The sequence below is a fragment of the Oncorhynchus tshawytscha genome, linkage group LG10, assembly GCF_018296145.1.
Source record: "Oncorhynchus tshawytscha isolate Ot180627B linkage group LG10, Otsh_v2.0, whole genome shotgun sequence".
Taxonomy (NCBI): Eukaryota; Metazoa; Chordata; class Actinopteri; order Salmoniformes; family Salmonidae; genus Oncorhynchus; species Oncorhynchus tshawytscha.
Window position 1 is genome coordinate 66,579,636 of NC_056438.1, and position 132,814 is coordinate 66,712,449.

The following is a 132,814-nucleotide window of genomic DNA, read 5'->3' on the forward strand; positions in this document are numbered from 1 at the left end:
ACGGAACTGTGATTGGGTAGGAAACAGGAGGAGGTGTGTCTTCTGATTGATGATTGGTGACTGATTGGGGAGTGATGATTTTCACCTGTGAGGGGAGAAGGAGAGAAAAGAAACACACACACAGGATACTTGTATCCGTAACACAGGCGAAGACGGTGCTATAGAGGCCGGCGCGCAGGCACCCTGATGAGACTACGGTTTCAAATTAATAAACCGCTTCTACCCTCTGTTCTATTGGCGAATGTGCGGTCGCTGGAGAATAAACTGGACGAGCTCCATTCGAGACTATCTTATCAATGGGATATTGAGAACTGTAATACAGTATTCTTCTCTGAGTCATGGCTGAACAAGGACATGGGTAATATACACTATATATATAAAAGTATGTGGACACCCTTTCAAATTAGTGGATTTGTCTATTTCAGCCATTCCTGTTGCTGACAGGTGTATAAAATCAAACACACAGCAATGCAATCTCTATAGACAAACATTGGCAGTAGAATAGGCTTACTGAAGAGCTCAGTGACTTTCAACGTGGCACTGACATAGGATGCCACCTTTCCAACAACTCAGTTTGTAAAATTTCTGCCCTGCTAGAGCTGCCCCGGGCAACTGTAAGGGCTGTTATTGTGAAGTGGAAACGTCTAGGAGCAACAATGCCTCAACTAGGAAGTGATAGGCCACACAAGCTCACAGAACGGGACTGCCGAGTGCTGAAATATTGTCTGTCCTCAGTTAAAACACTCACTACCGAGTTCCAAACTGCCTCTGGAAGCAATGTCAGCACAATAACTGTTCGTCGAGAGCTTCATGAAATGGGTTTCCATGGCCGAGCAGCCACACACAAGCCTAAGATCACCATGCGCAATGCCAAATGTCGTCTGGAGTGGTGTAAAGCTTGCCACCTTTGGACTCTGGAGCAGTGGAAAAGCGTTCTCTGGAGTGATGATTCACGCTTCACCATCTGGCAGTCTGACAGATGAATCTGGGTTTGGTGGATGTCAGGAGAACGCTACCTGCCCGAATGCATATTGCCAACTGTAAAGCTTGGTGGAGGAGGAATAATGCTCTGGGGTTGTTTTTCATGGTTCGGGCTAGGTCCCTTAGTTCCAGTGAAGGGAAATCTTAACGCTACAGCATACAATGACATTCTAGACGATTCGGTGCTTCCAACTTTGTGGCAACAGTTTGGGGAAGGCCCTTTCCTGTTTCAGTATGACAATGCCCCCGTGCCCAAAGCGAGGACCATACAGAAATTGTTTGTCGAGATCGGTGTGTTAGAATTTCTTCACTGGCCTGCACAGAGCCCTCACCTCAACTCCATTGGACATCTTTGTGATGAATTGAGAGCCAGGCCTACTCGGCCAACATCAGTGCCCGACCTCACTAATGCTCTTGTGGCTAAATGGAAGCAAGTCCCCGCAGCAATATTCCAATGTCTATTGGAAAGCCTTCCCGCAAGAGTGGAGGCTGTTATAAAAACAAAAGGGGACCAACTCCATATTAATGCACATGATTTTGGAATGAGATGTTCGACGAGAATACTTTTGGTCATATGTTCAGCCTCCTGCGAATTGAAGGAAAATTATGAAAACACAGAGTGACGAAAGATACATTTTCTTTTTTTTCTTGGTCAATTTTTGGGAAGCCTGGCTTCCCTTGGCATCCATGAATACACACCATTTCTTGTGTTTCAAAAGGCTCTGCACATAGTCAGCCTTGACCATGACTCTCAGTTCCATTACATTGCACTTAAGTCATTGTTCGAAGGCGTCTTCTGCAGGGGGGAGTTTTGTTAAAAGCCGCCCGCTCAGTCTGAACATTAACACGCATCACTTGCAGTATGGTTTTGGATGCATAAGGACATTATCTTTCATATAGACAAAAAAAAATAATGTTAAAACCGGTTAAAACAGTGTACAGTAAATATTTATTTTTGCATTTGTGAAATTATTTTGATGTGATATGAAAGTAGAGGGATTTATGTTTCTACACTGAACAAAAATATAAACGCAACATGCAACGGGGAATACAAATATGCATCTGATAGTCACAGATAAAAAAAATGTAAAGTAGGGGCGTGGATCAGAAAACCAGGATGTATCCGTGAAGAGCATACATCTCCAGCATGCCCAGTGACCATCACAGTTAAGAATTTGTCCACTGAAGTTGGTTACTATGCCAAACGGCAGTCAGGTCAAGACCCTGGAGAGGACGACGAGCACGCACATGAGTTTCTCCGAGACGGTTTCTGACAGTTTATGCAGAAATTCTTTGGTTGTGCAAACCCACAGTTTTATCAGCTGGTGAAGAAGCCAGATGCGGAGGTCCTTGGCTGGAGTGGGTACATGTGGTCTGCGTTTGTGAGGCCAGTTGGACGTACTGACAAATTCTCTAAAATTATGTTGGAGGCGGCTTATGTTAGGGAAATAAACATTCAATTATTTGCCAACAGCTCTGGTGGACATTCCTACAGTCAGCATGCCAATTGCACACTCCCTCAAAACTTGAGATGTCTGTGGCATTGTGTTGTGTGACAAAACTGCACATTTTAGAGTGGTCTTTTATTGTCCTCAGCATAAGGTGCACCTGTGTAAGGATCATGCTGTTTAATCAGCTTCTTGAAATGCCAAACCTGTTAGGTGGATGGATTATCCTGGTAAAGGAGAACTGCTCACTAACAGGGATGTAAACAAAGGTGTGCAAAACATTTAAGAGAAATAAGTTGCAAACTATTTTGAAGGCCTTCCATCTAATTTTCTTTCCAGCACATTTCAAGCCGTAGCACTACAGTGCCCTCGTCTACAAGTTTGGTTATTTCTGCAACAGCTGCCTTTACTAGCACATCCATGATTGCAGCTATTTGTGTACTGAAAGAAACAATGTTAGACATTGTTCTTCAAATAAAATCACCCTTGTTACACAACAACGAATATGCAGTGCTAGTGCCTCTGTGAAATGTTTACAACATAATCAGTTCTACTATTGTACAGCTTGTCGAAGCTGGCAAGCAGCAGTGTTTGTGAGAATTTTTAAAAATAATAATAATACAAAATACATACACACTACCATTCAAAAGTTTGGAGGTTACTTAGAAATGCCCTTGTATTTTAAAGAAAAGCACTTTTTTGTTGTTGATTAAAATAACATCAAATTGATCAGAAATACAGTGTAGACCTTGTTAATGTTGTAAATGACTATTGTAGCTGGAAACGTCAGATTTATTATAATTTTAAAAGGCTAATTGATCATTAGAAAACCCTTTTGCAATTATGTTAGCACAGCTGAAGAAGCAATAAAATGGACATTCTTTAGACTAGTTGAGTATCTGGAGCATCAGCATTTGTGGGTTTGATTACAGGCAGCAAAATGGCCAGAAACAAAGGACTTTTTTCTGAAACTCATCAGTCTATTCTTGTTCTGAGAAATAAAGGCTATTCCATGTGAGAAATTGCCAAGAAACTGAAGATCTCGTACAACGCTGTGTAATACTCCCTTCATAGAACAGGGCAAACTGGCTCTAACCAGAATAGAAAGAGGAGTGGGATGCCCCGGTGCACAACTGAGCAAGAGAACAAGTACAATAGAGTGTCTAGTTTGAGAAATAGACACCTCACAAGTCCTCAACTGGCAGCTTCATTAAATAGTACCCACAAAACACCAGTCTCAACATCGACAGTGAAGAGGCGACTCCGGGATGCTGGCCTTCTAGGCAGAGTTGCAAAGATAAAAACACATCTCAGACTGGCCAATAAAAAGAAAAGATTAAGATGGGAAAAAGAACACAGACACTGGACAGAGGAACTCTCCCTAGGAGGCCAGCATCCCGGAGACGCCTCTTCACTGTTGATGTTGAGACTGGTGATAAGATACAATACCAGTCAAAAGTTTGGACACCTACTCATTCAAGGGTTTTTCTTTATTTTTACTATTTTCTACATAGTAGAAATATAGTGAAGATATCAAAACTATGAAATAACACATATGGAATCATGTAGTAACCAAAAAAGTGTTAAACAAATCAAAATAGTAGCCACCCTGTGCCTTAATGACAGCTTTGCACACTCTTGGCATTCTCTCAATCAGCTTCACCTGAAATGCTTTTCCAACAGTCTTGAAGGAGTTCATACATATGCTGAGCACTTGTTAGCTGCTTTTCCTTCACTCTGTGGTCCAACTCATCCCAAACCATCTCAATTGGGTTGAGATTGGGTGATTGTGGAGGCCAGGTCATCTGATGCAGTACTCCATCACTCTCCTTCTTGGTCAAATAGCCCTTACACAGCCTGGAGGTGTGTTTTAGGTCATTGTCCTGTTGAAGAACAAATGATAGTCCCACTAAGTGCAAGCCGGATGGGATGGCGTGTCGCTACAGAATGCTGTGGTAGCCATGCTGGTTAAGTGTGCCTTGAATTCTAAATAAATCACGACAGTGTCACCAGCAAAGCACCCCCACACTATCATACCTCCTCCTCCATGCTTCACAGTGGGAACCACACATGCGGAGATCATCCGTTCACCTACTCTATGTCTCACAAAGACACTGCGGTTGAAACCAAAAAACTCACGTTTAGACTTATCAGACCAAAAGACAGATTTCCACCAGTCTAATGTCCATTGCTTGTGTTTCTTGGCCCAAGCAAGTCCCTTCTTCTTATTGGTGTCCTTTAGTAGTGGTTTCTTTGCAGCAATTTGATCACAGAGGCCTGATTCACTCAGTCTCCTCTGAACAGTTGATGTTGAGATGTGTCTGTTTACTTGAACTCTGTGAAGCATATATTTGGGCTGCAATCTGAGATGCAGTTAACTCTAATGAATGTATCCTCTGCAGCAGAGGTAACTCTGGGTCTTCCTTTCCTGTCCTCATGAGAGCCAGTTTCATCATAGCGCTTGATGGTTTTTGCGACTGCACTTGAAGAAATTTTCAATGTTCTTGAAATTTTCCGGTTCGACTGATCTTCATGTCTTAAAGTAATGATGGACTGTCGTTTCTCTTTGCTTATTTGAGCTGTTCTTGCCATAATATGGACTTTGGTCTTTTACCAAATTGGGTTATCTTCTGTATAGCACCCCTACACTGCACCCCTATGTTCTTATGTTGTGATATTTCTGTGAAATCAGTCAGGACAGCTACTTGTAAAATTATTTCTGAAAATACAAATAAAACAATTATTTTTGTCTGCAGAATAAATTTATTCACAAAAATTAATTAAAAACAGAAAATGCATTGGTTTATGGAATTGGTACAAATAATGACATCTCTAGCCATTGCTCATAAGAAGTTATACAATTTTCTTGCTCACAATACCTATGGTTATGCATGAGATGTGATACCTGAGATTGACATACTTGGGTGTAAATTTACAACTCTTTGTAGATTGAAACCAAGTTAAAATTGCAAGTTAGTTTAATAGGTTGAAAATAGCAACATCAAAGGAGGACATTTACAGATGGAGGGGAGGGGGGAGTCTGCGGAGGATCAGTTTTCTGAGTAGCCTTGAATATTAGTGGGACGGGGTTCTAGGCCCAGGCTGAATAATACAGGCAGTATGGAAAATATAACTATATATAAATGATACGTTTGTATACTAACCATCCAGACAGAGTCAATGACTATAACATTTACTGGCTTTTATGTCCACCTCTTTCTCTTTATTGTACTTCATATCCTCTCTCTTTTTTTTTCTCCCTTTCACTGCCCTCTTTCTCTCTCCCTCTCTTGATTCCCATGGCAACAGCTTCATCAAAACACATACTGACTGGACTGTTCTTCATCATGTCTTTCACTCCCCTCTCATCCACATCTCTCCTCCTCTCCCTCACCCCCCCACTCTGTGCCTCCTTTTTGCCTGTGCCCTCATCTTCTCCATCCTCATTCCACCCTCGTTCTGTCTCGCTGACTTTGTCATGCTCTGGCTTTCCTTCCATCTTTCTCTCCTTATCTTGCTGTCCCAAAGTCCTGTGTACCTTTCCCTTTCCACTGTCTCTGTCTGTCTCTCTCCTCTCCCTCTGGTGCTGCTGTTGTCTGAGGTTCAGTGCAGTTATTCGGCAATGATGGGGCTTGGGTGGTACCACTGGCACTGATCTTGCTTGATACACTTTAGGGGGTGTTTGTTGTTTAGACACGACCAGCACTCTCCCCACCCCTTTTTCAGACCCCACTTTACTATCCATCGCTTCATTTTCTCCCTCATATTTTTTGTTGTTGTTTATCTGGATCTCTTTCAGTTCTTCTTCTCTTTCCTCTATTGTTGGTGTCTTTAGTTGATCTTTCGTCTCTCCTTTCTTCTTCTTCTCATCTGTCTCCCGTTGGACCACACGTATACTATCTCCTTCTTCCTCCCAGATTACATCTCCCACTTCCATCTCTTTCTCTCCCTCTTCATATCCCTCTCCCACAACATCCTTTATAAGATCTATATCTCTTTGTCTTCTCTCTAAAACGTGCTGTGCCTCTAGATCCTGTTTCTCATTATCAATCGACATCTTTTCTACCCTCTCTTCAGCTGCCTCTTCCTCAGTCTCTCCCATGGTATCCACACCTTCCACCCTCTCTTCAGCTGCCTCTTCCTCAGTCTCTCCCATGGTATCCACACCTTCCACCCTCTCTTCAGCTGCCTCTTCCTCAGTCTCTCCCATGGTATCCACTCCTTCAGCTGCCTCTTCCTCAGTCTCTCCCATGGTATCCACTCCTTCAGCTGCCTCTTCCTCAGTCTCTCCCATGGTATCCACTCCTTCAGCTGCCTCTTCCTCAGTCTCTCCCATGGTATCCACTCCTTCAGCTGCCTCTTCCTCAGTCTCTCCCATGGTATCCACTCCTTCAGCTGCCTCTTCCTCAGTCTCTCCCATGGTATCCACTCCTTCAGCTGCCTCTTCCTCAGTCTCTCCCATGGTATCCACTCCTTCAGCTGCCTCTTCCTCAGTCTCTCCCATGGTATCCACTCCTTCAGCTGCCTCTTCCTCAGTCTCTCCCATGGGATCCACCGCTTTCTTCGCCTCTTCTTTTGCACTCATCTCTTCACTTGCCTTACTCTCATCTATCTCTTTCTGTTGTACTCCAATCATCTCTCCATCTTCTTTGGTTTCTATCACCTCCTCTATAAATGTACTTCCCTCAGTCTCTCCTTCCCTATCCTTCCTCTCTCCACTTTCCATCATGTCATCCCTCACTACTATGCTCATCATCTCTTCATAAATTACCTCTTCCTGCTTTGTGTCATCATCTCCTACTTCCCTTTCATCACCTGCTATCATGTCATCCTCTTCTTCAATCATTCCTCCTTGTTCCTTCTCCACTCCCACCCTAACCCCCACATAATTTTCTTCTGTTTTTTCCAATTCCTTTAATACCTCTCTCTCCTCTCTTTTGCCCATATCTCCCTCGCTCTCACATGCTGTTTCTTCTCCCTCTTGTTTGTCCCATCCTCCCCCGTTTCTATCATCTCTTTCCTCCATCACTTCCTCTACCTTCTTCTCCTCTCCATTTTCCTTCTCTCCCGCTCTCTCCCTCTTAGCACTTTTTTCAGGATGCTCTTTTACATCCCCAGCTGAATCTCTAGAAACCTCCTCTGATCGCTCATTGACTATGTTCTCTGGCTCTTCAGCACAGGAAACAATAAGACAGGCCGTGAGTAAATGCTCTTGTGGGTTTTCTGCCTCGGCTTCGCTCACTGTATCACCATTATAACCCTCTGAAATCACACCTTCTTCAGCACATTGACTCTTCAGGACCTCTTCCTCGTCTTTGAGCTTCAGATGAACTCTAGTGGTCTGCAGTGAGGCCTCCTCACAGTCCGTTGATGCGGATGCTGAAGCGTGGCTCTTCTCAATGTCATCTGGAGTTTCCTCTTCCTCCATGATGCTGGTTTCAACCAAGTGACAACTTTCTTCTATGTCAGTGCTGCAAAGTGAAGGCGATCTATGATGACAAGTAACATTTATCAAGTACATTTATCCTGATCTGCTGTTCTTCACTTTATAAATAACCTGCCTCTGTCTGCTTACCTTTCTGTGCAAGTATTGGTCAGGGTGTCTGCCTGGTTTTTCTCCTGGCTGTCTCGATCCTGTTCTGCATCCTCCTCCTCCACCAGTTTCATCGCTTCCAGACTATTCTTTTCTTCAGCTTTGCTATACTTCAAAACCTCCACTGATTGGTGACAGCAGTCAGGGGAATCAATGTCCAAGTGCTCAGGGGGAATTCTGGCCTCAGAACTAGGAATTGGTCCATCATCAGAGGCACCGTCCAGTGGTTGTGAGGGCACAGGGGCTGGGGACAAACTGTTCTCCAAGTCAGTCTGAGGTCCACTCCATGTCAGTCTGTTGAACACCAAACTAGATGGTAGACTTTTACAGAACATGTCATCATCATCCTCCTCATCTTCTTTGTCGTAATCATCACCTTCTTCATCCTCCTCTTCTTCTTCTTCTTCAGAGGAGGAGGAAGACAGAGCAGGCAGGAAGGGCCGGGACATGTAAGGCAGACTCATTGACTTGTTGGCTCGCCCATACTGATCTATGCTTAGAGGCCTGTGTATGGGCGTTTGTGTCTGTATTTGTGTCTGTGCGTCTACAGGTGGCCGTGTGACAGGGTCTGGTCTGTCATGTGAGAGTCCTGGGGATCTATGCTCCACCTCGTCTTCATACTCATCATCCCCATGATGAGGCTCCACTGAGAACTCTTGGAACATCTGGGAGGAGAGAGGATGGAAAAGAGAGGTTAGGATCATAACTAAATGATTAAACACACAGACACACACAAAGAAACAGACAGACACAGACACATACACACCTGGCTGGAGACACTGCTGTCCATAAGGTCAAGGAATCCAAAAGTATCCTGAAAGTCCAGTGGACAGTCCTGGTCTTGTTCATCGTCCTCCTCCATCAGAGGAAATGGCAAATCTATGGCAACTACTTCATTTCTGACACCTGACATATCTGGGGCATCCAGGGCAGTCTGCACAGAGCCTTTCATATCTGAGGAGTAAAGGCAAATGTTACAGATTGACACAAATGTCGTATCCAAGTGAATTTCACTCCAACCGGTAACTATAAACCTACTACCATGACTATTGTACTTCCCTTATTACGCAAATTATGTTTATTTAAACACATAAATGATTAGACATACCCATGTATTCTCCCTCTTCATCCTCATCGTTGTCATGGTTTTCTGCATCCCCTTCTCCACCCTCACCCTGACTCTCTTCAATGCTCTCTTCTGATGGCTTAGATACACAGTCCCCATTCACTTCCTCTTCTCTCTCCTCTTCTCCTCTTTCCCATTTTTCTTCAACTTTATCTTCCTCACCTCTCCTCTCCCCTGTTACCTCTTCATCTCTTCTCTTGCCTAGGTCAGTCTTGTCCTCCCTCTTAACTTCTACTCGGATGTGCCTTTCCCCTTCCCCTTCCCCTCCCTCCTGTCTGTCACCCTCCCTTGCCTCCTGTCTGTCACCCTCCCTTGCCTTCTGTCTCTCCCCCTCCCTTCCCTTCCGTCTGTCACCCTCCCCGCCCTCTCCTTTATCTCCACTCTCCTGTCCTCCTCTATGGTTGCCCCTGTCCGCTCCACCCCCCTGCAGCACCCCAAAGGCCAGGCCTGATGTGATGTGAAGGGGTACTGTGACCGAGAAAGGTCCGGAGATGTGGATCCCTGCCCGCCGGTCGGATTTGCTGGAGAGTCCTGGGGATCTAGATGGGGGTTGCAGAGCCTCAGTGCTGTTGCCCCCACCACAGTGACTGTCCAGTCGACTGTATATGCCCTGTGTTCCCCCGCCCCCGCTCACTACACTCACACTAGCCCCCTGACCCCTCCGGTAGGTCACAGCATACCCGCTGCCCATATCACCACCACTACTGGATGCCCCTCCCTCTGCACCCCCCTGGGTACAGGGAGAGGGCTGAGCCAAGGGGGACATCACAGTGGAAGGGGGTCGTTGTCTGGAACCTGAGAGTTATTGTAAACATTCACATTAGTCTACACAAAACTGTCATAATTGTAAGACTATAGTACTACTGAACACAGAAAATAAATGATTACTTAGCCTTACCAGTATGCATTCATTTAATTACTATAAAAACATATTCACCAACATCTATACAATAAGATAAAGACTGGGTAAACAAGTAAGGAAATGCACCTTCATGCGGATAGGGCACAGAGCTCAGGGAATCCATGCTCTTCGCTGGCCTCAAGACAGTTCTCTCTTTTTCTACAGATGGAAGGATGATTGTCAAACTCAAAATAATCATTATTACCATTGCAAAGCCATGCATTGAATTAAAGATAACATCAGTGTGTCACTCACCTTTGGCCGAGTTCTTGTTCCTCCGTCTCGGGTCATGGAGTCTGCCTCCTAAATTGAAGATGGACTTCCACTTCCTGCCCTTAAGAGATCCCTTCCTCCTGAAGTAGAGAATGTTACTTCTGTTACTCTGGCCAGGATTTTTCTACACCACGTGACCTGGCCATGTAGGAAAAACTATATGCCCTAATTACTAACCTATCTATTACCATTACGAACACTAAACCTCTTCCAACCTCAACCACTATACTGCTACTATCTTGATGATAAATTGGCATAAACTTTTTTTTTTTGTGTGAATTTGCTTACTTGTCTGTCCCATCTATGATGGCGTGGTAGGAACGCATGGCAGGGGGACCGTCCCCTGGACTGATGTTGCCTAACTGGAATGGAATGGCCCGGAAGAAAGGTTCCTCTGGATTGTGTATAGAGGGAGATGGGAGTGACTTCCGGCGCTCCGTAATACCTTTAATAAGGAGGTGAAGAAGAGAGGGAGGAGATATGAGTGCTGTGAGTGAGTATCTATTCTCTATGGCTGAGAAAGAGAGACAGGGAGAGAGAAAGAGAGAGAGAAAAAGTGATGTACCTGAATCAGGAAACAGCTGGGGCACGTGGGTGAGGATGAATTCCACCACGATAGACTGGACCCTCACCTCCATAAAGGCTGCTGTACCGTTAAACCCTGACGCCTCAATGTCCTTTGACCTGCAAACAAACTCAGAGGATTAAACAACATTGAACAATGCAAACACCCTGTTTTAACTATATCTTCACGTCTTTCTCTCTCATGTACACTACCATTCAAAACTTTGGGGTCACTTACAAATGTCCTTGTTTTCCATGAAAACATACATGAAACGAGTTGCAAAATGAATAGGAAATATAGACGAGACAATATTATAAATAATGACAAGATTATAAATAATGATTTTTAATTGAAATAATAATTGTGTACTTCAAACTTTGCTTTCGTCAAAGAATCCTCCCTTTGCAGCAATTACAGCCCTGCAGACCTTTGGCATTCTAGCTGTCAATTTGTTGAGGTAAACTGAAGAGATTTCACCCCATGCTTCCTGAAGCACCTCCCACAAGTTGGATTGGCTTGATGGGCACTTCTTACGTACCATACGGTCAAGCTGCTCTTACAGCTCAATAGGGTTGAGATCCGGTGACTGTGTTGGCCACTCCATTATAGACAGAATACCAGCTGACTGCTTCTTCCCTAAATAGTTCTTGCATAGTTTGGAGCTGTGCTTTGTCCTGTTGTAGGAGTAAATTGGCTCCAATTAAGCGCCGTCCACAGGGTATGGCATGGCGTTGTAAAATGGAGTGATAGCCTTCCTTCTTCAAGATCCCTTTTACCCTGTACAAATCTCCCACTTTACCACCAACAAAGCACCCCCAGACTATCACATTGCCTCCACCATGCTTGACAGATGGCGTCAAGCACTTCTCCACCATCTTTTCATTATTTCTGCGTCTCACGAATGTTCTTCTTTGTGATCCGAACACCTCAAACTTAGATTAGTCTGTCCATAACACTTTTTTACAATCTTCCTCTGTCCAGTGTCTGTGTTCTTTCGCCCATCTTAATCTTTTCTTTTTATTGGCCAGTCTGAGATATGGCTTTTTCTTTGCAACTCTGCCTAGAAGGCCAGCATCCCGGAGTCGCCTCTTCACTGTTGACGTGGAGACTGGTGTTTTGCTGGTACTATTTAATGAAGCTGCCAGTTGAGGACTTGTGAGGTGTCTGTTTCTCAAACTAGACACTCTAATGTACTTGTCCTCTTGCTCAGTTGTGCACCGGGGCCTCTCATTCCTCTTTCTATTCTGGTTAGAGCCAGTTTGCGCTGTTCTGTGAAGGGAGTAGTACACAGCGTTGTACCAGATCTTCAGTTTCTTGGCAATTTCTCACATGGAATAGCCTTCATTTCTCAGAACAAGAATAGACTGACGAGTTTCAGAAGAAAGGACTTTGTTTCTGACCATTTTGCGCCTGTAATCGAACCCACAAATGCTGATGCTTCAGATACTCAACTAGCCTAAAGGTCCAGTTTTATTGCTTCTTTAATCAGAACAACAGTTTTCAGCTGTGCTAACATAATTGCAAAAGGGTTTTCTAATGATCAATTAGTCTTTTAAAATTATAAACTTGGATTAGCTAACTGGAACACAGGCATTGGAACACAGCCATTGGAACACAGGAGTGATGGTTGCTGATAATGGGCCTGTTCTCCTATGTAGATATTCCATAAAAAATCTTCCTTTTCCAGCTACAATAGTCATTTACAACATTAACAATGTCTATACTGTATTTCTGTATTTCTGATCAATGTTATGTTATTTTAATGGACAAAAAACATGCTTTCTTTCAAAAACAAGGACATTTCTAAGTGACCCCAAACTTTTGAACGGTAGTGTACACACAAAACCACACACCTGAGAAGGTTCGGAGCCCAAACAATGGCGAGGTTCCGGGAATGCATATTGGTGTGTGAGGAGTGAGAAGCCATCTTGACAAGGTGGCGCATCAGGAACTCCAGAGTTCTGAGAAACCAGTGGGAGGGAGAAGGGGCAGAAAGAGATGGAAGTGGGATAGTTAATTTAAAAACTGTTTAAAAACATTTGAAACTGTTTGAGAATAACTATGCATGGCTAGAAAAGCAGTGCACAGCCTGAAATATACTAGTAAGTTCAAGAGATATGGTATGAAGAAAAGCAGAATTTACCTCTAGTTATAAACAGACGGTTGCAGGCCATGTAATATATGAAAACATACAGCAGTCATTTACACTTTCTATATCTATAGTGAAAGAGATAGTTAAATAGTAGAGGTTTACTTGTAATGGGGAGCGGGTAACTCTTTCAGCACATCCTTAATCTTAACCAGCCTCTCCTCCTCCAACTGAATCGCCACAGCTTCCTGATGGGTAAAGAGGTGTGAGGTTGATACAAAAAGGCATATGCCATCTTTATGCTGGGTCCCATTTAGTAGGTATGAAATGGGAGTAAATGTTTTCTAATCCGAACTTAATAAAACAAGAATTATCAATTTCAAAATGCTTTCTCCTTTTTGTTCTTACTGAACGCAACCCTGGTGTCTGTCCATGTCTCTGAATGACTATCAAGACAGGTACTCACAGCATATTTGTCATAGAGCTGGTATGTGAGGAGGGGATTGGGTAACTCTCTGAAGTAGGCCTTGCAGACAGAGCTGACACAGTGAATGTCCTGCAGGTACACATCCTTATTGAGATCCGGGGTCCCCTCACTGTCAAACTCACCCCTGTTTGGAGACAAACACAACATTTCACTGCTGTACACAGGCACACAAACACACAAACTCACACACCCCACTTACCTTAGTTTCTGTGTGTTGGATGACACCCCAGATAGCCTGTAGATCCCATCTACCACCCCATGCTCCTCAATGAATTCACTGCAGCTTCGCAGCACCTGGGGAACTGAGAGGGAGACAAGACCATGGTATTCAAGCTAATATTTAACATATTCTAGTCAATTGTCTGGGGAAACTTGGGACTTACTCTCCTGACAGGTAGTGGACAAGTGGTCCAACAGGTCACAGCCAAACACCTTCTCATTGTTCCCTCCTTTTCTCCGGAGTCTCCGCATCTCTTCTTTTCTCCTGCCTCAACCTCTCGCACATCCAGCCCTGTGTGTTTGTGTGTCTGATATATGTATTTTCTGTATAACTTGGTTAATGGTAACGTGACCATGAGGTGCTCATATACATTTACAATATACTGTTAATATGCAACAATGTGTTTTCTTCATTGCATTTTATTAAGTTTTATTGTTCCACTCTGTGATGTGCAGTGCTATATACTGTGATATAATGAGCTGTGTTTAAAGGCATTGTGCTAGGTCATGCTGTCTTTGTGGCACTCTGCAAAGTAAGAAACCAGCTAAATCGTCTTCTCAATATACGTACACCAACACAACACTTAATGTGATCATTTGTGAGCATCGCTCACAATCTACAGCATGCATCAGTCTTCACTTCCCCTTAATGTCTTCTTCACAAAATAAACAGGCCACACCCTTTACCCCAATACTCCTAGACTCCCTCTCAGTGCTGTGATTTGGGGAGACTTTAAAGTAAATAACGCCTAGTCTTCCTATGCTAATGGAACACTGACACCCCTAACCCCGGCTCTGGCTGTTCTCCGTGACCGATAAAGGCCTTCTCCTCCCTGCCTCTCGCAGCCATTGTGGCCCTCTCACTGCAGCGGAAGTCAATTGAATTGTATGTCGTTCTGACTGCAGGCCTGTCGAAGAACATGAAGCCTCTGAGCCTGACCCCACCTCTCCATCCCCCTGACCCCTACCATTCCACCCCTAACACACTGTCACTGCTACTCCTCTCAAGTTTCGGGCGACATTGAGGTAAAAACAAGAATAAAAAAGCGTAATAAAAAGTTGACTGTTCCTACCTTCACTCTGCACCGGCACAACCAAGCAGCAGCAAGCAATGACGCAAGAAACCACTAAACTTCCCCTGTCGACTTCCTGAGTCTCTTTCTCGCTCGCGTTCTCTTTCTGTATATCTCCTCCATTAGCTCTGCCTCTGTTGATTGGTAAATCAATGAAAGAGTAAATCATTCAAACTACCAATCTATTTCTCTTATCTAATGATCTTTGATTCAGATGACCAGTTTTATTCAGAAACAGTGGTCAGTTTAGACAATGCAAAATGTTTCAGTATAAACACATATAGCCTATTACACTGAAACATATTTTATTGCCTCATTTTGAGATGACATACAGTAACTCAACATTTTAAGGCAGCAGAGCAATTTCCAAACCTTAACTGAAAATCAAGTTGAATTGAGTTATTAACCTGACCTGATATGAGACTGTCCCTTGTGGCAAGACGTGACATCCCAGATAGTCATGCACTACCTAGACAATACAGACTAAATTACTCCTACATATTATTCATCTAAAAGCACAGATTGACTCTTTCATGAAGTACATTTTATTGAAAATAACATTTTTTTTACAGTTTTGTAGTACAAAATACATTGTTACCAATTGTAAATTAGTTGTTTAAAATAAAAGTGAAGAGCCGTCAACAGTCAAACATCAAAACCAATTCACAAATCAATTAGGAGGAAAAGCTTGTCAAATTGTCTCAAAACAAAGTTCCAGAAAAACTATGTAACTATGAACTATTTGTTCCATCTGGTCTGAGACAACATTAAACTTGTGTGTGGATCCCCAGGGTATGCGGGGGCCACGTATTGAGACACTGGACTCTCTCCTATGTGAGTTCTCTGATGTGACTTCATACCAGAGCGCTGAGTGAAGCATTTCCCACACTGTGTGCACTTGTAGGGCTTCTCTCCGCTGTGGACCACAGCATGTCTGATCAGGTTGCATTGCTTGGTGAAACTCCTGCCACACTGTTCACAGGTGTACGGTTTCTCTCCGGTGTGACTTCGGAGGTGTTCTTTTAGCTGCCAGAAACGTGGGAAGCTCTTCCCACAGAAGGTGCAGCTGAAACGCCTCTCGGTGGTGCCGCCCGACCTCCACTGAGTCCTCATTCTCTTCACCATGTTAAAACTACTGCGACTCAGGCTGTATCCAGAGAAGGTGGAGGTGGTGGCCATGTTTGACCCTGTCATGCACTCACTCAATCTCACTGTTGCTTCTGAAGCCCTGTATTGATGCTGCCTTGATTGTAGAGCTAAACTATTTCCATCATTATTGGAGTTCAGCATCTCACTGCTCTGTCCCTCTGGCATCTGTTGTCTAGTCTCATCAGCCAATGTTCTGACATGTCCTTTACTGTGTTTTTCTGCACTGAACATGTTAGCATGTGGTTTTCCTATAGAAGAGTGAAGTGATGGCGCTACATCATCTGTCATAGTAGGAACAGATGACAGTCCACTATGACATGGGTAAATTGAGATATTCTGAGAGTACTTTTCTGTGGAATGAAAGGAGAAATCTGGGTGGCCATCAGGGTCAGTGTCTCTGCCTGGATCCACAGAGGTCCACAACTGCCCATCAGACTCGTCCATGACAAACTGGTCAGGTCCTGCCAGGTTTGTGGTCTGATCCAGCTCCTCCTCTTTCTCATCTTTCACCATCACAAGTTCTAGTGAGTCCTCGTCTGGCCGGTGCTGCTCTGTGCTGAACACCTCTGTAGATGGGAGCCGGGGTGTTCCTGGTTCCTCTGGACGATCAGAATTTGGGTAATGTTTTACTGAGTCTTCGGAATATATGTTGGGTCGTGTGATGAAGTCCTCATCACAGTGCCGTTGCTCAAAGGATGGTGGTTTCCCAGGCTTGGAACCAGACTCTAAAGATTTGGGGAAAAACATAAAATAAACATTACAAAAGGCCCTTAACAGTTGCAAAACATGACTGCTTTAGAACTGACTGTGTCCATGCGCTACATAAGCCAGAACATAAAACACCAATGTAATTTGCAACGTGCATACCACCACACCCTCACAGTCTTTCATAGACAGACTGAGCCGTACCCCTTATGGTCACACCCACCCTCTCCAGTGATCCTGAACTCTTCCTGAGGGTCAGTCTTCCACACATCCTCTGCTGTCTCCTCATCTTTGATCAGTATGGGTTCAGTCTCCACTCTCTGCTCCACATCAGTAGGCTGTAACAGGGAACTGCAATTATTCCTCTGGGCACACACCATGTCTAACACTTTTCATAAAAGGTGATTTATCACACCTGGCACGGAGAGTCCTCTCTGCCTCTCCACTGTGAGCTACTCCTTTCCTTGTTCAAAACAATCTTGACAGGATATGACAATCTCTCTGTTGACATGGGGTAAAGAACTAGAAAATAATTGTATTCAGTGAAATATTAGGGTTATTCACACATTTGGGATTTTCTTCAGTTGTTCATGCAATCAAATTACTACCTTTTCTCCTATCTCGTCCTTGTGTCTTCTTCAGCTCGCTCTCCATCATTCGACACTTTCTTTTCAGTACATCAATATCTCGCTGGCTTTGGGTCATTTCCAAACGTATAACTGCACAGCTATCATCTACACGATTGTTTATTTCTGCTACAGCGGCTTTAGCTAATACCTCCATAATCGATACCAACTGCGACTGAAAACTGCAGCTGGCCATCTTGTAAAACCCAAATTACAGATTTGTATTATCTGTTTGAAGTCAATAGTCTACAATTTCCAAGCTAATGTGCAAAAACAATCCGTAGACCTTGATAAATAGCAACAATGTACGAAGTGGGAGATCCGTGCGCAATTTCAATCGCACTTCCGTTCAATTCGTGACGTAAATATTTATTACCGTAAATATGAGACTGCAACAGCCTTACAAACTTGGTAGAATTAGCACTGGCAAGGCAGGTATACTGATCAATAATATAGTGGGTGCCAGGCCCAGACGATCCTGCAGGTAAAGAAGCCGGATGTCCAGGGCTGGCATCCTTAAACTCAGTCTGCGGTTGTGAGCCCGGTCAGACTTAATGCCAAATTCTCTAAAACAATGTTGGAGGTGGCTTACGGTAGAGAAATTAACATTTAATTATCTGACAATAGCTCCGTTGGACATTCCTGCAGTCAGAATGACAATTGCATACTCCCTCAAAACTTGAGACATCTGTCACATTGTGTTATGTGACAAAACTGGACAATTTAGAGTGGCCTTTTATTATCCCCAGCACAAGGTGCACAACTGTTCTGCCTGCGGCTATGGAACCTTGACCTGTTCACCGGACGTGCTACCTGTCCTAGACCTGCTGTTTTCAACTCTCTAGAGATAGCAGGAGCAGTAGAGCTACTCTTAATGATTGGCTATGAAAAAGCCAACTGACATTTACTCCTGAGGTGCTGACTTGCTGCACCCTCGACAACTACTGTGATTATTATTATTTGACCATGCTGGTCATTTATGAACATTTGAACATCCTGGCCATGTTCTGTTATAATCTCCACCCAGCACAGCCAGAAGAGGACTGGCCACCCCTCATAGCCTGGTTCCTCTCTAGGTTTCTTCCTATGTTTTGGCCTTTCTACGGGGTTTTTCATTGCTTGCTGTTTGGGGTTTTAGGCTGGGTTTCTGTACAGCACTTTGAGATATCGGCTGATGTAAGAAGGGCTATATAAATAAATTTGATTTGATGTGTAATGATCATGCTGTTTAATCAGCTTCTTGATATGCTACACCTGTCAAGTGCAAGGATTAACTTGGCAAACGAGAAATGGAAACTAACAGGGATGTGAAATTTGTGCCCAAAATTTGAGAAAAATAAGCTTTTTGTGCATATGGAACATTTCAGGGATCTTTTATTTCAGCTCATGAAACATGGGACTAACACTCTACACATTGTGCTTATATTTTTGTTCAGTATACAGTTGAAGTTGGAAGTTTACATACACTTAGGTTGGAGTCATTCAAACTCGTTTTTCAACCACTCCACACATTTCTTGTTAACAAACTATAGTTTTGGCAAGTCGTTTAGGACATCTACTTTGTGTATGACACAAGTCATTTTTCCAACAATTGTTTACATACAGATTATTTCACTTATAATTCACTGTATCACAATTCCAGTGGGTCAGAAGTTTATATACACTAAGTTGACTGTGCCTTTAAACAGCTTGGAAAATTCCAGAAAATGATGTCATGGCTTTAGAAGCTTCTGATAGGCTAATTGACATCATTTGAGTCACCTGTGGATGTATTTCAAGGCCTACCTTCAAACTCAGTGCCTCTTTGCTTGACATCATGGGAAAATCATAAGCAATCAGCCAAGACCTCAGCAAAAAATGGTAGACCTCCACAAGCCTGGTTCATCCTTGGGAGCAATTTCCAAATGCCTGAAGGTACCACGTTCATGTGTACAAACAATAGTACGCAAGTATAAACACCATGGGACCACGCAGCCATCATACTGCTCTGGCAGGAGACTCGTTCTGTCTCCTAGAGATGAACGTACTTTGGTGCGAAAGTGCAAATCAATCCCAGAACAACAGCAAAGGACCTTGTGAAGATGCTGGAGGAAACGGGTACAAAAGTATCTGTATCCACAGTAAAACGAGTCCTGTATCGACATTACCTGAAAGGCCACTCAGCAAGGAAGAAGCCACTGCTCCAAAACCGCCATAAAAAAGCCAGACTATGGTTTACAACTGCACATGGGGACAAAGATCGTACTTTCTGGAGAAATATCCTCTGGTCTGATGAAACAAAAATAGAACTGTTTGGCCATAATGACCATCGTTGTGTTTGGAGGAAAAAGGGGGAGGCTTGCAAGCCGAAGAAAACCATCCCAACCGTGAAGCACGGGGGTGGCAGCATCATGTTGTGGGGGTGCTTTGCTGTAGGAGGGACTGGTGCAATTCACAAAATAGATGGCATCATGAGGATGGAACATGATGTGGACTTATTGAAGCAACATCTCAAGACATCACTCAGGAAGTTAAAGCTTGGTCGCAAATGGGTCTTCCAAATGGACAATGACCCAAGCATATTTCCAAAGTTGTGGCAAAATGGCTTAAGGACAACAGAGTCAAGGTATTGGAGTGGCCATCACAAAGCCCTGACCTCAATCCTATACAAAATTTGTGGGCAGAACTGAAAAAGTGTGTGCGAGCAAGGAGGCCTACATACCTGACTCAGTTACACCAGCTGTCAGGAGGAATGGGCCAAAATTCACCCAACTTATTGTGGGAAGCTTGTGGAAGGCTACCTGAAACGTTTGACCCAAGTTAATCAATTTAAAGGCAATGCTACCATATACTAATTGAGTGTATGTAAACTTCTGACCCACTGGGAATGTGACCTAATAAATAAAAGCTGAAATAAATCATTTTCTCTGTGCTATTATTCTGACATTTCACATTCTTATAATAAAGTGGTGATCCTAACTGACCTAAAACAGGGACTTTTAACTAGGATTAAATGTCAGGAATTGTGAAAAATTTAGTTTAAATGTATTTGGTTAAGGTGTATGTAAATTCCGACTTCAACGGTATATACCTGGTATATTCTTGTCTGCATGTAGGGTAGCCCATTCATAGACTTAACTAGCTACTTTTCGTCGCCTATTGACAATAGTATCTTCTTCCTCTGGGGACTTCTGTTAAGCTCCCCGATGCTCGGTCTGGACGTTAACACGCATCTCTTGTGGAGCGGTTTTGGAAACATTAGAAACGTATCTTCCATATGAGCGATAAATAATTTTCCAAAAACAAAAGGACAAATTACAACACACCTTTATAGCACTACGGTTAGTGTATCTACACGGCCATATCGCCATGTTATAGCGCTTTTTACAGAAGACAGACTGAAGACATTGGCGAGCACTTGTGCTAATTAGCCACCTATCGTGCTCCGAACTCCTGTGTGTAAACGTAACTGGGGAGGAAGTGTAGTTCGTTGGCTGGAGGAACACACAGCATATGGATCTGTATAATCTTCTACAGTAACTGGTTGTTTTTGATTTGAAAGATTAATTCTCGCTGATATTAAAGATGAGGTCCATATGTTCCAAATACCGTTTAGCAAGTGATGATTATTGATGTTCCTAAACATTAAAACACAAAAGTCGGGATTGTAGTTCACAAAGAGCCAGTCATGGGCGAAGCTAACCGCTGAAAACCCTACGGAGAACTACATGTAGAGTAACTATATCTATTGATTAAATAAATTAGTTTTATGATCTAAAAGAATTCAGATCGTAAAACGTCTTGTCTCTTTCAATAGCTTTGGCTACATGTAGGCGAAAAGACTGTAATGCAATGGCTCACATGGTTGTTAATGCATTAAAAGGCTATAGATGCATAATGCACGACGACACACTGGTGAAACGTAAAATACTAAAACACTTTCTTCAACCATTCATAAAAACGAATGGTTTATACATCATCAAATATTGTCATCTCCATTCTCACCCACACAACCTAATGAAACCGGTCTGAAGATGTGGTATGGTATTTAATCAAGGAAAAGGGATATATTTGTTTGACACATAGCTGGGGAACAAGGACGATGAAACTAGTTTCATGTAAACTTCAAATAAACTGAATTTCATTACATATTTCCAATAACTATTGTATACTACATGTGTTATAGCTAATTAACATTCAGAGGTTCTTCTCAATGTTTTCAAGGCATATACACTCCCCGACGTATTTAGTAAATATTTTTCATTTGGCTCTATAATCCAGCATTTTGGATTTGAGATCAAATGTCTTATGAGGCGACATAACAGAATGTCACCCTTTACTTTGAGGGTATTTTTATACATTTGTTTTACATTTTAGAAATTAATGCACTTAATGCATCTACTCCCCCCATTTGAAGGTGTCATTAGTATTACATTTAGTCAAAAGTTTAGTATTTGGTCCCACATTCCTAGCACGCAATGACTACATCAAGCTCATGACTCCACAAACTTGCTGGATGCATTTGTAGTTTGTTTTAGTTGTTTCAGATTATTTTGTGCCCAATAGAAATTAATGGTAAATAATGTATTGTGTCATTTTGGAGTCACTTTTATTGTAAATAAGAATAGAATATGAACACTTCTACATTCATGTGGCGGCTACCATGATTACAGATAATCATGAATGAATTTGTGAATAACAAGTGAGAAAGTGACAGATGTACAAAGATCATGCCCCCAAAACATGCTAACATGCTATTTTTTGGGGGGCATGCTATTTATCTCTGTAACTTTCTCACTCATCATTATTCAAGATCAATTTATGATTATCCGTAGTCATGGTAGGGTTTAAAATGTAGAAGGGTTCAGAAACAAATTCAATACTTAATTTACAATAAAAGTGACTCCAAAATGACGCACCATAATCCAGAACACAACCAAAACTAACTGCAAATGCATCCAACAAGTTTGTAGAGTCACAAGCTTGATGTAGCCATTAGGTGCTAAGAATAAGGGGCAAAGTACTAAACTTCTGACAGATTTTTATACACTAAGTGAAATTGTCCAAATACTTATGCCACCTTCAAATGGGGGAACTAGATACATAAAGTGCCTTAATTTCTAAATGGTAAAACAGATGTATGAAAACACCCTCAAATAAAAGGTGACATTCTGTACTGTCGCCTCATGAAATTTTTTTGATCTCAAATCCAAAATCCTGGAGTATAGAGCCAAATTAAAAGTTGTAGCTTCACTGTCCAAATAAATACATAGGGAGTGTATCAGTAGAGGTATTAGATACAAAAACAAAGCACATCAGATAGTGGTGTAGAAGATTGCGAGTAGGGTTGATTGAGCTACATTTTCACATTGAAATTGTTTCCGAAGCATAATGCAATTATGTTCCTATTTGTTCCATCTGGTCTGAGACAACATTAAACTTGTGTGTGGATCTCCAGGGTATGCAGGTGCCACGTATTGAGACACTGGACTCTCTCCTATGTGAGTTCTCTGATGTGACTTCATGCTGGAGCGCTGAGTGAAGCATTTCCCACACTGTGTGCACTTGTAGGGCTTCTCTCCGCTGTGGACCACAGCATGTCTGATCAGGTTGCATTGCTTGGTGAAACTCCTGCCACACTGTTCACAGGTGTACGGTTTCTCTCCGGTGTGACTCCGGAGGTGTTCTTTGAGCTGCCAGAAACGTGGGAAGCTCTTACCACAGAAGGTGCAGCTGAAACGCCTCTCGGTGGTGCTGCCAGAACTCCACTGAGTCCTCATTCTCTTCACCATGTTAAAACTACTGCGACTCAGGCTGTATCCTGAGAAGGTGGAGGTGGTGGCTATGTTTGACCCTGTCATGCACTCACTCAATCTCACTTTTGCTTCTGAAGCCCTGTATTGATGCTGCCTTGGCTGTAGAGCTAAACTATTTCCTTCATTACTTGAGTTCAGCCTTTCACTGCTCTGTCCCTCTGGCATCTGTTGTCTAGTCTCATCAGCCAATGTCCTGACATGTCTTGTTATGTGTTTTGCTGCACTGAACATGTTAGCATGTGGTTTCCATATAGAAGAGTGAAGCGATGGCCCTACTTCATCTGTCATAGTAGGAAAAGATGGCAGCCCACTATGAGATGGGAAAATTGAGATATTCTGAGAGTACTCTTCTGTGGAATGAAAGGAGAAATCTGGGTGGCAGACAGGGTCAGTGTCTCCGCCTGGATCCACAGAGGTCCACAGCTGCCCATCAGACTCATCTATGACAAACTGGTCAGGTCCTGCCAGGGCCGTGGTCTGATCTTTCTCATCCTTCACCATCACTAGGTCTAGTGAGTCGTCGTCCTCGTCTGGCCGGTGCTGCTCTGTACTGAACACCTCTGTAGATGCGAGCCGGGTTGTTCCTGGTTCCTCTGCACGATCAGAATTGGTGTAATGTTCCACTGAGTCTCTGGGAGATATATTGGGTTGTGTGATGAAGTCCTCACCACAGTGCCGTTGCTCAAAGGATGGTGGTTTCCCAGGCTTGGAACCAGACTCTAATGATTTGGGGGATCAACATAAAATAAACATTACAAAAGACCCATAACCGTTGCAAAACATGACTGCTTTAGAACTGACTGTGTCCGTGCACGATATATGCCAGAACATAAAACACCAATGTAATTTGGAACGTGCATACCACTACAGTCTTCCATAGACAGACAGAGCAGTACCCCTTATGGTCACACCCACCCTCTCCAGTGATCCTGATCTCTTCCTGAGGGTCAACCTTCCACACGTCCTCTGCTGTCTCCTCATCTTTGATCAGTGTGGGTTCAGTCTCCACTCTCTGCTCCACATCAGTAGGCTGTAACAGGGAAAGAGGTTATTACTCAGGACACACACCATACCTAACTCTTTTCATGCTCATGAATCACACAAAAGCAGTAAATTCTCCTGATAATCCAATAACATAATTTATCCAAGAGGTCAGGTCTCTGTAATTGTAAAAGGTGATGTATCACACATGGGGTTGAGAGTCCTCTTCAACAGACATCTCACTGTCTCTCCACTGTGAGCTACTCCTCTGCTTGTTCAAAACAATCTTGACTGGATATGGAGATCTCTCTGATGCCATGGGGTAAAAACCTAGAAAATAATTGTATTTGGTCAAATATTATGGCTATTCACACATTTGGATTTTGCATATTCAATCAATTTACCATGAATAATAACACAACTACCCTTTCGTCTGCGCGTCTTCTTCAACTCGCTCTCCATAATTTGACACTTCCTTTTCAGAACATCAATATCTCGCTGGCTTTGGGTCATTTCCAAACGTATAACAGCACAGCTATCATCTACACGTTTGTTTATTTCTGCTACTGCTGCTTTAGCCAATACCTCCATAATGGATAGAAACTGCTCCTGAAAATTGCAGCTGGCCATCATGTCCAGCCCAGTATTTATTCGCCGTGACTAAGTAAATATGTTTAAACAATTTTGCTAGCCAATGAGCAATAAATAATCAGTATATTTCCAGTTCTCACGCTATGGCAAATGTTGATATTGGACCAATTCGACATTTGTAAGAGATCTATTTAGGCAAACGATGTTGATAAATGCAACCATGTCTCAAATCGGAGATGCGTGCGCAATCGTGCGTCCGTTTTCTTCTTCTTCATCACCATAATCGGTGTTAAAGCGCGGTTCGTATCCAATATGTTGCATTACCGCCCCCAAATGGACTACAATATAAATATATTTTACATCCTGACACAAAATTGGAAAAGGAAAAAAAAACAAAAAACAATTATATATAACATTTTAAAAAACACCCATCCAACTAATTCTAAAAACCCACTACCCCATTCCACTATTTTAACCCTATCTGCTCCTGCACCATGCCAGCGGTCTGGGAGGACATGGCACCACCACTCAACACACCTTGTAAATCTTCTGAAGTCAAATCTCATATACCCAAATAATTATCTGCAGCTGCCACAACAACATCTATTTTCTGTGATTTACATTCTATTTATAAGGTTGATAACCATTGCTATGAAAGCTAAGAAGCCAACCTTACTGAAGGATATATCACTCGTTGCCCTATCGCTCTGTGCTGGCATCAGTAGTGTTAAGTACTTAAGTAAAAATACTTTAAAGTACTACTTAAGTAGTTTTTTAGTGTATCTGTACTTTACTATTCATATTTCTGGCAACTTTTACTTTTCCATTCATAAGAAAATAATGTACTTTTTACTCCATACATTTTCCCTGACACCCAAAAGTACTTGTTACATTTTGACAGGAAAATGGTCCAATTCACAAACTTATCAAGAGAACATCCCTGGTCATCACTACTGCCTCTGATCTGGAGGACTCACTAAACAGAGAACATCCCTGGTCATCACTACTGCCTCTGATCTGGAGGACTCACTAAACAGAGAACATCCCTGGTCATCACTACTGCCTCTGATCTGGAGGACTCACTAAACACAAATGCTTCGTTTGTAAATTATGTGTGAGTGTTGGAGCGTGCCCTGGCTATCCGTCAATAAAAAAAAACATACGAAAATTGTCCAGTCTGGTTTGCTTAATATAAGGAAGTTGAAATAATTTATACTTTTACTTTTGATACTTAAGTATATTTTAGCAATTATATTTACTTTTGATATTTAAGTATATTTAAAACCAAATACTTTTACTTGAGTCATTTTCTATTAAGGCATCTTTACATTTACTCTAGTATGAAAATTGAATAATTTTCCACCACTGGCTGGCATAGATCTACTATTCTCAGGGATCCTCTCAGGATCCTTCTCCCTTGACCCATCCTCCTCTACTTACTTCCGTGCCTCCGCATGACACCTAACACCTACTCTGACTCTAGCTACCCCAGAAATCACTCCTTTCAAGAAACATATCTTCACCCAAGTTATTTGACACGGAGCGCCTGCTCCCTGTGCTCAGAAGAAACACAAACAAATATCACAAGTCCACTACAGGTTACCTTCACGGATTCAACTGCAACTCCTTTCCCACCCACCCTGAAACCACAAATGGATCCGCCCAAAGGGCATCCACACATTCTCAAAAAATGTTACTTCTACTGGACCAGATTCTTTTTTATTTCCATCGATGCCAGGCTCAGGTTCCGAGCTTTTCACCACACTTTCCACCTCACTTAACTAGCCCTCATTCACTTACACTTTACCTCCAGAACTCTGTCTGGTACACAGCTCACTCCATTCATCTTTTTCTTCTTTTTCTTCTGTGGATTTTATATGGTGGTTGGCAAAAAACTTTAAGGCGCATTACTACCACCAAATGGACTGGAGTGTGAAATAGAGACAGGGGTCTAAATCAGGGCAACCCAATCCTGGAGAGCTACCATCCTGTAGGTTTTCACTCCAACCCTAATCTAGTGCACCCGATTCTAATAATTAGCAGGTTGATAAACTGAATCAAATCAGTTACAACTGGGATTAGAGTGAAAACCTACAGGGGAAAAAACTCAACACCATTACTCATTAAATCTAAGACAAATGTCTCCCTTTCCCTCCCATATTGCTGGCACTGAAATTAAACGTGTTCCGCTGTATCCATCTCCTGCTGACAGTGATCACACCTCCCAGTCTGAAGTTTTCTTACCAGTTTTAATGTACTGTTGAGCCTTGTGTGTCCCATTCTCATCCTTGTGATTACACTTTCCTCCCTTCTCTCTCGACCTAAGGACCTCCCTGCCTTCACCTTTTCCTGGATCTTATACAGGTCTTCCCTTTCCATCCCTGTTCCACAAGTCTTGCATTTTGTTATTAACCAGTGTTCCTATCAACCACTTGGCATCTGCTCCCACATGAGCTGGTTCCCAGTGGAACATCACAACTACCCCATCTGTCTCACACCACACAAGCACTGAAAAATCTCTTACAATACATCTAGTCTGCTCCGAGACACAAATGCATTTAAGCTCATCAGTGCTGCACAGGAGTCAGAGCAGATTACTACCCTGTCTGGCCTCACCTCCTCCACTCACTCTGCAGCCAATAGTATGGCCAGCAACTTCATTGTGTAAACAGATAAATTATCAGTTGCTCTTTTTGTCACTGCCACCTTAAACCCAGGAACACTAAAAGGTGCACCTGTCCTCCCTGTTTTATGGTGCTCAGATCCATCTGTGAATATATTCAAGACAGCATAGTACTGTGTTCTTAAATGTTAACTTACAATAATTACTGGATCTACTCCTTTCTCACCAACTCTTACCCTCTTAAGCAACCCTAGGCATATCATTGGCTGAGGGAGCAACCAGGGAGGGATAGCAGGAAGAACCACTGAGGGGCTCTCTCTCGCCATACCATTACCCATCCACAAAAAAACTTGTATTCAGATTTTGTTCATGCTCTCGGCCCTCTAGGAGCACCTTTTTTGTAGGATGTGTAACCCTAAGTCCTTGTAGATTTACCCAATATGTCAAGGCTAGTTGTTGTCTTAACTTTAAAGGCATGTCTCTCCACTCTACCTGCAGAGCTGCCACCGTGGAGGTCCTGATTGCTACACAACATATTCTTAGAGCTTGAGCCTGGATTACATCTAGATTTTTCAAAGATGTCTGAGCTTCTGATCCATATGCTACAGTTCCATTGTCCAGGGATGAACTTGACAGCGCAATTCACCGAGTGTACAAAACATTAGGAACACCTTCCTAATATTGAGTTGCACCCTCTTTTGCCCTCAGAACAGCTTCAATTCGTCGGGGCATGTACTCTATAAGGTGTTGAAAGCGTTCCACAGGGATGCTGGCCCATGTTGACTCCAATGCTTCTCACAGTTGTGTCAAGTTGGCTGGATGTCCTTTGGGTGGTGGACCATTATTGATACACAATGGAAACTGTTGAGCGTGAAAAACCCAGCAGCTTTGCAGTTCTTGACACAATAAAACCGGTCGGCCTCGACTTCGGTGATGTCATCTATAAAATAGCCTCCAACACTCTACTCAACAAACTGGATGCAGTCTATCACAGTGCCATCCGTTTTTTCACCAAAGCCCCATACACTACCCACCATTGCGACCTGTACGCTCTCGTTGGTTCAAATCAAATCAAAACCAAATGTATTTATATAGCCCTTCGTACATCAGCTGATATCTCAAAGTGCTGTACAGAAACCCAGCCTAAAACCCCAAACAGCAAGCAATGCAGGTGTAGAAGCACGGTGGCTAGGAAAAACTCCCTAGAAAGGCCAAAACCTAGGAAGAAACCTAGAGAGGAACCAGGCTAGGTTGGTTGGCCCTCGCTTCATACTCGTCGCCAAACCCACTGGCTACAGGTTATCTACAAGTCTCTGCTAGGTAAAGCCTCGCCTTATCTCAACTCACTGGTCACCATAGCAGCACCCACTCGTAGCACGTGCTCCAGCAGGTATATCTCACTGGTCACCCCCAAAGCCAATTCCCCCTTTGGTCGTATTTCCTTCCAGTTCTCTGTTGCCCATGACTGGAACGAATTGCAAAAATATCTGAAGCTGGAGACTCACATCTCCCTCACTAGCTTTAAGCACCAGCTGTTAGAGCAGCTTACAGATCACTGCACCTGTACATAGCCCATCTGTAAACAGCCCATCTATCTACCTCATCCCCATACAAGCATTTCGCTACACTCGCATTAACTTCTGCTAACCATGTGTATGTGACAAATAAAATTTGATTTGATTTATTTTGCTCCTTTGCACCCCAGTATCTCTGCCTGCACATTCATCCTCTGCCGATCTACCATTCCAGTGTTTAATTGCTATATTGTAATTACTTCGCCACCATGGCCTATTTATTTACTTAACTTACCTCATTTGCACTCACTGTATATAGACTTTTTGTTTTCTTTTGTTCTACTGTATTATTGACTGTATGTTTTGTTTATTCCATGTGTAACTCTGTGTTGTATGTGTTGAATTGCTACGCTTTATCTTGGCCAGGTCGCAGTTGCAAATGAGAACTTGTTCTCAACTAGCCTACCTGGTTAAATAAAGGTGAAATAAATAAATCAAATAAAAAATCAAATAAAAATGTATGGGGAATATTTCAACCTCTCTTCCCCAGCACCCCGTCATCCGCAAACAATGACCTCCTAATATCTCGTCTAAAACTGGGAGAATACATTGTCAATCATAATGGAGAACAAAAGACTAATGACAGTTCCCTGGGGTGGTACCATTATCTACCTCATAACTTTCTGACATAGAAATCCTCACCCTCACTTGTACTGATCGCCCAAAAAGAAAATCCCTTATCCAGTTAAAAACCCTTCCTCCAACCCCCAGTTTGATAAGTAAGCCTTCCTTCCATATCATAGGCCTTCTCTACATCAAAGAAAACCGCTCCCACCACTTCCTTATTTGCCTGTGCCTTCTGTATGACTGACTTTAGGCACAGTAAAGGATCCATCATTCCCCTTCCTTTCCTGAACCCACTTTGATCTGGTGACATTAGGCCTCTGCTCTCCAGGAAGAACATCAGCCTTTCCGTTATCAAATCAAATTTTATTTGTCAAATGCTCCTAATACAACAGGTATTACCTTACCATGAAATGCTTACTTACAAACCCTTAACCAACAATGCAATTAAAGAAAGAGTTAAGAAAATATTTACTAAATAAACTAAAGTAAAAATAGTAAAATTAAAATAAAAAGTAACACAAAAATAACAGTAACGAGGCTATATACAGGGGGTACCGGTACCGAGTCAAAGTGCGGGGGTAAGGTTAGTCAAGTTATTTTGTACATGTAGGTAGGGGTAAATTGACTATGCATAGATAAAAAAATAAATAGATGCATAGATAAAAAATAACTACCCTCTGTAGCGCCTTATGGTCAGATGCCGAGCAGTTTCCATACCAGGCGGCGATGCAACCGGTCAGGATGATCTCTATGGTGCAGCTGTAGAACCTTTTGAGGATCTGGAGACCCATGCCAAATCTTTTCAGTCTCCTGATGGGGAAAATATGTTGTCGTGCCCTCTTCGTGACTGTCCTGGTGTGTTTGGACCATGATAGTTTGTTGGTGATGTGGACACCAAGGAACTTGAAACTCTCGACCCGCTCCACGACAGCCCCGGCAATGTTAATGGGGGCCTGTTCGACCCGTCTTTTCCTGTAGTTCATGATCAGCTCCTTTGTCTTGCTCACATTGAGGGAGAGGTTGTTGTCCTGGCACCACACTGCCAGGTCTCTGACCTCCTCCCTATAGGCTGTCTAATCGTTGTCGGTTATCAGGCTTACCACTGTTGTGTTGTCAACAAACTTAATGATGGTGTTGGAGTTGTGTTTGGCCAATCCGTCGTGGGTGAACAGGGAGTACAGGAGGGGACAAAGCACACACCCTTGAGGGACCCCAGTGTTGAGGATCAGCATGGCAGATGTGTTGTTGCCCACCTTTACCACCTGGGGGCGGCCCGTAAGAAAGTCCAGGATCCAGTTGCAGAGGGAGGTGTTTAGTCCTAGAGTCCTTAGCTTTGTGATGAGCTTTGAGGGCACTATGGTGTTGAACAGTGAGCTAGTAGTCAATTAACAGCATCCTCACATAGGTGTTCCTTTTGTCCAGGTGGGAAAGGGCAGTGTGGAGTGTGATTGAGATTGCATCGTCTGTAGATCTGTTGGGGCGGCATGCAAATTGGAGTGGGTCTAGGTTTAATGATTTATTTACTAAATACCTAACTAATCACACAGAATTCACATACACACAATTATTCATAACTTGATTACAAATTACGTCATAAAGGAAAACGTCCCTAGCGGGCGGAACAGATATGACAGCTTGTTACACAAAGGAAAAGGGGCTGGGTTGAGTGAAAGAGCGGGAGACTGAGGAACAAAGGGAAAAAGCTGTGCTATCGAAAAGATAGTATCTTATGCATTCTAAATTACCACCCATTTGGAAAAGGAAAATGCAATAAATATTTACTCTGAGCTGCGCTTCAGAAGGTTGGTGGTAGATGGAAGACCGTGTTGCCAAACCGAGTCCTTTGAAGAATGTCTCTGGTTGTCAATTGGATACGTTGTAGTAATGTCGTTGGGTGATAGACGGGATACTCTGTCTGTTCCTTCCTAAACCTTGTTGCATCTGCTGTTGCTAACTCAATGGCTAGAAGGTATCACTTCTGTAGTGAATAAGAGTTCAAAGTTCATACCATTCGCAACCAAAGCTCACGCTGATGTTGGCTTCGTTCTGTAGTTATTATCTGAACCATTCTGACATAGGACCGTCGTCCCCACATCTTCGGAACAGAAAGTTCTATTTTCGTCAAGGCTTTATATAGGAAGGGAGAAGAGGGCGTGTTTGAAAAGTTTTATAGCCCATGTCCCTTCACAGAGGCGGGCCACTGAGTGAGCAGCCCTAACTTATAAAAACCCAATTCTCACATTTTAGAAGCTAAAATCACATTTCATCCCATCACGAATAATTTCATATTCAAACATTTAAATTGAACAACAATTCCAAAATGTTTTTGCAAATGTAACATCAGTAGGGTAGAGAGAGGAAAAAGGGGGGAAGAGGTATTTATGACTGTCATAAACCTACCCCCCAGGCCAACGTCATGACACATGCATGCCACTAGGAGCACTTCTTCTGGATGAGCATTTTCCTGTGGCCTTAAACAGCTCATTGAGTGCGGTCTTAGTGTCAGCATCGGTTTGTGGTGGTAAATAGACAGCTACAAATAATATAGATGAGAACTCTCTTGATAGATAGTGTGGTCTACAGCTTATCATGAGGTACTCTACCTCAGGCGAGCACGTCGCATCGGTCTCGCTAAAGAAAAAAAATAATTAGGGATAAATAAATAAAATATTTGTCCAGTTTGAGGTGAGTAATTGCTGTTCTGATGTCCAAAAGCTATTTTCGGTCATAGGAGACGGTAGCGGCAACATTATCTACGAAAAAAGTTTAAAAAATAAGTTACAAAACACGCAATAAAACAAACAAAATATCACAGTTGGTTAGGAGCCCGTAAAACGGCAGCCATCCCCTCCGGCGCCATTATATATCCTTTCCATAAGTTTACATGTATGAAATGCCAATGCTATCGGCCTATAGTTTGGACTAGTAGGGTCTTTCTTCCCTGGTTTGTCGGCACTACTAAAGCCTGCTTCGAACTGTCAGGCAGTTTTCTCATTGTAAAAGCCCAATACTTTCCCCATTGCAGTGTCATTGAGATGAGCCATCATGATGTAAAACATCTCATCCTTCCCATGAGATCCTACCCCAGCTTTAGCTATAACTCTCTTAATCCCAGCCAAGGTAAAAGGAGCATTCAATGCATCCTCCACCACCTCTCTGTTCCAGGACCCCAGGATGTTCTCCGCTGCCCCTATTCTGTCAGATTATTTGAGCTGTGGACCTTCATAAATGCCTGAGCTAACATTTCTGCCTTCTCCAGATCTCTCACTGCAACAGCCTCCCCACTTTTCTGCATTGGGAGATCCCAATCTCGTCTGACCCCACTCATCCTCTTAATTGCACTTCTGTTTAACTGGTGAGGTAAGTATTTGTTAGCGTAAATATGAGACTGCAACAGCCCTTCAAATTTGGCAGAGTTTAGCACTGGCAAGGCAAATACCAGGGTGTTTTCTAGGCCAATCGGCCACAAGATGGCAGTATGATTCCTTTTATGACGTTTGTCATCTTACAAACGGTTGTGACTAGATGTACGACCGACAGGAAGTGACTTTTCGTAGCAGGTTAGGAGAGCATTTTAGCTAACCCTAACCCTTTTCCTAACCTTAACCTAAGTGTCCTAACCTGCCACGTTAATTATCCTAACCTGCTGTGTAAATTCTCCTAACCTGCTAGGAAAAAGTAACTTCCGGTTGTAGCTGTACTCCCTCTAGTAAGAACCCAGCTATATCTATTGACTAAAAAGAGAAGACCTTAAAGACTTTGGATAGTGTGTTTTTAGTAAATATATATGGCTACATGCAGGGGAGAGTGTAATGCAGTGGCTCATATGGTTATCAATGTATAAAAGGCAATATGCATTGATAATGCACAACACACTGTGGTAAAATACAAAAACACTTCAACCATTTAAAAAAGTAATGGTTACTTATGAGTCTAATGATGCCTTCATGAACGATTGAACATAGGCGTCATCTCCACAGCCTAATGAAACCATTCTGAAACTGTGGTATGGTATTTATTAAAGGATTGAAAGGGGATATAACTTATTTGACACACAGTTGGGAAACAAAACTAGTTTCATAGAACCTTCAAATAAACTGAATTTCATTATATATTTCAAGTAACTATTGCATAATACATGAATTATTGCTGATTTACATTGAGGTCCTTCTCTTTGGTTTTTAAAGGCATGTACATATATAAGTGAAGGTATTAGATATAAAGAGTATTGCATATTAGATAGTGTGTAGAAGAAGAGAGCAAGTAGTGTTGATTGAGCTGCACGAGAGAATATGCATAACAGTACAGTAGTACTGATATACAGGTAACTGCCAAAATAAAGGAAGAACCAACATAAAGTGTTGTAATAGGGCGTTGAGCCACTACGAGCTAGAACAGCTTCAATGCACTTTGGCATAGATTCTGCAGTCTTCAACTCTATTGGAGGGATGTAACACTATTCCTCCATGAGAAATTCCATCATTTGTTGTTTTTATTGATGGTGGTGGAAAAGGCTGCCTCAGGCCCCACTCCAGAATCTCCCATAATTGGGTTGAGATCTGGTGACAGACAGACATGGCATATGGTTTACATCATTTTCATGCTCATCAAACATTCCGTGACCATTTGTGCCCTATGGATGTGGTCATTGTCATCCTATGGGGCATAGCCATGGTAGCCAAAACAATGTCCTGTTCAGCATTTTTATACATAACCCTAAGCATGATGGGCTATTTATTGCTTAATTAACACAGGAACCACACCTGTGTGGAAGCACCTGTTTTCAATATACGTTTGTGTCCCTCATTTACTCAAGTGTTTCCATTACTTTGGCTGTTGCCTGTATCTTTGTGAGAGTAAGTGAATTATGATTGCATGTGTGTCTGTGTGTGTATACATTAGGCAGGATTCCATTGACCCAGGTTTATTCGACAAAAGCAATGTCGCAACATTGTGACGTGTAATGGAAACATAGGAGACATTTCTAAAGACATTTTAAACGGTTCGACAGCGGTGGATTTTTATTTAGTCATACGTCATTTATTGTTTAAGATTATGGTCAAAACAGTTTAGAAAAAATGATGATTGCCGAATCATTTTTGAAGGTATGCAAGGAGCGAGATGTCACCTCGTAACTATAAAACTTCATTCACAATATGTATCAAAATGTGTATGAGTATGTTGATGGACACCCCGACACCCCTAACCACGGCTCTGGCTGTTCTGTGACTGATAGAGGCCCTCTCCTCCCTCTGACATTTTGGCCCTCTCACTACAGTGGAAGTCAATTGAATTTCATGTTATTTTGACTACAGGCCTGTTGTAGAACATGAAGCCTCTAAGCCTGACCCCACCGCTTTATACCCCTGACCCCGACCATCCCACCCCTAACACACTGTCATTGTTACTCCTCATGAGTTCCGGGGTGACTGAGGTAAAAACAAAGAATAAGAAAGAGAGTTAAGACTGTTCCTACCTTCACTCTGCACCAGCACAACCAAGCAGCAGCAAGTGATAATGCAAGAAACACCTAAACTTCCCCTGTTGACTTCCTACTCTCTCTTTCTCTCTTGCGTTCTCTTTCTATATATCTCCCTAATTATCTCCGCCTCTGATTGACAAATCAATGAACCAGTAAATCATACAAACTACCAATCATATCAATCTATTTCTCTTATCTATTTAGCCATCTCCAATATGTAATGAGCCTCGATTAAGATGATCAGTGGTGTCAGTTTAGACAATGTTCACAGTAAAAGTGTAGTTTCCAGATGTAAAATGTAAAGTCGTATGAACATGTATAGCCTATTTGACTGAAATAAATATTTTATTGCCTAGTTTTGAGACTACATAAGGCATTTTAAGGCAGCATAGTAACTTCAAAATATAACTCAGAAAATCCTAATTAATTTAGTTATTAACTTGACCTGATATGACTGTCCCTTGTGGCAAGAAGTGACATCCCAGATAGTCAAATACTAACTAAACAACACATACTAAATGGCTCCTATATAGAGTGCCTTTGGAAAGTATTCAGACCACTTGACTTTTTCCACATTTTGTTACATTACAGCCTTGTTCTAAAATGTATTAAATCGTTTTTTCCCCTCATCAATCTACACACAATACCCCAAAATGACAAAGCAAAAACAGTTTTTAGAAATTGTACCTAATTTATAAAATATAAAAAACTGAAATATGACATTTACATAAGGTCTCAGATCCTTTACTCAGTACTTTGTTGAAGCACCTTTGGCAGTGATTACAGCCTCGAGTCGTCTTGGGTATGCCGCTACAAGCTTGGCACAACTGTATTTGGGGGTTTTCTCCCATTCTTCTCTGCAGATCCATTCAAGCTCGGTCAGGTTGGATGGGGAGTGTTGCATCACAGCTATTTTCAGGTCTCTCCAGAGATCGGGCTCTGGCTGGGCCACTCAAAGACATTCAGAGACTTGTCCCAAAACCTCTCCTTAGTTGTCTTGGCTGTGTGCTTAGGGTCGTTGTCCTAAATATAAGTTGACCCTTCACCCCAGTCTGAGGTCCCGAGCGCTCTGGAGCAGGTTTTCATCAAGGATCTCTTTGTACTTTGCTCCGTTCATCTTTGCCTCGATCCTGACTAGTCTCCCAGTCCCTGTCGCTGAAAATCATCCCCAAGGCATGCTGCCACCACCATGCTTCACCATAGGGATGGTTCCAGGTTTACTCCAGATGTCACGCTTGGCATTCAGGCCAAAGAGTTCAATCTTGGTTCCATCAGACGAGAGAATCTTGTTTCTCATGGACTGAGAGTCTTTAGGTGCCTTTTGCCAAACTCCAAGCGGGCTGTCATGTGCCTTTAACTGAGGAGTGGCTTCCGTCTGGCCACTCTACCATAAAGGCCTGATTGGTGGAGTGCTGCAGAGATTGTTGTCCTTCTGGAAGGTTCTCCCATCTCCACAGAGGAACTCTAGAACTCTGAGTGACTATCGGGTTCTTGGTCACCTCCCTTTGGCCGGGCGGCAAGCTCTAGGAAGAGTCTTGGTGGTTCCAAACTTCTTCCATTTAAGAATGATGGAGGCCAGTGTGTTCTTGGGGACCTTCAATGCTTTAGAAATGTTTTGGTACCCTTCCCCAGATCTATGCCTCGACACAATCCTGTCTCGGAGCTCTACGGACAATTCCTTCAACCTCGTGGCTTGGTTATTGCACTGGCATGCACTTTCCACTGTGGACATATAGACAGGTGTGTGCCTTTCCAAATCATGTCCAATCAATTGAATTTACCACAGGTGAAATCCAATGAAGTGGTAGAAACATCTCAAGGATGGTCAATGGAAACAGGATGTACTTGAGCTCAATTTCGAGTAACATAGAAAAAGGTCTGAATACTTATAAAAATAAGGTATGTGTTTTTATTTTTTATTTTACTTCGCAAAATCTAAAAATCTGTTTTCACTTTGGCATTATGGGGTATTTTGTGTAGATTGCTGAGATTTTTTTAAAATTTAATCAATTTTAGAAAAAGGCTGTAACCTAACAAAATGTGGAAAAAGTCAAGGGGTCTGAATACTTTCCAAAGGCACTGTATTATTGATCTAAAAGTGCAGATTGACTCGTTCATTAAATCAGTTTGATTGAATATAATATGGTTTTATGATTTTGTGGTAGAAATACACATTGTTACCAGTTGTAAATAAGTTGTTAAAATGAAAACGAGGAGCAGACAAGAGTCAAACATGAAAATCATTTCGCAAATAAATTGGAAGAAAAAGCTTATCAACATGTCTCAAAATACTTTCTGTACCACATTTTCACATACAGTGCCTTGCGAAAGTATTCGGCCCCCTTGAACTTTGCGACCTTTTGCCACATTTCAGGCTTCAAACATAAAGATATAAAACTGTAATTTTTTTGTGAAGAATCAACAACAAGTGGGACACAATCATGAAGTGGAATGACATTTATTGGATATTTCAAACTTTTTTAACAAATCAAAAACGGATGTTTATTTTTGAACCATTCCATTGTAAATGTTGCTTTATGTTTTGGATCATTGTCTTGTTGGAAGACAAATCTCTGTCCCAGTCTCAGGTCTTTTGCAGACTCCATCAGGTTTTCTTCCAGAATGGTCCTGTATTTGGCTCCATCCATCTTCCCATCAATTTTAACCATCTTCCCTGTCCCTGCTGAAGAAAAGCAGGCCCAAACCATGATGCTGCCACCACCATGTTTGACAGTGAGGATGGTGTGTTCAGGGTGATGGGCTGTGTTGCTTTTACGCCAAACATAACATTTTGCATTGTTGCCAAAAAGTTAAATTTTGGTTTCATCTGACCAGAGCACCTTCTTCCACATGTTTGGTGTGTCTCCCAGGTGGCTTGTGGCAAACTTTAAACAACACTTTTTATGGATATCTTTAAGAAATGGCTTTCTTCTTGCCACTCTTCCATAGAGGCCAGATTTGTGCAATATACGACTGATTGTTGTCCTATGGACAGAGTCTCCCACCTCAGCTGTAGATCTCTGCAGTTCATCCAGAGTGATCATGGGCCTCATGGCTGCATCTCTGATCAGTCTTCTCCTTGTATGAGCTGAAAGTGTAGAGGGACGGCCAGGTCTTGGTAGATTTGCAGTGGTCTGATACTCCTTCCATTTCAATATTATCGTTTGCACAGTGCTCCTTGGGATGTTTAAAGCTTGGGAAATCTTTTTGTATCCAAATCCGGCTTTAAACTTCTTCACAACAGTATCTCGGACCTGCCTGGCGTGTTCCTTGTTCTTCATGATGCTCTCTGCGCTTTTAACGGACCTCTGAGACTATCACAGTGCAGGTGCATTTATACGGAGACTTGATTACACACAGGTGAATTGTATTTATCATCATTAGTCATTTAGGTCAACATTGGATCATTCAGAGATCCTCACTGAACTTCTGGAGAGAGTTTGCTGCACTGAAAGTAAAGGGGCTGAATAATTTTGCATGCCCAATTTTTCAATTTTTGATTTGTTAAAAAAGTTTGAAATATCCAATAAATGTCGTTCCACTTCATGATTGTGTCCCACTTGTTGTTGATTCTTCACAAAAAAATACAGTTTTATATCTTTATGTTTGAAGCCTGAAATGTGGCAAAAGGTCGCAAAGTTCAAGGGGGCCGAATACTTTCGCAAGGCACTGTAGAAAGTGTTAAAGAAAAATGATATGATTATGAACTATTTGTTCCATCTGTTCTGAGACAACATTAAACTTGTTTGTGGATCCGCAGGGTATGTGGGTGCCCCGTATTGAGACACTGGACTCTCCCCTATGTGAGTTCTTTGATGTGACTTCATTTTGGAGCGCTGGGTGAAGCATTTCCCACACTGTGTGCACTTGTAGGGCTTCTCCCCGGTGTGGACCAGAGCATGTCTGATCAAGTTGCACTGCTGGGTAAAACTCCTGCCACACTGTTCGCAGGTGTACGGTTTCTCTCCGGTGTGACTCCGGAGGTGTACTTTGAGCTCGCTGAAACGCTGGAAGCTCTTACCACAGAAGGTGCAGCTGAAGCGTCTCTCGGTGGTGCCGCCTGATCTCCACTGACTCCTCATTCTCTTCACCATGTTAAAACTACTGTGACTCAGGCTGTATCCAGAGAAGGTAGAGGTGGTGGCCATGTTTGACCCTGTCGTGCACTCACTCAATCTCACTGTTGCTTCTGAAGCCCTGTATTGATGCTGCCTTGGCTGTAGAGCTGAACTAATTCCTTCATTATTTGAGTTCAGCATCTCACTGCTCTGTCCCTCTGGCATCTGTTGTCTAGTCTCATCAGCCAATGTCCTGACATGTCTTGTCATGTGTTTTGCTGCACTGAACATGTTAGCATGTGGTTTCCATATAGAAGAGTGAAGCGATGGCCCTACTTCATCTGTCATAGTAGGAACAGATGGCAGCCCACTATGAGATGGGACCATTGAGATATTCTGGGAGTACTCTTCTGTGGAATGAAAAGAGAAATCTGGGTGGCCATCAGGGTCAGTGTCTCTGCCTGGACCCACAGAGGTCCACAGCTGCCCATCAGACTCATCCATAACAAACTGGTCAGATCCTGTCAGGACCGTGGTCTGATCTAACTCCTCCTCTTTCTCATCCTTCACCATCACTAGGTCTAATGAGTCGTCGTCCTCGTCTGGCCGGTGCTGCTCTGTACTGAACACCTCTGTAGATGCGAGCCGGGGTGTTCCTGGTTCCTCTGGACGATCAGAATTGGGGTAATGTTCCACGGAGTCTCTGGGAGATATATTGGGTTGTGTGATGAAGTCCTCATCACAGTGCTGTTGCTCAAAGGATGGTGGTTTCCCAGGCTTGGAACCAGACTCTAATGATTTGGGGATCAACATAAATTAAACATTACAAAAGACCCATAACAGTTGCAAAACATGACTGCTTTTGAACTGACTGTGTGTCCATGCACTCCATATGCCAGAACACAAAACACCCAACCCCAATGCAGCGATTTGGAACGTGTATACCACCACACCCACACAGTCTTCCATAGACAGAGCAGTACCCCTTATGGTCACACCCACCCTCTCCAGTGATCCTGAGCTCTTCCTGAGGGTCAGTCTTCCACACGTCCTCTGCTGTCTCCTCATCTTTGATCAGTATGGATTCAGTCTCCACTCTCTGCTCTGCATCTGTAGGCTGTAACAGGGACTGAGGTTATTACTCTGGACACACAGCATATCTAACCCTTTTCATACTCATGAATCACACAAAAGCAATAAAATCTCTTGATAATCCAATATCAGAATTGATCATAGATGTCAAATGTGATGTATCACACCTGGGGTTGAGAGTCTTCTTCAACAGCCAGCTCTTCATCTCTGCACTGTGAGCTACTCCTCTGCCTGTTCAAAACAATCTTGACTGGATATGAAGATCTCTCTGATGCCATGGGGTAAAAACCTGGAATATAATTGTATTCAATGAAATATCAGGGATAATCACACATTTTTGTCCCCAGTTGTTCCATGGTGCAATCAAATAGCTCTCAAGAACCCAAGGGGGCATAGCCAGTTTACAGCCAGTCCCCCTTTTGGGTTCTCAGCTGATGGGACGAACCAGAGCTGGCTCCATATGAACTACAATTCCAATGCGCTGTTTAATCCCAACACACTGTCTACGCAAATATGCCTCACTTGCCATACGGTTTTGGAAACCTTCAGAACGTAACTTTTATAAGCGAGAAAGAATCTTTCAACTAGGAAAGATACACTTACTATGCGCAGTTTAGCAAAGTTGCACCCGATTGTTTTCACACACCGCCTCAGCTACAACACATCCTCACCTTGCTAGATACCACCGATCCCATGTTTCATTTTCGTTTTGTCTTGATTATTTACACACCTGGTTTCCATTCCATTAATTATGTTCATTATTTAACCCTCTGATTCCCTTCTCTGTTTTGTGCGTTATTGTTTGTCATGTGGGTTCTCGTTGTTTGTGCTTTAGTTTATTGTATATGTTCCTTTTTGGAATCTTACCATTTATTGAGTAAATCGTGGATTATTACTCAGAACTGTGTCCTGCGCCTGACTCTGCCTTTATTCAATTTTACCAACAGCCTCACAACTAATGGTTATGATTCATTATTCCTGGTATATACTACTGGTTATGATTCATTATTCCTGGTAGATACAAAATGTTATGATTGCAGACAGAACCCAGAGAATGGGATGGTGCAATATTGAATTAGTCATATTTTGATAAGGTGCATGCATGGAGATGTCAACGTCAGCCAGAGGTATACCCATGCTGTAGATACAGTGGGGCAAAAAAGTATTTAGTCAGCCACCAATTACAAGTTCTCCCACTTAAAAAGATGAGAGAGGCCTGTAATTTTCATCATAGGTACACTTCAACTATGACAGACAAAATGAGAAAAAAAAAATCCAGAAAATCACATTGTAGGATTTTTAATTAATTAATTTGCAAATTATGGTGGAAAATAAGTACTTGGTCAATAACAAAAGTTTATCTCAATACTTTGTTGGCAATGACAGAGGTCAAACGTTTTCTGTAAGTCTTCACAAGGTTTTCACACACTGTTGCTGGTATTTTGGCCCATTCCTCCATGCAGATCTCCTCTAGAGCAGTGCTGTTTTGGGGCTGTTGCTGGGCAACACGGACTTTCAACTCCCTCCAAAGATTTTCTATGGGGTTGAGATCTGGAGACTGGCTAGGCCACTCCAGGACCTTGAAATGCTTCTTACGAAGCCACTCCTTCGTTGCCCAGGCAGTGTGTTTGGGATCATTGTCATGCTGAAAGACCCAGCCATGTTTCATCTTCAATGCCCTTGCTGATGGAAGGAGGTTTTCACTCAAAATCTCATGATACATGGCCCCATTCATTCTTTCCTTTACACGGATCAGTCGTCCTGGTCCCTTTGCAGAAAAACAGCTCCAAAGCATGATGTATGGTGTTCTTTGGATGCAACTCAGCATTCTTTGTCCTCCAACTGGCTTAAGCAGGGGGACATGTCTGGCACTGCAGGATTTGAGTCCCTGGCGGCGTAGTGTGTTACTGATGGTAGGCTTTGTTACTTTTGTCCCAGCTCTCTGCAGGTCATTCACTAGGTCCCCCAGTGTGGTTCTGGGATTTTTGCTCACCGTTCTTGTGATCATTTTGACCCCATGGGGTGAGATCTTGCGTGGAGCCCCAGATCGAGGGAGATTATCAGTGTGCTTACCTATTGCAGATTCAGTCTTCCCAGCCTGGTGCAGGTCTACAATTTTGTTTCTGGTGTCCTTTGACAGCGCTTTGGTCTTGGCCATAGTGGAGTTTGGAGTGTGATTGTTTGAGGTTGAGGACAGGTGTCTTTTATACTGATAACAAGTTCAAACAGATGCCATTAATACAGGTAACGAGTGGAGGACAAAGCAGCCTCTTAAAGAAGAAGTTACAGGTCTGTGAGAGCCAGAAATCTTGCTTGTTTGTAGGTGACCAAATACTTATTTTCCACCATAATTTGCAAATAAATTCATTAAAAATCCTACAATGAGATTTTCTGGATTTTTTTTCTCATTTTGTCTGTCATAGTTGAAGTGTACCTATGATGAAAATGTATTACCTGTATTAATGGCATCTCTCTCATCTATTTAAGTGGGAGAACTTGCACAATTGGTGGCTGACTAAATACTTTTTTTGCCCCACTGTATACACCTAGCGAACTGAAACGTCATAATACAGCTAGTGCTATCTAAACTTGCGCTGGCAAACAAATCCATTACATTAGCTATCTAAATGTGAAGTAAACACAACTGAGGAGTAAAAGAGAATGGAGACTTTTAACTGGTTTTTAAAAAATACTGTGTTGTGCTTGTTCACGAAGCACTCCTCACAAGCCGTTTGTATGTTTATTTGTTGGTGAGATGAAACTGCCAAAACGCTGAAAGGTATTATTGTACATCAGAATTGCAACACAAGATTTTATTTTTTATTTATTACAAAAAACACAAGAAAGGGGTAGCATTAAAGTATTAGAACATGAAGGACAAACAATACAGCATCAAGACACTATCAAACATGTATCAGTCTTTCCACAACAGAGCCATCCTTATGTCATAGTTTCCTTTTTCATGATCACAATCTTGTGAAACCCGAACCCTCCAAGATCCCCCCTCCCCCCCCCACAGTTCCCCAATAGCTGTCCCTCAACCATTCAAGACCCCTCCCACAGCCCCCCGGAAGAAAAATGAAAAATTAATTTAATTCCACAACCCCAAGAACCCCCAATGCACCAACAACCAAGATAATGAACTAAAGAGAAAAAAGGAAAAGACAGAAGAAAACAGCAAACAATAATGCAATAAAAATAAAACAAAATAATACATTTAAAACAAAGGACATCAAGGACAACTGAAATCATAACAGCAATGCCAAATGTATATGTTTGTGTGCATGTCTGGCACTATTACATGTATGTGTTTATTTGAATGAGAGTGTGTGTATATGCACGTGTACAAACACCTGCACGGCATCAGCCTCAGGCAAACCCGGCATTAGTTGTAAAAACACTGCCACTTAGTGTCATTCAAATGTACTTTTATTATGTTTTATTTGGACTTTTTTCCCCCTTTATCTTTTGACCATCATCCTCTCTCTCACAGAAACTCCACTCCCACTTGTCTCCAATTCCACATACCAACCTTCAGTTTCCCTCAGCCCATCCCATCTCTCTCTGCTGGTCACCCTCAGCTTCCCTCAACCCATCCCATCCCAACCCTCAGCTTCCCTCAGCCCATCCCATCCCAACCCTCAGCTTCCCTCAGCCCATCCCATCTATCTCTGCTGGCCACCCACTTTGTGTTTCTACGAATCACATATCTTTCAACTATGCTATGATGTTTAACGTACAATTTCAATCTATCAAATCGAATAGAATCTACAGATTGCGTGTTGAGGATAAATACTTTTACTAAGAGTATTAGTATATTATTAATTGACTGACCCGGTCTCTCCAGATCTCCTAACAGTACTATTTCTAGGGTCAATTGTAGATCAATGCTAGGTATTTTCAGCCATTCCTGAACCTGAGACCAGAAACAGGCTACCTGAGGGTAATACCAAAATAAATGGTCTATTGATTCTGTGTCCTCACAACAAAATCTGCAGAGCTTCAATGATTTTATGACCCAAATATTCAACATTTTGTTCTTGGCAAGAATTCTATGTAATAATTTTAGCTGAAAAGCACAGTCTTAAATCTTGCGTTGTTTTATATACAGTGCCTTGCGAAAGTATTCGGCCCCCTTGAACTTTGCGACCTTTTGCCACATTTCAGGCTTCAAACATAAAGATATAAAACTGTATTTTTTTGTGAAGAATCAACAACAAGTGGGACACAATCATGAAGTGGAACGACATTTATTGGATATTTCAAACTTTTTTAACAAATCAAAAACTGAAAAATTGGGCGTGCAAAATTATTCAGCCCCCTTAAGTTAATACTTTGTAGCGCCACCTTTTGCTGCGATTACAGCTGTAAGTCGATTGGGGTATGTCTCTATCAGTTTTGCACATCGAGAGACTGAAATTTTTTCCCATTCCTCCTTGCAAAACAGCTCGAGCTCAGTGAGGTTGGATGGAGAGCATTTGTGAACAGCAGTTTTCAGTTCTTTCCAAAGATTCTCGATTGGATTCAGGTCTGGACTTTGACTTGGCCATTCTAACACCTGGATATGTTTATTTTTTAACCATTCCATTGTAGATTTTGCTTTATGTTTTGGATCATTGTCTTGTTGGAAGACAAATCTCCGTCCCAGTCTCAGGTCTTTTGCAGACTCCATCAGGTTTTCTTCCAGAATGGTCCTGTATTTGGCTCCATCCATCTTCCCATCAATTTGAACCATCTTCCCTGTCCCTGCTGAAGAAAAGCAGGCCCAAACCATGATGCTGCCACCACCATGTTTGACAGTGGGGATGGTGTGTTCAGGGTGATGAGCTGTGTTGCTTTTACGCCAAACATAACGTTTTGCATTGTTGCCAAAAAGTTCCATTTTGGTTTCATCTGACCAGAGCACCTTCTTCCACATGTTTGGTGTGTCTCCCAGGTGGCTTGTGGCAAACTTTAAACGACACTTTTTATGGATATCTTTAAGAAATGGCTTTCTTCTTGCCACTCTTCCATAAAGGCCAGATTTGTGCAATATACGACTGATTGTTGTCCTATGGACAGAGTCTCCCACCTCAGCTGTAGATCTCTGCAGTTCATCCAGAGTGATCATGGGCCTCTTGGCTGCATTTCTGATCAGTCTTCTCCTTGCATGAGCTGAAAGTTTAGAGGGACGGCCAGGTCTTGGTAGATTTGCAGTGGTCTGATACTCCTTCCATTTCAATATTATCGCTTGCACAGTGCTCCTTGGGATGTTTAAAGCTTGGGAAATCTTTTTGTATCCAAATCCGGCTTTAAACTTCTTCACAACAGTATCTCGGACCTGCCTGGCGTGTTCCTTGTTCTTCATGATGCTCTCTGCGCTTTTAACGGACCTCTGAGACTATCACAGTGCAGGTGCATTTATACGGAGACTTGATTACACACAGGTGAATTGTATTTATCATCATTAGTCATTTAGGTCAACATTGGATCATTCAGAGATCCTCACTGAACTTCTGGAGAGAGTTTGCTGCACTGAAAGTAAAGGGGCTGAATAATTTTGCATGCCCAATTTTTCAGTTTTTGATTTGTTAAAAAAGTTTGAAATATCCAATAAATGTCGTTCCACTTCATGATTGTGTCCCACTTGTTGATTCTTCACAAAAAAATACAGTTTTATATCTTTATGTTTGAAGCCTGAAATGTGGCAAAAGGTTGCAAAGTTCAAGGGGGCCGAATACTTTCGCAAGGCACTGTATCAACTCATACACCCTGTACCATGGAATCGGTACATCAAACATCTCTTCCCAACTATTTTGACATCTGTATGGCACAGTTGTCAACATCCTGGTCCTCAAAAGAAACTGGTATACTTTCCTATTTATGCTACTATTTTTATTCCTCCGCCAGTTTTGATCCTTTATATTGGGCAGACAGACCATTTCCCTACCTCCTCCTGCTGCCACCTACCTCCTCCCGCTGCCACCCGCCTCCTCCATTTTTGGGGCAATGCTGTAATCAATTGGTTGTACTCTTGGATTGAACAGACCTTCCCGTACAATTCTGATAACTCCATGAAGGACATAACTCTACCATTACAATTTACAATATAATTTAAGAACAAAATACCCCTTTCAAACATCTTTCCCAAAAATACAGGTATTTTATCAACCAGCACATTTAATTCAGCCATAATATTTGTTCTATCTTTTCAGGGGGATGAAATTTAAATTGTAGCCAGCTTTGCAATGCTTGTTTGAAAAAGTCATACTTTGAAAAAAGTATAATTTCCAATTAATTGAAAATGAGACATGGCAATCTGCACAAAGGCAAAAAGGCTATTTTTAAACAATGGATGAGCTTTTCTTATTTATCTACTTGAGAACCATTTAGGGTTCAAATAAAACTTTTGAATGAGTGAAGCTTTTAGAGGGAGGTTTAGTGCTTTTATATTTAATAATCTCAACCCACCCAATTCATATTCATTATATAGATAGGCTTGTTTTATTTTGTCTGGTTTAGCGTCCCAGATAAAGCAAATTTCTTTGCTCATATGATTTGAAAAACGAATCACCAGGACTAGGCAGCGCCAAAAGTAAGTGAGTAAACTGAGATATGATTAAGGAGTTAATCAGGCCAATTTTTCCATATATAGACAGGTATTTACCTCTACATGGTTGCAGGATCTTGTCTATTTTTACAAGTTTTCTATTGAAATTCATTGTGGAGAGCTTATTTATATCTTTTGTGATATGAATACCCGAGTATGTCTACTTCACCATCAGCCCATTTTATAGGTAAGCTGCAGGGTAATGTAAAAGTTGTATTTTTTAAGGGTCCAATAGGTTTTAGTCCAGAGAGTACAGAAAAGTTATCTAGATTTTAATGATACATTGCAGGGATCTAGCTTGCGGACTTAACATAAGACTTGAGTCATCGGCATACATGGACACCTTTGTTTTTAAGCCTTGGATTTCTAATCCTCTAATATTGTTATTAGATCTGATTTTAATAGCTAGCATTTTAATGGCCATGACGAATAGATATGGTGACAGTGAACACCCTCGTTTACCTCCTCTTGACAATTCTAAACTCTCTGAGAAGGAGCCGTTATTTACTATTTTACACCTGGGGTTGCTATACATTATTTTTACCCATTTTATTTACACTGCTCAAAAAAATAAAGGGAACACTTAAACAACACGATGTAACTCCAAGTCAATCACACTTCTGTGAAATCAAACTGTCCACTTAGGGAGCAACACTGATTGACAATAAATGTCACATGCTGTTGTGCAAATGGAATAGACAACAGGTGGAAATTATAGGCAATTAGCAAGACACCCCCAATAAAGGAGTTCTGCAGGTGGTGACCACAGACCACTTCTCAGTTCCTATGCTTTCTGGCTGATGTTTTGGTCACTTTTGAATGCTGGCGGTGCTTTCACTGTAGTGGTAGCATGAGACGGAGTCTACAACCCACACAAGTGGCTCAGGTAGTGCAGCTCATGCAGGATGGCACATCAATGCGAGCTGTGGCAAGAAGGTTTGCGGTGTCTGTCAGCGTAGTGTCCAGAGCATGGAGGCGCTACCAGGAGACAGGCCAGTACATCCGGAGATGTGGAGGAGGCCGTAGGAGGGCAACAACCCAGCAGCAGTACCGCTACCTCCGCATTTGTGCAAGGAGGAGCAGGAGGAGCACTGCCAGAGCCCTGAAAAATGACCTCCAGCAGGCCACAAATGTGCATATGTCTGCTCAAACGGTCAGAAACAGACTCCATGAAGGCGGTATGAGAGCCCAACGTCCACAGGTGGGGGTTGTGCTTACAGCCCAACACCGTGCAGGACGTTTGGCATTTGCCAGAGAACACCAAGATTGGCAAATTCGCCACTGGCGCCCTGTGCTCTTCACAGATGAAAGCAGGTTCACACTGAGCACATGTGACAGACGTGACAGAGTCTGGAGATGCCGTGGAGAACGTTCTGCTGCCTGCAACATCCTCCAGCATGACTGGTTTGGCGGTGGGTCAGTCATGGTGTGGGGTGGCATTTCTTTCGGGGGGCCGCACAGCCCTCCATGTGCTCGCCAGAGGTAGCCTGACTGCCATTAGGTACCGAGATGAGACCCTCAGACCCATTGTGAGACCATATGCTGGTGCGGTTGGCCCTGGGTTCCTCCTAGTGCAAGACAATGCTAGACCTCATGTGGCTGGAGTGTGTCAGCAGTTCCTGCAAGAGGAAGGCATTGATGCTATGGACTGGCCCGCCAGTTCCCCAGACCTGAATCCAATTGAGCACATCTGGGACATCATGTCTCACTCCATCCACCAACGCCACGTTGCACCACAGACTGTCCAGGAGTTGGCGGATGCTTTAGTCCAGGTCTGGGAGGAGATCCCTCAGGAGACCATCCGCCAACTCATCAGGAGCATGCCCAGGCGTTGTAGGGAGGTCATACAGGCACGTGGAGGCCACACACACTACTGAGCCTCATTTTGACTTGTTTTAAGGACATTGCATCAAAGGTGGATCAGCCTGTAGTGTGGTTTTCCACTTTAATTTTGAGTGTGACTCCAAATCCAGACCTCCATGGGTTGATAAATTTGATTTACATTGATCATTTTTGTGTGATTTTGTTGTCAGCACATTCAACTATGTAAAGAAAAAAGTATTTAATAAGAATATTTCATTCATTCAGATCTAGGATGTGTTATTTTAGTGTTCCCTTTATTTTTTTGAGCAGTGTATAAGAGAACTACCGAAATTGAAAAAATTCAGGCATTTATAGATAAAATCCTGTCTTACTTTATCAAATGCCTTTTCAAAATCTGCTATAAATACCATTCCTGGCTTCTTATATGTTTCATGATGTTCTATTATTTCTAGTAGTTGTCGTATATTATCTCAAATGTATCGTCCATGTAAAAAACCTGTCTGATCCGGATGAACAATACCTGGTAAAATCCTTTTAATTCTGAGTGCTATGCATTTTGCTAGTATTTTTGCATCACAACATTTGTTCAAGCCTAAAATGTTAGTGCTATGCATCATGTTTATGTGGTGGGGGATACAAAAACTCTGAACTCATAATGAGGGGCTGCAGTGGCTGGTGGGTCTGCGTATCCACATCCACACATGCAGTTAGCATCCTCTACCTCATTCCGTCAGTAGAGGATGCCTGGTTATTCTTTGAAAGTGGTTTCCTCACCATCTTAAATAAGCATGCCACTTTCAAAAAATGTAGAACCAGGAACAGATATATCCCTTGGTTCACTCCAGACCTAACTGCCCTTGACCAGCACAAAAACATCCTGTGGCGCACTACATTAGCAAATCAAATCAAATTTTATTTGTCACATACACATGGTTAGCAGATGTTAATGCGAGTGTAGCGAAATGCTTGTGCTTCTAGTTCCGACAATGCAGTAATAACCAACAAGTAATCTAACTAACAATTCCAAAACTACTGTCTTATACACAGTGTAAGGGGATAAAGAATATGTACATAAGGATATATGAATGAGTGATGGTACAGAGCAGCATAGGCAAGATACAGTAGATGGTATCGAGTACAGTATATACATATGAGATGAGTATGTAAACAAAGTGGCATAGTTAAAGTGGCTAGTGATACATGTATTACATAAGGATGCAGTCGATGATATAGAGTACAGTATATACGTATGCATATGAGATGAATAATGTAGGGTAAGTAACATTATATAGGGTAGCATTGTTTAAAGTGGCTAGTGATATATTTACATCATTTCCCATCAATTCCCATTATTAAAGTGGCTGGAGTTGAGTCAGTGTCATTGTCAGTGTGTTGGCAGCAGCCACTCAATGTTAGTGGTGGCTGTTTAACAGTCTGATGGCCTTGACATAGAAGCTGTTTTTCAGTCTCTCGGTCCCAGCTTTGATGCACCTGTACTGACCTCGCCTTCTGGATGATTGAACAGGCAGTGGCTCGGGTGGTTGATGTCCTTGATGATCTTTATGGCCTTCCTGTAACATCGGGTGGTGAGGTGTCCTGGAGGGCAGGTAGTTTGCCCCGGTGATGTGCAGACCTTTCCGGTTGACACCACCAGGCGGTGATACAGCCCGCCAGGATGCTCTCGGTGCATCTGTAGAAGTTTGTGAGTGCTTTTGGTGACAACCGAATTTCTTCAGCCTCCTGAGGTTAGGCGCTGGCTTCACGATGCTGTCTGTGTGAGTGGACCAATTCAGTTTGTCTGTGATGTGTATGCCGAGGAACTTAAAACTTGCTACCCTCTCCACTACTGTTCCATCGATGTGGATAGGGGGTGTTCCCTCTGCTGTTTCCTGAAGTCCACAATCATCTCCTTAGTTTTGTTGACGTTGAGTGTGGTTATTTTCCTGACACCACACTCCGAGGGCCCTCACCTCCTCCCTGTAGGCCGTCTCGTCGTTGTTGGTAATCAAGCCTACCACTGTTGTGTCGTCCGCAAACTTGATGATTGAGTTGGAGGCGTGCGTGGCCACGCAGTCGTGGGTGAACAGGGAGTACAGGAGAGGGCTCAGAACGCACCCTTGTGGGGCCCCAGTGTTGAGGATCAGCGGGGAGGAGATGTTGTTGCCTACCCTCACCACCTGGGGGCGGCCCGTCAGGAAGTCCAGTACCCAGTTGCACAGGGCGGGCTCGAGCTTGGAGGGTACTATGGTGTTGAATGCCGAGCTGTAGTCGATGAACAGCATTCTCACATAGGTATTCCTCTTGTCCAGATGGGTTAGGGCAGTGTGCAGTGTGGTTGAGATTGCATCGTCTGTGGACCTATTTGGGCAGTAAGCAAATTGGAGTGGGTCTAGGGTGTCAGGTAGGGTGGAGGTGATATGGTCCTTGACTAGTCTCTCAAAGCACTTCATGATGACGGATGTGAGTGCTACGGGCGGTAGTCGTTTAGCTCAGTTACCTTAGCTTTCTTGGGAACAGGAACAATGGTGGCCCTCTTGAAGCATGTGGGAACAGCAGACTGGTATAGGGATTGATTGAATATGTCCGTAAACACACCGGCCAGCTGGTCTGTGCATGCTCTGAGGGCGCGGCTGGGGATGCCGTCTGGGCCTGCAGCCTTGCGAGGGTTAACACGTTTAAATGTCTTACTCACCTCGGCTGCAGTGAAGGAGAGACCGCATGTTTTCATTGCAGGCCGTGTCAGTGGCACTGTATTGTCCTCAAAGCGGGCAAAAAGTTATTTAGTCTGCCTGGGAGCAAGACATCCTGGTCCGTGACTGGGCTGGATTTCTTCCTGTAGTCCGTGATTGACTGTAGACCCTGCCACATGCCTCTTGTGTCTGAGCCGTTGAATTGAGATTCTACTTTGTCTCTGTACTGACGCTTAGCTTGTTTAATAGCCTTGCGGAGGGAATAGCTGCACTGTTTGTATTCAGTCATGTCACCAGACACCTTGCCCTGATTAAAAGCAGTGGTTCGCGCTTTCAGTTTCACACGAATGCTGCCATCAATCCACGGTTTCTGGTTAGGGAATGTTTTAATCGTTGCTATGGGAATGACATCTTCAACGCACGTTCTAATGAACTCGCACACCGAATCAGCGTATTCGTCAATGTTGTTGTCTGACGCTTCTTGTTTTAGTTTCTGTCTGTAGGCAGGGATCAACAAAATGGAGTCGTGGTCAGCTTTTCCGAAAGGGGGGCGGGGCAGGGCCTTATATGCGTCGCGGAAGTTAGAGTAACAATGATCCAAGGTCTTTCCACCCCTGGTTGCGCAATCGATATGCTGATAAAATTTAGGGAGTCTTGTTTTCAGATTAGCCTTGTTAAAATCCCCAGCTACAATGAATGCAGCCTCCGGATAAATCATTTCTAGTTTGCAGAGAGTTAAATAAAGTTCGTTCAGAGCCATCGATGTGTCTGCTTGGGGGGATATATACGGCTGTGATTATAATCGAAGAGAATTCTCTTGGTAGATAATGCGGTCTACATTTGATTGTGAGGAATTCTAAATCAGGTGAACAGAAGGATTTGAGTTCCTGTATGTTTCTTTCATCACACCATGTCACGTTAGTCATAAGGCATACGCCCCCGCCCCTCTTCTTACCAGAAAGATGTTTGTCTCTGTCGGCGCGATGCGTGGAGAAACCCGTTGGCTGCACCACCTCGGATAGCGTCGTTCCAGTGAGCCATGTTTCCGTGAAGCAGAGAACGTTACAGTCTCTGATGACCCTCTGGAATGCTACCCTTGCTCGGATTTCATCAACCTTGTTGTCAAGAGACTGGACATTGGCAAGAAGAATGCTAGGGAGTGGTGCACGGTGTGCCCGTCTCCGGAGTCTGACCAGAAGACCGCCTCGTTTCCCTCTTTTTCGGAGTCGTTTTTTTTGGGTCGCTGCATGGAATCCACTCCGTTGTCCTGTTTGTAAGGCAGAACACAGGATCCGCGTCGCGAAAAACATATTCTTGGTCGTACTGATGGTGAGTTGACGCTGATCTTATATTCAGTAGTTCTTCTCGACTGTATGTAATGAAACCTAAGATGACCTGGGGTACTAATGTAAGAAATAACACGTAAAAAAAACAAAAAACTGCATAGTTTCCTAGGAACGCGAAGCGAGGCGGCCATCTCTGTCGGCGCCGGAAGTACAGCATCGAATAACCAGGCGTTAGGCAAGGGTAATTTCAGTGTAGGAAAGGATGAAACAGCGTCTGTGCCACCAGTAAGTACAGATAGTAGTATAAATCCCCTGGCACAGTCCCCGCAGCCGGACAACTTTCTCACGGTTTCTGGAAGGAAATGCTGTAGGAACGCTCAACCGGTGTCGCTCATTCAGCCGACAGAAACTTTCAACCGGTTTTCAACCGGTTTTCCCCATTAAGCAGCGAGTCGGAGTCAGAGGCCGAGTCTTCTCTGGTCTCTACTCCTCTCGTTACGGGGTCTGAGACGCCGAAGCTTCCCACCATTAGCTCTGACAAATTGAAAACTCTAGTCATTGGCGACTCCATTACCCACAGTAATAGACTTAAAACGAATCATCCAGCGATCATACACTGTTTACCAGGGGCTAATCTGAAGATGTTGCTGGCTAAAGCTAAAACTGGTGAGTGTAGAGAGTATAGAGATATTGTTATCCACGTCGGCACCAACGATGTTAGGATGAAACAGTCAGAGATCACCAAGCGCAACATTGCTTCTGCGTGTAAATCAGCTAGAAAGATGTGTCGGCATCGAGTAATTGTCTCTGGCCCCCTCCCAGTTAGGGGGAGTGATGAGCTCTACAGCAGAGTCTCACAACTCAATCGCTGGTAGAAAACTGTTTTCTGCCCCTCCCAAAAGATAGAATTTGTAGATAATTGGCCCTCTTTCTGGGACTCACCCACAAACAGGACCAAGCCTGACCTGCTGAGGAGTGACGGACTCCATCCTAGCTGGAGGGGTGCTCTCATCTTATCTACCAACATAGACAGTGCTCTAAACTCCTCTAGCTCCACAATGAAATAGGGTGCAGGCCAGGCAGCAGGCTGTTAGCTAGCCTGCCAGCTTAGTGGAGTCTGCCACTAGCACAGTCAGTGTAGTCAGCTCAGCTATCACCATTGAGACCGTGTCTGTGCCTCAACCTAGGTTGGGCAAAACTAAACATGGCGGTGTTCGCCTTAGCAATCTCACTAGGATAAAGACCACCTCCATTCCTGTCATTATTGAAAGAGATCATGATACCTCACATCTCAAAATAGGGCTACTTAATGTTAGATCCCTTACTTCAAAGGCAATTATAGTCAATGAACTAATCACTGATCATAATCTTGATGTGTTTGGCCTGACTGAAACATGGCTTAAGCCTGATGAATTTACTGTGTTAAATGAGGCCTCACCTCCTGGCTACACTAGTGACCATATCCCCTGTGCATCCCGGAAAGGCGGAGGTGTTACTAACATTTACGATAGCAAATTTCAATTTACAAAGAAAAAAATGACGTTTTCGTCTTTTGAGCTTCTAGTCATGAAATCTATGCAGCCTACTCAATCACTTTTTATAGCTACTGTTTACAGGCCTCCTGGGCCATATACAGCGTTCCTCAATGAGTTCACTGAATTCCTATCGGACCTTGTAGTCATAGCAGATAATATTCTAATCTTTGGTGACTTTAATATTCACATGGAAAAGTCCACAGACCCACTCCAAAAGGCTTTCGGAGCCATCATCGACTCAGTGGGTTTTGTCCAACATGTCTCTGGACCCACTCACTGTCACAGTCATACGCTGGACCTAGTTTTGTCCCATGGAATAAATGTTGTGGATCTTAATGTTTTTCCTCATAATCCTGGACTATCGGACCACCATTTTATTACGTTTGCAATTGCAACAAATAATCTGCTCAGACCCCAACCAAGGAACATCAAAAGTCGTGCTATAAATTCACAGACAACACAAAGATTCCTTGATGTCCTTCCAGATTCCCTCTGTCTACCCAAGGACGCCAGAGGACAAAAATCAGTTAACCACCTAACTGAGGAACTCAATTTAATCTTGCGCAATACCCTAGATGCAGTTGCACCCCTAAAAACTAAAAACATTTCTCATAAGAAACTAGCTCCCTGGTACACAGAAAATACCCGAGCTCTGAAGCAAGCTTCCAGAAAATTGGAACGGAAATGGCGCCACACCAAACTGGAAGTCTTCCGACTAGCTTGGAAAGACAGTACCGTGCAGAACCGAAGAGCCCTTACTGCTGCTCGATCATCCTATTTCTCTAACTTAATTGAGGAAAATAAGAACAATCCGAAATTCCTTTTTGATACTGTCGCAAAGCTAACTAAAAAGCAGCATTCCCCAAGAGAGGATGACTTTCACTTTAGCAGTGATAAATTCATGAACTTGTTTGAGGAAAAGATTATGATTATTAGAAAGCAAATTACGGACTCCTCTTTAAATCTGTGTATTCCTTCAAAGCTCAGTTGTCCTGAGTCTGCACAACTCTGCCAGGAGCTAGGATCAAGAGAGACGCTCAAGTGTTTTAGTACTATATCTCTTGACACAATGATGAAAATAATCATGGCCTCTAAACCTTCAAGCTGCATACTGGACCCTATTCCAACTAAACTACTGAAAGAGCTGCTTCCTGTGCTTGGCCCTCCTATGTTGAACATAATAAACGGCTCTCTATCCACCGGATGTGTACCAAACTCACTAAAAGTGGCAGTAATAAAGCCTCTCTTGAAAAAGCCAAACCTTGACCCAGAAAATATAAAAAACTATCGGCCTATATCGAATCTTCCATTCCTCTCAAAATTTTTAGAAAAGGCTGTTGCGCAGCAACTTACTGCCTTCCTGAAGACAAACAATGTATTTTTAAATTTTTTAAAATTTTATTTTACTAGGCAAGTCAGTTAAGAACAAATTCTTATTTTCAATGACGGCCTAGGAACAGTGGGTTAACTGCCTGTTCAGGGGCAGAACAACAGATTTGTATACGAAATGCTTCAGTCTGGTTTTAGACCCCATCACAGCACTGAGACGGCACTTGTGAAGGTGGTAAATTACATTTTAATGGCATCGGACCGAGGCTCTGCATCGATCCTCGTGCTCCTAGACCTTAGTGCTGCTTTTGATACCATCAATCACCACATCCTTTTGGAGAGATTGGAAACCCAAATTGGTCTACACGGACAAGTTCTGGCCTGGTTTAGATCTTATCTGTCGGAAAGATATCAGTTTGTCTCTGTGAATGGTTTGTCCTCTGACAAATCAACTGTAAATTTCGGTGTTCCTCAAGGTTCTGTTTTAGGACCACTATTGTTTTCACTATATATTTTACCTCTTGGGGATGTTATTCGAAAACATAATGTTAACTTTCACTGCTATGCGGATGACACACAGCTGTACATTTCAATGAAACATGGTGAAGCCCCAAAATTGCCCTTGCTAGAAGCATGTGTTTCAGACATAAGGAAGTGGATGGCTGCAAACTTTCTACTTTTAAACTCGGACAAAACAGAGATGCTTGTTCTAGGTCCCAAGAAACAAAGAGATCTTCTGTTGAATCTGACAATTAATCTTAATGGTTGTACAGTCGTCTCAAATAAAACTGTGAAGGACCTCGGCGTTACTCTGAACCCTGATCTCTCTTTTGAAGAACATATCAAGACCATTTCAAGGACAGCTTTTTTCCATCTACGTAACATTGCAACAATCAGAAACTTTCTGTCCAAAAATTAAGCAGAAAAATTAATCCATGCTTTTGTCACTTCTAGGTTAGACTACTGCAATGCTCTACTTTCCGGCTACCCGGATAAAGCACTAAATAAACTTCAGTTGGTGCTAAATACGGCTGCTAGAATCCTGACTAGAACCAAAGAATTTGATCAAATTACTCCAGTGCTAGCCTCTCTACACTGGCTTCCTGTCAAAGCAAGGGCTGATTTCAAGGTTTTACTGCTAACCTACAAAGCATTACATGGGCTTGCTCCTACCTATCTCTCTGATTTGGTCCTGCCGTACATACCTACACGTACGCTACGGTCACAAGACGCAGGCCTCCTAATTGTCCCTAGAACTTCTAAGCAAACAGCTGGAGGCAGGGCTTTCTCCTATAGAGCTCAATTTTTATGGAACGGTCTGCCTACCCATGTCAGACGCAAACTCGGTCTCAACCTTTAAGTCTTTACTGAAGACTCATCTCTTCAGTGGGTCATATGATTGAGTGTAGTCTGGCCCAGGAGTGGGAAGGTGAACGGAAAGGCTCTGGAGCAACGAACCGCCCTTGCTGTCTCTGCCTGGCCAGTTCCCCTCTTTCCACTGGGATTCTCTGCCTCTAACCCTATTACAGGGGCTGAGTCACTGGCTTACTGGGGCTCTCTCATGCCGTCCCTGGAAGGGGTGCGTCACCTGAGTGGGTTGATTCACTGATGTGGTCATCCTGTCTGGGTTGGCCCCCCTTGGGTTGCGCCATGGCGGAGATCTTTGTGGGCTATACTCAGCCTTGTCTCAGGATGGTAAGTTGGTGGTTGAAGATATCCCTCTAGTGGTGTGGGGGCTGTGCTTTGGCAAAGTGGGTGGGGTTATATCCTTCCTGTTTGGCCCTGTCCGGGGGTGTCCTCGGATGGGGCCACAGTGTCTCCTGACCCCTCCTGTCTCAGCCTCCAATAATTATGCTGCAGTAGTTTGTGTCGGGGGGCTAGGGTCAGTTTGTTATATCTTGAGTACTTCTCCTGTCCTATTCGGTGTCCTGTGTGAATCTAAGTGTGTGTTCTCTAATTCTCTCATTCTCTCTTTCTTTCTCTCTCTCTCTCGGAGGACCTGAGCCCTAGGACCATGCCCCAGGACTACCTGACATGATGACTCCTTGCTGTCCCCAGTCCACCTGGCCGTGCTGCTGCTCCAGTTTCAACTGTTCTGCCTTATTATTATTTGACCATGCTGGTCATTTATGAACATTTGAACATCTTGGCCATGTTCTGTTATAATCTCCACCCGGCACAGCCAGATGAGGACTGGCCACCCCACATAGCCTGGTTCCTCTCTAGGTTTCTTCCTAGGTTTTGGCCTTTCTAGGGAGTTTTTCCTAGCCACCGTGCTTCTACACCTACATTGCTTGCTGTTCGGGGTTTTAGGCTGGGTTTCTGTACAGCACTTTGAGATATCAGCTGATGTACGAAGGGCTATATAAATACATTTGATTTGATTTGAATAGCCCCCGCGATATGCAACTTTTCAGGAAAGTTAGGAACCAATATACACACGCAGTTAGGAAAGCAAAGGCTAGCTTTTTCAAACAGAAATTTGCATCCTATAGCACAAACTCCAAAAAGTTCAGGGACACTGTAAAGTCCATGGAGAATAAGAGCACCTCCTCCCAGCTGCCCACTGCACTGAGGCTAGGAAACACTGTCACCACCGATAAATACACGATAATTGAGATTTTCAATAAGCATTTTTCTACTGCTGGCCATGCTTTCCACCAGGCTACCCCTAACCCAGTCAACAGCCCTGCACCTCCCACAGCAACTTGCCCAAGCCTCCCCATTTCCCCTTCACCCAAATCCAGATAGCTGATGTTCTGAGAGAGCTGCAAAATGTGGACCCCTACAAATCAGCCGGGCTAGACAATCTGGACCCTCTCTTTCTAAAATTATCTGCCGAAATTGCTGCAACCCCTATTACTAGCCTGTTCAACCTCTCTTTCGTATTGTCTGAGATCCCCAAAGATTGAAAAGCTGCCGCGGTCATCTCCCTCTTCAACGGGGGTGACACTCTAGAACCAAACTGCTACAGACCTATATCTATCCTACCATGCCTTTCTAAGGTCTTCGAAAGCCAAATTTAACAAACAGATCACCGACCATTTCGAATCCCACCGTAACTTCTCCGCTATGCAATCTGGTTTCCGAGATGGTCATGGGTGCACCTCAGCCACACAAGGTCCTAAACGATATCATAACTGCCATCGATAAGAGACAGTACTGTGCAGCTGTATTCATCAACCTGGCCAAGGCTTTCGACTCTGTCAATCACCACGTTCTTATCGGCAGACTCAGCAGCCTTGGTTTCTCAAATGACTGCCTCGCCTAGTTCACCAACTACTTCTCAGACAGAGTTCAATGTGTCAAATCGGAGGGCCTGTTGTCCGGCCCTCTGGCAGTCTCTATGGGAGTGCCACAGGGTTCAATTCTCGGGCCAACTCTCTTCTCTGTACAAATCAACGATATCACTCTTGCTACTGGTGATTCCCTGATCCACCTCTACGCAGATGACACCATTCTGTATACTTCTGGTCCTTCTTTGGACACCATGCTCTTCAACCGATCGCTGCCTACACCTGCCCGCCTCTCCAGTATCACTACTCTGGACGGTTCTGACTTAGAATATGTGGACAACTACAAATACCTAGGTGTCTGGTTAGACTGTAAACTCTCCTTCCAGACTCACATTAAGGATATCCAATCCAAAATAAAATTTGGAATTGGCTTCCTATTTCGCAACAAAGCATCCTTCACTCATGCTGCCAAACATACCCTTGTAAAACTGACCATCCTACCGATCCTCGACTTCGGCGATGTCATTTACAAAATAGCCTCCAACACTCTACTCAGCAAATTGGATGCAGTCTATCACAGTGGCATCGTTTTGTCACCAAAGCCCATATACTACATATTACTGCGACCTGTACGTTCTCGTTGGCTGGCCCTCGCTTCATACTCGTCACCAAACCCACTGGCTCCAGGTCATCTTTAAGTCTTTGCTAGGTAAAGCCCCACCTTATCTCAGCTCACTGGTCACCATAGCAGCACCCACTTGTAGCATGCGCTCCAGCAGGTATATTTCACTGGTCACCCCCAAAGCCAATTCCTACTTTGGCCACCTTTCCTTTCAGTTCTCTGCTACCAATGACTGGAACGAACTGCAAAAATCACTGAAGCTGGAAACTCATATCTCCCTCAATAAATTTAAGCACCAGCTGTCAGAGCAGCTCAAAGATCACTGCACATGCACATAGCCCATCTGTAAATAGCCCAACTACCTCATCCCCAAACTGTTATTTATTTTGCTCCTTTGCACCCCAGTATCTCTACTTGCATCTATCACTCCAGTGTTTAATTGCTATTTTGTCATTATTTTTGCCACCCTGGCCTATTTCTTGCCTTACCTCCCTTATCCTACCTCATTTGCACACACTGTATATATATTTTTTCTATTGTATTAATGTCTGTATGTTTGTTTATTACATGTGTAACTCTGTGTTGTTGTTTGTGTCGCACTGCTTTGCTTTATCTTGGCCAGGTCGCATTTGTAAATAAAGGTGAAATAAATAAAAAATTGCATTTTTTTTGCCATAGGGTGGAGAGAAATATTTGCCGTTTTTAATATGATATATGAGCGAGAGTGACTAACAAAATCAATGCAGATTCCATCGGTAATTCAACCATGATTACTACAAGTTTAGATAGGCTCTTATGGAAAAAGATTGCAGTCAGAGTGCAGTATAACGGTAGTTAGAATGCGGTATAACTGCAGTATGCTGCAAATGCTGTGAACAAAAGAGCACTTTTTTTACTACAGTAATTTTGCAGTTCAACTGCAGTTATTCTGCAATTACTGCACACAAAATACCACAGTTGACAACAGTTACTGCACTTTTACTGCAGTTTCAAAACTGCAATCTTCTTTTCTAAATTGCTGGCTAGACTAATTTACCAGTCTAAAAAAATGTTAGCTGACATGGGCTGATTGAGTGACTGACATAAGACAACTGCTGATGCACAACTCAATTTCACCTTGTGTATTCTACTATTCTAACTCTTCAAACAGTAAATTGAGACCCCGCTAGTTGCCCATCCCTGGTCTATTGAATGTGCTAGCAATCAAATTACCATGAATAAGACGTCATCAACTACCTTTTCTCCTGACTCGTTGTGTTTTCTTCAGCTCGCTCTCCATCACTTGACACTTCCTTTTCAATACATCAATATCTCGCTGGCTTTGGGTCATTTCCAAACGTATAACTGCACAGCTATCATCTACACGTTGGTTTATTTCTGCTACAGCTGCTTTAGCTAAAACCTCCATTAAGGAGACCAACTGCGCCTGAAAATTGCAGCTGGCCATCTTGTTCAACCAGTATTCTCTGTGATTAAGTAAATAGTCTACAAATCTCGAGCCAATGTGCAATAAACAATCCGTTAATTTCAATTTCTCACACTATGGTAAATTTTATTTGTCCAATTTGGCATTTGTTAAGAGATCGATTGAAGCAATAGATGTTGATCAATTCCAACAATGTTCAAAAGGGAGATACGTGCGCAATCGCACTTCCGTTCAACTTGTGACGTAAGTATTTATTACCGTAAATATGAGACCGCAAAAGCCCTTCAAAATGGGCAGAGTTTAGCACTGGCAAGTGAAATACCAAAGTGTATAGGACAGCCATATCTATCGACACAAAAATTATACGTTAAAGTCCAGTGGCTCACATGGTTAGAACTGCATAAAAGGTTATATGCATTTATAATGCACTATTTAAATGTATAATGCACAACACACTGTGATAAAATACAAAAACACTTTATTCAACCATTATTCAAAGTTATGGTTCCTTACGAGTCTAACAATGCCTTTATAAAGAATTGAACACAGGTGTCAGGAAATTGTTAAACATTTAAAATATTGCCATCTCTGTTGTCATCCACACAACCTAATGAAACCATTCTGAAAGTGTGGTATAGTATTTATTAAATAAACAAGTTTATTAATAACTTGTTTGACACAGCTGGGGATCAAGGACAATAATCTAGTTTCATGTAAACTTAAAATAATATGCACTATAGCTGATTTACATTGAGGTTCTTCACTTAGAGTTTTTAAGGCACGTACATATATAAGTAGAGGTATTAGATATAAAGAGTATGCATATTAGATAGTGTGTAGAAGATAACATTGATGGAGCTGCCTGAGAGAATATGCATACAATTACAGTAGTACTGACATATCCGTGTGAGAGTTAGTTAATTATGATTGGATGTATATGGAGCAGTGTGTGTATAAAATGGACTGTGTGTGTACACTGGGTGGTTATTCTCTCCAGGAGAGGAAGTAGAGCTCGCCCAGTGCATCGCCACACACCAGTTCACTGGAGCAGTGTGGGTTCAACTCCAAGACCATAACAAGAACCACACACACACCTGTACAGAGTTAGAGAGAGAGGGAGTGTAAGCATATATAAACAAAAAGTGCATTGGTCTGACTTTTCATCCATTCTTGATGAAATCATTTAAGTGTGTGGAAACTGAAGAGTTAAAATGACATGAACCTGTTTCTTGGTGTTTCTGTCCCACAGTTTTGTCATGGGATGCTGAGATCATCGTGCTGTTGTTGAGTCACAGTACACTGATCCTGTCACTGTGTGCCTAGGGAAAATCAATCATCAGTTTCATCAGAGGAAAAGGGAGAGCTCTTACAGGTTTCTTGCTGCTCCAGGAGTTGATGTTTGGTGGCTGCTTGAACCACGTTTCCCTTGGAATCTCCACACACCACCAACTCTGGAGACAGGACACAAATTACAGTGCAGTTAATAAATGATTCATATAACAATTTGTTTACAGATGCTTCACAATATGTATCAAAATGTGTATGATTACGCTGATGGTCACCCTGACACCCCAAACCATGGCTCTGGCTGTTATCTGTGACTGATAAGAGCACCTCTCCTCCCTGCATCTCGTGGCTATTTTTGCCTTCTCATGAAAGCGGACGTCAATTGAACTGTATGTCGTTGTGACTGCAGGCCTGTCGTAGATCATGAACCTTCTGAGCCTGACCCCACCACGTCCCCATCCCCCTGACCCATACCATTCCACCCCTAACACACCGTTACTGTTACTCCTCTCAAATTTCAGAGTGAGTTTGAGGTATAAACAAGAATGAGAAAGAGTAAGAAAAAGAGTTAAACTATTCCTTACCTTCACTCTGCACCGGCACAACCAAGCAGCAGCAAGCGTTGACGTAAGAAACCACTAAACTTCCCCTGTTGACTTCCTGAGTCTCTCTCTTTCTCTTTCTCTCTCCCCCATTATCTCTGCCTCTGGTAAATCAATGAAACAGTAAATCCTTCAAACTACCAATCAATTTCTCTCATCTATTTAGCAATATACAGAATCTAATGACCTTTGGTTTAGATTACCAGTTTTATACAGTACCTGTCATGCCCTGACCATAGAGAGCCATTGTTTCTCTATGGTATAGTAGGTCAGGGCGTGAATAGGGAGTGATCTAGTATTTCTATGTCTATGTTGTGTTCTAGTTTCGTTTTCTATGTTGGTGTTTTGTATGATTCCCAATTAGAGGCAGCTGGTAATCTTTATCTCTAATTGGGGATCATATTTAAGTCGTTATTTTTCCCACCTGTGTTTGTGGGATCTTGTTTATGTTTAGTTGCCTGTTAGCACTTCATTGACTTCATTCATTCTTTATTGTTTTGTGCGTTTCACGAGATAAATATGTGGAAACCATCTCACGCTGCACCTTGGTCCGATGATTCTTACAACGAACGTGACAGTACCAGTGGTGTCAGCTTAAATAAGTGTGTCGTTTCCAGATTTAAAATCTAAATTTGTATGAACATGTATAGCCTATTACACTGAAACAAAAAAAAATGTTGTCTAGTTTTGAGAAGACATACTTAACATTTTAAGGCAGCAGAATCTAACTGAAAATCAAGTTGAATTGAGTTATTAACCTGACCTGATATGAGACTGTCCGTTGTGGCAAGACGTGACATTCCAGATAGTCAGACACTACCTAGACAATACAGACTAAATTACTCCTACATATTATTCATCTAAAAGCACAGATTGACTCCTTCATTAAATACATTTTATTGAATATAATGTTTTTTTTACGATTTTGTGGTAAAAATACACAATGTTACCAGCTGTAAATAAGGATCTGTTAACAGTCAAATATGAAAACCCTTCCTCAAATATATTAGGATAAAAATCTTGTCAAAATGTTCAAAAATATCTTACTATATTTTCACATAGGAATTGCAATTATGTTCCTATTTGTTCCATCTGTTCTGAGACTACACTAAACTTGTGTGTGGATCCCCAGGGTATGCAGGTGCTAGGTGTGGAGACACTGCACTCTCTCCTATGTGAGTTCTCTGATGTGATGTCATATTGGAATGCTGGGTGAAGCATTTCCCACACTGTTCACAGGTGTACGGTTTCTCTCAGGTGTGACTCCAGAGGTGTACTTAGAGCTCGCTGAAACGCTGGAAGCTCTTACAACAGAAGGTGCAGCTGAAGCGTCTCTTGGTGGTGCCGCCTGATCTCCACTGAGTCCTCATTCTCTTCACCATGTTAAAACTACTGTGACTCAGGCTGTATCCAGAGAAGGTGGAGGTGGTGGCCATGTTTGACCCTGTCATGCACTCACTCAATCTCACTGTTGCTTCTGAAGCCCTGTATTGATGCTGCCTTGGCTGTAGAGCTGAACTATTTCCATCATTATTTGAGTTTAGCCTCTCACTACTCTGTCCTTCTGGCATCTGTTGTCTAGTCTCATGAGCCAATGTCCTGACATGTCTTGTCATGTGTTTTGGTGCGCTGAACATGTTAGCATGTAGCATACATCATCTGTCATAGTAGGAATGTATGGCAGCCCACTATGAGATGGGAACATTGAGATATTCTGAAAGTACTCTTCTGTGTAATGAAAGGAGAAATCTGGGTGACCATCAGGGTCAGTGTCACTGCCTGGATCCACAGAGGCCCACAGCTGCCCATCAGTCTCATCCCTGACAAACTGGTCAGGTCCTGCAGGGACGTGGTCTGATCCAGCTCCTCCTCTTTCTCATCCTTCACCATCACTAGCTCTAGTGGGTCCTTGTCCTCGGCTAATCGGTGCTGAACACCTCTGTAGATGCGAGCCGGGGTGTGCCTGGTTCCTCTGACTGATCAGAAATGGGGTAATATAGTCTTCGGGGAATATGTAGCAAAAATAAAGAAATCCTTAGAATGAGTAGATGTGTCCAAACTTTTGACTGGTTTTGGACACACACACTCATTCCAGGGGTTATCTTTATTTGTACTGTTTTCTACATCATAGAACAATAGTGAAGACATCAAAACTATGAAATAACACATATGGAATCATGTAGTAAACAAAAAAGTGTTAAGCAAATCAAAATATATTTTATATTTAAGACTCTTCAAAGTAGCCACCCTTTGCCTTGATGACAGCTTGGCACACTCTAGGCCTTCTCTCAACTAGCTTCATGAGGTAATCATCTGGAATGCATTTCAATTAACAGGTGTGCCATGTTAAACGTTCATTTAATGCGTTTGTGGCAATCAGTTGTGTTGTGACAAGGTAGTGGTGGTATACAGAAGATAGATCTTTTTGTTAAAATTACAAGTCCAAATTATGGCAAGAACAGCTCAAATAATCAAAGAGAAATTAAAGTCCATCATTACTTTAAGACATCAAGGTCAGTCAATTCAGAACATTTCAAGAACTTTGAAAGTTTTTTCAAGTGCAGTTGAAGTGCTATGATGAAACTGGCTCTCAGGAGGACTACCACAGGTAAGGAAGACCCAGATATTAAGGATAACTTCATTAAAGTTACCAGCCTCAGAAATTGCAGCCCAAACAAATGCTTCACCGAGTTCAAGTGACACATCTCGACATCAACTGTTCAGAAGAGACTGCAAGAATCTGGCCTTCATGGTGGAATTGCTGCAAAGAAACCACTACTAAAGGAACCCAATACGAAGAGACTTGCTTGGGCTAAGAAACACGAGCAATGGACATTAGACCGGTGGAAATCTGTCCTTTGGTCTGATGAGTCCAAATTTGAGATTTTTGGTTCCAACCGCTATGTCTTTGTGAGACACAGAGTAGGTAAATGGATGATCAGTGCATGTGTTGCTCCCACTGTGAAGCATGGGGGAGGAGGTGTGATGGTGCTTTGCTGGAGACACTGTCAGTGATTTATTTAGAATTCAAGGTACACTTAACCAGCATGGCTACTACAGCATTCTGCAGCGATACGCCATCCCATCTGGCTTGCGCTTAGTGAGACTATCATTTGTTTTCCAACAGGACATTGACGCAACACACCTCCAGGCTGTGTAAAGGTTATTTGACCGAGAAGGAGAGTGATGGTGTGCTGCATCAGATGACCGAGCTTCCACAATCGCCCAACCTCAACCCAATTGAGATGGTTTGGGATGAATTGGACCACAGAGTGAAGGAAAAGTAGCCAACAAGTGCTCAGCATATGTGGGAACTCCTTCAAGACTGTTGGAAAAGCATTCCAGGTGAAGCTGATTGAGAGAATGCCAAGAGTGTGCAAAAATGTCATCAAGGCAAATGTTGGACACTGAAGAATCTCAAATCTAAAAAATATTTTGATTCGTTAAACACTTTTTGGGTTACTACATGATCCATATGTGTTATTTCATAGTTTTGATGTCTTCACTATTGTTCTACAATGTAGAAAACATTAAAAATGAAGAAAAACCCTGGAATGAGTAGGTGTGTCCAAACTCTTGACTGGTACTTTATATGTAGTTTAAGTCAGAAGTTTACATACACTTAGGTTGGAGTCATTAAAACTCGTTTTCAACAACTCCACAAATTTCTTGTTAATAAACTAAAGTTTTGGCTAATCGGTTAGGACATAGACTTTGTGCATGACACAAGTAATTTTTCCAACAATTGTTTACAGACAGATTATTTCACATATAATTCACTGCATCACAATTCCAGTGGGTCAGAAGTTTTCCCACACTAAATTGACTGTGCCTTTAATAAACAGCTTGGGAAATTCCAGAAAATGATGTCATGGCTTTAGAAGCTTCTGATAGGCTAATTGACATTATTTGAGTCAATTGGAGGAGTACCTCATAATGGAACTTATATGTTTAAGTAATGATTAGAATATTCCACCCTGAAACCATATAATTGTATGAAATTAATTAGAATCATAAAGTTACTAATTAGAATCATAAAGTTTCTAGTAATGAGGTGTGTAGGTTTAGACAGTAAAATTATATCTCTGTACAAAATGTCTTTGTAGTATCTTAAACACAGAAGGAGGGAGGACAGGGAGGGAGGACAGGGAGTGCTTCCCACGGTCTCCCTAATCTTTGTCGGCTGGGTAGTGATACCTTGTGTGCGTAGGATACCTACTGTTCGTGTGTATGTATGTGCGTATGATATCTGCTGTTTGTGTGGAAGTATGTGCGCCGCTATAAAATTGATGTCTTTGTATTGTGAACTTCAGAACGTTCTTGTGAATAAACTGTACTAACCTTTTGCTTAAGCTGAGTCTTTGACTAATTATTATTAAACCCATGGTCTTACAAACCTCGGGATTGGTCAAAGCTATTGATTGATTGTTATTATCGTTGGGATTGAAAATTCTCCTGACAGTACCTGTGGATGTATTTCAAGGCCGACCTTCAAACTCAGTGCCTCTTCGCTTGACATCATGGGAAAATCAAAAGAAATCAGCCAAGACCTCATAAACATTTTTTAGACCTCCACAAGTCTAGTTCATCCTTGGGAGCAATTTCCAAATACCTGAAGATACCACGTCCATCTGTACAAACAATAGTAAGCAAGTATAAACACCATGGGACCATGCAGCCGTCATACCGCTCAGGAAGGAGATGCGTTCTGTCTCCTAGAGATGAACGTACTTTGGTGCAAAAAGTGCAAATCAATCCCAGAACAACAGAAAAGGACCTTGTGAAGATGCTGGAGGAAACAGGTACAAAAGTATCTATATCCACAGTAAAACGAGTCCTATATTGACATAACCTGAAAGGCCGCTCAGCAAGGAAGAAGCCACTGCTTCAAAACCGCCATAAAAAAGCCAGACTACGGTTTGCAACTGTACATGGGGACAAAGATTGTACTTTCTGGAGAAATGTCCTCTGGTCTGATGAAACAAAAATAGAACTGTTTGGCCATAATGACCATTGTTATGTTTGGAGGAAAAAGGGGGAGGCTTGCAAGCCGAAGAACACCACCCCAACTGTGAAGCAAGGGGGTGGCAGCATCATGTTGTGGGGGTGCTTTGCTGCAAGAGTGACTGGTGCACTTCACAAAATAGATGGCATCATGAGGCTGGAAATATATATTGAAGCAACATCTCAAGACATCTGTCAGGAAGTTAAAGCTTGGTTGCAAATGGGTCTTCCAAATGGACAATGACCCCAAGCATACATCCAAAGTTGTGGCAAAATGGCTTAAGGACAGCAAAGTCAAGGTACTGGAGTGACCATCACAAAGCCCTGACCTCAATCCCATAGAAAATGTGTGGGTAGAACTGAAAAAGCGTGTGCGAGCAAGGAGGCCTACAAACCTAGCTCAGTTACACCAGCTCTGTCAGGAGGAAGCCATAATTCACCCAACTTATTGTGGTGTCATGACGTTGCCCTCTTTGGGTACAGCAAGCCCATCCCCCTCTCCCTGTCTCCGTCAACTAGGCTGTTGTGGTCAGATAGAGGTCGTAATTTCCTGAGAAAACCCTGCCTCATGGCCACACAGTATAAGAGACTGAGTGAATTTTCATAGAGAACAAAGGAATTTCTTCCACCTCACAGAACTTGAGGTCCGAACAAATTTCATGTTCCGGACAATGTATAAAAGATTGGTCCATTTGTTACATTTTGGGGAAGCTCATGGGAGACGGTGTGGCCACATTGCCATAACGCTGTTACTATAATAGCCTCAGATATGAGATTTACATCTAATTGTTGTATAAGATGAATGAGTGAGAATGATACTGTTTGTAAAATTGTGTGATGTGATTTTGGACTGTTTGATGAAGGAAACTCCAATTCCCTTTTGAGTTTAACTAAATCAGAGAAACGCCCCTGAGCCCAGTTAGGGTCAGGCATCCTGGGACAGCCCTTTTCTGCAATTACGAATAAAACCCAACTTTGAGAAATTATCACCAGACCATGTTTCTCTCAATCACGGGAGTACAAAGGTTGTAGACCATTGCTGAATCTTTTAACCATACCACGTGGTTAAACTCTTAGACTATCGAACAAGTCTTTGATATTAATTACTAGTCTGCAGTTAGGAATTTGATATCATTGAACGCGAAGAAGGACAACCGCCGAAACATCCATTTTATTACGAACATGAATGAATGCCACTCTGAACGAGCCATTATAACCACAACAGAGAGAGAAATGGACAATTCTACAAAAGAAACAAACTTTTCAACAGCGATCAAGAAGACACACTGAGCGTAAATATATATATTGATTGCAATTGTCCCGAATGAGTGAGCGTTCGGTAAAGGATTAGCATTTCAATTGTTATAATTATCAACTCTGTCGTGACTTCTAAACTGACCATCCTACCAATTCTCGACTTCGGGCGATGTCATTTACAAAATAGCCTCCAACAGTCTACTCAACAAATTGGATGCAGTCTATCACAGTGCCATCCTTTTTGTCACCAAAGCCCCATAAAAGCCCCACATACTACCCACCACTGCGACCTGTACGCTCTCGTTCGCTGGCCCTCGCTTCATACTCGTCGCCAAACCCGCCAGAAGCTCCAGGTCATCTACAAGTCTCTGCTAGGTAAAGCCCCGCCTTATCTCAGCTCACTGGTAGCAGCACCCACTCATAGCACGCGCTCCAGCAGGTATATCTCACTGGTCACCCCCAAAGCCAATTCTTCCTTTGGCTGCCTTTCCTTCCAGTTCTCTGCTGCCAATGACTGGAACGAACTGCAAAAATCACTGAAGCTGGAGACTCATATCTCCTTCACTAGCTTTAAGCACCAGCTGTCAGAGCAGCTCACAGATCACTGCAACTGTACACAGCCCAACTACCTCATCATCAAACTGTTATATATTTTGCTCCTTTGCACCCCAGTATCTCTACTTGCACATTCATATTCTGCACATCTACCATTCCAGTGTTTAATTGCTATATTGTAATTACTTCGCCACCCTGGCCTATTTATTGCTTTACCTCCCTTATCTTACCTCATTTGCACACACTGTATAGACTTTTTCTACTGCATTATTGACAGTATGTTTGTTTATTCCATGTGTAACTCTGTGTTGTTGTATGCGTCTAACTGCTTTGCTTTATCCTGGCCAGGTCGCAGTTGTAAATGAGAACTTGTTCTCAACTAGCCTACCTGGTTAAATAAAGGTGAAATAAAAAAATTGTAAAAGGTGATGTACCACACATTGGGTTGAGAGACCTCTTCAACAGACATCGTGCTGTCTCTACACTGTCTCTACATAGCTGTGCTGTACTCCTTTGCTTGTTCAAAACAATCTTGACTGGATATGAAGATCTCTTTGATGCCACGTGGTAAAAACCTGGAAAATAACTGTATTCAGTGAAATATTAGGGCTATTCACACATTCTTGTTTTGCACATGCAATCAATATGATAATGAATAATAACACATCAATTAACAGTACCTTTTCATCTGCGTGTCTTCTCCAGCTCGCTCTCCATCATTTGCCACTTCCTTTTCAGTACATCAATATCTCGCTGGCTTTGGGTCATTTCCAAACGTATAACAGCACAGCTATCATCTACACGTTTGTTTATTTCTGCTACAGCTGCTTTAGCCAATACCTCCATAATGGATAATAACTGCAGCTGAAAATTGCAGCGCACCATATTGTCCAGCCTAAAAATTTTTTTTTTTTTCTTTATTTGAAGTAAAAAGTCTACAATTTCCAAGCTAATGAGCAATAAACAGTTCGTAGAAGTTGCTAAATGACAACAATGTAGTGAAGTGGGAGATGCATGAACAATTGCAATCACACTTCCGTTCAACTCATGATGCAAGTATTTATTACCATAAATATGAGACTTCAACAGACGTTGAAAATTCTTAGAACTAGCACTGGAAAGGCAAATACTGTACCAGACTATATTCTAGTCTGAATTTACAGTGTAGGGTAGCTATCTCTATTGACTAAAAAATAAGACGCTTTACTATCTGAATAAATTCTTCAGATTGTAAAACATCTTGTGTTTTTAGCCAAAAGATAGTGGAATGCTACGGCTCACATGGTTATCAATCATAAAAGGCTATAGATGCATAATGCACAACACTGTGGTGAAACGTAAAATACAGAAACACTTCAGCCATTCATAAAAACCAAAGGTTTATATATGATCAAATATTGTCATTTCCATTCTCATGAACATAACCTAAAGAAACCCGTCTGAAAATGTGGTATGGTATTTATTAAAGGATAGAAAAAGGTAGAACTGATGAGACACGCTGTACCAAAATAAATGAATGTCGGGAATCAATGCAATTGCACATTAGATGAGGCCTTCTCAGTAGGAGGAGCCTAGTATTTCTTGCTTACGGCATTCAATTAACAAAACAGTACGTTCTAAATACTATGTAATACGATTAGTACACAGTATGCAGTTTAAGTAATTGTTACAGAAAAAACGATGCAATTATGAACTATTTATTCCATCTGTTCTGAGACAACAATAAACTTGTGTGTGGATCCCCAGGGAATGCGGGTACCACGTATTGAGAGACTGGACCCTCTCCTATGTGAGTTCTTTGATGTGACTTCATTTTGGAGCGCTGGGTGAAGCATTTCCCACACTGTGTGCACTCATACGGTTTCTCCCCGGTGTGGACCAGAGCATGTCTGATCAGGTTGCACTGCTTGGTAAAACTCCTGCCACACTGTTCACAGGTGTACGGTTTCTCTCCGGTGTGACTCCGGAGGTGTACTTTGAGCTGGCAGAGACGCTGGAAGCTCTTCCCACAGAAGGTGCAGCTGAAACGCCTCTCGGTGTTTCCGCCTGATCTCCACTGAGTCCTCATTCTCTTCACCATGTTAAAACTACTGTGACTCAGGCTGTATCCAGAGAAGGTGGAGGTGGTGGCCATGTTTGACCCTGTCATGCACTCACTCAATCTCACTGTTGCTTCTGAAGCCCTGTATTGATGCAGTCTTGGCTGTAGAGCTAAACTATTTCCTTCATTACTTGAGTCCAGCATCTCACTGCTCTGTCCCTCTGGCATCTGTTGTCTAGTCTCATCAGCCAATGTCCTGATATGTCTTTTCATGTGTGCTGCTGCACTGAACATGTTAGCATGTGGTTTCCATATAGAAGAGTGAAGCGATGGCCCCACTTCATCTGTCATAGTAGGAACAGATGGCAGCCCACTATGAGATGGGAAAATTGAGATATTCTGAGAGTACTCTTCTGTGGAATGAAAGGAGAAATCTGGGTGGCCATCAGGGTCAGTGTCTCTGCCTGGATTCACAGAGGTCCACAGCTGCCCATCAGTCTCATCCATAACAAACTGGTCAGGTCCTGCCAGGGCCGTGGTCGGATCTAACTCCTCCTCTTTCTCATCCTTCACCAGCACTAGGTCTAGTGAGTCCTCGTCTGGCCGGTGCTGCTCTGTACTGAACACCTCTGTAGATGATAGCCAGGGTGTGCCTGGTTCCTCTGGATGATCAGAATTGGGGTAATGTTCCACTGAGTCTCTGGGAGATATATTGGGTTGCGTGATGAAGTCCTCATCACAGAGCTGTTGCTCAAAGGATGGTGGTTTCCCAGGCTTGGAACCAGACTCTAAAGATTTTGGGATCAACATAAAATAAACGTTACAAAAGACCCTTAACAGTTGAAAAACATGACTGCTTTAGAACTGACTGTGTGCGTATGTGCGCTAAATATGCCAGGACATAAAACACCCAACCCCAATGTAGCAATTTGTAAAAGTGCACACCACCACACCCACAGTATTCCATAGACAGACAGAGCAGTACCCCTTATGGTCACACCCACCCTCTCCAGTGATCCTGAGCTCTTCCTGAGGGTCAGTCTTCCACACATCCTCTGCTGTCTCCTCATCTTTGATCAGTATGGGTTCAGTCTCCACTCTCTGCTCCACATCTGTAGGCTGTAACAGGGACTGAGGTTATTACTCTGGACACACAGCATATCTAACCCTTTTCATACTCATGAATCACACAAAAGTGGTAAATTATCTTGATAATCCAATATCAGAATTGATCCAAGAGGTCAGGTCTCTGTAATTGTAAAAGGTGATGTATCACACCTGGGGTTGAGAGTCCCCTTCAACAGACATCTCGCTGTCTCTCCACTGTGAGCTACTCCTCTGCTTGTTCGAAACAATCTTGACTGGATATGGAGATCTCTCTGATGCCATGGGGTAAAAACCTGGAAAATCATTATATTCAGTCAAATATTAGGGCTATTCACACATTTGGGTTTTGCATATTCAATCAATTTACCACGAATAATAACACAACAACTACCCTTTCGTCTGCGCGTTTTCTTCAGCTCGCTCTCCATCATGTGACACTTCCTTTTCAGTACATCAATATCTCGCTGGCTTTGGATAATTTCCAAACGTATAACAGCACAGCTATCATCTACGCGTTTGTTTATTTCTGTTACAGCTGCTTTAGCCAATACCTCCATAATGGATACAAACTGAGCCTGAAAATTGCAGCTGGCCATCTTGTCCAGCCCAAATTACAGATGTGTATTCTCTATGTTAATTAAATAGCTAATGTGCAATAAACAATCCGTAGATCTTGCTAAATAACAACAATGTAGTGAAGTGGGAGATGAGTGCGCAATTTCAATAGCACTTCCGTTAAACTCTTGACGTAAGTATTTATTACCGTAAATATGCGACTGCAACAGCCCTTCAAATTGTTAGAATTAACACTGGCAAGACAAATACAAGGGTCGATTCTAGTCTGCAGATACCGTGTTGGGTAGCCATCTCTACTGACAAAAAAATAACACGTTTAACTTTCTGAATAAAGAATTCAGATTGTAAAACGTCGTGGTTTTTTTGCCAATAGGTATGGCTACACGTAGGAGAGAGTGCAATGCAGTGGCTCACATGGTTATTAATGCATAAAAAGGCTATCAATACATAATGCATTCCTCACTGTGATAAAACGTAAAATACAAAAACCCGTTCTTCAACCATTCATAAAAACTCATGAATGATCAAATTTTGTCATTAATGTTATCATCTACACTCTCATCGACACAACCTTATGAAACCATTCTGAAAATGTGGTATGGTATTTATTAAAGGATATAAAAGTATATAACTTTTTTGACACACAGCTGGGGAACAAAGATGCTAAACTATTTTCATGTTAACTTCAAATAAACTTAATTTCATGATATATTTCAAGTAACTATTGCATACTATATACATTATAGCTCATTTGCATTCAGAGGTTCTTCTCTGGGTTTTTAAGGCACAGTGCTTTCAGAAAGTATTCATACCCCTTGACTTATTCCACATTTTGTTGTGTTACAGCCCAAATTTTAAATCAATAAAAAAAATATATATCTCACCCATCTATACACAATACCCCATGATGACAAAGTGAAAACATGCTTTTAGAAATGTTTGAAAATGTATTGAAAATGAAAAACTGAAATAAATTATTTACATAAGTAATCACACCCCTGAGTAAATACATGTTAGAATCACCTTTGGCAGTGATTACAGCTGTGAGTCTTTCTGGGTAAGTCTTTAAGAGCTTTGGATTGTAAAATATTTTCCCATTATTCATTTCAAAATTCTTCAAGCTCTGTCAAATTCGTTGTTGTTCATTGCTAGACAACTATTTTCAAGTCTTGCCATAGACTTTCAAGCTGATTTAAGACAAAACGGTAACTTGGCCACTCAGGAACATTCACTGTCTTCTTGGTAAACAACTCCAGTGTAGATGGAATAAGTACAATGTTGATCCATCCTCAGTTTTCTCATATCACAGCCATTCAACTCTGTAACTGTTTAAGTCACCATTGACCTCATGGTGAAATCCCTGAGTTGTTTCCTTCCTCTACGGCAACTGAGTTAGGAAGGACGCCTGTATCTTTATAGTGACTGGGTGTATTGTTACACCATGCAAAGTGTAATTAATAACTTCACCATGCTCAAAGGGTTAAGCACATTTTTACTCATGAACTTATTTAGGATTTCCATAACAAAGGTGCTGAATACTTATTGACTCAAGACATTTCAGCTTTTTCTTTATTTATTAATTTGTAAACATAAAAAAACATAATTCATTATGATATTATGGGGTAATGTGTGTAGGCCAGTGACAAACAATCTCAATTTAATCCATTTTAAATTTAGGCTGTAACACAACCAAATGTTTTAAATGAGGCGACAGTACAGAATGTCTCCATTTTATTTTCTGTTTTTCTGTTTAGAAATGAATGCACTTTATGCATCTAGTCTCCCGATTTGAAGGTGTCTTAAGTATTTGGACAAACTCACTTATAGTCTATTACTAAAATACATAAAGTTAATTCATTTCTAAACGGTAAAACAGATATGTATGAAAATATCCTAAAATAAAAGGTGAAATTCTGTACTGTCACCTCATATAAAACATTTGATCTCAAATCCAGAATGCTGGAGTATAGAGCCAAATTAAATATCTTAGCTTCACTGTCCAAGTAAATACGTAGGGGAGTGTATTATTGATCTTAAACCGCAGATTGACTCTTTAATTAAATAAATGTTATTGAATATAACATGTTTTTTACGATTTTGTGGTAGCAATACACAATGTTACCAGGTGTAAATAAATAGGTTAATAAAATAAAAGTGATGATCCGTTAACAGTCAAATATAAAAACCATTTCACAAATCAATTAGGAGAAAAATCTTGTCAAAATGTCCCAAAATATATTTTTTCCTATATTTTCCCATAGAAAATGCAATTATGTTCCTTTTTGATCCATCTGTTCTGAGACTACATTAAACTTCTGCGTGGATCCCCAGGGTATGCGGGTGCCACATATTGAGACACTGCACTCTCTCCTATGTGAGTTCTCTGATGTGACGTCATTTTGGAGCGCTGGGTGAAGCATTTCCCACACTGTGCGCACTCATACGGTTTCTCCCCACTGTGGACCAGAGCATGTCTGATCAGGTTGCACTGCTTGGTGAAACTCTTGCCACACTGTTCACAGGTGTACGGTTTCTCTCCAGTGTGACTCCGGAGGTGTTCTTTGAGCTGCCAGAAACGCTGGAAGCGCTTCCCACAGAAGGTGCAGCTGAATCGCCTCTCGGTGGTGCTGCCAGAACTCCACTGAGTCCTCATTCTCTTCACCATGTTAAAACTACTGCGACTCAAGCTGTATCCTGAGAAGGTGGAGGTGGTGGCCATGTTTGACCCTGTCGTGCACTCACTCAATCTCACTGTTGCTTCTGAAGCCCTGTATTGATGCTGCCTTGGCTGTAGAGCTAAACTATTTCCTTCATTACTTGAGTTCAGCATCTCACTGCTCTGTCCCTCTGGCATCTGTTGTCTAGTCTCATCAGCCGATGTTCTGACATGTCTTTTCATGTGTGCTGCTGCACTGAACATGTTAGCATGTGGTTTCACAATAGAATAGTGAAGTGATGGCCCGATATCATGAGATGGGAAAATTGAGATATTCTGAGAGTACTCTTCTGTGGAATGAAAGGAGAAATCTGGGTGGACATCAGGGTCAGTATCTCTGCCTGGATCAACAGACGTCCATAGATGCCCATCAGTGTCATCCATTACAAATTGGTCAGGTCCTGCCGGGACCGTGGTCTGATCCAGCTCCTCCTCTTTCTCATCCTTCACCATCACTAGCTCTAGTGAGTCCTTGCTCTTGGCTGGCCGGTGCTGCTCTGTACTGAACACCTCTGTAGATGCGAGCCGGGGTGTTCCTGGTTCCTCTGGACGATCAGAATTGGGGTAATGTTCCACTGAGTTTTCGGGAGATATGTTGGGTTGTGTGATGAAGTCTTCATCACAGTTCCATTGGTCAAAGGATGGTGGTTTCCCAGGCTTGGAACCAGACTCTAAAGATTTTAGGATAAAAATAAAATGAACATTACAAAAGACACTTTATGATTTTGTCAATGAGGCCCTTTATCTACTTCCCCAGTCAGATGAACTTGTGGATACAATTTTTTATATATCTGTGTCCAGTATGAAGGAAGTTAGAGGTAGTTTGCGAGACAATGTTAACTAGCGTTAGCGCAATGAATGACTGGAAGTCTATGATTATCTACTACTGTAGTATACTAGAAGATACCCAGAGACTTCCAGTCATTGCGCTAATGCTAGTTAGCATTGGCTCGCAAATCTACTTTACCTTCATTCATACTGGATAGAGACAAAAAAAATGGTACCCACGAATTCATCTGACTCTGGGGAAGTAAGTAAAAGGCAAAATTCTGAAGTATTCCTTTAACAGTTGCATACCATGTCTGCTTTAGGACTGACTATGTCTGTACGTTGGTGCCTTATATGCTAACATAAAACACAGAACATCAATGTAGCCATTTGGAACGTGCATACCACACAGTCTTCCATAGACAGACAGAGCAGTACCCCTTATGGTCACACCCACCCTCTCCAGTGATCCTGAGCTCTTCCTGAGGGTCAGTCTTCCACACGTCCTCTGCTGTCTCCTCATCTTTGATCAGTATGAGTTCAGTCTTCACTCCCTGCTCCACATTGGTAGACTAACAGGGGACTGAGGTTATTACTCTGGAAACACACCATATCTAACCCTTTTCATACTCATAAATCACACAAAAGTACATTCTTCTGACGTTACAATAACAGAAATGAATCAATAGGTCAGTTCTCTGTAATTGTAAAAGGTGATGGATCACACCTGCGGTTGAGAGTCCCCTTCAACAGCACTCTCTCGGTCTCTCCGCTGTGAGCTACTTCTCTGCTTGTTCAAAACAATCTTGACTGGATATGAAGATCTCTCTGATGCCATGGGGTAAAAACCTGGAAAATAATTGTATTCAAATATTCGAGCTACATTTCACACAATTCGGTTTTAAATATGCAATGCATTCAATTGACTATGAATAACACATCAACTACCTTTTCTCCTGACTCGTCCATGTGTCTTCTTCAGCTCGCTCTCCATCATTTGCCACTTCCTTTTCAGTACATCAATATCTCGCTGGCTTTGGGTCATTTCCAAACGTATAACAGCACAGCTATCATCTACACGTTTGTTTATTTCTGCTACAGCTGCTTTAGCCAATACCTCCATAATGGATAATAACTGCGCCTGAAAATTGCTGCTGGCCATCTTGTTCTGCCCAAATTACAGATTTGTATTCTCTGTGTAAGGTAAATGGTCCACAATGTCCAAGCTAATGTGCAATAAACAAACCGTAGATGTTGATAAATGGCAACAATGTCTAATGTCTGAAGTGGAGATGCGTGCGCAATTGCAATCGGACCTCCGTTCAACTCGTGACGTAAGTATTTATTACCGTAAATATGAGACTGCAACAAACCTTCAAACTGTAAGAATTATCACAGGCAAGAAAAATACTGTACCGGGGTTTATTCAGGTCTGCATGTAGGGTTGCCATATCTATTCAATAAAAAACGTCTTCAGTTTTAGTCAATTGTTATTGCTACATGTAGGGGAGAGTGCATTGTGCAGTGGCCCACATGCATGGTTATTAATGCATAAAAGGCTATAGATGCATAATGCATGACGCACTTTGGTAAAACGTAAAATAACAAAACACTTTCTACCATTCATTAAAACTCATGTTTTATATATGATCAAATATTGACATCGGCACAACCTAATGAAACTATTCTGAAGATGTGGTATCGTATTTATTAAAGGATTGAAAAAGGTATACAACTTGTTAGAAACATAGCTGGGGAACAACGATATTAAACTAGTTTAATGTAAATTTCCTTCAATAATACTGTATATTTCAAGTAACTATCGCATTATACATGCATTATAGCAGAGTTACATTAGGAGGTTATTCTCTTAGGGTTTTAAAGGCACATGCATATACTCCCCTATGTATTCTTTTGGAAAATGAAGCTACAACTTTTAATTTGGCTCTATACTCCAGTATTTTGGATTTGAGATAAAATGTTTTATATCAGGGGACAGTACGGAATGTCACCTTTTATTTGAGGATATGTAATGCATATCTGTTTATGCACGTCATATATCTAACCACCACATTTAGAATAATAATTTTGGGGGTGATTATATTTGTCACACAAGTGTGTAATGAAAATGTATTTCTTGCATATCCCAACTCCTGAGACACCCGCAGGGAGTGGAGTCACAGGCAGGCTCTCCATTGTCTAGTGCCCCTGGGGCAATTTGGATTAAGTGCCTTGCTCAAAGGTACAAGGGTGAAAGATTTCCTTGTCTGCTCCTTTATTTGAACCAGCAACCTTTGGGTTATTGGCCCAATGCTCTAACCTCGAGACTGCTTGCCACCCCCATTCGAAGGTGTCATTAGTATTTTGGACAAATTCACTTAGTTTATTTAATTTAGTCAAAAGTTAAGTATTTGGTCACACATTCCTACCACACAATGACTACATCAAACTTGTGACTATACAAAGTTGTTGGTTTCATTTGCAGTTTGTTTTGATTGCTTCGGTTGATGTCGTGGCCAATAGAAATGAATGGTAAATAATGTATTGCATCAGAGTCACTTTTATTGTAAATAAGAAATTAAGAATGTAATCTACATTAATGGGGATGCTACCATGATTACGAATAATCCTAAATGAATCGTAGATAATGATGAGTGAGAAAGTTACAGATGCACATAGATCATGCCCCCAAAACATGCTAACCTCTCACCATTACCAATAACATGGGAGGTAAGCGTCCATTTGTGTGGTATGATATTCATGCCTCTAACTTTCTCACTCACCATTTGCTAGGATTCATTCATGATTATCCGTAATCATGGTAGCGTTCACATTAATGTAAAAGGGTTCAGAAACATATTCTATTCTTATTTACAATAAAAGTGACTCCAAAATGACACAAATTATTTACCATTCATTTATACAGGGCACAACATAATCCAAAACAAACTGCAAATGAATCCAACAAGTTTGTAGTCACAAGCTTGATGTAGTCATTGTGTACTAAGAATATGGGACCAAATATCAAACTTTTGAGAATATGTAATACATCATACGTGAATTTGTCAAAATACTTATGCCTCGTTAAAATGGGGGGAGAGTACATACATACAGTGCTTTCATTTCTAAACTGTAAAATATATGTCTGAAAATATCCTCAAATAAAAGGTGACATTCTGTACTGTCGGCTCATATAAAACATTTGATCTCAAATCCAAAATCCTGGAGTATAGAGCCAAATAAAAGGTTTTAGCTTCACTGTCCAAATAAATACATAGGGAGTGTATCAGTAGAGGTATTAGATACAAAAACAAAGCACATCAGATAGTGGTGTAGAAGATAGCGAGTAGGGTTGATTAATCTACATTTTCACATTGAAAGTGTTTTCCGAAGCATAATGCAATTATGTTTCTATTTGTTCCATCTGTTCTGAGACTACATTAAACTTGTGTGTGGATCCCCAGGGTATGCGGGTGCCACGTATTGAGACACTGGACTCTCTCCTATGTGTGTTCTCTGATGTGACGTCATATTGGAGCGCTGAGTGAAGCATTTCCCACACTGTGTGCACTTGTAGGGCTTCTCTCCGCTGTGGACCACAGCATGTCTGATCAAGTTGCACTGCTTGGTAAAACTCCTGCCACACTGTTCGCAGGTGTACGGTTTCTCTCCAGTGTGACTCCGGAGGTGTTCTTTGAGCTGCCAGAAACGCGGGAAGCTCTTCCCACAGAAGGTGCAGCTGAAACGCCTCTCAGTGGTGCCGCCTGATCTCCACTGAGTCCTCATTCTCTTCACCATGTTATAACTACTGTGACTCAGGCTGTATCCAGAGAAGGTGGAGGTGGTGGCCATGTTTGACCCTGTCATGCACTCACTCAATCTCACTGTTGCTTCTGAAGCCCTGTATTGATGCTGCCTTGGCTGTAGAGCTAAACTATTTCCTTCATTATTGAAGTTCAGCCTTTTACTGCTCTGTCCCTCTGGCATCTGTTGTCTAGTCTCATCAGCCAATGTCCTGAAATGTATTTTCATGTGTTTTGCTGCACTGAACATGTTAGCATGTGGTTTCCATATAGAGTGAAGTGATGGCCCTGCATCATCTGTCATAGTAGGAACAGATGGCAGCCCACTATGAGATGGGACCATTGAGATATTCTGAGAGTACTCTTCTGTGGAATGAAAGGAGAAATCTGGGTGGCCATCAGGGTCAGTGTCTCTGCCTGGATCCAAAGAGGTCATCAGCTGCCCATCAGACTCATCCACGACAAACTGGTCAGGTCCTGCCAGGGTCATGGTCTGATCCAGCTCCTCCTCTTTCACCATCACTAGGTCTAGTGAGTCCTCGTCCGAAAGGTGCTGCTCTGTGCTGAACACCTCTGTAGATGCGAGCCGGGGTGTTCCTGGTTCCTCTGGACGATCAGAATTGGGGTAATGTTCCACTGAGTCTTCGTGAGATGTATTGGGTTGTGTGATGAAGTCCTCATCACAGTGCCGTTGCTCAAAGGATGGTGGTTTTCCAGGCTTGGAACCAGACTCTAAAGATTTGAGGAAGAACAGAAATTAAACATTATAAAAGACCCTTAACAGTTGCAAAATGCAACTGCTTTAGAACTGACTGTGTGCGTACATTCCCTCCATATGCCAGAACACAAAACACCTAACACCAATTTGCAACGTGCATACCACCACACCCACAGTCTTCCATAGACAGACTGAGCCGTACCCCTTATGGTCACACCCACCCTCTCCAGTGATCCTGAACTCTTCCTGAGGGTCAGTCTTCCACACATCCTCTGCTGTCTCCTCATCTTTGATCAGTATGGGTTCAGTCTCCACTCTCTGCTCCACATCTGTAGGCTGTAACAGGGACTGAGGTTATTACTCTGGACACACGCCATATATTTATTTATATTACCTTTATTCAACCAGGAAAAGCCCATTGAGACATAGCCTCTTTTGCAAGGGAGACCTGGCCAGAAGGCAGCAGCAATCAATACATTACAACACTTAAAACATACAATACAATCAAATCAGCACAGGAATACAATCCAGCCTACAGGAAACATTTACACTCCTCCTGAACAGAGTTTTGTACCAGAGTTTTAAAGTCATCGAGGGGCACTAGACTACTACATCTAGTTGAAGCATACTTTCCAGAACATTCCATGCCTCTCGTGCACAATAGGAGAAGCAGTCTTGCCTAACACAGTAAGGGCCCTGGGGACTTTAAGTAGCACCTAGTAGATTGTGGTTGCTACTTGCTACTTATTTTCCACCATAATTTGCAAATAAATAGATTAAAAATCCTACAATGTGATTTTCTGGATTTTTTTCTTCTCATTTTGTCTGTCATGGTACCTATGATAAAATTACAGGCGTCTCTCAAGTGGGAGAACTTGCACAATTGGTGGCTGACTAAATACTTTTTTGCCCCACTGTACATGCCTTAGTTATAAAAAAAATATATAGAACCTTAGCTTTAATTTTACGTGCTTCTATGAACTTCACATATTGGTGCTCGTGGGTCCTTTTAGATGGAAAGTGGTGAAGGAGAGTAGGCTACAGAGGGAGTTTATCCAGGGCTTTGTATATGAACACATAGCTAATGTATTTCATACTCAATCACACAAAAACTGTAAATTCTCCTGATATTCCAATAACAGAATTGATCCAAGAGATCAGGTCTCTGTAAATGGTCATGTATTACACTCCTTAAGTTCCAAGGATCTTATGTTATTTTCAGAGGTAGACTGACTGGCTACCAAAACAGCCAAATACTCCAAACTAAACGTAAATCGATTCTCAATTGCGATACGGTTCTAGAAACATAACGCCCTTTACTTTGATGTCACAACAAAATAATGCCATAAATGCAAAATATACACTTACTGTACACTGTTTTAACGGGTTTTATCACAGTTGCATCCGACAATATTTTTCAGTGACAACACGTTTCTGGCGGCCTTCTTTCATTACACACTAGGTGTTCGAAGCAGTCTTGGTAACCTTAGCTAAATAGCTCAGGTCTCTGTCTTCCGTAAACACATACTGTAACATGGGGATATGGCCTTATGGGAGCACTAACCCTAAACCTATAAAAAGGTGTGTATCAATTTAAACTTTTGGTGTTTTTAAAATTATTTATCGCTTATATGAAAGTTAAGTTCCTTATGCTTCCAAAACCGTACCTCAAGCGATGCATAGTAATGGAGGGTCCCCTGTACAGAAGACGCCTTCATCCAATGACTCTTATGTGTAATGGAATTGCGAGTCATGATCAAGGGCTACACCTGGGGTTGAGAGTCCTCTTCAACAGCCTTCTCTCCGTCTCTCCACTGTGAGTTACTCCTCTGCTTATTCAAAACGATATTGACTGGATATGAAGATCTCTCTGATGCCATGGGATAAAAAAAAAAATGAAAATATTCAGTCAAATATTAGGGCTATACACACATTTGTTTTTTGCATATACAATCAATTTACCACGAATAACGAATAAATCAACTACCTTTTCTCCTTACTCGTCCTCGTGTCTTCTTCAGCTCGCTCTCCATCATTTGACACTTCCTTTTCAGTACATCAATATCTCGCTGGCTTTGGATAATTTCCATGCGTATAACAGCACAGCTATCATCTACACGATTGTTTATTTCTGCTACAGCTGCTTTAGCCAATACCTCCAGAATGGATACCAACTGTGCCTGGAAATTGCAGCTTGCCATCTTGTCCAACCCAAATTACAGATGCGTATTCCCTGTGTGAAGTAAATAGTATTCAATATCAAATATCAAATATCAGATAATGTACAATAAAAAATCCGTATATGTCCATAAATGACAACAATGTAGTGAAGCGGAAGATACGTGCAATCCTTCTTCTTCTTCTATGGTATAATGTCGTTCGCAATAACTTGATGTGCATTTCTCCACCTATTGTGCGGGTGAACAATTTTCAAAGCTAATGTGCGATAAACAATCCGTAGATGTTGATAACTGGCAACAATATGGGAAATGCGTGCGCAATTGCATTTCTTGGTCTGCTTCTTGTTCTTCCGCAAGAATACGTTAGAAGTGCATCCCGCCTCCTACTGTGTGGGGTGAAAACTGTGGAACTGCTACTTCAACCTCCTTCACCCTAACAGGGCACTCCTGAAACTCGAGCACGTGGTTCCCACCACAAATGCAGCACCGTGTTTCCATCCAATTACTCGTTCACAACATATTTATATATGATCAAATATTGTCATCAACACAACCTTACAAAACTATTGTGAAAATGTGGTAAAGTAAAAGGTAAAGTAAAACACACTGAACAAAATATAAATGCAACACACAAAATTTCAAATATTTTACTGAGGTACAGTTCATATAAGGAAATCACAAATCAATCAATTGAAATAAATCAATTAGGCCCAAATCTATGTATTTTAAATGACTGGGAATACAGATATGCATCTGTTGGTTACAGATACCTTAAAAAAAGGTAGGGGCGTGGATCAGAAAACCAGTCAATGGTGTGACCACCATTTGCCTCATGCAGCACGACACATCTCCTTCAAATAAAGTTGATCAGGCTGTTGATTGTGTTCTGTGGAATGTTGTCTCACTCCTCTTTAATGACTGTGAGAAGTTGCTGGATATTGGCAGGAACTGGAACACGCTCTCTGACACGTGGATACAGAGCATCCCAAACATGCTCAATGGATGACATGTCTGGTGAGTATGCAAGCCATGGAAGACCTGGGACATTTTTAGATTCCAGGAATTGTGTACAGATCTTTGCAACATGGGGCCGTGCATTATCATGCTGAAACATGAGGGGATGGCGGCGGATGAATGGCACAACAATGGGCTTCAGGATCTCGTCATGGTATTTCTGTGCATTCAAATTGCCATTGATAAAATGCAACTGTGTTCATTATCCGTAGCTTATACCCGCACATACCAGAATCCCACCGCCACCATGGGGCACTCTGTTCACTCCAAAGTGACACAAGTTTATTATTTGGTTCCATATTCCTAGCATGCAATGACGACATCAAGCTTGTGACACTACAAACTTCGATGCATTTGCAGTTTTTTTGGTTGTGTTTCAGATTATGTTGCGCCCAATAGAAATCTATGGTAAATAATGTATTAACACACCATAAGTACTCCCTTCCTGCCTTTGAAACCCTCATCTACGCATTCATCACCTCTCGTCTGGAGTACTGCAACTTGCGACTCTCCGGCATCAATGCAAGCTCCCTTTATAAGCTGTAAATGGTTCCGAACACTGCAGCCCGACTCTTTACCCACACTAAGTCCTTGCAGCACATCACCCCTGTCCTCCATGATCGCCACTGGCTCCCTTTCTCCCAACTTGTTAACTACAAGATCCTACTTCTGACCTACAAAGCCCTTCAACACCTTACCTCTACAACCTTCTTCTCCCCTACCAACCCACACGCCTACTCCATTTCACTACAGCAGGCCTCCTTGCCGTTCCTAAGTCCAAGCTCCAGATCTTCGGCGACAGGGCCTTCTCCAGGGTTGCACCAAGGCTCTGGAACTCTCTCCCACCAAGAATGGCGGAGCCGGAGGGGATGGCTGCCGTTTTACGGGCTCCTAACCAACTGTGCTGTTTTGTTATTTATTTTGCGTTTTGTAACTTATTTTTAAAATTTGTTTTGTACATAATGTTGCTGCTACCGTCTCTTATGCCCAAAAAGAGATTCTGGACATCAGAACACCTTGAACTGGACAAAGAATGTTTCTTTAATGAGTCCGATGTGAAGTATATACTGCTTTCTCGAAGAAAAAGCCCAAATCCCTTTCATTTGAGTGAAGACGGAGAAAAAGGAGGTCAGGCTGCCTTCTGAGAATTCGTAGGCGAGTGAGTAAACCTCCACTACCATCCGTTCTATTGGCCATGTGCAATCATTGCATGCAAACTTAAATCAGTTTTACCTAATTTCTACCAGCATGTCACATGTGCAACCAGAGGGGAAAAAAACTCTAGACCACCTTTACTCCACACACCCTGTGTATAGCCTCGTTATTGTTATTTTAGTGTTTTATTTATTTACATTTTATTTCACATTTATTTAACCAGGTAGGCTAGTTGAGAACAAGTTCTCATTTGCAACTGCAACCTGGCCAAGATAAAGCAAAGCAGTGTGACACAGACAACAACACAGAGTTACACATGGAGTAAAAAATAAACAAGCCAATAACACAATAAACAAATCAATGACACAGTAGAAAAAAGAAAGTCTATATACAGTGTGTGCAAAAGGCATGAGGAGGTAGGCAATAAATAGGCCATAGGAGCGAATAGTTACAATTTAGCAGAATAACACTGGATTGATAAATGAGCAGATGATGATGTGCAAGTAGAGATACTGGTGTGCAAAAGAGCAGAAAAGTTCATAAAATAAAAACAGTATGGGGATGAGGTAGATAGATTGGGTGGGCTATTTACAGATGGACTATGTACAGCTGCAGTGATCGGTTTGTTGCTCAGGGCTTGTAAATAAGCAATTTACTGTGAGTTCAACCTGTTGTATTCGGCGCATGTGTACATCAACATCTTTCAGTCCCTCCTAAAGTCTCACCTCTTCAGCATAAACTACCCCTTGTGACACATTTGAATGCGGGTCAAAAGAGAAATAAAAGTATTATCTGAGTTGTTTCGCTCCTACCGGCTCTCACCGTCATTAACAGAACTGAGGGAAAACAGTGCCTGACAGGAAGGGTCGAAGGACACCGTCTACCGGTTAACCCCGCTTCCCGCTAGCACAGCAGGCGTGAGGATGGGGCGACACAATGTGCTAGCTAGCTTGTTAGTGACACCATGTGCTAGCTTGCTAGTTAGCTAAAACAGTGTGTTGCCCCCGCGTGCCGGAGAAAACTGTGCCTGAGAGGCGCCGGCGAAGAACACTGTCTACCTGTGTCTCCCACGCCTATCGCTAGCACAGCAGGTGGGAGGATGAAGGGGCACCATGTGCAAGCTAACTTGCTAGTTAGCTGGGACACAGTGTGCTAGCTAACTTGCAGTATAAAGAAAGGTTCCTGCAGATGCAGGAATGCCACGAATTTCAGGCCGCAATTGGGCCCTTCTCAAGAGTTTTGATATCTGCCACACCCCCTTTGAATCAGCAGTTGTAATGTCGGAGGAGAAAAGCATGAACACATTTAAAGAGGATAGATTCTAGAACCAACTTCTCTGGTTATAAACGGCTTATGTGGCATGATATGAGTTAAAAACATAAATTCTAGTGTCAAAATGTTCTACAAAGTGTAAATGAGAACATTGTGTTACACCAGACAAAATGCTGATACTGTATTTTTAACAGCTGTGAATGACAATAGAAGATGAAAGACCAGTGTAATATTTGAACATTGTTATATTAGAAGAACACTCACTGCTTCTACAGTATTATGTGAATGATGGTTTATTCTACATGGAACTGTTACACTTGCGAGTTATCAAAACACTTTGTTTAGGATATCTACATAAGTTCAGCAATTGCACTCTTCTCATATTACTCTGTAGGCTACTAACAAATACATGAGATGATAAAACTTCAAGTAGCAAGCTACTTTTTCATTTTATTTAACGAGGCAAGTCAGTGTAGCAAGGTGTAGAACTAGTTTCTCATTACACATTCCAGACACTGGTACTCCTTGCTATCTTGGCATACAGTGCCTGCAGAAAGAATGACCACCCCTTGACTTTCCCCCCAAATTTAAAATGGATTAAATAGATAGTGTGACTGGCCTACACACAATACCCCATAATGTCAAAATGGAGTTATGTTTTTAGACATTTTTACAAATGAAAATCTGAAATGTCTTCAGTCAATAAGTATTCAACCCTTATGTTATGGCAAGCATAAATAAGTGCAGGAGTAAAAATGTGCCTAACAAATCACATAGGTTGCATGGACTCATTCGGTGTGCAATAAGTGTAACATGATTTTTGAATGACTACCTTCTCTCTATACCCCACACATACAGATAATTGTAAGGTCCCTCAGTCGAGCATTGCATTTCAAACCAATTCAACCACAAAGACCAGGGAGGTTTTCCAATGCCTCAAAGAAAGGAAACTATTAGTAAACTCAGCAAAAAAGAAACGTCCTCTCACTGTCAACTGCTTTTATTTTCAGCAAACTTAACATGGGTAAATATTTGTATGGACATAAGATTCAACAACTGAGACATAAACTGAACAAGTTCCACAGACATGTGGCAAACAGAAATTAAATAATGTGTTCCTGAACAAAGGGGGAGGGGTCAAAATCAAAAGTAACAGTCAGTATCTGGTGTGGCCACTTAGCTGCATTAAGTACTGCAGTGAATCTCCTCCTCATGGAGTGCACCAGATTTGCAAGTTCTTTCTGTGAGTTGTTCCCCACTCTTCACCACCAAGACACCTGCAAGTTCCCGGACATTTCTGGGGGAATGGCCCTAGCCCTCACCCTCCGATCCAACAGGTCCCAGACGTACTCAATGAGATTGAGATCAGGGCTCTTCACTGGCCATGGCAGAATACTGACATTCCTCTCTTGCAGGAAATCACGCACAGAACGAGCAGTATGGTTGGTGGCATTGTCATGCTGGAGAGTCATGTCAGGATGAGCCTGCAGGAAGGGTACCACATGAGGGAGGAGGATGTCTTCCCTGTAACGCACAGCGTTGAGATTGCCTGCAATGACAACAAGCTCAGTCCGATTACGCTGTGACACACCGCCCCAGACCATGACGGACCCTCCACCTCCAAATCGATCCCGCTCCAGAGTACAGGCCTCGGTGTAACGCTCATTCCTTCAACCATAAATGCAAATCTGACCATCACCACTGGTGAGACAAAACCGTGACTCGTCAGTGAAGAGCACTTTTTGCCAGTCCTGTCTGGTCCAGGGACGGTGGGTTTGTGCCACGGTGATGTCTGGTGAGGACCAGCCTTACAACAGGCCTACAAGTCCTCAGTCCAGCCTCTCTCAGCCTATTTCAGACAGTCTGAGCACTGATGGAGAGATTGTGCGTTCCTGGTGTAACTCGGGCAGATGTTGTTGCCATCCTGTACCTGTCCCGCAGGTGTGATGTTCAGATGTACCGATCCTGTGTAGGTGTTGCCACACGTGGTCTGCCACTGCGAGGAAGATCAACTGTCCGTCCTATCTCCCTGCAGCGCTGCCTCGTTATTGTTATTTTAGTGTTTTATTTATTTACATTTTATTTCACATTTATTTAACCAGGTAGGCTAGTTGAGAACAAGTTCTCATTTGCAACTGCAACCTGGCCAAGATAAAGCAAAGCAGTGTGACACAGACAACAACACAGAGTTACACATGGAGTAAAAAATAAACAAGCCAATAACACAATAAACAAATCAATGACACAGTAGAAAAAAGAAAGTCTATATACAGTGTGTGCAAAAGGCATGAGGAGGTAGGCAATAAATAGGCCATAGGAGCGAATAGTTACAATTTAGCAGAATAACACTGGATTGATAAATGAGCAGATGATGATGTGCAAGTAGAGATACTGGTGTGCAAAAGAGCAGAAAAGTTCATAAAATAAAAACAGTATGGGGATGAGGTAGATAGATTGGGTGGGCTATTTACAGATGGACTATGTACAGCTGCAGTGATCGGTTTGTTGCTCAGGGCTTGTAAATAAGCAATTTACTGTGAGTTCAACCTGTTGTATTCGGCGCATGTGTACATCAACATCTTTCAGTCCCTCCTAAAGTCTCACCTCTTCAGCATAAACTACCCCTTGTGACACATTTGAATGCGGGTCAAAAGAGAAATAAAAGTATTATCTGAGTTGTTTCGCTCCTACCGGCTCTCACCGTCATTAACAGAACTGAGGGAAAACAGTGCCTGACAGGAAGGGTCGAAGGACACCGTCTACCGGTTAACCCCGCTTCCCGCTAGCACAGCAGGCGTGAGGATGGGGCGACACTATGTGCTAGCTAGCTTGTTAGTGACACCATGTGCTAGCTTGCTAGTTAGCTAAAACAGTGTGTTGCCCCCGCGTGCCGGAGAAAACTGTGCCTGAGAGGCGCCGGCGAAGAACACTGTCTACCTGTGTCTCCCACGCCTATCGCTAGCACAGCAGGTGGGAGGATGAAGGGGCACCATGTGCAAGCTAACTTGCTAGTTAGCTGGGACACAGTGTGCTAGCTAACTTGCAGTATAAAGAAAGGTTCCTGCAGATGCAGGAATGCCACGAATTTCAGGCCGCAATTGGGCCCTTCTCAAGAGTTTTGATATCTGCCACACCCCCTTTGAATCAGCAGTTGTAATGTCGGAGGAGAAAAGCATGAACACATTTAAAGAGGATAGATTCTAGAACCAACTTCTCTGGTTATAAACGGCTTATGTGGCATGATATGAGTTAAAAACATAAATTCTAGTGTCAAAATGTTCTACAAAGTGTAAATGAGAACATTGTGTTACACCAGACAAAATGCTGATACTGTATTTTTAACAGCTGTGAATGACAATAGAAGATGAAAGACCAGTGTAATATTTGAACATTGTTATATTAGAAGAACACTCACTGCTTCTACAGTATTATGTGAATGATGGTTTATTCTACATGGAACTGTTACACTTGCGAGTTATCAAAACACTTTGTTTAGGATATCTACATAAGTTCAGCAATTGCACTCTTCTCATATTACTCTGTAGGCTACTAACAAATACATGAGATGATAAAACTTCAAGTAGCAAGCTACTTTTTCATTTTATTTAACGAGGCAAGTCAGTGTAGCAAGGTGTAGAACTAGTTTCTCATTACACATTCCAGACACTGGTACTCCTTGCTATCTTGGCATACAGTGCCTGCAGAAAGAATGACCACCCCTTGACTTTCCCCCCAAATTTAAAATGGATTAAATAGATAGTGTGACTGGCCTACACACAATACCCCATAATGTCAAAATGGAGTTATGTTTTTAGACATTTTTACAAATGAAAATCTGAAATGTCTTCAGTCAATAAGTATTCAACCCTTATGTTATGGCAAGCATAAATAAGTGCAGGAGTAAAAATGTGCCTAACAAATCACATAGGTTGCATGGACTCATTCGGTGTGCAATAAGTGTAACATGATTTTTGAATGACTACCTTCTCTCTATACCCCACACATACAGATAATTGTAAGGTCCCTCAGTCGAGCATTGCATTTCAAACCAATTCAACCACAAAGACCAGGGAGGTTTTCCAATGCCTCAAAGAAAGGAAACTATTAGTAAACTCAGCAAAAAAAGAAACGTCCTCTCACTGTCAACTGCTTTTATTTTCAGCAAACTTAACATGGGTAAATATTTGTATGGACATAAGATTCAACAACTGAGACATAAACTGAACAAGTTCCACAGACATGTGGCAAACAGAAATTGAATAATGTGTCCCTGAACAAAGGGGGGAGGGGTCAAAATCAAAAGTAACAGTCAGTATCTGGTGTGGCCACTTAGCTGCATTAAGTACTGCAGTGAATCTCCTCCTCATGGAGTGCACCAGATTTGCAAGTTCTTTCTGTGAGTTGTTCCCCACTCTTCCACCAAGACACCTGCAAGTTCCCGGACATTTCTAGGGGGGAATGGCCCTAGCCCTCACCCTCCGATCCAACAGGTCCCAGACGTACTCAATGAGATTGAGATCAGGGCTCTTCACTGGCCATGGCAGAATACTGACATTCCTGTCTTGCAGGAAATCACGCACAGAACGAGCAGTATGGTTGGTGGCATTGTCATGCTGGAGAGTCATGTCAGGATGAGCCTGCAGGAAGGGTACCACATGAGGGAGGAGGATGTCTTCCCTGTAACGCACAGCGTTGAGATTGCCTGCAATGACAACAAGCTCAGTCCGATTATGCTGTGACACACCGCCCCAGACCATGACGGACCCTCCACCTCCAAATCGATCCCGCTCCAGAGTACAGGCCTCGGTGTAACGCTCATTCCTTCAACCATAAATGCAAATCTGACCATCACCACTGGTGAGACAAAACCGTGACTCGTCAGTGAAGAGCACTTTTTGCCAGTCCTGTCTGGTCCAGGGACGGTGGGTTTGTGCCACGGTGATGTCTGGTGAGGACCAGCCTTACAACAGGCCTACAAGTCCTCAGTCCAGCCTCTCTCAGCCTATTTCAGACAGTCTGAGCACTGATGGAGAGATTGTGCGTTCCTGGTGTAACTCGGGCAGATGTTGTTGCCATCCTGTACCTGTCCCGCAGGTGTGATGTTCAGATGTACCGATCCTGTGTAGGTGTTGCCACACGTGGTCTGCCACTGCGAGGAAGATCAACTGTCCGTCCTATCTCCCTGCAGCGCTGTCTTAGGCGTCTCACAGTACAGCCATTGCAATTTATTGCCCTGGCCAAATCTGCAGTCCTCATGTCTCCTTGCAGCATGCCTAAGGCACATTCATGCAGATGAGCAGGGACTCTGGGCATCTTTCTTTTGGTGTTTTTCAGAGTCAGTAGAAAGGCCTCTTTAGTGTCCTAAGTGTTCATAACTGTTACCTTAATTGCCTACTGTCTGTAAGCTGTTAGTGTCTTAATGACTCTTCCACAGGTGCATGTTCATTAATCGTTTATGGTCCATTGAACAAGCATGGGAAACAGTGTTTAAACCCTTTACAATGAAGATCTGTGAAGTTATTTGGATTTTGACGAATTATCTTTGAAAGACAGGGTCCTGAAAAAGGGACGTTTCTTTTTTTGCTGAGTTTAGATGGGTAAAAAAATGCAGACATTGAATATCCCTTTGAGCATTAATTACACTTTGGGATGGTGTATCAATACACCCAGTAACTACAAAGATAAAGGCGTCCTCAGTAGCCAGACTTCCTAACTCAGTTGCCAGAGAGGAAGAAAACTGCTCAGGGATTTCATGGCAAGGCCAATGATGACTTTAAAACAGTTAGAGTTGAATGACTGATAAGATCAAATGGAGGACAGCTTAACATTGTAATTACTCCACAATACTAACCTAAATGACAGAGCTAAAAGAAGGAAGCCTGTACAGAATTTTAAAAATCCAAATCATACATCCTGTTTGCAATAAGGAACTAAAGTAAAACTGCAAAAAATATGGCAAAGAAATAAACTTTATGTTCTGGATATAATAACAATAACCTAAAACACAACGCCAAATATACACTGGAGTTGCTTACAAGACAACATTAAAATGTTAATGAGTGGTTACAATCTGCTTGAAAATCTATGGCAAGACTTGAAAATTGCTGTCTGGCAATGCTCAACAACCAACTTGCCAGAGCTTGAGGAATAAAAAATAATAATAATGTGCAAATATTGTACAATCTAGGTGCAAAGCTCTTAAAGACTTACCCAGAAAGACTCACAGCTGTAATCGCTGCCAAAGGTGATTCTAACATGTATTGACTCAGGGATGTGAATACTGTATTTAATTTTCAATGCATTTGCAAAAGAATATGTTATCACTATCATTATGGGATAGTGTGTAATTTTTAAAAATAATACATTTTGAATTCAGGCTGTAACAAAGTGTGGAATAAGTCAATGGATATGAATACTTTCTGAATGCACTGTAACTGATTTGACAGAGAAATATCACCCAGCTAGCCTATCTCGAAACTGTGCTAGCTAGCTAGCTGCTGTCAGGTTGGCTAAACACAAGATCAACACAGGCTTTAGTCTACACATAGAACTGAATTAGCAGATCATCATGAGATCAACAGAAGTTAACTTCAAAACTTCTAAGTCAGGCAGGTAGCCTGGTGGGTAGGAGCGTTGGGCCAGTCACCAAAAGGTTGCTGGACCGAATCCTTGGGCTGACATGTTAAAAATCTGTCATCCTATCCCTGAGCAAGACTGTTCCACAGGTGCCGATGAAGTGGATGTCGATTAAGGCAGCCCCCCGCTCCTCTCTGATTACCCCTAAAAATACACATTGCAGTTGAATGCATTCAATTGTATCAAAGCTAGCTTAACTCACTGTTACTCACCCTTGTCCCTGTTTGTTTGTTGTGATTGAAGGGGCAAAGAAACATCCACATTAAACCACAAAGACAACTATTTTGGCCTTCAGGAATGGCTGCTGTATTTCTTAATGAGCACCGGAAGTATCACAAGCGCAATCAGTGAATGCAGTTCACCTTTAAAAATGATATGCTATTTATAATTTTATCTATAAAATGTCTTGCACAACTAACTTAAACAAATTATCATTTTACTCATTTATTTTGGGATCCATCCCTGTAACCGTCCTTCCCTGATGATGCTCAAGTGGACAAGGACTGTCTCATTAAATACAAGCACATTTATGTCCATCACTCTCCTTGTCGCTACTCCTCCATTACCTTGGACCTTTTTCAAAAAGAGACGAGGACTAAGGACACATCACACTATTTTCCCTACTGTAAGGCCCTCCCCCTTCTTTTCATTTTTTAAAGTTTCTCCCTGCTGGTGTTGTCTTGTAGTGGTCAGTTTTTTTTTAGTTTCTACAATTCTAAATCGACTTTGGGTCATTGAGAAGCGCTATATAATTGTCCCATGTATTATCATTCATCTAAAAGTGCAGATTGACTCATGAAATCAATATGATTATTTATTATATAACATTGTTTTTATGATTTTGTGGTACAAACACACATTGTTACCAGTTGTAAATAAGTTGTTATAATGAAAGTGATGAGCCATCAGTCAAACATGAAAACATATTCACATATCAATTCGTAGGAAAAACTTGTCAAAACGTCTCAAAATACCTTCTGTACCACAATTTCACATAGAAAGTGTTAGCGAAAAACAATGCAATTAAGTTTCTATTTGTTCCATCTGTTCTGAGACTACATTAAACTTGTGTGTGGATCTCCAGGGTATGCGGGTACCATGTATTGAGACACTGCATTCTCTGCTATGTGAGTTCTCTGATGTGACGTCATTTTGGAGCGCCGGGTGAAGCATTTCCCACACTGTGTGCACTCATACGGTTTCTCCCCACTGTGGACCATAGCATGTCTGATCAGGTTGCACTGCTTGGTAAAACTCCTGCCACACTGTTCACAGGTGTACGGTTTCTCTCCGGTGTGACTTCGGAGGTGTTCTTTGAGCTGGCAGAGACGCTGGAAGCTCTTCCCACAGAAGGTGCAGCTGAATCGCCTCTCGGTGGTGCCGCCTGATCTCCACTGACTCCTCATTCTCTTCACCATGTTAAAACTACTGTGACTCAGGCTGTATCCAGAGAAGGTGGAGGTGGTGGCCATGTTTGACCCTGTCATGCACTCACTCAATCTCACTGTTGCTTCTGAAGCCCTGTATTGATGCAGTCTTGGCTGTAGAGCTAAACTATTTCCTTCATTACTTGAGTTCAGCATCTCACTGCTCTGTCCCTCTGGCATCTGTTGTCTAGTCTCATCAGCCAATGTCCTGACATGTCTTTTCATGTGTGCTGCTGCACTGAACATGTTAGCATGTGGTTTCCATATAGAAGAGTGAAGCGATGGCCCTACATCATCTGTCATAGTAGGAACAGATGGCAGCCCACTATGAGATGGGACCATTGAGATATTCTGAGAGTACTCTTCTGTGGAATGAAAGGAGAAATCTGGGTGACCATCAGGGTCAGTGTCTCTGCCTGGATCCACAGAGGTCCACAGCTGCCCATCAGTCTCATCCATGACAAACTGGTCAGGTCCTGCCAGGGTCATGGTCTGATCCAGCTCCTCCTCTTTCACCATCACTAGGTCTAGTGAGTCCTCGTCTGGCCGGTGCTGCTCTGTACTGAACACCTCTGTAGATGCGAGCTGGGGTGTGCCTGGTTCCTCTGGACGATCAGAATTTGGGTAATGTTCCACTGAGTCCCTGGGAGATATATTGGGTTGCGTGATGAAGTCCTCATCACAGTGCTGTTGCCCAAAGGATGGTGATTTCCCAGGCTTGGAACCAGACTCTAAAGATTTGGGGGATCAACATAAAATAAACATTATAAAAGACCCTTAACAGTTGCAAAATACATCTGCTTTAGAACTGACTGTGTGCGTATGTGCACTCCATATGCCAGAACATGAAGCACCCAACACCAATGTAGCAATTTGGAATGTGCATACTACCACACCCACACATTCTTCCATAGACAGACAGAGCAGTACCCCTTATGGTCACACCCACCCTCTCCAGTAATCCTGAGCTCTTCCTGAGGGTCAGTCTTCCACACGTCCTCTGCTGTCTCCTCATCTTTGATCAGTATGGGTTCAGTCTCCACTCTCTGCTCCACATCTGTAGGCTGTAACAGGGACTGAGGTTATTACTCTGGACAAACAGCATATCTAACCCTTTTCATACTCATAAATCACACAAAAGCGCAAAAATCTCCTGATAATCCAATATCAGAATTGATCAAGATGTCAGGTCTCTGTAATTGTTAAAGGTGATGTATCATACCTGGGGTTGAGAGTCCTTTTCAACAGCCAGCTCTTCGTCTCTGCACTGTGAGTTACTGCTCTGTTTTTTCAAAACAATCTTGACTGGATATGAAGATCTCTCTGCAGCCACGGGGTAAAAACCTGGAAAATAATTGTTTTCAGTCAAATATTAAATATTAGGCTATTCACACATTTGGGTTTTGCATATACTATCAATTTACTAGTCTGGAGATGCGACGTAAAATTTCCTTGAATTCTATATCGGGCATAAATGAGCGTCAGGATCAGGAAAGTTCTCTCACGACCTCACAAGCCAGAATGTTGAATAAAATCATGTTTTAACTTACTTAACCAGTTGTCGTTGATCCTTGAGCTGGTAGGAAAAGCGGTACGGCAAGCGGTACCGGAGTGCCAAGTCTGGGAACATAAGGCTCCTGAACAGCTTCTACCCACCAAGCCATAAGACTGCTGAACAGTTAATCAAATGGCTTCCCTGACTACTTGTACTGACTCTCTTGCACCAGCTCTATCCACACTCACACTCCAACACACACATACACTACATAAGCTCACAAAACACACTTCACATACGCCGCTACTACTCTGTATTATTTATCCTGATTGCCAAGTCACTTTTCCCCCTACCTGCATGTACATACAGTTGAAGTCAGAAGTTTACATAGACCTTAGCCAAATACATTTAAACTCAGTTTTTCACAATTCCTGACATTTAATCCTAGTAAAAATTCCCTGTCTTAGGTCAGTTAGGATCACCACTTTATTTTAAGAATGTGAAATGTCAGAATAATAGTAGAGAGAATGATTAATTTCAGCTTTTATTTCATCACATTCTCAGTGGGTCAGAAGTTTACATACACTTAATTAGTATTTGGTAGCATTGCCTTTAAATTGTTTAATATGGGTCAAATGTTTTGGGTAGCCTTCCACAACCTTCCACAATAAGATGGGTGAATTATGGCCTATTCCTCTTGACAGAGCTGGTGTAACGGAGTCAGGTTTGTCGGCCTCCTTGCTCGCACACGCCTTTTCAGTTCTGCCCACACATTTTCTTTGGGATTGAGATCAGGTATTTGTGATGGCCACTCCAATACCTTGACTTTGCTGTCCTTAAGCCATTTTGCCACAACTTTGGAAGTATGCTTGGGGTCATTGTCCATTTGGAAGACCCATTTGCGACCAAGCTTTAACTTCCTGACTGATGTCTTGAGATGTTGCTTCAATAAATCCACATAATTTTCCATCCTCATGATGCCATCTATTTTGTGAAGTGCACCAGTCCCTCCTGCAGCAAAGCACCCGCACAAGCCTCCCCCTTTTCCCTCCAAACACAACGATGGTCATTATGGCCAAACAGTTCTATTTTTGTTTCATCAGACCAGAGGACATTTCTCCAGAAAGTACGAACTTTGTCCCCATGTGCGGTTGCAAATCCATAGTCTGGCTTTTTTTAATGGCGGTTATGGAGCAGTGGCTTCTCCATGCTGAGCGGCCTTTCAGGTTATGTCGATATAGGACTTGTTTTCACTGTGGATATAGATACCTTTGTACCCTTTTCCTCCAGCATCTTCACAAGGTCCTTTGCTGTTGTTCCGGGATTGAATTGCACTTTTCGCACCAAAGTACATTCATCTCTAGGAGACACAATGAGTCTCCTTCCTGAGAAGTATGAAGACTGCATGGTCCCATGGTGTTTATACATGCATACTATTGTTTGTACAGATGAACATGGTACCTTCAGGCGTTTGGAAATTGCTCCCATGGATGAACCAGACTTTTGGAGGTGTACAATTGTTCATGTCTAAGATCACTTTAGCACCACCTTAAAAACCCGATTCAAATTCGACACAAACCTTCAAATAGGTATGTAATGACACATTATATAAAAACTCTTTATAGTGTTTTATTTACATTTTAGAGGCGATAAGGTGATAAGTTTGACAGATCGAGTGAAAAAAAGCAATTTTCCTACACAACATCTCTCCTTCTCACTATCACGCATTAGTTTCGCTTCCCCACCCGCCGTTTTTAAAAAGACCCGACGGGGCTCATTGCCTGCTTGAATTATGCAGAAAAGGGCAGCGTTTAGGTCATGTAATTGATTCTGTTGGAAAGGGGAGAAATTGTGCTTTACAATGGTATTGACATTACAGTTGATCTGGAAGTATTACGTTTTTGGGGTGCTAAAGTAAGGGCAATTTTACAGACCAAGGCGATGTAAGAGTTTACGTTACACCTGTTGTATTCGGCGCATGTGACAAATACAATTTGATTGTGAGACAATATCCACAGGAAAGTATAATTAAATCAACCTTTCAAAGTGCTCTCGAGTGGCGCAGCATCACTACAGACCCTGGTTCAATCCCGGGCTGTATCACAAATGGTTGTGATCGGGAGTCACATAGGGCAAAGCACAATTGGCCCAGCATCATCCTGGTTTAGGGGAGGGTTTGGTCATCATTGTAAAATAAGAATTTGTTCTTAGTATTAACTGACTTGCCTAATTAAATAAATAGTGCATTCAGATTTCTATAACCTGAAGCATGCACAAAACCATTACGGAGCTAGGCAAGTATGCATGGTGGTGTGCATGTATTTTCAAATTGTGTGCATGCTTCAGGTGATAGAAATATTAATAAACTACAAGCACTTTGAAAAGTTGATTTTATTATACTTTCCTGTGGCTCACACATATTCCTACATGCCAACGGCCCAACCGGTAAAGTAAATTAAACTATTTTTTACATTCTGATTGGTAGAGATCGTGAGTCAACTTTCCTGATCCAAACGCTCATTTATGCCGGACGTTGAATCCAGTATAATTCAGACGTTCCAGGCTATACATTTACAATAAAAAGTAACACATCAACTAACAGTACCTTTTCGTCTGCGTGTCTTCTCCAGCTCGCTCTCCATCATTTGCCACTTCCTTTTCAGTACATCAATATCTCGCTGGCTTTGGGTCATTTCCAAACGTATAACAGCACAGCTATCATCTACACGTTTGTTTATTTCTGCTACTGCTGCTTTAGCCAATACCTCCATAACCGATACCAACTGCGCCTGAAAATTGCAGCTCGCCATCTTGTCCAGCCCAAATTACAGATGCGTATTTCTTGTGTGAAGTAAATACTATTCAATTTCCAAGATAACGTGCAAAAAACAAGCCGTATATGTTGATAAATGACAACAATGTAGTGAAGCGGGAGATATGCGCAATTGTTCTTCTTCTTCTGTGGTATAATGGCGTTCGCAACAATGTGATGTGCATTCCGCCACCTACTGTGCGGGTGAATAATAAAGATCCCAAAAATCGAAATATGTAAGTAAAATATAAATTAAAAAAAACATCAACCTGCTTTTCTGTTTTAAAAAAAAGAAGAAAAAAAAGTTATTATCAGGTCCCTACACAGGTTCGAACTACTCCTGTTAGGGCGGGACATTTCCTAGCGACAATAGCCCTTGTAGTGTTTCTGCTGTGAAGTCTTGAAGCCCCTGCCATCGCTCTTCAGTTCATCTTGTTAAGTTTATTTATTACCGTAAATATCAGAGTGCAACAGCCTTTCAAAAATGTTATGAATTAGCACTGGCCAGAAAATAACAGGGTATATTCTAATTTGCATATACAGTGAAAGGTAGCCATATCTAGAAGACAAAAAATATGCAGGTGGCACACTTGGTTATTAATGCATAATAGGCCTTCAGAAAGTATTCACAGCCCTTGACATTTTCCACATGATGCTATGTGACAGCCTGCATTTAAAATGGATTACATTTGGATTTTGTATCACTGGCATACACACAATACCCCATATTGTCAAAGTCGAATTATGTTTTTAGACATTTTTACTAATTAATTCAAAATGAAAAGCTGAATTCTCTTATGGCAAGCCTAAATAAGTTCAGAAGTAAACATTTGCTTGAGTCACATAAGTTGCATGGACTCACTCTGTGTGCAATAATAGTGTTTTAACATGATTTTTGAATGACTACCTCATCTCTGTACCCCACACTTACAGATAATTGTAAGGTGCCTCAGTCGAGCAGTGAATTTCAAACACAAATTCAATCACAAGACCAGGGAAGTTTTCCAATGCCTCACAAAGAAAGGCCCCTATTGGTAGATGGGTAAAATAAAATCATTCTAAAAGCAGACTGCACCTGTACATAGCCCATCCAACTACCTCATCCACATACTGTTATTTATTTTGCTCCTTTGCACCCCAGTATCTCTACTTGCACATTCATCTTCTGCACATCTATCACTCCAGTGTTTAATTGTTTTAATGTAATTGTTTCGCCACTATGGCCAATTTATTGTCTTACCTCCCTCATTCTACCTCATTTGCTAATACTGTATATAGACTTTTTCTACTGTATTATTGACTGTATGTTTGTTTATTCCATGTGTAACTCTGTGTTGTTGTATGTATCTAACTGCTTTGCTTTCTCCTGGCCAGGTCGCAGTTGTAAATGAGAACTTGTTCTCAACTAGCCTACCTGGTTAAATAAAGGTGAAATAAATAAATAAAAACATTGAATATCCCTTTGAGCATGGTGAAGTTAATACTTACACTTTGGATGGTGTATCAATACACCCAGTCACTACAAAGACACAGGTGGCCTTCCTAACTCAGTTGCAAGAGGAAGGAAACAGCACAGGGATTTCACCGTGAGGCCAATGGTGACTTAAAAACAGTTACAGTGGGGCAAAAATGTATTTAGTCAGCCACCAATTGTGCACGTTCTCCCACGTAAAAAGATGAGCCCTGTCATTTTCATTATAGGTACACTTCAACTATGACAGACAAAATGAGAGAAAAAAAATCCAGAAAATCACATTGTAGGATTTTTTAATGAATTTATTTGCAAATTATGGTGGAAAATAATTATTTTTAAGTGGGAGAACTTGCACAATTGGTGGCTGACTAAATACTTTTTTGCCCCACTGTATAGTTTAATGGCTGTGATCGGAGAAACAGAGGACAGCATAACATTGTAGTCAGTGGTGGAAAAAGTACCTAATTGTCAACCTTGAGTCAAAGTAAACATACCTTAATAGAAAATGACTCAAGTAAAAGTGAAAGTCAACCAGTAAAATACTAAAAGTATTTGGTAATAAATATACTTAAGTATCGAAAGTAAAAGTATAAATAATTTCAAATTCTTTACATTAAGCAAACCAGATGGCACAATGTTCTTGTTTTTTTAGCCAGGGGCACACTCCAACATTCAGACAACTTATAAATGAAGTGTTTGTGTTTAGTGAGTCAGATCAGACGCAGTAGGGATAACCAGGGATGTTCTCTTGATAAGTGTGTGAATTGGACCATTTTCCTATCCTGCTAAGCATTCAAAATGTAACAAGTACTTTCGGGTGTCAGAGAAAATGTATGTAGTAAAAAGTACATTATTTTCTTGAGGAATGTAGTGAAGTAAAAAGTTGTCAAAAATATAAATAGTAAAGATTCCCCAAAAAACAACGTAAGTGGTACTCTAAAGTATTTTTGCATAAGTACTTTACCCCACTGATTGTAGTTACTCCACAATACTAACCTAAATGACAGAGTACATTTTCTATTTAACCTTTATTTTACTAGGTAAGTTGACTTCTATTTTTTTATTTCACCTTTACTTAACCAGGTAGGCAAGTTGAGAACAAGTTCTCATTTACAATTGCGACCTGGCAAAGATAAAGCAAAGCAGTTCGACACATACAACACAGTTACACATGGTGTAAAACAAACATAAAGTCAATAATACAGTAGAAAAATAAGTCTATATACAATGTGAGCAAATGAGGTGAGATTTGGGAGGTAAAGGCAAAAAAGGCCATGGTGGCAAAGTAAATACAATACAGCAAGTAATACACTGGAATGGTAGATTTGCAGTGGAAGAATGTGCAAAGTAGAAAAATAAATAATGGGGTGCAAAGGAGCAAAATAAATACAGTAGGGGAAGAGGTAGTTGTTTGGGCTAAATTATAGGTGGGCTATGTACAGGTGCAGTAATCTGTGAGCTGCTCTGACAGTTGGTGCTTAAAGCTAGTGAGGGAGATAAGTGTTTCCAGTTTCAGAGATTTTTGTAGTTCGTTCCAGTCATTGGCAGCAGAGAACTGGAAGGAGAGGCGGCCAAAGAAAGAATTGGTTTTGGGGGTGACCAGGGAGATATACAGTACCTGCTGGAACGCGTGCTACAGGTGGGTGCTGCTATGGTGACCAGCGAGCTGAGATAAAGGGGGACTTTACCTAGCAGGGTCTTGTAGATGACCTGGAGCCAGTGGGTTTGGCGAGGAGTATGAAGCGAGGGCCAGCCAACGAGAGTGTACAGGTCGCAGTGGTGGGTAGTAGATGGGGCATTGGTGACAAAACGGAGGAACTGTGATAGACTGCATCCAATTTGTTGAGTAGGGTATTGGAGGCTATTTTGTAAATGACATCGCCGAAGTCGAGGATCGGTAGGATGGTCAGTTTTACAAGGGTATGTTTGGCAGCATGAGTGAAGGATGCTTTGTTGCGAAATAGGAAGCCAATTCTAGATTTAACTTTGGATTGGAGATGTTTGATGCGAGTCTGGAAGGAGAGTTTACAGTCTAACCAGACACCCAGGTATTTGTAGTTGTCAACATATTCTAAGTCAGAACTGTCCAGAGTAGTGATGCTGGACGGGCGGGCAGGTGCAGGCAGCGATCGGTTGAAGAGCATGCATTTAGTTTTGAGTTTGTGTTGCAGGAAGCAAATTTCGGCTTGAAAAAGCTAGCCTTGGCTTTTCTAACTGCCTGTGTATATTGGTTTCTAACTTCCCTGAAAAGTTGCATATCATGGGGGCTGTTCAATGCTAATGCAGAACGCCATAGGATGTTTTTGTGTTGGTTAAGGGCAGTCAGGTCTGGAGAGAACCAATGGCTATATCTGTTTCTGGTTCTAAATGTCTTGAATGGGGCGTGCTTATTTAAGATGGTGAGGAAGGCATTTAAAAAAAAAACAGGCATCCTCTACTGACAGGATGAGGTCAATATCCTTCCAGGATACCCAGGCCAGGTCTATTAGAAAGGCCTGCTCGCTGAAGTGTTTGACAGTGATGAGTGGAGGTAATTTGACCACTGACCCATTACGGATGCAGGCAATGAGGCAGTGATTGCTGAGATCTTGGTTGAAAATAGCAGAGGTGTATTTAGAGGGCAATTTGGTTAGGATGATATCTATGAGGGTGCCCGTGTTTAAGGCTTTGGGGTGGTACCTAGTAGGTTCATTGATAATTTTTGTCAGATTGAGGGCATCAAGCTTAGATTGTAGGTTGGCTGGGGTGTTAAGCACGTTCCAGTTTAGGTCACCTAGCAGCACGAGCTCTGAAGATAGATGGGGGGCAATCAGTTCACATATGGTGTCCAGAGCACAGCTGGGGGCAGAGGGTGGTCTATAGCAGGCGGCAACAGTGAGATACTTGTTTTTAGAGAGGTGGATTTTTAAAAGTAGAAGTTCAAATTGTTTGGGTACAGACCTGGATAGTAGGACAGAACTCTGCAGGCTCTCTCTGCAGTAGATTGCAACACCATCCCCTTTGGCCTTTCTATCTTGTCTGAAAATGTTGTAGTTAGGGATGGAGATTTCAAGAGTATTTGGTGGTCTTCTTTTGGTGGACTGAGAACCCATTCTCATTTACAGCAACAACCTGGGGAATAGTTACAGGGGATCGGATGAAGGAGTCAATTGTAAGCTCGGTTTGATTAGGTGACCGTATGAGGGCAATATTGGGATTTTAGCCTGGTTAAGAACCCTATTCTTACGATAAATGCCATGGGCTCTTTAGTGACCACAGAGTCAGGACACCCATTTAACATCCCATCCGAAAGATGGCACCCTACACAGGGCAATGTCCCCAATCACTGCCCTGGTCCATTGGGATATTTTTTTCAGACCAGAGGAAAGGGTGCCTTCTACTGGCCCTGCAACACCACTTCCAGCAGCATTTAGTGTCCGATGCAGGGTAGTATGCTGCTGCTGGAAATGAAGGATGCTTGTACAGAATAAAAATATCCCAAAACACAAATCCTGTTTGCAATAAGGAACTATAGTAAAACTGCAAAAAATGTGGCAAAGAAATTAACTTTATGTCCTGAATACAAAGTGTTTGGGGCAAATCCAACAACACATCACTGAGTACCACTCTTCATATTTTCAAGCATGGTGGTGGCTGCATCATGTTATGGGTATGCTTGTCATAATTGACTATATCCACAGTAAAACGAGTCCTATATCGACATAACCTGAAAGGCTTTGGAGAAATGTCCTCTGGTCTGATGAAACAAAAATAGAACTGTTTGGCCATAATGACCATTGTTATGTTTGGAGGAAAAAGGGGGAGGGTTGCAAGCCAAAGAACACCATCCCAACTGTGAAGCACGGGGGTGGCAGCATCATGTTGTTGGGGTGATTTGCTGCAGGAGGGACTGGTGCACTTCACAAAATAGATGGCTTCATGAGGGAAATTATCTGGATAATTTGAAGCAACATCTCAAGACATCAGTCAGGAAGTTAAAGCTTGTTCTCAAATTGGTCTTCCAGATGGACAATGACCCCAAGCATACTTCCAAAGTTGTGGCAAAATGGCTTAAGGACAACAAAGTCAAGGTATTGGATTGGCCATCACAAAGCCCTGACCTCAATCATAAAGAAAATGTGTGGGCAGAACTGAAAAAGTGTGTGCGAGCAAGGAGGCCTACAAACCTGACTAAGTTACACCAGCTCTGTCAAGAGGAATAGGCCATAATTCACCCATCTTATTGTGGAAGGTTGTGGAAGGCTACCCAAAACATTTGACCCATATTAAACAATTTAAAGGCAATGCTACCAAATACTAATTAAGTGTATGTAAACTTCTGACCCACTGAGAATGTGATGAAATAAAAGCTGAAATTAATCATTCTCTCTACTATTATTCTGACATTTCACATTCTAAAAATAAAGTGGTGATCCTAACTGACCTAAGACAGGGAATTTTTACTAGGATTAAATGTCAGGAATTGTGAAAAACTGAGTTTAAATGTATTTGGCTAAGGTGTATGTAAACTTCTGACTTCAACTGTAGTGTATTACATTTAGTCAAATGTTTAGTATTTGGTCCCATATTCCTAGCACGCAATGACTAAATCAAGCTTGTGACTCTACAAACTTGTTGGATGCATTTGCAGTTTGTTTTGGTTGTGTTTCGGATTATGTTGTGCCCAATATAAATTCATAGTAAATAATGTATTGTGTCATTTTGGAGTCACATTGTAAATGAGAAATGTTTTTTTTAAATAGGTTATTGAAATAAAATAGAAATGAGGAGCCCTTAACAGTCAAACATGAAAAACATTTCACAAATGAATTTGGAGGAAAATCTAGTCAAAATGTCTCAAAATACTTTATGTACCAACTTTTCCCATAGAAAATGTTATCCAAAAAATTATCCAATTATTAACTTTGTTCCATCTGGTCTGAGACGACATTAAACTTGTGTGTGGATCCCCAGGGTATGCGGGTACCATGTATTGAGACTTTGGAGGCTGCTTATGGTAGAGAAATTCATATTAAATGATCTGGAAACAGCTCTGGTAGACATTTCTGCAGTCAGCATGCCAATTGCACGCTCCCTCAAAACTTGAGACATTTGTGGCATTGTGTTGTATGACAAAACTGCATATTTCAGAGTGGCCTTTTTTTGTCCTCAGCACAAAGTGCACCTCTGTAATGATCATGCTGTTTAATAAGCTTCTTGATATGCTACCTAACCCTAACAGGTGGATGGATTATCTTAACGTTTTGATAACCATGTAAATCTCTCGGACAAGGTAACTTTAATCAATATATTCGACTCTATTTACTCAGATTCGAAAATGCTAATTAGCGTCAACGTAGGCATTATGCAAAACTACAAATCCCTGTAAGCTCCTGCATGTCATCTCTAACTGACGCCTTTGCTAACAGGTAGTGTCAATTTACAACTTGCACAAGACAGTTCACGGAACTGTCAATTGAAAAACATTTTGCGAGTTTATTCATTACTACATTTAGCTAACAGATAGTTAATCCAGAGATTCTTACCTTTGCCTCGACAGTCTCGTCTAGATCATCATGGCATTTGTAGTTCTTATGATAGCCACATTAGCATTACATTTTGGGGGGGTAAATACTTAATTGAGATATTTACATGGTTATCAAAATGTCATGTCAGGGTAAGCCTACATGAAACGCAGCCCATATTTGAAGTGTTTCTAAAATCCCCAATGGGAACAATTTATGGTGGAATAACAATAGAAACCATGTTAGTTTGACCGCTAGGTTTTATGGGTATTATGACTCATACTGTGGTACTCTATTCGTTATTAGGCAAACTAAGACGTCTTCCCCTTCTTGATAGCCCCCCTTTTGACGAGGAAGCACAAGTGTATCCTAGCACAGAAGAGTTTTAACATTTCTTCCACACACCCTTTGAATCAGCGGTTGTATTGTCGTCGGGGAAAAGCATGCACACATTTAAAAACAATATGCTACTTAACCTTTTATGTATAAAATGTATTGCAAAACTAACTTAATTTTTAAAAATCGCTTTACACATTTATTTTGGGATCCACCCCGGTAAACGTCCTTTGCCTGATGGATAAGGACCATCTCATTCCATAAAAGCACATTTTCGTCCACACCACTCTCCTCACCCCCTCTCCTCCATTATTTTGACCTTTTTTCCAAAGGAGGCGAGAAAGGACTAGGAAGAAAAGATGCAGGAGTTGAGGAAATCTAATTGAAAAAAAAGCACCTACACACACTCTTGTCCTTACTTTAAGCCCCTCCCCATTCTCTTTGTTTCTCCTGCTGTTAGTCTGGTGCTGTCTTGTGATAATTTTTTTCAACAATTGTAAAGCAATTTTGGGTCATTGAAAAGCTCTACATATAGGTCTCATGTATTAGTATTATTGATCTAAAAGACAGATTGACTCTCAAAATCAAGCCTTCAACAATCAAACAAGAAAAGCACAAATCAATTTGGAGGAAAAGCTTGTCAAAATACCTTCTGCACCACATTTCCATGTAGAAAGAGTTACAGAAAAACTAAAATTATGTTCCTATTTGTTCTGAGACTACATTAAACTTGTGTGTGGATCCCCAGGGTATGCAGGTATCACGTATTGAGACACCGGACTCTCTCCTATGTGAGTTCTCTGATGTGATGTCATTTTGGAGCGCCGGGTGAAGCACTTCCCACACTGTGTGCACTCGTAGGGCTTCTCCCCGCTGTGGACCATAGCATGTCTGATCAGGTTGCACTGCTGGGTAAAACTCCTGCCACACTGATCGCAGGTGTACGGTTTCTCTCCGGTGTGACTTCGGAGGTGTACTTTGAGCTGGCAGAGACGCTGGAAGCTCTTCCCACAAAAGGTGCAGCTGAAACGCCTCTCGGTAGTGCCGCCCGACCTCCACTGAGTCCTCATTCTCTTCACCATGTTAAAACTACTGTGACTCAGGCTGTATCCAGAGAAGGTGGAGGTGGTGGCCATGTTTGACCCTGTCATGCACTCACTCAATCTCACTGTTGCTTCTGAAGCCCTGTATTGATGCTGCCTTGACTGTAGAGCTAAACTATTACCTACATTATTTGAGTTCAGCGTCTCGCTACTCTGTCCCTCTGGCATCTGTTGTCTATTCTCATCAGCCGATGTCCTGATATGTCTTTTAATGTGTTTTGCTGCACTGAACATATTAGCATGTGGTTTCCATATAGAAGAGTGAAGCGGTGGCCCCACTTCATTGGTCATCGTAGGAATGGATGGCAGCCCACTATGAGATGGGAAAATTGAGATATTCTGAGAGTACTCTTCTGTGGAATGAAAGGAGAAATCTGGGTGGCCATCAGGGTCAGTGTTTCTGCCTGGACCCACAGAGGTCCACAGCTGCCCATCATTGTCATCCATGACAAACTGGTCAGGTCCTGCCAGGGTTGTGGTCTGATCCAGCTCCTCCTCTTTCTCATCTTTCACCATCACTAGGTCTAGTGAGTCCTCATCTGGCTGGTGCTGCTCTGTGCTGAACACCTTTGTAGATGAGAGCCGGGGTGTTCCTTGTTCCTCTGGACGATCAGAATTGGGGTAATGTTCCACGGAGTCTCTGGGAGATATATTGGCTTGTGTGATGAAGTCCTCATCACAGTGCCGTTGCTCAAAGGATGGTGATTTCCCAGGCTTGGAACCAGGCTCTACAGATTTGGGGAACAACATAAATTAAACATTATAAAAGACCCTTAACAATTGCAAAATACGACTGCTTTTGAACGGACTGTGTGCGTACATGCACGCCATATGCCAGAACATAAAACACCCGACAGCAATGTGGCAATTTGGAACGTGCATACCACCACACCCACACATTCTTCCATAGACAGACAGAGCAGTACCCCTTATGGTCACACCCACCCTCTCCAGTAATCCTGAGCTCTTCCTGAGGGTCAGTCTTCCACACGTCCTCTGCTGTCTCCTCATCCTTGATCAGTATGGGTTCAGTCTCCACTCTCTGCTCCACATCTGTAGGCTGTAACAAGGACTGAGGTTATTACTCTGGGCGCACACCATATCTAACACTTTTTATACTCATGAATCACACGAAGGCGGTAAATTCTCCTGATATTCCAATAACAGAATTGATCCAGAAGGTCAGGCCTCTATAACTCTAAAAGGTGATGTATCACACATGGAGATGAGAGTCCTCTTCAACTGCCATATTGTCTTCTCCCCACTGTGAGTTACTCCTCTGCTTGTTCAAAACAATCTTGACTGGATATGAAGATCTCTCTGATAACATGGGGTAAAAACCTGGAAAATAATTGTATTCAGTCAATTATTAGGATTTTTCACACATTTGTGTTTTTATTCATTTGTTCAAGATGCAATCAAATTACCGTGAAGTACTACCTTTTCTCCTGACTCGTCCTCGTGTCTTCTTCAGCTCGCTCTCCATCATTTGACACTTCTTTTTCAGTACATCAATATCACGCTGGCTTTGGGTCATTTCCAAACGTATAACAGCACAGCTATCATCTACACGTTTGTTTATTTCTGCTACAGCTGCTTTAGCCAATACCTCAAGAATGGATACCAACTGCGCCTGAAAATTGCAGCTGGCCATCTTGTCCAACCCAGGATTCTCTGTGATTAAGTAAATAGAATTACAATTCTCTAACTAGCCAATGTGTAAGAAACAATCCGTTTATTTATAGTTCTAACACTATGGCAAATGGCCCAATTTGGTATGTGTAAGAAGAGAACGAGTCGCGCAAACAATGTTGTTGATAAATAGCAGCAATGTTGGAAGTGGGATATTCGTATGTAATCGCACTTCCGTTCAACTCATAAGGTATTACCGTAAATATGAGACTGCAACAGCCCTTCAAATGTGGTATAGTTTGACACTGGCAAAGTACCAGGGTGTATTCAGGCCCAAACCGGCCACAGGATGGCGGTATTATTTATTTTACGTCGTGTGTCATGTTACAAACGACGTAAAGGGAAAAGTACCGCCATCATGCAGCGGTTTGGGCTAGGTGTATTCTTGTCTGCACGTAGAGCAGCCATATCTATTTACAAAAAAATACGACAAAGTAAAACTTCTTTTTTTAGTTAAATAGATATGGCTACATGTTGGGGAGAGTGCAGTGGCAGACATTATTATAAATGCAGCCAAGGCTATTTGCATTTATAATGCACAACGCATTGTGGTAAAATACAATAACACTTTTCAACCATTCATACAAATTTATTATTTATATCTGATCAAATATTGTCATCTCCATTCTCATCCACACAACCATTCTGAAAATGTGGTATGGTATTTATTAAAGGAGAGAAAAGAGAAATAACATGTTTGACACACAGCTGGGGAACAAAGGACAAAAAACTAGTTTAATGTGAACTTAAAATTAAACTTCATTTATATATTTCAAGTAACTATTGCATACTACATGCAATATAGCTGATTTACATTGAGGTCCTTCTCTTAGGTTTTTAAAGGCATGTACATACAGTCGAAGTCGGAAGTTTACATACACTTAGGTTGGAGTCATTAAAACTCGTTTTTCAACCACTCCACAAATTTCTTGTTAACAAACTATAGTTTTGGCAAGTCGGTTAGGACATCTACTTAGTGCATGATGCAAACAATTGTTTCACAATTCCAGTGGAACAGAAGTTTACATACACTAAGTTGACTATGCCTTTAAATAGCTTGGAAAATTCCAGAAAATGAAGTCATGGCTTTCTAAGGTTCTGATAGGCTAATTGACATAATTTGAGTCAAGGCCTACCTTCAAACACAGCACCTCTTTGCTTGACATCATGGGAAAATCAAAAGAAATCAGCCAAGACCTCAGAAAAAAAAACGTAAACCTCCACAAGTCTGGTTCATCCTTGGGAGCAATTTCCAAATGCCTGAAGGTACCACTTTCATCTGTACAAAAAAATAGTATGCAAGTATAAACACCATGGGACCAGGCAGCCGTCATACCACTCAGGAAGGAGACGCGTTCTGTCTCCTAGTGATGAATGTACTTTGGTGCGAAAAGTGCAAATCAATCCCAGAACAACCGCAAAGGACCTTGTGAAGATGCTGGAGAAAACAGGTACAAAAGTATCTATATCCACAGTAAAACGAGTCCTATATCGACATAACCTGAAAGGCTGCTCAGCAAGGAAGAAGCCGCCATAAAAAAATCCAGACTACGGTTTGCAACTGCACATGGGTACAAAGATTGTACTTTTTGGAGAAATGTCCTCTGGTCTGATGAAACAAAAATTGAACTGTTTGGCCATAATGACCATCGTTATCTTTGGTGGAAAAAGGGGGCTTGCAAGCCGAAGAACACCATCCCAACCGTGAAGCAGGGGGTGGCAGCTTTAAAAGGCTAACTGATTTTTAGAAAACCCTTTAGCAATTATGTTAGCACAGCTGAAAACTGTTGTGCTAATTAAAGAAGCAATAAAAACAGCCTTCTTTAGACCAGTTGAGTATCTGGAGCATCAGCATTTGTGGGTTCGATTACAGGCTCAAAACAGCCAGAAATAAATAACTTTTTTCTCAAACTCATCAGTCTATTCTTTTTCTGAGAAATGAAGGCTATTCCATGTGATTAATTGCCAAGAAATAGAAGATCTCGTACAACGCTGTGTACTACTATCTTCACAGAACAGCGCAAACTGGCCCTAACCAGAATAGAAAGAGGAGTGGGAGGCCCCGGTGCACAACTGAGCAAGAGGACAAGCACATTAGAGTGTCTAGTTTGAGAAACAGACGCCTCACAAGTCCTCAACTGGCAGCTTCATTAAATAGTACCAGCAAAACACCAGTCTCAACGTCAACAATGAAGAGGCGACTCCGGGATGCTGGTCTTCTAGGCAAGAACATTTCTAAGTGACCCCAAACTTTTGAACGGTAGTGTAAGTAGAGGTATTAGATAAAGAGTATGCATATTAGATCGTTGTAGAAGATAACAGGTGATGTTGATTGAGCTGCATGAGAGAATATGCATAACAGTACAGCAGTACTGATATATCTGTGAGAGAGTAAGTTAATTAGGGCTCTGTGTGTGTATGGAGCAGTGTGTGTATACAGCAGTGTGTGTATACAATGACTGTGTGTACACTGGGTGGTTATTCTCTCCAGGAGAGGAAGTAGAGCTCACCCAGTGCATCGCTACATACCAGTTCACTGGAGCAGTGTGGGTTCACCTCCAAGACCAGAATAGGACCCGCACACACAAACCAACCCACCCGTACAGTAGCACAGAGAAATAGTGTAAACACACACACACACACACACACAAAGTACTTAAGTAAAAATACTTTAAAGTACTACTTAAGGTTTTTGGGGTATCTGTACTTTACTATTTATATTTTTTTGCCAACTATTACTTCACTACATTCCTAAAGAAAATAATGTACTTTTTACTCAATACATTTTCCCTGACACCCAAAAGTACTCGTTACATTTTGACAGGAAAATGGTCCATTTCACAACTTATCAAGCGATCATCCCTGCTCATCCCTACTGCCTCAGATCTGGCGGACTCACTAAAAACAAATGCTTTGTTTGTAAATTATGTCTGACTGTTGGAGTGTTCTCCTGGCTATCCGCCAATAAATAAATCAAATAGAATGTTGCCATCTGGTTTGTTTAATATAAGAAATTTGAAATGGTTTATACTTTTGATACTTAAGTACATTTGAGCAATTCCATTTACTTTTGATACTTAAGTATATTTAAAACCAAATACTTTTAGACTTCTCAAGTCGTATTTCACTGCATGACTAGTCATTTTATATTAAAAGGTATCTTTACTTTTACTCAAGTATGACAATAAAGTACTTTTGCCACCACTGCCTGTACAGAGATGCAGATAGTGTAAGCATACAAACATAAACAGTATATTGCTGTGACTATTCATCCATTCTTTGAGAAATTATTTGAGTATGTGAACATTTACGAGTTAGAATAACATCCACCTGTTTCTTGGTGTTTCTGTCCCACATTTTGACAGTTCTGTCATGGGACTTCGAGATCACCATTGTGCTGTTGGCGAGTCACAGTACACTGATCCTGTGCCTAGGGAAAAATCCATCCAAAATAATATTCATCATCATCGAAAAAAAGACATCAGTTTCATCAGAGGAAAAGGGAGAGCTCTTACAGGTTTCTTGCTGCTCCAGGAGTTGATGTTTGGTGGTTGCTTGAACCATGTTTCCCTTGGAATCTCCACACACCACCAACTCTGGAGACAGGACACAAATTACAGTGCAGTTAATAAATTATTCATATAACAATGTGTGTACACATTATTTGTTTACACAATATGTATCAAAATGTGTATGAGTATGCTGATGGACACCCCGACACCCCTAACCACAGCTCTGGCTGTTCCGAGGCCCTCTCCTCCCTGCCTCTTGCAGCCATCTCACTACAGTGGAAGTCAATTGAATTGCACATCGTTGTGCTTGCAGGCCTGTCGTAGAACATGAAGCCTCTGAGCCTGACCCCACCTCTCCATCCCCCTGATCCCTACCATTCCACCCTTAACACATGGTCACTGTTACACCTTTCGAGTTTCGGGATGACTGATGTAAGAACAATAAATAAGAAAGAGTAAGGAGATGTAAGACTGTTCCTACCTTGACTCTACACAGGTACACACAAGCGATGAAGTACAAAATCACTAAATTTGTTGACTTCCTGCTCACTCCATTATCTCCGCCCCTGTTGATAGGCAAATCAATGAAGAGGTAAATCTTTGAAGCTACTAATCATATAAATCTTTTTCTCTTCTCTATTTAGCCATCTACAGCATCTAATGAACCTTGATTCAGATGACCAGTTTTATACAGTCCCAGTGGTGTCAGTTTAGACAATGTAAGTGTAGTTTCCAGATGTAAAATATAAAGTTGTATAAACATGTATAGCCTATTACACAAACAGATATTTTATTGCCTCGTTTTGAAAAGACATACAGTAACTTAACACTTTGGGGCAGCAGAGTAATTTCCAAACCTAAACTGAAAATCAAGTTAAATTGAGTTATTAACCTGACCTGATATGAGACTGTCCATTGTGGCAAGACGTGACATTCCAGATAGTCAGACACTACCTAGACAATACAGACTAAATGGCTCCTACATATTATTCATCTAAAAGCACAGATTGACTCTTTCATTAAATACATTTGCTTGAATATAATATGGTTTTATGATTTTGTGGTAGAAATATAAAATGTTAGTAGATGTAAATAAATAGGTTATTAAAAAAAGTGAGGATCCGTGAACAGTGAAACATGAAAACCATTTCACAAATCAATGAGAAGGAAAAGGTTGTCAACATTTCTCAAAATACCTTCTAAACCAAAATTAACATAGAAAGTGTTTCTGAAGCATAACGCAATTATGTTCCATCTGTTCTGATACTACATTAAACTTGTGTGTGGATCCCCAGAGTATGCAGGTGCTACGTATGGAGACACTGCACTCTCTCCTATGTGAGTTCTCTGATGTGATGTCATATTGGAACGCTGGGTGAAGCATTTCCCACACTGTGTGCACTCGAAGGGCTTCTCCCCACTGTGGACCACAGCATGTCTGATCAAGTTGCACTGCTTGGTAAAACTCCTGCCACACTGTTCACAGGTGTACGGTTTCTCTCCGGTGTGACTCCGGAGGTGTACTTTGAGCTGGCAGAGACGCTGGAAGCTCTTCCCACAGAAGGTGCAGCTGAAACGCCTCTCAGTGGTGCCGCCCGACCTCCACTGAGTCCTCATTCTCTTCACCATGTTAAAACTACTGTGACTCAGGCTGTATCCAGAGAAGGTGGAGGTGGTGGCCATGTTTGACCCTGTCATGCACTCACTCAATCTCACTGTTGCTTCTGAAGCCCTGTACTGATGCTTCCTTGGCTGTAGAGCTAAACTATTTCCATCATTATTTGAGTTCAGCGTCTCGCTGCTCTGTCCCTCTGGCATCTGTTGTCTAGTCTCATCAGCCAATGTCCTGACATGTCTTGTCATGTGTTTTGCTGCACTGAACATGTTAGCATGTGGTTTCCATATAGAAGAATGAAGCGATGGCCCCACTTCATCTGTCATAGTAGGAACAGATGGCAGCCCACTATGAGATGGGTAAATTGAGATATTCTGAGAGTACTCTTCTGTGGAATGAAAGGAGAAATCTGGGTGGCAGACAGGGTCAGTGTCTCTGCCTGGATCCACAGAGGTCCACAGCTGCCCATCAGTCTCATCCATGACAAACTGGTCAGGTCCTGCCAGGGCCGTGGTCTGATCCAGCTCCTCCTCTTTCACCATCACTAGGTCTAGTGAGTCCTCGTCCGGCCGGTGCTGCTCTGTGCTGAACACCTCTGTAGATGCGAGCTGGGGTGTTCCTGGTTCCTCTGGACGATCAGAATTGGGGTAATGTTCCACTGAGTCTTTGGGAGATATATTGGGTTGTGTGATGAAGTCCTCATCACAGTGCCGTTGCTCAAAGGATGGTGGTTTCCCAGGCTTGGAACCAGATTCTAAAGATATGGGGATAAACATGAAATGAACATTACAAAAAGACCCTTAAGAGCAAAACATGACTGCTTTAGAGCTGATTGTGTGTACGTGCACTACATATGCCAGAACATAAAACAACAATGTAGCAATTTGGAACTTGCATACCACCACACCCACACAGTCTTCCATAGACAGACAGAGCAGTACCCCTTATGGTCACACCCACCCTCTCCAGTGATCCTGAGCTCTTCCTGAGGGTCAGTCTTCCACACGTCCTCTGCTGTCTCCTCATCTTTGATCAGTATGAGTTCAGTCTTCACTCCCTGCTCCACATCGGTAGACTAACAGGGGACTGAGGTTATTACTCTGGACACACAGCATATCTAACCCTTTTCATACTCATGAATCACACAAAAGCGATAAAATCTCCTGATAAGCCAATATCAGAATTTATCTTAGTTGTTAAAGGTGATGTATCACACCTGGGGTTGAGAGTCCTCTTCAACAGCCAGCTCTTCATCTCTGCACTGTGAGCTACTCCTCTGCTTATTCAAAACAATTTTGACTGGATATGAAGATCTCTCTGATGCCATAGAGTAAAAAGCGAGAAAATAATTGTATTCAGTCAAATATTAGAGCTATTCACACATTTGGGTTTCCCATATCCAATCAATTTACTAGCCTGGAGACCCGATGTTGAATTTCATAGAAATTTCATAGAAATAGAGCAGGAAAGTTCTCTCACGACATCTACAAGCCAGAATGTCAAATAAAACAATAGTTTAACTTACTTTACTGGTTGTCGGTGTATTTGTTCCTTTTGCAGGTACATTACATGACCAAAGGTATGTGGACACCTGCTCGTCAAACAACTCATTCCAAAATCATGGGTATTAATATGGAATTGGTCCACCTTGGCTGCTACAACAGCCTCCACTCTTCTGGGAAGGCTTTCAGCAATGTTCCAACCAGATGTTGGAACATTGCTGCAAGGACTTGCTTCCATTCAGCCACAAGAATATTTGTGATATTTGGACACTGATGTTGGGCAATAAGGCCTAGCTCGCAGACGGCATTCTTATTCATCCCAAAGATGTTCGATGGGGTTGAGGTCAGGGCTCTGTGCAGGCAAGACAAGATATTCCACACCGATCTCATGCCATTTCTGTATGGACCTCCCTTTGAGCACGGAGGCATTGTCATTCTGAAACAGGAAAGGGCCTTCCCTTTCTGTTGGAAACACAGAATCATCTAGAATGTCATTGTATGCTGTAGCGTTAATATTTCCCTTCACTGGAACTAAGGGGCCTAGCTGAACCATGAAAAACAGCCCCAGACCATTATTCCTCCTTCACCAAACTTTACAGTGGGCACTATGCATTTGGGCAGGTAGCGTTCTCCTGGCATCCGTCAAACTGCTAGATGGTGAAGCGTGATTTATCACTCCAGACAACATGTTTCCATTGCTCCAGAGTCCAATGGTGGCGAGCTTCATGCCACTCCAGCCAACGCTTGGCATTGCGCATGGTAATCTTAGGATTGTGTGTGGCTGCTCGTCCATGGAAACTAATTTCATGAAGCTCCCGACAAACAGTTATTGTGCTCACGTTGCTTCCAGAGGCCGTTTCGAACTCGGTCGTGAGTGTTGCAACTGAGGACAGACAATTTTTACGCGATGCTCGCTTCAGCACTCCCGATCTGTGAGCTTGTGTGGTCTACCGCTTGGCGTTGTTGCTCCTAGACGTTTCCACTTCACAATAACAGCACTTACAGTTGACCGGCACAGCTCTAGCAAGGCAGAAATTTGACGAATTGACTTGTTGGAAAGGTGGCATCCTATGAGGGTGCCACGTTGAAAGTCACCAAGCTGTTCTTTAAGGCCATTCTACTTGCCAATGTTTGTCTATGGCAATTGCATGGCGATGTGCTCGATTTTATACACCTGTCAGCAACAGGTGTGGTTGAAATTGCCGAATCCACTAATTTGAAGGGGTGTCCACGTACTGTTGTATTTATAGTATAGGAATGTGAGACAATATAACCCACAGGAAAGTATAATTACACTTTTCAAATCCAATCAACAGGACCTGAAAAATTGTAATATCCTATGTTTCTCAAGAGTCGTGGTTGAACGAGGACATGGACATGAACTCAGCAAAAAAGAAACGTCCGCTCACTGTCAATTGCGTTTATTTTCAGCAAACTTAACATGTGTAATATTTGTATGAACATAACAAGATTCAACAACTGAGACAAACTGAACAAGTTCAACAGACATGTGACTAACAGAAATTGAATAATGTGTTCCTGAACAAAGGGGGGGGGGCGGTCAAAATCAAAAGTAACAGTCAATGCAGCTGTTGGCCACACCAGATACTAAGTACTGCAGTGCATCTCCTCAAAGACTGCACCAGATTTGCCAGTTCTTGCTGTGAGTTGTTTCCCCACTCTTCCACCAAGACACCTGCAAGTTCCCGGACATTTCTGGGGGGAATGGCCCTAGCCCTCACTCTCCGATCCAACAGGTCCCAGACGTGCTCAATGGGATTGAGATCCGGGCTCCTCACTGGCCATGGCAGAACACCGACATTCCTGTCTTGCAGGAAATCACGCACAGAATGAGCTGTATGGCTCGTGGCATTGTCATGCTGGAGGGTCATGTCAGGATGAGCCTGCAGGAAGGGTACCACATGAGGGAGGAGGATGTCTTCCCTGTAACGCACAGCATTGAGATTGCCTGCAATGACAACAAGCTCAGTCCGATGATGCTGTGACACACCGCCCCAGACCATGACGGACCCTCCACCTCCAAATCGATCCCGCTCCAGAGTACAGGCCTTGGTGAAACGCTCATTCCTTCGACCATAAACGCAAATCCGACCATCACCCCTGGTGAGACAAAACCGCAACTTGTCAGTGAAAAGCTTTTTTTGCCAGTCCTGTCTGGTCCAGGGACGGTGGGTTTGTACCCATAGGCGACGCTGTTGTCTGTGATGTCTGGTGAGGACCTGCCTTACAACGGGCCTACAAGCCCTCAGTACAGCCTCTCTCAGCCTATTGCGGACAGTCTGAGCACTGGTGGAGGGATTGTGCGTTCCTGGTGTAACTCGGGCAGTTGTTGTTGCCATCCTGTACCTGTCCCGCAGGTGTGAGGTTCGGATGTACCGATCCTGTGCAGGTGTTGTTACACGTGGTCTCCCACTGCGAGGATAATCAGCTGTCCGTCTTGTTTCCCTGTAGCGCTGTCTTAGGCGTCACACAGTACAGAGGTTGCAATGTATTGCCCTGGTCACATCTGCAGTCCTCATGCCTCCTTGCAACATGCCTTCGGCATGTTCACGCAGATTAGCAGGGACCCTGGGCATCTTTCTTTTGGTGTTTTTCAGAGTCAGTAGAAAGGCCTCTTTTACTGTGCTAAGTTTTCATAACTGTGACCTTAATTGCCTACCATCTGTAAGCTGTGTGTCTTAATGACCATTCCACAGGTGCATGTTCATTAATTATTTATGGTTCATTGAACAAGCATGGGAAACAGTGTTTAAACCATTTACAATGAAGATCTGTGAAGTTATTTGGATTTTTACAAATTATCTTTGAAAGACAGGGTCTGAAAAGGGGACTTTTCTTTTTTTGCCGAATTTACATCTCGCTGGTTTTTCCATGCATCATCAAGCTCAGATGGCAGATTCAGGTAAGGCGAAGGGAGGAGGTGGGTGTCTTTGTTAACAACAGCTGGTGAGTGACCTTTAATGTTAAGGAAGTGTTGAGTTGTTGCATGACTTAGAATACCTCCTGATAAGCTGCAGACCATAATATGTACTATATTTCTCGTAGCCATTTAACACCAAACAGATGCTGGCACTAAGACCACACGCAACAAGCTGTATAGGGCCATAAGCAAACAAGAAAATGCACATTCAGAGGCGGCGTGTCTTGTGGCCGCTGATTTTAATGCAGGGAAACTGAAATCCGTTTTACCACATTTTTACCAGTATGTCATCACCTGTGCAACTAGAGGTGACAGAACTGAAGATCACCTTTACACCACACACAGAAATGCATACAAGGCCCTCCATCGCCCTCCCTCTTGCAAATCAGACAATAACTCTATCTTCCTGCTTAAAAAAAAATAAAACAGAAAGTACCAGTGACAAGCTCAATACGGAAGTGGTCAGATGAAGCGGATGCTAAGCTACAGGACTGCACAGATTGGAAAATGTTCCGGGATTCATCTGGTAACGCTGAAGAATCATCGGCTTCATTAATAAATGCATCAACGATGTTGTCCCCACAGTGACTGTACATACATACCATAACCAGAAGCCATGGATTACATCCGCACTGAGCTAAAGCCTACAGCTGCCGCTTTCAAGGAACGGGACACTAATCCAGACGCTTTTAAGAAATCCTGCTATAAACTCCGACGAGCCATCAAACAGGCAAAGCTTCCATAGAGGACTAAGATCGAATCCCACTATGCCGGCTCTGACGCTTGACGGATGTGGCAGGGCTGGCAAACTATCACGAATTAGAAAGGAAACTCAGCCGCGAGCTGCCCAGCGACACGAGCCTACGACGAGCTGACAGGTGGTGCTCTCATGCATGGTTCAGTGTTGCTTGACACTGAACCATGCATGAGAGCACCAGCTGTTTCGGATCACAGTAGTGATCTTGCTCTCTGTAGCCAATGTGAGTAAGACCTTTAAAACAGATTAACATTCGGAAGGCTGGGGCCAGATGGAATAGCAGGACGAGTACTCAGACCATGCGCTGACCAGCCGGTCTGTAATAACAACCTGTTTCAATCAGAACACCACTGTCCCCGTTCCCAAGAACGCCAAGGTAACCTGCCTAAATTACTGTCGCTTCGAAGCATTCACATCTATAGCAAATAAATGGTTTGAAAGGCTGGTCATGGCTCCCCTCCTGTACTCCCTGTTCACTCACCATTGCGTGGCGGTGCACGACTCCAACACCATCAATTTGCTGAAAACAACGGTGGTAGGACTGATCACCGACGATGAGACCTGGTAGTGTGGTGCAAAGACAGAAACCTCTCCTTTAACGTCAGCAATTATTGTTGACTACAAGAAACGAAGGAGCGAGCGCTTCAAGTTCCTCAGTGTTCACATCAACTAGGAATTAACATGATCCACACACACACACATAGTTGTGAAGAGGACATGACAGCGCCTCCTCCCCCTTAGGAAGGATGGGCCCTCAGATCCTCAAAAGATTCTACAGCTGCACCATTGAGAGCATCATGACTGGCTCCATCACTGCTTGGTATGGCAACTGCAAGGGGCCCGACCGCAAGCCGCTATTGAGGGTGGTGAGTACTGGGGTCGAGCTCCCTGCCATCCAGGACCTTTATACCAGGCGGTGTCAGAGGAAGAACCCAGTCACCATAGCCATAGACCGCAAGGCAAACGGTACCAGTTCACCAAGTCTGGAACCAACAGGACCCTGAACAGCTTCTCCCACGAACCAATAAGACTGCAAAACAAGGCTGCTAAATAGCTAATCAAATGGCTACCCAAACTACCTGCATTGAACCTTTAACTAACCATCTTGCATTGACTCTATGCGCGCGAATGCATGCACGCACACACTAGAGGTCGACCGATTAATCGGAATGGCCGATTAATTAGGGCCGATTTCAAGTTTTCATAACAATCGGAAATCGGTATTTTTGGGCGCCGATTTTGCCAATTTTATTTAACTAGGCAAGTCAGTTAAGAACACATTCTTATTTTCAATGACGGCCTAGGAGGCAGAACGACAAATTTGTACCCTGTCGGCTCGGGGGATTCAATCTTGCAACCTTACAGTTAACTAGTCCAACGCTCTAACCACCTGATTACATTGCACTCCACGAGGAGCCTGCCTGTTACGCGAATGCAGTAAGCCAAGGTAAGTTGCTAGCAAGCATTAAACTTATCTTATAAAAAACAATCAATCAACGACTGTCGTTGCTCCAATGTTTACTTAACCATAAACATCAATGCCTTTCTTAAAATCAATACACAAGTATACATTTTTAGACCTGCATATTTAGCTAAAAGAAATCCAGGTTATCAGGCAATATTAACCAGGTAAAATTGTGTCACCTCTTGCGTTCATTGCACGCAGAGTCAGGGTATTTGCAACAGTTTGGGCTGCCTGGCTCTTTGCGAACTAATTTGCCAGAATTTTACGTAATTATGGCATAACATTGAAGGTTGTGCAATGTAACAGGACTATTTATACTCATGGATGATACCCGTTAGATAAAATACAGAACGGAATAAACGTTTTGTTTTCGAGATGATAGTTTCCGGATTTGACCTAAGGCTCGCATTTCTGTGTGTTTATTATAGTACAGTCTATGATTTGATATTTGATAGAGCAGTCCGAGGGTTGGTAGGCAGCAGCAGGCTCGTAATAGTCAAAGGTATATGGTTTAGAGAGAAATAGTTGACGCGTTATAATTCCTGTAATAACTTGCGGCTGAACTTGAAAGGGGTTCCTTCGTTATTTTACCGTTCATGTCTTCCATAGAGAATGTCTTGATCTACTTCAAATAAGGTCTGTGTTTCGTGCAGGCTTAAACCGCCTTGGTGATTTGATACCCGATATCTCACTAGGATTTTAGTTGCTGGGATCTACATCTGTTTATATTAGTTACTGTGCTGTTACTAAGCAGTAATGCATTGCGGCAGTGTTACGTTACTACACCTAATAGGAAATGCCCATGCGCACTGGGGTGCCGGGAACTGTAGAGCACGTGGGGTTTTGACCAAACGAAAACTAACTGTACTCCCGTCTCCTGCCTGGTCATTTCTCCACAACACAAATATTACAGTGGCGACGAGGTGATTAAACTACATAAACGGACATTGCTTGAAGGGAAGAATGTTGCGTGAGTAATGAAATAATGAAATGAATGAATGAAATAATTATGTAATTCGTCAGTTTTTTTTTTTTTCTTTCACCAGTAGAGAAGGCTAAGCACTGCTAGCACTGCTAGTACAGTATTCAGGAGCTGCCAAGTAGCAAGACTATTGGAGTCCAGAATAGCGACATTGCCCTCTGGGGGTTAAATAAAAAAAACTGTCATTGAACCCATTGAAATGAGGCGATCTCAGTGGAGAAATATTGTCAAGAAAAAAAAGGAAGAAGGAACGTAACACGGTGTGTACATTATTACAAATGAGTGCAGTGAATGAAGTAATTGCAGAAACTTCTGAAGTGAAGAATTAGATGAAAATTAAGGAATACAAGGAATAAGGAAACTGAACAATTAAATGTGAAAATGGCAACCATTGGTCGAGTATCAGAGTTTGAGGCTACAAAAGAGAATTTTGATTCCTATTTGGAGCGTTTTGAGCGTTGGCTGGCTGCAAATGAAATCAAAGATGAAAAGAAAGCAGACTTATTTCTCAGTGTTTTGGGTCCAACTGAGTATGGATTGCTGAAAGGTCTCATTGAACCAATAAAAGCAGTGGAGTTGAACTATGCAGAACTGACTGAACCTCTTTCAAGGTATTTCAAGCCTAAAAGCCAATTCTCATTGCAGAACGTTTCAGATATTACCAACGTCACCAGAGTCAAGGGGAAACCGTGGCTGACTACATCCTTGCTTTAAAAAGGCTGGCAAGTACATGTGAGTTTGCACGATTTCTTGATGATGCTCTCCGAGACAAGTTTGTATGTGGTCTCACAGGTGAAGCATATCACAGGAGGCTCCTGTCAGAGAAGGACCTGACCTTTAAGAAAACCTGTGATATAGCACTTGGACTCGAGCATGCCCACAGGGATACTATTGAGCTATCAGGACATGCAGAACGTCAGAAAGGTGTTCACAAGGTCAGCGATGCACGTGGTGAAAAAAGCTCAAAAGTCACACTTTTTTCAGTCCCATCCTCAAGGTTACACAAGAACAAAGCAGCCCACATCTCAAAGGTCTAAGCCAAGTTGCTACAGATGTGGGGGAGATAATCATCAGCACAGTGAATGTCGATTCCAAAATGAAAAGTGCCACAATTGTGGAAAGGTTGGACATTTACAGAGAGTGTGTAAGGCCTCAAAACGCACAGCAAGAGCGCACAAAGTGTCAGACGCAGCACAAGAAGAGGAAGGTACAACTGAAACAGTAGTGGAACTGTTCACAGTGTACACAGCTCAACAACTAAAAGATGGAATCTATCTCAACATGGAGTTAGCGGGAAAACCAGTAAAAATGCAGCTGGACACCGGAGCGTCTGTATCTCTGGTTCCAGAGAGACTCTACAAAGAAAAACTGAAAGAGTGCCCTCTTCAGCCCGCGTCCATCCGCCTTTCTTTATACACTGGTGACACTATTCCTGTGTTAGGGCAGATCCAGTCCGGTATGAGGAAAAGGAGTGGACGCTACCGCTTGTCATTGTTACAGGAGAAACAAAATCAGACTTGCTAGGCAGAAACTGGCCACAAAAGATCAAGTTAAACTGGGGAGAAATCTTCAGTCTGAGAAATGACAAACCAGTGAGTGAATGACAAACCAGTGAGGCTACACTCACTAACATGCTGGAGACACACAAAGAACTTTTCAAAGATGGCTATGGTGAAATACAATACTTCACAGCAAAAGTCAGAGTGCAAGAAGGAACCAAGCCTCTTTTTCACAAACCACGTCCGGTTTTCTATGGTCTTAAGGAAGCAGTAGAGAAGGAACTGGACCGCCTACAGAAGAATAACAATCACGAAAGTAGCGAGGAGCGACTGGGCTGCTCCGATTGTTGTAGTTCCAAAGAAAGACAAGACCGTCAGAATGTGCGGTGACTACAAGGTCACAGTAAATCGCTGCATACTACCAGAGGAATATCCACTACCAAACGCTGAAAATCTGTTTGCCACTCTAGCTGGTGGGAAGGTTTTCAGTAAGCTGGACCTGGCATTCGCTTATCAGCAACTGAAGCTGGATCCGGAGTCAGAACAGTATCTGACCATCAATACACGCAAGGGGCTATTCAGATTCAATTGCTTGGCCTATGGAATCTCGACAGCTCCAGCGATATTCCAACACACAATGGATCAGATCTTGGACGGTATAGACCATGTTGTGTGCTTCATGGACGACATCCTCGTGTCAGCACCAACCATTGGAGAGCACCTTGTAGTGCTGGACAAAGTGATGTCAAGACTGGAGAAATATGGAGTGAGAATGAAAACGCAGCAAGTGTGGAGTTCCTCCAGGACTCAGTGGAGTATCTCGGATACAAGATTGATGCACAAGGCCTGCACCCAACCAACAGCAAGGTAAACGCACCAGCACCCACAAATATCTCAGAGCTGAGGTTATTTTTGGGGCTCCTGAACTATTACGGAAAGTTTGTGGCAAACTTGTCCACATTGTTGCATCCGCTTCACCAACTGCTGCAGGCCGATACAAAGTGGAATTGGTCCCCACAATGCGAATAAACATTCAAGACTTGCAAACAGCGTCTGCTAAAGAGCAAGTGGCTTGCCCACTACAACACAGAGATGAAGTTGTGACTCGCGTGTGATGCATCTCCATACGGAGTAGGAGCCGTCATCTCACATGTTCTACCGTCAGGTGAAGAACACCCTATTGCATTTGCATCACGGACTCTGTCACCAAGTGAGAAAAATTATGCTCAAATTGAGAAGGAAGCCCTGAGCATAATATTCAGAGTGAAGTAGTTTCACAAATACCTCTACGGAAGGAAGTTCCAACTGCTGACAGATCACAAGCCTTCGTTGGCCATCCTTGGACCAAAATCAGCTACACCAACCCTTGCTGCACTTCGAATGCAACGTTGGGTTCTGATATTGTTAGCCTACGACTACGAGATTGAGTACAGACGTTCCAGTGATCACGCAAATGCCGATGCACTATCGAGACTACCGTGCAATAGTGACTCTGACAGTGAAGATGATAGAGCAGTCTTCCAGATCTCTCTCATTGATGAACTGCCCATATCTGCTTCTGACATAGCAGAGGAAACAAGAAAAGACCCAGTGCTTTCCAAAGTCTTGGACTTAACATTAGGCGGTTGGCCAACCTTCGTAAATGACGATAACCTTCGCCCATTCATCGACAACACAAATATTACAAGGATAAGGTAAGGTTTGTCAACATATTTTCATAAATCCACTCTACAATTTTTTAATCTTCACTTATATTTAGCCAATATTGATCAGAGTTACCTTGTCCTATGGATATCTACACAGTTATAAAATTGGCAAGGTGGTGTAAGCCTACACGAAACACCGACCTATCACTTCAGAGCTGTGTGTGTGTGTGTGTTTGTTTTACAGATGGCAGAGAAAAGCAAAGCACCAGTGTGGGACTATTACATGGAATCGGCACCAGTTAAAGCAAGTTGTCTTATTTGTGATAAAGATGTAAGCATGGGGTCAGCAATGGCTAAATCAAAAAATACCACCAACCTGTGGAATCACCTTAAGAACACCCATCCAAAAGCCCATTATATGTATTATATTAAGTTAAAATAAAAGTGTTCATTGTTTATTCAGTATTGTTGCAATTGTCCTTATTACAAAAATGTGTGTGTGTGTGTGTGTATATATATATATATATATATATATACATACAGTGGGGCAAAAAAGTATTTAGTCAGCCACCAATTGTGCAAGTTCTCCCACTTAAAAAGATGAGAGGCCTGTAATTTATATCATAGGTACACTTCAACTATGACAGACAAAATGAGAGAAAAAAATCCAGGATTTTTGATGAATTTATTTGCAAATGATGGTGGAAAATAAGTATTTGGCCAATAACAAAGGTTTATCTCAATACTTTGTTTTATATACCCTGTGTTGGCAATGACAGAAGTCAAACGTTTTCTGTAAGTGTTCACAAGGTTTTCACACACTGTTGCTGGTATTTTGGCCCATTCCTCCATGCAGATCTCCTCTAGAGCAGTGATGTTTTGGGGCTGTTGCTGGGCAACACGGACTTTCAACTCCCTCCAAAGATTTTCTATGGGGTTGAGATCTGGAGACTGGCTAGGCCACTCCTTCGTTGCCTGGGCGGTGTGTTTGGGATCATTGTCATGCTGAAAGACCCAGCCACATTTCATCTTCAATGCCCTTGCTGATGGAAGGAGGTTTTCACTCAAATTCTCACGATACATGGCCCCATTCATTCTTTTCTTTACACGGATCAGTCGTCCTGGTCCCTTTGCAGAAAAACAGCCCCAAAGCATGATGTTTCCACCCCCATGCTTCATAGTAGGTGTGGTGTTCTTTGGACGCAACTCAGCATTCTTTGTCCTCCAAACACAACGAGTTGAGTTTTTACCAAAAAGTTATATTTTGGTTTCATCTGACCATATGACATTCTCCCAATCTTCTTCTGGATCATCCAAATGCTCTCTAGCAAACTTCAGACGGGCCTGGACATGTACTGGCTTAAGCAGGGGGACACGTCTGGCACTGCAGGATTTGAGTCCCTGGCGGCGTAGTGTGTTACTGACGGTAGGCTTTGTTACTTTGGTCCCAGCTCTCTGCAGGTCATTCACTAGGTCCCCCCGTGTGGTTCTGGGATTTTTGCTCACCGTTCTTGTGATCATTTTGACCCCACGGGGTGAGATTTTGCGTGGAGCCCCAGATCGAGGGAGATTATCAGTGGTCTTGTATGTCTTCCATTTCCTAATAATTGCTTCCACAGTTGATTTCTTCAAACCAAACTGCTTACCTATTGCAGATTCAGTCTGCCCAGCCTGGTGCAGGTCTACAATTTTGTTTCTGGTGTCCTTTGACAGCTCTTTGGTCTTGGCCATAGTGGAGTTTGGAGTGTGACTGTTTGAGGTTGTGGACAGGTGTCTTTTATACTGATAACAAGTTCAAACAGGTGCCATTAATACAGGTAACGAGTGGAGGACAGAGGAGCCTCTTAAAGAAGAAGTTACAGGTCTGTGAGAGCCAGAAATCTTGCTTGTTTGTAGGTGACCAAATAGTTATTTTCCACCATAATTTGCAAATAAATTAATTTAAAATCCTACAATGTGATTTTCTGGATTTTTTTTCCTCATTTTGTCTGTCATAGTTGAAGTGTACCTATGATGAAAATTACAGGCTTCTCTCATCTTTTTAAGTGGGAGAACTTGCACAATTGGTGGCTGACTAAATACTTTTTTGCCCCACTGTGTGTGTGTGTGTGTGTGTGTGTGTGATATATATATATATATACACATATACACATAAATACATTTTATTTTTATATATTTTTTTATTTTTAAATCGGCCGATTAATCGGTATCGGCTTTTTTTGTCCTCCAATAATCAGTATCGGCGTTGAAAAATCATAATCAGTCGACCTCTAGCACACACACACACACACACACGTAAAGTTCATAGGAGCATATCGAATTGGGTGTCAGATGAAAGCTACTAGCCTATATTTTGTGAAATGAAGGCAAATATACAATTTTCAACCATTTTCCATCTTAAAAATTAGGCATAGGTAAAGGCTTTGATTTCTGGATAACAAACGAAAATGGGATCTTAGAAAACAACTACCAGAAAGTCTTATAAGGTATTAGAAATACATCAAAACACAATGTTGATGTAAAGACCCCTGCCAACCAATATCAACACAGAATTAGTTTGAGAAATAGTTTACCTTCTGTAAGTTAAGAGATATTGCCTTGTGCTTTGTAATTCCGTTTCCAAGAAACCATACATCTTCAAGACATGTTCTAATATCTCTCTCCCCCACGAGGGAGAATAATGAACGTTCACAGAAGTAACAAGTAATGGAAGACCTGTCATTTTACTGATATCAATTTTGGTTTAGAATTATTAAGTGATTAATACTCTAAATCCCCCCACCTCCCAAAAATACAGTAATGGAATAACTGCAACTGAATTGGCTAAAATGAGAAATCATAATAGTCACAAACCAGTTGTGTCACCTGCTACTGTCCTCCCTTCCACTGGCATACTGTTACTTTCAGCTCATAACTGTTTTCTTTGTCTTTCTGTTGTCTGGTGGTCAAAACAAGAGTGTATGAGTCTGGACAACCCATCTCTCTCTCTGACTTTCTCACTCTCCAGTTAATGTCACCTCTCCTAGCTCTTACTGACACCTACCCATGAGCCCACTCTTTCCATTTACTTTAACAAGCATCCTCACCCACTGAGAACCAACTGACACCGGAAGTTGAAAAGTAGTTACTGAACACTACTGCACTGTACTCTACTGCACTCTACTCTACTGCACTCTACTCTACTGCACTCTACTCTACTGCACTCTACTCTACTGCACTCTACTCTACTGCACTCTACTCTACTGCACTGTACTCTACTGCACTGTACTCCACTGCACTGCTGTATTGTACACTACTTTTTTGTGATGTCCAAACTTGTGAAACATGAGGAGAATGACATTCATATCCATAATGATGCATTTTTGTGTGGTACAGATCAGGGAGCCTTGATGTAATTCTGTTATCATAGTTTTTTTCTAACGCAAGGTGCCATGTCATAGCTGACACCCCATTCTTTTTGCAGACACCTTTGATCTTAATTCAGAACAGATACAGTATTAAAATGAGTTTGGGGAAAATGCGTTCGCATAAAAACATGTGGGAGATTTTACAGTAATTCCATTACCAAGATTGCATCAGTTCTTCTACTAAATTAGTTGTTGTAAATGTTTCAGTGGAAATTGTTAAAAGTAGTCCTTGTGCATAGAGTTATGGTTTGTTAAACTTTGAAACGAATGATTTTTGTTTGGCATACATTTCAAAGTAAAATAGTCAAATGAGTCAAAGTGTCATTCTGTTATAGTTGAATTGCCATGCTGCTACTGCTTCACATACACTGCTGCTACATCTCTGTCTATCATCTATCCTGTAGCCTAGTCACTTTACCCCTACCTAGATGTACATACAGTGCCTACAGAAAGTATTCACAACCATTGACTTTTTCCAAAACAAATTGTTACAGCCTGAATGGATTATACTGAGATTTTGTGTCACTGGCACACACACAACACCCTATAATGTCAAAGTGGAATTATGTTTTTCAAAATGTTAACAAATTGTCTTGAGTCAATAAGTATTCAACACCTGTGTTATGGCATGCCTAAATAAGGTCAGGAGTAAACATTTGCTTAACAAGTCACATAATAAGTTACATGGACTCATTCTGTGTGCAATAATAGTGTTTAACATGATTTTTTTGAATGACTACATCATCTCTGTGCCCCACACATACAAATATCTGTAAGGTCCCTCAGTCGAGCAGTAAATTTCAAACACAGATTGAACCACAAAAAACAGGGAGGTTTTCCAATGCCTAGCAAAGAAGGGCACCTATTGGTAGATGGGTAAAAAAAAAAAAAGACATTGAATATCCATTTGAGCATGGTGAAGTTATTAAATTACACGTTTGATGGTGTATCAATACACCCAGTCACTAGATGAAGATGTCCTTTCTAACTCAGTTGCTGATGAGAGGAAGGAAACCTCTCAGGGATTTCACCATCCATTACACCTTGATCACACCTACAGAGTTTTGCGCAAAAGGGTACGCATCATCATCTGGATATGTGTGCAACAAAAGTTCAACATTCACTTTATGCTACCATTTATGTCAAGTCTTCTACGCATACAATTTGGTGTATACTTTTGATAAATCCACGGTATGCGCCACATAGAACACAATGCAATGCAATACTGCAAGGCAAACGTAGCATTCTATTGGAAATGAATGTACTTCTGGTGGACCAAAACGCAATTACCCTGTCAAAACGCAAAACCCTGTCAGTGTGATCGAGGCGTTAAGCTCATACTTCAGGTGATATAAATCTGAACACACAACCAGCACTATGAAAAGTTAATTTAATGATATTTTCCTGTGGATATATTTCTCACATTCCTACCTGCAAATAGACTAACTGCACGGACAACCGGTAAATTAAGTTCAAATATAACTTTATTCAAAATTATAGCTTGTAAGGTAACATTATAGATCGTGAGAGGAAACTTCCCTGATCCAAACGCTCATTTATGCCCGACGTTGAATCCAATTAAATTCAACGTCGGGGTCTCCACTCTCCAACATTAATTTACCATGAATAATAACACAACTACCTTTTCGTCTGCGCGTCTTCTCCAGCTCGCTCTCCATCATTTGCCACTTCCTTTTCAAAACATCAATATCTCGCTGGCTTTGGGTCATTTCCAAACGTATAACAGCACAGCTATCATCTACACGTTTGTTTATTTCTGCTACAGCTGCTTTAGCTAATACCTCCATAATGGATACCAACTGCGCCTGAAAATTGCAGCTCGCCATCTTGTCCTGCCCAAATTACAGATGTGTATTCTCTATGTGAAGTAGATAATATAAAATGTCCAAGATAATGTACAATAAACAATCCGTAGATGTTGATAAATGGCAACAATGTAGTGAGTGGGTAACGTGTGAGCAATCGCTCTTCCGTTCAATTCGTGACGTAAGTATTTATTACCGTAAATATAAGACTACAACAGCCCTACAAAATTGGTGGTATTAGCACTGGCCAGTAAATACCAAGGTATATACCAGACTGCATGTAAGGTAGCCATATCTATTTACAAAAAATACGAATTCGAAAAAATAAAGAATTCGGATCGTAAAAACGTAATCTGTTTATAAATTAATAGATATGGCTACATGTAGGGGAGAGTGCAGTGCAATGTAGTGACAAACATGGTTATTAATGCATAAAATACTATTCAGTGCTTAATTTGAACCGGGTCCAGCACCTCTATGTTTTGGACTGTTTCGTTCCGGAACCTATTTGGCCAGATCCGGTACCTCTCGTGGCACGAAAAATAATTGTCCGTTGTATAAATTCGAATAAAAGCGACCGAAGTTCATTGAACTTAAATTTAAAATAATTTGCCAAAGTTATAGAATAACCGCTGTCTGTTCAGAAATAAATGAAATAATTCAGATTAGCCTACTACACCATGAAAAATACCATAATTTAGCCACAGAGGAGCAATAGCTTTTCTTTGTTGCCAATTATTATTATTTTTTTTCACCTTTATTTAACCAGGTAGGCAAGTTGAGAACAAGTTCTCATTTACAATTGCGACCTGGCCAAGATAAAGCAAAGCAGTTCGACACATACAACGACACAGAGTTACACATGGAGTAAAACAAACATACAGTCAATAATACAGTAGAAACAAGTCTATATACGATGTGAGCAAATGAGGTGAGATAAGGGAGGTAAAGGCAACAAAAAAAAGGCCATGGTGGCAAAGTAAATACAATATAGCAAGTAAAACACTGGAATGGTAGATTTGCAGTGGAAGAATGTGCAAAGTAGAAATAAAAATAATGGGGTGTAAAGGAGCAAAATAAATAAAATAAATACAGTAGGGAAAGAGGTAGTTGTTTGGGCTAAATTATAGGTGGGCTATGTACAGGTGCAGTAATCTGTGAGCTGCTTTGACAGTTGGTGCTTAAAGCTAGTGAGGGAGATAAGTGTTTCCAGTTTCAGAGATTTTTGTAGTTTGTTCCAGTCATTGGCAGCAGAGAACTGGAAGGAGAGGCGGCCAAAGAAATAATTGGTTTTGGGGGTGACCAGAGAGATATACCTGCTGGAGCGCGTGCTACAGGTGGGTGATGCTATGGTGACCAGCGAGCTGAGATAAGGGGGGACTTTACCTAGCAGGGTCTTGTAGATGACATGGAGCCAGTGGGTTTGGCGACGAGTATGAAGCGAGGGCCAGCCAACAAGAGGGTACAGGTCGCAATGGTGGGTAGTATATGGGGCTTTGGTGACAAAACGGATTGCACTGTGATAGACTGGATCCAATTTGTTGAGTATGGTATTAGAGGCTATTTTGTAAATGACATCGCCAAAGTCGAGGATTGGTAGGATGGTCAGTTTTACAAGGGTATGTTTGGCAGCATGAGTGAAGGATGCTTTGTTGCGAAATAGAAAGCCAATTCTAGATTTAACTTTGGATTGGAGATGTTTGATGTGGGTCTGGAAGGAGAGTTTACAGTCTAACCAGACACCTAGGTATTTGTAGTTGTCCACGTATTCTAAGTCAGAGCCGTCCAGAGTAGTGATGTTGGACAGGCGGGCAGGTGCAGGCAGCGATCGGTTGAAGAGCATGCATTTAGTTTTACTTGTATTTAAGAGCAATTGGAGGCCACGGAAGGAGAGTTGTATGGCATTGAAACTTGCCTGGAGGGTTGTTAACACAGTGTCCAAAGAAGGGCCAGAAGTATACAGAATGGTGTCGTCTGGGTAGAGGTGGATCAGAGACTCACCAGCAGCAAGAGCGACATTATTGATGTATACAGAGAAGAGAGTCGGTCCAAGAATTGAACCCTGTGGCACCCCCATAGAGACTGCCAGAGGTCCGGACAGCAGACCCTCCGATTTGACACACTGAACTCTATCAGAGAAGTCGTTGGTGAACCAGGCGAGGCAATCATTTGAGAAACCAAGGCTGTCGAGTCTGCCGATGAGGATGTGGTAACTGACAGAGTCGAAAGCCTTGGCCAGATCAATGAATACGGCTGCACAGTAATGTTTCTTATCGATGGCGGTTAAGATATTGTTTAGGACCTTGAGCGTGGCTGAGGTGCACCCATGACCAGCTCTGAAACCAGATTGCATAGCAGAGAAGGTATGGTGAGATTCAAAATGGTTGGTAATCTGTTTGTTGACTTGGCTTTCGAAGACCTTAGAAAGGCAGGGTAGGATAGATATAGGTCTGTAGCAGTTTGGGTCAAGAGTGTCCCCCCCCCTTTGAAGAGGGGGATGACCGCAGCTGCTTGCCAATCTTTGGGAATCTCAGACAACACGAAAGAGAGGTTGAACAGGCTAGTAATAGGGGTGGCAACAATTTCGGCAGAT

General features: G+C 42.2%; 9 protein-coding genes and 1 long non-coding RNA gene across 19 annotated transcripts; all 10 read right to left on the reverse strand.

Annotated features, from left to right (window-relative positions):
• Positions 1-5,159: 5,159 nt before the first annotated feature.
• On the reverse strand, positions 5,160-14,894 carry LOC112260705 (calponin homology domain-containing protein DDB_G0272472). Of its 4 annotated transcripts, none has more exons than XM_042328871.1 (15): positions 14,756-14,894; positions 13,847-14,208; positions 13,663-13,765; positions 13,443-13,587; positions 13,142-13,224; positions 12,741-12,848; positions 10,888-11,006; positions 10,611-10,767; positions 10,305-10,402; positions 10,137-10,208; positions 9,131-9,943; positions 8,789-8,976; positions 8,005-8,687; positions 6,597-7,918; positions 5,160-6,542 (listed from the first exon to the last, which is right to left on the reverse strand). In XM_042328871.1, exons 2-15 carry the CDS (start codon positions 13,932-13,934, stop codon positions 5,653-5,655), a joined length of 4,869 nt encoding a protein of 1,622 aa, XP_042184805.1. In that variant the 5' UTR covers positions 13,935-14,208; positions 14,756-14,894; the 3' UTR covers positions 5,160-5,652. The 4 variants fall into 4 exon arrangements, with proteins under 4 accessions (XP_042184805.1, XP_042184806.1, XP_024291770.2 ...); XM_042328872.1 differs by having other exon boundaries at positions 5,160-6,510; positions 6,565-7,918; XM_024436002.2 differs by having other exon boundaries at positions 5,160-7,900.
• A 149-nt stretch (positions 14,895-15,043) lies between these two features.
• Positions 15,044-17,734, reverse strand: LOC112260710 (zinc finger and SCAN domain-containing protein 2). 2 transcript variants are annotated; one of them, XM_024436012.2, is made up of 4 exons: positions 17,218-17,734; positions 17,025-17,131; positions 16,833-16,947; positions 15,044-16,629 (listed from the first exon to the last, which is right to left on the reverse strand). In XM_024436012.2, the coding sequence occupies exons 1-4, from the start codon at positions 17,429-17,431 to the stop codon at positions 15,494-15,496; spliced, it is 1,572 nt and encodes a 523-aa protein (XP_024291780.1). In that variant the 5' UTR covers positions 17,432-17,734; the 3' UTR covers positions 15,044-15,493. The 2 variants fall into 2 exon arrangements, with proteins under 2 accessions (XP_024291780.1, XP_024291781.1); XM_024436013.2 differs by having other exon boundaries at positions 17,025-17,110; positions 17,218-17,732.
• Positions 17,735-21,243: 3,509 nt separating this feature from the next.
• LOC112260706 (zinc finger protein 16) lies at positions 21,244-24,917 on the reverse strand. 3 transcript variants are annotated; one of them, XM_024436003.2, is made up of 4 exons: positions 24,416-24,917; positions 24,220-24,341; positions 23,946-24,060; positions 21,244-23,749 (listed from the first exon to the last, which is right to left on the reverse strand). In XM_024436003.2, the coding sequence occupies exons 1-4, from the start codon at positions 24,642-24,644 to the stop codon at positions 22,620-22,622; spliced, it is 1,596 nt and encodes a 531-aa protein (XP_024291771.1). In that variant the 5' UTR covers positions 24,645-24,917; the 3' UTR covers positions 21,244-22,619. The 3 variants fall into 3 exon arrangements, with proteins under 3 accessions (XP_024291771.1, XP_024291772.1, XP_024291773.1); XM_024436004.2 differs by having other exon boundaries at positions 24,437-24,914; XM_024436005.2 differs by having other exon boundaries at positions 23,946-24,341; positions 24,437-24,909.
• A 13,583-nt stretch (positions 24,918-38,500) lies between these two features.
• LOC112260707 (zinc finger protein 572) lies at positions 38,501-60,782 on the reverse strand. The gene is made up of 4 exons (XM_024436006.2): positions 60,346-60,782; positions 40,166-40,287; positions 39,909-40,023; positions 38,501-39,697 (listed from the first exon to the last, which is right to left on the reverse strand). The coding sequence occupies exons 1-4, from the start codon at positions 60,554-60,556 to the stop codon at positions 38,556-38,558; spliced, it is 1,590 nt and encodes a 529-aa protein (XP_024291774.1). The 5' UTR covers positions 60,557-60,782; the 3' UTR covers positions 38,501-38,555.
• Positions 60,783-60,996: 214 nt separating this feature from the next.
• On the reverse strand, positions 60,997-62,505 carry LOC112260724. The gene is made up of 3 exons (XR_002955046.1): positions 62,407-62,505; positions 61,758-61,986; positions 60,997-61,629 (listed from the first exon to the last, which is right to left on the reverse strand). It is a non-coding gene; the product is annotated as an uncharacterized LOC112260724 (long non-coding RNA).
• Positions 62,506-70,680: 8,175 nt separating this feature from the next.
• Positions 70,681-73,142, reverse strand: LOC112260708 (zinc finger protein 263). The gene is made up of 4 exons (XM_024436007.2): positions 72,780-73,142; positions 72,560-72,681; positions 72,286-72,400; positions 70,681-72,069 (listed from the first exon to the last, which is right to left on the reverse strand). Exons 1-4 carry the CDS (start codon positions 72,982-72,984, stop codon positions 70,934-70,936), a joined length of 1,578 nt encoding a protein of 525 aa, XP_024291775.1. The 5' UTR covers positions 72,985-73,142; the 3' UTR covers positions 70,681-70,933.
• Positions 73,143-74,613: 1,471 nt separating this feature from the next.
• LOC112260716 (zinc finger protein 263) lies at positions 74,614-83,572 on the reverse strand. 4 transcript variants are annotated; one of them, XM_042328893.1, is made up of 5 exons: positions 82,957-83,572; positions 82,739-82,839; positions 81,191-81,305; positions 80,823-80,983; positions 74,614-76,190 (listed from the first exon to the last, which is right to left on the reverse strand). In XM_042328893.1, the coding sequence occupies exons 1-5, from the start codon at positions 83,168-83,170 to the stop codon at positions 75,267-75,269; spliced, it is 1,515 nt and encodes a 504-aa protein (XP_042184827.1). In that variant the 5' UTR covers positions 83,171-83,572; the 3' UTR covers positions 74,614-75,266. The 4 variants fall into 4 exon arrangements, with proteins under 4 accessions (XP_042184827.1, XP_024291790.1, XP_042184826.1 ...); XM_024436022.2 differs by lacking the exons at positions 80,823-80,983; positions 81,191-81,305; positions 82,739-82,839; positions 82,957-83,572 and adding exons at positions 76,906-77,020; positions 77,176-77,297; positions 77,397-77,782 and having other exon boundaries at positions 74,614-76,351; XM_042328892.1 differs by lacking the exon at positions 74,614-76,190 and having other exon boundaries at positions 77,857-80,983.
• Positions 83,573-94,027: 10,455 nt separating this feature from the next.
• LOC112260715 (zinc finger protein 263) lies at positions 94,028-99,313 on the reverse strand. The gene is made up of 4 exons (XM_024436021.2): positions 98,754-99,313; positions 95,876-95,997; positions 95,603-95,717; positions 94,028-95,384 (listed from the first exon to the last, which is right to left on the reverse strand). Exons 1-4 carry the CDS (start codon positions 98,956-98,958, stop codon positions 94,282-94,284), a joined length of 1,545 nt encoding a protein of 514 aa, XP_024291789.1. The 5' UTR covers positions 98,959-99,313; the 3' UTR covers positions 94,028-94,281.
• Positions 99,314-106,180: 6,867 nt separating this feature from the next.
• Positions 106,181-108,914, reverse strand: LOC112259625 (zinc finger protein 782). Its single transcript, XM_024434251.1, has 3 exons — positions 108,831-108,914; positions 108,323-108,449; positions 106,181-108,105 (listed from the first exon to the last, which is right to left on the reverse strand). Exons 1-3 carry the CDS (start codon positions 108,912-108,914, stop codon positions 106,994-106,996), a joined length of 1,323 nt encoding a protein of 440 aa, XP_024290019.1. The 3' UTR covers positions 106,181-106,993.
• A 4,433-nt stretch (positions 108,915-113,347) lies between these two features.
• On the reverse strand, positions 113,348-130,387 carry LOC112260717 (zinc finger protein 333). Its single transcript, XM_024436024.1, has 4 exons — positions 130,038-130,387; positions 115,413-115,513; positions 115,157-115,271; positions 113,348-114,950 (listed from the first exon to the last, which is right to left on the reverse strand). The coding sequence occupies exons 1-4, from the start codon at positions 130,240-130,242 to the stop codon at positions 113,848-113,850; spliced, it is 1,524 nt and encodes a 507-aa protein (XP_024291792.1). The 5' UTR covers positions 130,243-130,387; the 3' UTR covers positions 113,348-113,847.
• Between the last annotated feature and the right edge of the window lie 2,427 nt (positions 130,388-132,814).

Bases quoted from the DNA above. Each gene is read 5' to 3' on its own strand.
- LOC112260705 (XM_024436001.2), bottom strand. From the start codon at position 13,934: ATGCGGAGACTCCGGAGAAAAGGAGGGAACAATGAGAAGGTGTTTGGC. The intron at 13,588-13,662 runs GTAAGTGGGGTG...GTCTCCAAACAG, and splicing joins TCCAACACACAGAAACTAAG to GGGTGAGTTTGACAGTGAGG. The intron at 9,944-10,136 runs GTGCATTTCCTT...AATAACTCTCAG, and splicing joins TGTGCCCTATCCGCATGAAG to GTTCCAGACAACGACCCCCT.
- LOC112260710 (XM_024436012.2), bottom strand. From the start codon at position 17,431: ATGGCCAGCTGCAGTTTTCAGTCGCAGTTGGTATCGATTATGGAGGTA. The intron at 17,132-17,217 runs GTAGTAATTTGA...ATTATTTTCTAG, and splicing joins AGGACGAGATAGGAGAAAAG to TTCTTTACCCCATGTCAACA. The intron at 16,630-16,832 runs GTGGGTGTGACC...CCAAATCTTTAG, and splicing joins GTTCAGGATCACTGGAGAGG to AGTCTGGTTCCAAGCCTGGG.
- LOC112260706 (XM_024436003.2), bottom strand. From the start codon at position 24,644: ATGATGGCCAGCTGCAATTTTCAGGAGCAGTTTCTATCCATTATGGAG. The intron at 24,342-24,415 runs GTAAATTGATTG...ATTATTTTCTAG, and splicing joins TAGTTGTGTTATTATTCATG to GTTTTTACCCCATGGCATCA. The intron at 23,750-23,945 runs GTGGGTGTGACC...CCAAATCATTAG, and splicing joins GATCAGGATCACTGGAGAGG to AGTCTGGTTCCAAGCCTGGG.
- LOC112260707 (XM_024436006.2), bottom strand. From the start codon at position 60,556: ATGGCCAGCTGCAATTTTCAGGCGCAGTTGGTCTCCTTAATGGAGGTT. The intron at 40,288-60,345 runs GTAGTTGATGAC...ATTATATTCCAG, and splicing joins ACAACGAGTCAGGAGAAAAG to GTTTTTACCCCATGGCATCA. The intron at 39,698-39,908 runs GTGGGTGTGACC...CCAAATCATTAG, and splicing joins GCTCAGGATCACTGGAGAGG to AGTCTGGTTCCAAGCCTGGG.
- LOC112260708 (XM_024436007.2), bottom strand. From the start codon at position 72,984: ATGGCCAGCTGCAATTTTCAGGCTCAGTTTGTATCCATTATGGAGGTA. The intron at 72,682-72,779 runs GTAGTTGTTGTG...ATGATTTTCCAG, and splicing joins GAAAACGCGCAGACGAAAGG to GTTTTTACCCCATGGCATCA. The intron at 72,401-72,559 runs GTGTGATACATC...TCCCTGTTACAG, and splicing joins AAGGGGACTCTCAACCCCAG to CCTACAGATGTGGAGCAGAG.
- LOC112260716 (XM_024436022.2), bottom strand. From the start codon at position 77,610: ATGGCCAGCAGCAATTTTCAGGCGCAGTTATTATCCATTATGGAGGTA. The intron at 77,298-77,396 runs GTAGTTGATGTG...ATTATTTTCCAG, and splicing joins TGGACGAGTCAGGAGAAAAG to GTTTTTACCCCATGGCATCA. The intron at 77,021-77,175 runs GTGTGATCCATC...GTCCCCTGTTAG, and splicing joins AAGGGGACTCTCAACCGCAG to TCTACCAATGTGGAGCAGGG.
- LOC112260715 (XM_024436021.2), bottom strand. From the start codon at position 98,958: ATGGCGAGCTGCAATTTTCAGGCGCAGTTGGTATCGGTTATGGAGGTA. The intron at 95,998-98,753 runs GTACTGTTAGTT...ATTATTTTCCAG, and splicing joins GAAGACACGCAGACGAAAAG to GTTTTTACCCCGTGGCTGCA. The intron at 95,718-95,875 runs GTATGATACATC...TCCCTGTTACAG, and splicing joins AAAAGGACTCTCAACCCCAG to CCTACAGATGTGGAGCAGAG.
- LOC112259625 (XM_024434251.1), bottom strand. From the start codon at position 108,914: ATGACCCAAAGCCAGCGTGATATTGATGTACTGAAAAAGAAGTGTCAA. The intron at 108,450-108,830 runs GTCAGGAGAAAA...TAATAACCTCAG, and splicing joins TGAAGAAGACACGAGGACGA to TCCTTGTTACAGCCTACAGA. The intron at 108,106-108,322 runs GTGGGTGTGACC...CCAAATCTGTAG, and splicing joins GCTCAGGATTACTGGAGAGG to AGCCTGGTTCCAAGCCTGGG.
- LOC112260717 (XM_024436024.1), bottom strand. From the start codon at position 130,242: ATGGCGAGCTGCAATTTTCAGGCGCAGTTGGTATCCATTATGGAGGTA. The intron at 115,272-115,412 runs GTGTGATACATC...GTCCCCTGTTAG, and splicing joins AAGAGGACTCTCAACCCCAG to TCTACCGATGTGGAGCAGGG. The intron at 114,951-115,156 runs GTGGGTGTGACC...CCATATCTTTAG, and splicing joins GCTCAGGATCACTGGAGAGG to AATCTGGTTCCAAGCCTGGG.